Below are 139419 nucleotides of genomic sequence, written 5' to 3'. Positions count from 1 at the left end.
GCTAACAAAAAAAAATCCCCAATTTGCAAATTCTATCTTGAGCAAATTACTACTTATTCAGGCAGAAACTTGGAAAATGATTGCATGCTCCTATGATACGGATATGTGCAGATTTACTTTTATGACCATTTATCACCTCAAGTAGCCACACAATCAGAAGAGATGTCTGGAATGCTGCAGTGTAATAATTTGAATTGTCTTTTATAGTCTGTCTTTTATAGTCTTCCAACAGTTCTTCTACCTGCTCACCCTGCTGCCCTTTCTTTTTTTCATTAAGAACCAGTAATAAGAAAAACCAGAGTCACTAGTTTAGTGGCAGAAGGCTCCCAAAGCCAAACTTCTTGTCATAATGAGTAGTAAGTCATAGCTGTGCCAGTTTCTTCTATAAAACAGAGATGATAGCATTTTCTTGTTTAATAAGGCAGCTAAAATGAAAACAGGAAGAGGTAGATGTTGTAGTGAGACTGCACTAGACAAACCTATTTTCTCACTACTGTACTACAGACAGCGTCTGTGTTTCAGAAGACTGAAAACCACCGAAAATCCCCCACTTCCATGTATAGCTTCCACTTTGAAAGTCTTCGTGGTTACCCACATCCGCTCTAGATGAGATAAAAACTCATAAACTCATAAAGATATGATATCGACTAACATTGAGAGGTACTGTTAGTGCCCTAGAGGAATGAGATCTAGATAAGGCTTTGATCTACCTAACTTTCAACATGTATTGCAAGATGTGGTTATTCAAAAGTCTTGCAGTAATCTTGTTCTGGGTATGACTAAGCCAAGCCATGCTCTGAAGAAGTGCAGGAGCGGTATGGCCAGCCTGCTATGCTGCACTCACACCTCTTCTGACCACTGCTCAGCATCATTGCTCACAGCTCCACATTTACCTTGAGCGCTGCCTTCTGGAGAAAGCTAGACAGGGTCATCTAGATTGGAAATGCTGGTACAAAACTGATTATGAAAGAAGCGTAGGGAAAGCAAGAGTGGAGTCCCTTATCTCTCATGTACCTTCATAACATCCCTTTCTGTCCTGCAGGCTGTGTCCCACGTCAGGTCAGTGGCCTGGGCAACTGCGCATGACAAGAGCATCAAAGCACTGCAACAGTGACACTGCTCGGGGGTGTAATGAGGTGTAATGCTCCCCAGAACTTCCCCTGGATTTGCAGACCTCTGCTGCCTGGCACAAGCTCTGGGCACCTCAAGCCAAGCAGCAGCTGCAGGGTCTGACTTGAGTAGACATCTCCAAAGATCTCAGCGTTCCTGAAATAAATACTTGAGCTGAATACAAAGCAGATCTTTGTCAGTCTGGATTGCCTTTTGCAGTGAGAAACAAAGTCCTCCTAAGATGTCAGCTTTGACCTTTCTTTGCAGTCTTTAAAGACTTCCTTGCTTTAAGCAATTAAACACCAGAGCTTCCATAATGTTCTTACTATGTTTCCTTATGAGTAGCCTCAGTCCTCCTACATGTGAGGTACTGAGATAACACATTCACAGTTATTTCAGCACTCACATGATCCTTCTGCCATCTCCTTGATTACTCTTCAATTCCCTCTCACTTTGCATACCAGTGTACAGTCTGTTCCTAACTGATACTGCTTTTCTTCTTCAAGACCTGCAAATATCTACGACCTCACGCAGAGAGTTTAAATAATCTCCAAATAACCAGATTCAAGACTCATACTAAAATGGTATCATTTGTCCCACTTTGAAAGAAAAGCAAGCAAACCAAATAGGTCAAGAGGCAAACAGCACGCTGTCAGTGCTAAAGGGTGGTGATTTATCTGAAACATCATTTTGAAAGAGCTAGAGATAACTCAAAATACTACAGTATCTGATGCTTCAATAGACAAGCGAGCGGGATTCCATCTGCTTGCTTTGGTGAGCAATATCTATTCTTAAAAGTCTTTTGTACAGACCACAATAAAACAGCAGATCCATTAATGAGAAGGTTCCTAGTACCCTTTCCATTGGGAGCATCTGATTATTTGTACAGCTAGCAATGCTTCATTGAGCACCAGAAAATACATTCTTGAAGGCAGCAGGGAGGGCAGCTCCTACCCTCAAAGATGTAATTCCAACTACCACTTATTCCAATTACACACACTGGAAATACCTCCTCATGGTGCCACAGAGGTCTTTTATCTTTTTTATCCTTAACTGGTCATTCTAGTGTGATTTCTAGAAGTATTTTTTAATTGTTATTATATTTTATTTATTTTGAATAATGTGTTTGCCATGCAATAGCATACTTTCCTTGTTTGTTTATTGGCAAAATTTGAAATACATACCTTTTATTGGAGGTTTACTCTAAATCAAGAGCCTCTGAGAAGCAACATGAACTATAACTGCTCTTACACAACCAGCAACAAAGCAACCAGCAAAAAAGCTGCATGCTCTATCAGTGAATCTCCCTCTGCTGGGATGTAAGTAGGTTGGATACAGATTGCACTGGAGCTACCAAGTCCCCTGTCATCCTGCACATGTGTGGGTTGAGGCCAAGCCCATGCTATTGCAGTTATCTTTAATCACGTATGCCATGCATTTCACAACTCACATCTCTATCACACAAAAGACTGTCTAAGATAGGAAGTAACTGTTGTGACCTTGTCCTAGATAACCGGACACGAGATGATCAACTGTAGTGTGCTTTAATACAATCATTTTGGTGTGACATCATCCTGTAGGCCTCCAGCTCTAAACATACTTTTCATGGGATGACTTTAAGGATGTTCTGCATATTCCAGAGGTATAGCTAATGGGTTTAGTAAGAGTAGTTCTGCATACACCAGGCTGAGATCTCATTTCTAATCCACATACATACAGAGAAAAAAAAATCCTTCTCTAAATCCCTTGCAGTCTTACAGTACCCAGACTGCAACTGCTAAATGCATTAAGAAGCAAATCATGGAGCTCTTCATTAACTGTTAACAAGAAGTGGATGACCTGTCAGTGAACAGTTGTTATCACTGAGCAGAACTTGATGATACACACCTCAACCACCTAATTACATCCACTCATAAGTTTTGCATAAAAGCTGAAGTACTATCATCAAAGTAGCTCACATTCTAGGAATGGTTAATGAAGGGAAAAATCAGCAAGATCAGGAGGCTTGTATTCTCAGTAAGCCTGTAGAACAGTTTTGTTCTCTTCCATCTTCTCAAGATGATTATCAAGTAGCAGCACATGGTTAAAAGGCCATGTTCAGCATCTAACAATAAAACATAAGCTCTTTGATGATGGTGCACCGATTTCGGAGCAAGCTAATGAAGCTATACGGATACCAGTACTCATTAACTGCTGAATTACTCTCCTAGAGCTCCAACCAATTAAAAAGCCTCAACACTCCCCCTTGTGGGCAAAATACGAAATATCACGAAAATACCTGAGAGGAATTCTGGCCCATTGAGATAAGCAGCTATTTATGCTTTGAGCAATTCTGATATACGGTGGAGTGCTTCCATACCAGCAGATACAAAGGTATGTATGCAGATGCTGAATGCTTCCTTAACATGTGTTCCTACAACCACCCTGACCTACTTCTCAAGAAAAACCCTTCATTTATTTCCTAATGCATCATGTAGTTTTGGGTCTGTTTCACTGAAAGTGAACAGTCATATTTCTGTTATTAAGTAACTGCAAGTTGAGACACCCCTAAGAATAACAGGCAAAGTGGTCAGGATTAATTTTAAATACATACTTTTATATCAAGGCATAAGATTTATGACAACAACAAATCATCACAAGTTCTTTAGCATGCAGAAGATTCACTAAATCTACCAAGAGACTGAGAAAATATTTCAGATAATACAAGTCTTTGGATGCTGGCATGTGTTCTCTTCTCCCACTGACTTCTATTTTTATTTGTTTTAGCTAAAAGCCTTCTAGGGTTCCTTAGGGTTTGGCTACGTGACAAAAGGAGCATTTGATAAATTGAAATGCTCATTGCCCTGAAATAACATTTTTTTTTTCTTTTTTTTCTTTTTTTTGTGAAAAAGTTCATTATGCATATGCCTTCAGTGAGGGGAGTACCTGGCACCTTCGGCAGAAATCTCTGCCCCAGTTTGCTCCAAGGGCTTAGCTTGACAGCTGGTTGCTACAGTGTGATTTAGTCAATGCAAAACAGTTCTAGAGGGAAATGTAGAAAAGTGTTTTTTTTTGTTTTGTTTTGTTTTTTTTTTTTGTTTTGTTTTGTTTTGTTTTAATAACACTACTTTAACCTTCAAAAAGCCACATTCCTGAAATTCCTTTCTTAGGATGCAGGGTCGATTTTGTCTGCTAGATACTTGCAGTGTTCTGCAGGGCAGGGGGATTTTGCTTCTCAAGAGGTTCTGGCTCTTAGGGCCTTTTCACCAAGTCCAGCATGTAACACCTACATTGCTAATGTGAGAAATTACACAGAACTGAGTTGACGGCAGTGCTTAGACATACAAAGCAAATGGGACACTTGCCAAGACATTAAGAGGGCACAGACTGGCAGCTGAGAGAACAGAGTGTGTATCAGCTCATACTTCCCAGATGCAGAAATATGGCTCGTAAAGATTTTATCACTGCATTAAATCCTATGTGGCTTAGAGAAAAATAGGTAATAAAATCTCTCATCTAGTGAAGGAGAAATTGCTTTATTGTAGTTCAATTAAAAAAAAAAAACTGTCATTTGAAAATGCCTCCTATTTACTAAGTTGCTTTCAATATTTCTAAAACTCTGCTTTTGTCTTGTTTTGTCTCTTATTTATTTCACTAAAAATGATAAAATGGAGACACTATTGGAAGTCTCTCAGCTGTTGCTTTTAGATACTCTGACAATATAATTAAACATGATTTTGTAGAAGGTAACAATGCTTTTCATTACAGTGGCCTCACTGTGGAACAACTCCAGCTTCCTACCAGTGCAGAAACCTGGGCCATGCAATCCACATCTCACCTGTACTCAGTGGAGACTCCAGCCCACTCCTACAGTCCTTCTCTTGCAGCTCCTTGGAAATTCCTGCTTCACAGCAGGCTCCAGGACACCTCCCAGGGCCCTTCTCCAACACGCTTGTTGGGTGCCAAAAGCTGACACTGCTGTAGACCACCTCTCCAAGCCCATTGCTAAAGACCAGGTTTATGTGTATACTTCCACTCCTACCCCAGCAGTTGCAGCTTCCCTGACTTCTCTAAATTGCTGGGAAATTGCTAATGGGTCCCTTTGAAGGGAAAGCTCCTGGACTAGAGGGCATTAGAGCCAGGGATCCCCAAAGAGCAGCAGCAGTACCCGCAGGAAACCTTGTACATCACAGAATCACAGGGTATCACAACCTTAGCCTCCTAACATTTTGCATTAAAATACTTTAATGGTCATCCTGCAGTGTCATTGCAAAAAAATAGCTAAGGTTATTTGTTGGTGTCTTTGCTCTTTTCTTTTACAAAAGGACAGTTCCCTAAACGAACACTTTCACAAGTACTCCATCTTGCTAAGAGCTACACACATACCAGAAGGCAATCTTTGCCCTGATTTGTTTGCATGTAGAAATTTCTCTCCCTACTTGAAGTGCAAGCTATTATGGAAAACATGTCTTGAAAACACGGAATGTGCAGACTTAGTTCTGAGACTTATGTGGCCTTTATTATGTATGCAGTGTGGAAGGTTATCTCAGAGCACTTGTATAGACACTTTAGAAAAATATGATCTTTGTGTACAGTACTGCTAACCTGTGGGAGAGGAGGGATTGTTCTCCCCCTTCTACCACTTTGGTTTAGTTTTATCCAGCTAAAAGTAGAGGAAGACAGTTTAGGTGATTTTCAAGGTGCAGGACAGCACCAGTGCCACAACCGATGTGACGTAGAGACTGAAAGATCCCCCGAAGAATCGGACTTCTGTGAGTGGTCCAGGGGCGCTCAGGGCCCAGTCCCAAATGATGCTTGCTCCCAGAGCTCACGAATACAGACAGCAAGCTCCATTCCTGAATACAAGCCAAGAGTGCCTCCCCTCCTCAAGTTACCACGTCTTTCTAGCTTTCAAAATGAAGCAAAGCCATTCCTCCATCTCCATCACTCAGAAATGCCTTTCCGAAGCTCTTCCTCTTGCCATAAACCCCAGAGGAGAAGGGCTCGGGAGGAGAAGACCGCCAGCACAGAGGCTGGGGCACGGTGCCCGGCGGCGCTGCACAAAAACCTCCCGGGACCGAGCGGGGATGCCCCGAGGCTGACTGCAGGGGGGTCGGAGCGGGCAGAGCGCCAGGGCAGGGCCGGGAGCAGCGGCCGGGCCGGGAGAGAGGGCGGCTGGCGGAGGGCCGAGGCGACCCGGGCAGGGTGCCGGGGCCACCGCAGGGTGCCGCCGGCGGGTGCCGGCACATTCCGGGCAGGCGCACTGCGAGAGGAGCGGGGAGGCGGCGGCACACAGCGCCCTGCGAGCCCATGGAGGCGGCGGGGCCGCAGCCGGGCCCCAGCCCCAGCCCCGCGGCGGGGCCGCAGCCGGGAGCCGAGGAGATTGACATGTCCCTGGGTAGGTCCGGAGCAGGGCTGGGGGTGCTGCTTGGAGCTGGGTTGCTGGGGGGGGGGGAGCCAGGGACGGGCGCGGGGCGCTGCCAGCCCCGGCTGCGCTGGGGGGAAGCCGGCTGGGGAGGCGCAGCCGAGGGTGGAATCGGGGGCTCGAAGCCGTCGCGGTGCTTTCCGGGCAGCGCCCCGAAACTTTAGGGGGGGGAGTCAAACGGCACGGGCCGGGAGAGGCTCACGACTGAAAGACGGAGATGAGACATTGAGACATAGCCCGGGGTGTGCGGGTTATTTATAGCTGCTTGCTCGTGATGCTCGTCATTCCTCTGGCAGCGGATATGGGAGCTGTGCATAAACAACTGCCCTTGTATTAACTCCGAAGACTGGGACGGCGGGGTTTGGGCTATCGATCTTGGTGGATTATCCCGGTGACATCGCTGCTGTGGAAGGAAAGTCCACCAGCACCTTTTAAGACTGGGTTAGCTTCCTGACAGAAGCCCTGTGTCATTTCCCAGCAGTGAGCCACTTGTCAGGAATAGCAGAACATTTTCCACAGCCAGCTCAAGCTGGTACTTGATACTGATGCACATGCCTTTTAATGGTGGTATGAGGATTTAGAGCAATAATTGGTTTGGTCCCTAACTTCATTTGTTTGTTTGTTTGTTTGTTTTTCCCCATGGTGTTGCTTGTGCACCTGTCTTCTGTTTGTTCGTACGTGATACTCCCCTTTCTTCTGTTCTCCCTTAACACTTCCCTCAGTCAGACCTTCTGCTTCCACCTCCACATTCAGTACCTTAAATGACCCCTCACTTTAGTATTCCATTACGTTGCCCTGTTAACCCCATCGTATTTATGGGAAAAGAAGAAAAGGTAAGAACTGATACCCAAAACACTGATAGACCAGGCAGCCGAGCATTCATCTCCTCTCTGCTCCTAGTGAGCTTTTCCTCGCAGTGTGGAGAACCCACCCTGGGACGCCTGTGATGACCTCCCTGCCGAGCAGGCAGGGCTGCTGTCGATATGCTTCAAAGCAGTCTGTGCCCCAAATAGCACATATCCCAAAGGCACACTTAGCTGACAACATTAGCGCATTCATACCAAGAGCATTGCACAGCCTCTCCCAATGTGCTCTCTTCCTAGCAAACTTGATAGAGAAATCACAAAAGCAGTCACGCAGACTATTCTTACATCTGCTCTTGTTCACTTTCTCTGGGCCTTGTATTAATTTGGACACAGGATTTTCTTGATAGAAAATGACAGGTGACAAGTGCTGGAGGTATGATTTGCTGTTTGTGATAATCACCCTTTGAAAGCTAATGGCACTTTGTGCTTCCACTCCAGTGATTCATTAAGGAGCTAGAGTAGTCTCTGCCTGGGAAAAGGCCTGATTTGAACACTTCTTGCCTCACTAATTTGGCAAAAGTTAAAGCATTCTGCTTGGAGCATACTAGATGCTGTGTTATTAGTTGATAAATGTTTTCTGGAAGGTTTGAGGTTAAAAGAGGAAATCGTTGGAAAATATGAATTAATGAGGAAGACGTCCCTTTGCCATTCCTCTTCATTGGAACAGCTTGAATTAAAAAGACCCCCTTGATTTCAAACCAGCTCAGTGAGAAATGGGCTGCTTTGAGCTGTTTTGGGATGATTTCATGATAGAGCTTTGTGTCTGAAAGTAAACTTGCCTTGTTTTTTTAAGGCAGTGAGGGAAGTCATGCACAGAGCTGTGTTGACTTCAGAAGATGGAAAAGGAAAGGAAAACATCATACAGCTGTCTGGTGTCCCCTACACGGTGCAGTTTCTGTGTCCCATGGGTGGCAGGGAGAGCATTGGAGTGGCCCTCACAGCATGGATGCTTCTACCAGTTCTCCTCACTTTGACCACCTCAACCACAGCCTCCCAAGTCAGACCTCCTCCGTAAATGTTCTCTGCCCAGCACTGAGCTCTCAGTCAGTGCCCCTGCAAAAATCTCTTCCCTGATGTTTGTGCAAAGTCTCTGGGAGTGGATCCCTCAGTGGGACATGAGTCTGAAATCTCTGTCCTGCACATGGTAGATATGTGCCGGATGGTAACACATTTTTACATAATTCACTGCGCCTTAATCTCTAGCCTGCAGGAGCTGAGTAAATTGATCCTATGCTTCCTAGCTAAGCTTAATCTTTCATTGTCTGCCACCACAGCTCACAGAACCGCAGGCCCCGTTTTTACTGTGGACAATCTCAAGTACCAAAAGTGGAAATTGATGTTGGTAGAAATTGTAGCTTTTATGGGTTTCCCCTTTGCCATTTTGATCTAGATGACATCATAAAACGCCACAGGAAAGAACAAACAGATGCCAAAGCTGCAGGGGACAGGCGAAGGCAGCAGATCAAGAACAGGAACTCGGCATACGGGTTCGGGCGGCCCCGTTTCCGTGCCTGGATGCAGAGAAACTTGCAAGGTACGTGAGTGCCCTGGGCCAGCAAAGCTGCGTTGCCTCCCTGGAAAACACGTTTCTGTGACAAAATACAGCTCCTAAATCTGTCTCCTATCGAATTCCTGTATGCATATAATATGTACTTGGGCACTGAACAGCTTTTCTCTCAGCAACAATGGAATATCAGGGCCCTTTTAGAGGATAAATTCATCCATTTCTATCCCACCCTCTCATGAATTACTAATTCAAAGTGACTTAATATCTATTCTCTATTCCCTTTTGGCTTTGCATATTTTAATTATGCCTCTTCCTAATCCTCTTTTTCCCAGAACACACTTAAATTACCCCTTCAGTAATGGTCTTTGATAGCTCAGTTATTGGAGCTAATTTGTCACTTTTGCCAATCGTGCTATTTTTATGATGAGTTTTTTTATAATACCATGTGATCACTGTAATCTCTGTTTGGTTCCACTCGCTTTTATCTTCAAAACTAAAGCAACGCTAAATACTGCAATGCTGCATGAAATGCCATTTGATAAATAAATTTATCAAAGATTTGCTTTTTTTTTTTAATTACTGCTAAATCATTTAACTGAAGATTGTAGTGACATTTTGCAGCAATGTCTTTGCATTCATCCCCTTGAGTGCAAGTGACACATTAGGATGGTGGCATCACTGGGAGCAGTCCTGGTCGTCTCAGATTTGCCTCCCACTCTTTCATTCTCACTCTCCGCTACATATTGCCTTACTGAGAATCGTTCTGGTTCAAAATAGTGCTGATAATTTTCCTTGATTTTTCTGTCAAAAAAAGAAACACAGTATTTGATATTCTTCCACGCTTCCACATAGAGACTACTGCAAGCAGATCAAATGAATCAAACAATTACATTTTTTTTTTTTTGTAGCTAAGCTTGGAAAAGAGAACTTTTTCTGTTCATTTGTAGAATGACTTTTTGCTAGTCTTAGTATCTTACAGGTTTTACTGAGTCTGAATTCAGACCTGCCAAGGGCAGAGATCCACCATGCTGTGTGGAGCTGATGTCAGTAGCAATTTTAGGAAGCTCAGCAGGGCCAGGAATTAAGCCCATAATTCTTCAGGGGCTCATTCCACTTTAGTCCCTGCTGAAATGCAGCCCCTTGTGGGCTGAGATGTGATAACCATTATCAAAATGATAATCAGTACAGCGCAGTACTGTAATGACTGAGCATGGAGAAGGGTATTATGCTGATTGAAACAGCAAGAGAATTCACGCAAGCGAAGTGCTGTTATCTCTCCTGGAATTTGGCTTGAACCATCTCCTCAGTGGTGGGGGAATGATGATTTTTAGTGACAAGAAATTTGAATTTCAAATCTCCTCCAAAAAGAGTGTTTCGGACATTAGGGCCTTTCCCCAGACTGGGCTTGCTGGGCAGAGGCAGCTCTTGGCCAGTATGGGTGCACTTAATGCCAGGCTCAGGGCGGGCACCCAGACAAAGGTGGGGTTCCTCCCCAGCTGCTGAAGCTGTGAGCTTTTATTCAAACTTTATTTTATCAACAAGCATCTTCCAGACTTTTTGGAGAGATGAAGCCTCCCGTGTGTCACATTTCAGCTTACACGTGACAGACGGAGGCCCTGGTCCCCAGCTGGCATACACGGGGTGCCCCTCAGAGCTGATGGCTCCGCAGTTAGTTATTTACATTGGCTGCGATGCGCCTGAGTGCACTGCTGAGCAGAGGCTCTCTAATAGGAACCGACTGACAGGAGCGTGACTTTCTAGTCGGGGTTGCCTTTTGCATCTGTCCCTCCCTTTGCACTGGTGAAATACCCTGGAAAAGCAGCTGAGCTCAGTCTCCCTTGCTGGAAAGAAGTTGCCCTGTCCAGTGTACAGGCGAGCTGCAATGCAAGGCTTGGGGGCCTATGGGAGAGGGGTCTGGTTAACAAGCGAGAGAGAAGGGAAAGCACACAGTAGCTGTCGAAGGGAACAAGAAAGGGAAAAAAACAACTGTGGAGAAAGATGTGAGAGGGAACAACAAAATGCTGGTAAATACAGCAAGACCGCATCTGGTCAAAGAAGACACCGAGTACTAAAATCTGGGTGTTTGTCAGACAGAGTTTTGCACACCTGCATGTCTTCTGCAGCAAGGGCATCTTTTCCAAGACATAACTAGTGGTCCCACAAAACTTGTGAACAGCACTGCATTTTGTGCATGTCACCAACCAATATTTTCTGCCCTTGGGAGCCAAGCACCATGACTGCTGGCTGTGAGGTACCTGCCACAGGCATGCCTTGGTGCTTCTCATTGTTCAGAGCCAGAGCAGCTCAAATGATCGTCAGTTTCTTGCCTTGTAACCAGTGCCACCAGCCTGTGGATGAGCCCCTTGTTATGCCCTGGGGCTGGAGCCTTCATTAATCACCGCGGTGCTGTTCCCTTGACAGCAATGTCACCACTTCCTCAGAGCGCTTCATTTCTAATTGCTCTAAGTCATTATAAATTGCTGTGATGTAGGAATCGATGGTATGGAATCAATACACATGCCTAACCTCTCCCTGGTTTGTGTCACTGAGGTTCTCTTCTCTGGTGTGGGGTTTTAACCACGTGGTTAACTGCCCGCTGCAATTCACTGCTTTATGTCTGATTTATACACCCTGGTGAGGATGTACGCACATTTCACTGATAATAGCAGCTTGGAAAATGCCTATTTAATTATGACTACAGAAGTTTGTCGTATGGAGTAATTAAGCTTTAATGCATTGTGCTGCTGTCTGACAGATTGAGTGCTTTCCTCTCACCCAACACTTCAGCACACTCAAAAATTATAAACAGGCTTAGGGGAAAAAGTTAAATGCAAGGTGTGTGGTTTCAGTGTATGTATTGTACAGTAACATAAAACAGCAGTAGAAGGTGCCCCCTTCAATATATGCAGTAAGTAAGGATATGTCAAGCTAAAATAAAATAAATAATTGTAGGCCAGTCGTCACTTACCAAGTGAGATAGCGTGGGCACTCAGATCTATTCCAGACTGCTGCAAGTTTGGCTTCCAGATGCCTGGGTCACTTGCGTATCTGTATCAAAAGGCTTTTCCATTTCACAGTTAATTCATAGTAGTGTGAGCTCTGACAACAGATTGACAGGTTTCCTGATGTGAGTGTTCCTGCCTTTATTAGGAAGCAGAACTGTGGAAGGCTTTTCTCTTCTGTATTCTTTCAAATCAAAGGATATGTTTGTCACTCATATATATCATGAAAATGTCGGAGTGAGACATCGGTATGATAAATTATTTTATATTCTGCAAAATTAATTTACTTTTCTGGAATACAGTTATGAATTTCTTGTCTCACTACTTATATAGCTACTCCTATATCATATTAAGTTAACCTTGTAATACATTTGAAAAACTGTAATCCTAAATTGAGTTTTGAAGGTTGCTAAAATAACTGTTGATTTTCTTAGGACCTAACCGTTTTAGAAGGGGGTTTGGACAACAACAATACAATCGAAGACAATTCAGGAATACTGGGCCAGGTCCTCGGAGAAGAGCAGCTGCTGCATTAAATGGAGTGAGCCCTTTAAATCGCCAGGCATCAGCTCAAGAGGTAGGGGAGTACAGAACGTACAGCTATTCCCAAATGTCATGTAGTAATCAGCTAGATTTTCTGATTATGGATCACCCAAGAACAATCTACATAAAAAATGCACAGGCACAGTCTTTTGTATGCCTATGCACAGCATTTGTATGCAGAGGTGTGTACAGACATACGCATATAAAACAGCAATTTTCCTGTTGGCTTTATAAGCTTAAGACTTGACTTTTTTTTTTTTTTACTGAATATGATTCCATGTTTGAGTTTTTTTTTTTTTTTTTTTTTTTTTTTTTTTTAAAAAAACTGTTTTTAAAATATTTTAAAATATTTCTAAATATTTCCATAAAAACAAATTTTATGTCTTCTCGTCTTCCTGTCATTACTTAGAGATGACATGGAATTATCATTTAGATAATAGGAAGATGAGAAGACATTGAATTTGTTCTTGTGGAAATACTTTAAAATCTTTCTCAATGAGTTCTTGCCACCCAGAGCATTTTCCAAGGCCCAGTGAAGTCAAAGGACAGAATGTTTGTGACTTTAGGTGCCTTTGCTTCTGGGATGTACTTTGTACTAGCAAGTGTGCAGCCTTCCCCAGGGACACTGATTACCAGTGCTATGACAACCACAGGTCAGATTGCCCAAGTGCTTCAATGTAAAATGCATTTTTTGTCGTTCATAGCTTTCCTTCTCTCAAGTTTAAATATTTAAATTTTGTCTCAGTTCAAAAACTTTTAAAAAGAGTGAAATATTTTCATTCAATTTTTCAGTTATTTTTAAGACTCGAGAAGGAAAAACTATGCATTCACCATTAACTTAATTCTAAGAGCTTTCTTCTGAGTATCACTAAAATTAAACTGTCTTGGTGTAGAAGGTGGGAATTGAACAAGTAGACAGTCCTTTGTCATAAGAAGCCATTTTTTCCTTCATTGGTAGAAATTCACTCAATTAGGAGGTCACATATGCTCAGTAAGCTTTTAAAAACAGCAAATTGGTGAACATGATGGCACCTTTAATGGCTTTGTCCTGGAAATGTAAGTTAGGGAAACCTAAACTAAGCATGCATGTGCATAAAGTGTGGTTATTCTTGAAAATAACAACTGCAGTGACTCAGGTATATATTAAGTAGGGCTGGATATTAACAAAGCAATAAGCAGTTGCTGGGAGGCATAATTCTACGGCAGCTTTTGTGTGTGTGTGTGTAAATAAACCTAGTGAGGAGAATGTGGAAACATTTCAGTTATTGGGTAGTAACAGTAATGGTAGTTGTCCCACAGAAATTAACTGAAAGGAGTACGTGGCTGTATGTATGAGTAATTGCGGGAGGACCTGTGCTAATGTCTTCTGATGTGCTTCATGCTTTGGGGTTCAACTGGGCTATTTATGTGTCTGAACAAGAAAGAGTCAGTGACTGAAAAGAAACCGGAGCAAGACTATAATGCTTGACTTATGTAAGATTTGCACTCTACAGACTATTATTTTTTTTTGTATTTCTGTACAATTAGGATGAGGCATTCTCCCTAGTACTTGTAATTTCATGCCCAGAAATTGCAGCATGCATACCGATTGTTGACAATGGTGTGCAATAAATCCAAACACTAAGAGTACAGCAATGTGCTTGGTAGAAATATTCCTGCTATACAAGCCAAATGGAAGAGACCAGGTTTCAATAGGTTTGGTGAGGAAACAGTTTCCCATTAAGAAAACAACAAAGGCTCTGCTGCAAGACTGCAGAAGTTGCAAAGAAAAAGCTGTTGTGAATGGAAATATGTGAATGCAGAACACACAGGACAGGGCTGAAACCCCCTCGATACAACCACCAGTGACACCAAATGTGTCGGTGAGTGGTGCAGGCACCTCAGTATAGTCAGTTCTCAAACCTGCACTCACTAGACAGAGCTGAAGAAAATGCCAAATGAAGGTGCTCAGGTTTTCAGGCAGTGGCAGTCAGCAGGGGAGGATGATCGCATGCTGTCGCTCCTGGTCGCTCCCTCTTTGCCTGGCATGGGAGCAGTGCAGGTGCCAACCACTGAGCTCTTACTGCTCTTTCAGGGCAACAAGACCGAAGATGCTTTCGCCAAAAGCAGCAGCAGTGGGCAGCTGGAGGCACAGCGACGGCCACCCCTGGGTCCCAAGCGATTCAGAGCAGCTGCTGCCAGCACCCATGCCCCAGGGAGAAGGTAAAAGCTTTGGTAATTTCTGGTTTTCAGCAATTCTCTGTGGCTCCACTCTTGGTCTGCTGCAGCATGCGTGTTCATGTGACGTGAGAGAAGGACCTTGGGTGTGTTACGAATGCACCTGGATATGAAACAACCTTTTGTTAATAAGTCAGGTATGAGGTCTGTTGCATTATTCTAGCAAGCACAATGTGACCTTTATATTTTTATTAAACTTCTAATATGTCACTCTGGGGAAAGTTTTCAAAGGGTGAAATATCCTTTATTTTCACAAAAGCAGGAAACACAGACTCCATTCTGAAGGGAGAGGCAGAGAGTGAAGCTGTGGGAACAGATGCTGCACCCTGGGATCCATGATGGGTCCAGGCTGCGGGGATCTGGGCCCAGCTCCAGTGTCTATCTCATCGTGGTCCTTACGTTCTCCCTGCTCAAATGGAAGCTGGGTTTCAGTCCTGTCTTTCTTTGCCCTGAGTAGAACATGGACTGAATGGCCTCCAGGGGTCCCTTCTGACCACATTTCTTTCTATGATTTTATTCTATCATTTTTCTTTTAATGAGAAGAGTTCAGAACAAACACAAGCTGCTGTTTCATTTGAGCAGAAAAACTTGTTTCACTGGAATTCTTTGCTGAAAAACCTTTGGGGCTGAACTTGGTAAAATATTCCTCAAGTGCTTCTCATATTGCTTTTTAATACCAAACTCAGTTGAGTACTTCATCATTAAACTTTAGGAGAGACCTGCTATCATATTCACTTCTGCCCTTTTCTCTCCTTTCTTACCAGCAGGCCTTTCCTTCTGAACAGGGGTCCAGGCTTCCAGCAGAAGCGGATGATGCAGCGGTTCTCCAAAGCCAACTTTCAGAGAGGGGTCAGTACAGATGCATTTTTTTACAACCTGCAGATGGTGACCTTTCAGTTTTACCAGCCCTTCCTTAGTTGTATCTTTCCTTCCAAAAGTAACTGGGAGAGATGGATGACTTTACAGAGAATATATGAGAATATATTCCTAGGACAGGGCTTTTTAATACAGCTTAATATTCTGGTATCTGGAAAGTAAAACATGGGCAGGTGATAGAAGTCTGCAGCTTGTACAGCAGCACAAGGAGAGGAAACTTCAATGCTGGTTGCCTTGCCTGTGCTGTGAGGAAACCCAAGATGAGCAACTTTCTTGATGACACACAAAGAAAGAACTATTCAAATATACCAAATGAATTACCAGAAAAGGAATAATTGTTTTTGAGATACAATTAAGTGATTTTTTAAATTTATTTCATTGCAGATAGATGCTAATGCAGAAGGGAAACTACCAAGGATGCGAAGGTAATTGGTGAAAAAGGCACACTGCTAATGTGATGTGCTCTTTCAGGCTTGAATCAGAGCTAGAGCTGTCTTACTGTCTTGGCAGGTGGCAAGTGAAACCCAGCCCTGGAGCAGTTCTGACGGTTTCTGTGGCTAATCCCCAGGCAGGACAGGCCAATGTGTAAGTAAATGAGGAGATTTGTTAGGATGGAAGCCCTACAAAAGCCACTGCAAATCCCTTTAGCATTACTGCAGCTTCATTTCTTGAAGGCTGAGTGAATGGTTCAGCCCCCAAATGGATTGCAAATGCTGCCTCATTCTGTTTCTGGCATATCCGAAAGGAGATGGTAATTACACATGGTTGGGTTGTTATCTGGAGTAAGGTGGAGTGAGGGGGGGGGCAGTACAGAGGCGCTCCCAGCCAGGTTCTGCTGCCATGGCTGGTGGCAGTGCGTACCCTGAAGGGACAGCTTGTAGTGGCTCTACAGGAGGAGCAGCACTGGCCTGCTCGCGGGCAGCGTGGCTGGAGGAGCTCAGCATCAGCTCCACGCTGGGTCAGGGCACGTGCAGGATCTGGCACCCAAGCAGGGGCAGAAAGAAAGGTGGGTGAGGGCACTCAGCCCAGAGAGCAGCCCCTGATAGCTGTGATATGACAAAGCCACAGTGCTGGAGCACAGCCTGCAGAGCAGCTGATCACCCCTTAAACTCACCCAGACCGCAGTGATTAATGCTGTGGGAAGCACGGGGCGCACAGGGGGTTCCCTTATTCCTTGCCAGTTTGCAGATGATAGGAAGTGAGCTGCCTTAGCTGTCTGGCTGACTGCAGATCTGTGCTTTCCCCAGGCCTGGATCCAAGCGCCCGTTCCTGCGAAGCCAGAGGCCCCCGCCACGGGCAGCCAAGCCCCAGCCCAAGGGGGTGACGCTGAGGTTCAACTTTCGTGCAATGGCAAACCAGGTAGAGGAGCGCCGAAGGGACAGGCGGCACCTTGCACCCTGCTGCAGCCCTGCTGCTAAGCTGTTAATGTCACGCTCAGGTTTTCAGGGCCGCCAGCTGCATTTATCTAGCACAACCTGGGATGAAAGTCCTGCAGCCATATTGGCTAGGTTGCTTGCCAAAATTATGGCATCAGAGAAGACTGTTGACCAGCTACAGACTCAGCCCAATTTTTCCCGCTGTGTTGGTCCCTCTTGCCCTGTCCTTGTGCTTGCTCAGAGCGGAGAGATGCTCCCCGTGAGTGGGCCTGGCCGGGGGCAGCCATTTCACTGTCAGTGCTCCCCCCTCCTTGGAGACATGCAGCACCTCCTTTGGGCTTTGCTCTCTTTTTGCTTTGGAGACCACCTTGGTGCCACGTTTTACACTGACATATGCTCCAAAAGCCCTGGGGTGGGTCAGAAATCCTGCTCCACCATCCTGCGTTGCCAGCACTTCTTGTCTGGATGGTTTGTTGTTTTTTTTTTCTTATGCCTTGTGTTCAAATGCCATCTGCTTGCTCCTGTTCTTGCCGAGGATGCCCGGTGTCCTGGGGCTGGGCACTGCTTGGAGGATTTCCAGCTGCACACAGTCTGTCGAGCTCCTTGTCTTCGTGTGATGAGTGGTTTAATTGACTAACTGGCTGTGAAGCACCGTCCTGACTGATGGGCTCTAATCAATACCCTGCTACAGGTCCGGCTGTGCTTTGCAATGAGACGCAGGACTGACTCGCTCTCCCTTTCCCCTGCAGACCAGCCTGACGCTGGATGAGAGGTTCTCTGGTCTGAGGAATAAGAGGCGCTTTACAGCAGCCCGGAGCGCCGGCCGGACGGTCACCATGCCCTAGCACTACATGCTCGTCACAGGGACTGCAGACAGCAGTCCAGGCCCTGTAATGGGCAGCTCAATAAAACTCGATAGATTTCCTCTGAGATAGCTAATTTGGCAACCTGCCGTTTCCTTCCTTACACACAGAATGAGCAAGTGATTGAGGGCAGGGACGTGGCAGCACAAGAGTCAGGGCCACAGCGCAGGGCAGGTGGGAGAGGAGCAGGGGAGGTGGAAGGGGATGAGTGGAGATGGATTTGCTGTGCCAGGGAGAGCCACGGTGCTGGGGCCACCCCCTGCTGCCTGGGGGTGACCACTGTGAATGGGAAGGGGACTAACTCCAGGCTGTGCCTGTGGAGCCTCCGCTGCCTTGTCCCAGAGTTGGGACAGCATTGAGGCCCCTGCACCACCCACCTGGGAGGCAGAGCATGTGTAGGGGCTGAGCAAGGAACATGCCCCAGCAGCAGCACCACCAGGGATGCTCCAGCGTTCCCCAGCATCCACCTAAGTGCCTGATTTGCAGCATGCACCCAGGACCCCTACCCAAATGTTTGCAGTGTAAGACCCCCACATCCTCTAAGCGTCTCACCCTGCCCTGTTAGACAGCCCTGGGACCTTGTGTTTTGTTTGGTTTGCCATGCTGTTCTGACTGCTGCTGCCAGCTGTGCTGCCGGAGCAGCTTTCCTCAGCACAGAGCACGGATGGGCTGCCCCAGCCCAAATCTGTTCTTCAGTGCTGTGTAGTTCTGCATTAGGGATTTCATAGGTACAGCTCCACTCGTGCTCAAAGTATCAGCAGAATCAAACTTGCAGTTGCAGGAAGAAGGCCAGGCTATACAGCAGTTCGATAAATGTTGGGTGAGAAGTTAACAAGCTGGATCTAGATATTTGTTATTGAAGCTCTGCACCAACTGTGAGTCACTGATCCATTCTCCACCCACTGCTGCAAGCCAGCACTGAGCACACTGGACACAGCCTGTTACTGGGCCCTAAGCTATACTTGTTGAAATAAATATTTGATAGACTGCTTTACATTTTACACCAAGTGTCTTTAACAAGAGACTGGACTTGAAGTTGGTTTTATAGGACTGTGTGAAATGTTACTAGCTGACTAAGCAGTGATGTATGAGTCCAGTACACCAAATAAAAAACTAACTTGTCAAATGTCACCTCCAGTTATTTACCGTCTTTCAGCAGGCTTTCGGCACAAGCTCAGCCTCTCAGCATGGTGCTGAGTGCCCCGGGGGCTTCTCCCCTTTGCCCCCCATTGCATCACTCCCTGCTCCTCACATGGAAATGAGCACTCGGCCAACCCAGTGGCAGCATCACTGCTGCAATCAAGCTCCTGCAGCCATTTCCATGGGTCAGCTGGCTCCAAAGCGCAGCTGAAGCAGTGGGAGGTTTTAAATAGGTTCCTTGTAAAATCTTGGTTGTTATCACTTCCACTTTTAATGTTATCAGCAAAACTGTCGGAGCAGACCTGGCTTTGAGTATGTCCAAAGTGAAATGCAACCTGATTTCCAGTCTAATGAACTGAGGAGAAGACCTCGTCTCTTCATGCAAATAATGTGGAAGTCACTGAAGATGAACAGGAAATACTGTCACAAATGGCAATAGCCCTGATTGCAGTTGCACATTCACAAAAACTACTGGCAAAAGATGGTAAACTGGCTAAGAAAAAAAAAACAATACCTTCTTACACCAGGTTGCAAAGGGATAGAGCTGTTCAGGAGAGGAGCCATGAGTGCAGCATCCCTTTGGTGTTCAGAGCACACTCTGATACTATTCTCTTAGAAAATGTTTTTCAGCAATCTATTCCTTGTTTTTTTTTTTTTTTTTTTTTTTTTATGAACTGCTTAAATTAAATGGAGGACTTAATGATAAAATCTACAATTTTTTTCTAGCTTGATTCCCTCACAGAGCTGAGTGAATTTGCATGCAGCAAGAAACAAAACTAGCTGTGTGCTAAACTCATCCATAGCAAAAAAAATCACAACTGTCATTCTAAACACACACTGGGAAGGGCCACAGTCAGTTCACTGAGGCATAAGTACCCCCTTTCTGCCACACTACTAAAAATTTTCTTTCTAAAGTTATCCCGGTAGTGCATAGGGTGAGCCACTGCACAGAATCTGGCTGCCCTTTGAAAAGGGTGTGTGACACAGTTTAACCATCGCCTAGCAGAGCTGTTTGTCCAGCTGGGCAGTTTCTGGTGGTCTCAGTGGTGGTGCCAGTGCCACACAGGCAGCCCACTGGCCCCCTGAGCAGAAGGTGGCAGCAACTGGCCAAGCCACCCTGCACTCAGCCTGTGGCCACCGAGACAGGGCAGCTCTGCAACCTGGGAAACACTTCTACTGCATTTCAGGCTAGCCAAAGCCATCTTCGGCTCTCCAGATTAACACCTCTGGTGGTGCCTGGGAGGTTTAGAAGTGCAGGAACAACTGTAGAGGGTGAGAAGAGAATCCCCGCAGTGCATCCCAGGGAGCACATCCCTGCTCAGTTACTGCACTGAACCCCCTGTTCTGGTGATTTCTTTCTTTAGACACTTGTGTCTTTGTGTTTAGCAACTTTTGGTGGTGTTTTCTTCCATAATTTATTTTTGCAGTTTGCTTTCTCTTTGTCTATATTCATTATATTAATTCCTTAGCTTCTTTGTGCCCTTTGTGATTTTTTAGACTAGTGCTGTATTTGCTAACCTCATTTCTAGGAGAAGAGCCTTGGCATATCTTGATGTTGACTGTCTGGAAGGTGAGCAATACCTGTGATTGCCTTCATACCTTTTCAAGCTCTGCTACATCTGCCTGAGATGGCAGGGCTGAAGCAGACATGATATTTGAGATGGATTTGTGCAAGGACTCTGCTTTGTTTTCTGTTCCTCTCCTAATAATTCCTAACATTCCGCTTGCTTTTTGACCCAGAATAGCAATTTGGAGTATGAAATAGTACAACACATTAATACGGGTTTAATGAAACAAATTTCCAGTCACAGACCTCAGCGTCCCAGTGAACATTTTCTTCAGAAACTGTTCTCACAGCCCCTGTTTCAGTGGTAGATAGCACACCTGAAACAACTGCCTAAAAGAGGTGTGCCCAAGGGATCCGATCCAACTTTCCCATCTAATCCCTTGTGCTGACGTTCAGTATTTTCTTAGCTGTTCATGGGGTGTTTGGTTTGATGCTAAAAGCTGCCTTTAATGACACTAACAGGCAGTGGGGAGAAGGCCAGCTTTCCCTGCAGTTTTCCCCACTTGCCAGTTCTTGACGATTTTAGTGCCGGGAGATGTGCTTCAAGCGACTCCCCAGTATTTTGGGGTATTATTGCCAAAGCAATGCAGAGTCCCAAAGCTCCCCAGGAGCAGTGTGGCTGTAAGGTCCTCAAGAATAAAAATGCATACTTTTAGGCAGACACAATCATCAAATCCATCCTGGCAACAAAGCAGCAGCCAAGGCATCGAGCAGAGGGGCTGGAGTGTGCTCCAACAGAGGAAAGAGGAGCTGCTCTGCTGAAATGCCAAATCCTCTCCAGTAAAAACGAGCTGCAACTGTCCCCCCAGCACAGAGCAATGGCTCACAGCAGTCTCCCCTGTGTTGCACCAGGGTCCTTGTCCCACTGTTTGTCAGACTGGCTGCAGAATGGAGTCAGGCAGTGCATAAACTTGCTGCCCTGCCCAAAGGTGCCAGGGAAAGCGTCGGCAGAGGTGGAGCCTGCTGTCAGCAGTAGCAGTTGTTGGTTTTCAGGGGTCCTTGGAGGCATTCAGACAGCCAGAAACCACAGGCAAAATATTTAAACAGAAACCCGAGATCCAAAGAGCATCTCAGGCACTACAGTTCCCGCAGGGGCAGGAATAAACTGAGCTACAAGCTGAGTACCAGCACCCGCCAGGCAGCAACCCATCAGAGAAAAATCATAGCAAGCTGAGAAAAGATGCTCAACCCCCCAGGCTGAAATGAGAGGTGTACCTAGGGGCAGAAAAAAAGCTTTGGCAGGGTGACAGTGTGTCTGCAGTGTGTAGGTTAAACACTGCCTTGCCAAGTGCCCCTGGGGCAGCAGAGCAATAGCTCATTCCCAATGTCTTCACACCTGGGGTGACACAGGCTGCAGAGGGGTGTCCCCCCACACTACCACATGTCACAGACGCACAGAGCCTTCTCCTGTAGGATGGTGTCCTTCTCCCATGACTGCCCAGCCCCAGCAGCCCCTATGCAGCTTCCCACCCTATGCCCCAGGAGGGCTTACCAAACTGGACCCAACACTGAAACAAATTGGAAGGGGGAAAGAAACAGTCTGTGGAAAGTCAAACAGTACTGTCAACTAGCAGAAAAATGAACAGCATTCCCCCAGGCAGGACTGGGCAATCCCAGTGCTTTGGTTAAGGCATTGCAATGGGCAGGATGCCTTGCTTGCACAGCTAGCCAGTGCCTGCTTAGTCAGGACCCTGTGTCCTGCAGTAGGTGCAGGTGAAGCTTGGCTCTGCTTTGTACTCTGGAATGGGACAATCCCTTCCAGAGTTTTACTAACGGACCTTTAACTTCCATGTGCAAGAGAGAGTTATTTTTCCCCAGTGTAGATTTCATTCACTGAAGTCCTATTCTCTCTGTTCATTTGGATCAACTCTGACTGCTTTTATAAGGAACATAATTTAAAGTGTTAAAACGTGTAGGAAAGACGAACAGAAAATTAGATTTGGGCTTTAGCCACTCAAGATCAGGGGTTTAGGATTTAGTATTAAGCCATGTTCTAAATCAGATCTTTCCTAACTACATCAGGAGTGCTGCCAGCTTTCATGATTTTACCAAAAGTCCTGTGATGTTTAATGCTGCAGTTAAAACCCCAGTTCCTGGAGGCAGGTCAGGAGGTGAAAATCTCAGCTTGCCTGTATTAAAAAGTCAGTTTGCAATGCTGTGGTTGTGTGGGGAAGACCATGCAGGAATCTGATTCCAAAGAAAAAGAAAAGCTGGGGGGTAATGTCAATTATTTTTTTGAATGTCAGATTTCTAAGTCAACCTCATGATGAGCTTGACTCATGACAGTAAAATGCTGAGAGCACACTGCTGGGCCAGAATCAATCTACAGTCACTTCTCATTGTGGATGGGAATCTCTGCAGTGCTGACAGCACTCAGAGACCTTTGTCCACATGTCACAGTGCCGCTGCACTTTCGTGTACCACAATACCAGCCCTAGCTTGTTGCAGAAGCTCACACACCTGAAACAACAGATTTGCTCTTTCCACAGGTCAGGACTGAAGGAGAGCATCAAGAGGATGCTCTGCTCTAAATTACACCAGGCTGTAACTATTAATCCTCCTCTTACTGAGCTCCAGGAAGAGGATGACAAGGCACAGCCTCACCCTGTGAGCAATGACACTGTCACTCTCCAGCCACTGCCCCTGGAGGCCGAGGATGTCCCCGATCCTGGCTGTGGATCATGGCAGTGTAACGCAGGGTGGACAAAGTGAACCCAGACTGGGGTGGGGCTGGAGCCAAGCGCCGGGTAGGGAAGGGGGTTGCTGTGTGTTGTCCACAAGGCTGGTCACAGCTGGCCACCAGCCAGCTGGGTGAGGCCTCCCCCAGCTGCTCCAGGAGAAGAGAAATTTCCATTCTTGCTGTGGGCATTCAGAAGCCTGCAGGAGCCTGCTGGGAGCCTGTGGTTACCAGCAGCAGCGCCTGAAGCAGGCAAAGTTCTGCATGTATTTTGCCCTCCCCCAGTGACTGCCTTTAGAGAAACAAGGGGCTGCCAGAGGCAAGGGTTTTGGCACTCCACAAGCACGCACAGGTCCTGGAGCAGGCAGTTTTGAATTTGTCATATTTATCATAGGTTCATGCACAATCTTACTCCACAGATGCTCTGACAAAGCACTGAGAGCTCCACTCCCCGAATGGCACTGCCACACAAGGACCTCAGACATCTTTTATATCACACCTGGAGCACAGCTTTACTAGGGAGCACCACCACATAATACCACGAGGCGAGACTGCAATATTTAACACCACGCTAAGTAGGCCTTGCCAAGGAGGTGTCTGCAGCAGCTCCTCTGGGCTGTGGAGCACACGCACCCTAAATTTAGAATTTCCCCCTGCCCCAGAGCCAGCACAGCACAATGACTCATCTGTGCATTTGCTTAAAGGATTTCAGTGTCGACCAATCAAGGTTTCTTTGTTGACCACAGTTAATTTTGGTATGCACAAAATTCCTGGGTAAAGACAGGAATTTAGCTGCAGTATCAGTGTCTCCAAGATGCCTGCTATGTATTAACAACTGACTGAACAGCTCTCTGCGGTCAAGTCACCATTTCCATTGCAACAGTTTTGTAGTTATAATACTTTCACAAGATAGAAAATAACTTGCAAAAAACCTCACCTAAGGAGAGACTGAGAGGTTTGTATCTTCGCTAATAACTACAGGTACACAGGAGCCTGTGGGTTTCTCAGCCAGCATGAACTCAGGATGAAGAAGAATAAATGGTCTGACATGCAGCAAGGCCTGGCTGCAGGACACGTGGCATGTCTGAGGGTTTTCTCACTGTAGGAAAGACTGAGATCAAATATCTGCATTTGTATGCTAGTGGTAATGGAGTTGCTCATGTGCAATGAAAAGAGAACACAGCCCAAGCAGCTAGAGACTAGAACAAGACTGATTTACTTCTTTTGCATAAGCCTATAAATTGTTTAGAACTGGCTCTGTTTTCTGAGAAACCACTATCATCTGAAAAAAAAAAAAAAAAAAAAAAATAGTAGGAAAAAAAAAAAAAGAAGTTGATTAATCCCACTACATCCCACCAGGTCTCAGGTTCAGGAGAAATAAAAGCCTTTTAAGAGAATTTAAGAGTTCCCCAACTCTGCTCAAGAGGAAAATGGGTGTTTATTCCCATTTTATTCCCTATCCAAGTTAAGGTAGGGCTGTGGGAGGGGGTACTGCCTCCCAGACCTATACCACTTGATAATTTGTGATAAACTGCCTATAAAAGTATTTTTCATGGAATGCCTTCATGGCTCTCTAGGAGCAGCTTGAAAGCACCACTGCCAGACGTCCCCCCTACATGAAATCCTTAACGGTGACAGAACTGGGAAAAGAAGTTCTGGATTATGTTAAAATGTCAGAACTGATCATTTTGGTGGCAAATACGAACAAATCACATTTTCAGCTATTCAGTGAACCTCCCTTAGCTTTTGAAGAGAACCAGAAATGTTCTCATGAAAGTACTGTATTTCATCAGAAGCTTTCACTACTGGGAATAAAGGAGGTAAACATTTTTATAGAGGTTATTTATTATATACCAGTGTCCTGACAAGATAGGGAATATTCAGTTGTGGTTTTTTTTCAGGTTCTTTTGTATACATTGAATCAAGTTCCAGACCCATTCAATAATTTACAGGCTCCATTCCACACCATATCAGCATCTGCAGCTGCCACTATAGCAGGTTTCCTTTCCAACAGCCATACTGCCATTGTCTGCACCCATCTTTCCAGTCCCTCCCGATAGCCAGTGGGAAATGTAAGCTGCAACTCTCGACACAGTGAAGGAAAATCTTTAATAGCTTTTTAAGGAGTGATCAGCAAATTGTTGGAGATGTGATCTTTGTGTCAGGGTCAGACAGGCTGAGAGAGGTCTTAGTCAATGAATTTCCTCCTGCCTGAACTTAGTTGAACATCTTAGTGAAAAAAAAATGAACAATAACCCTGTCTGCAGCTGCATGAGCCTTTCATTTTCTGCAATTCAGACCCCACCATTGCTGAGAGTAGATGGTCTTGTGGCCAAGTTGCTGCTTTGCCCTGTAGCAAAGGGCTTCTCTGGAGCAGGGCAATGATGGGGAGCAGCAACTATGAGAGGAACATGTCATAGGAGATGAGAAGAGCATATTTTGTGCCAGGCACTTTCTTAAAGGAATGCAGAGCATAAACCAATTTGTCATGCAAAAGCCCCAGTGACCATCTGCTTTACTACTAGCACTTGTATTTTTTTGAGGACATTAAAAAAAGATCTGACCATAAGCCCAGATGTAAGACCTTTACATGTGTCGTGGTTTGAAGACTAGATCCCATTTGAGTCTTGTTAAGTAATATTTAAAACAAAACTTTTCTGAGTATCTACTGGTCACTGAATTTTCTTTTGTTCAGTGTTGTTGACTTGGATTAATCGTGTTTACTAACCTATAGAAATGCTTGATTTCTCTCCCCTCCTCCCCACTTTTTTTTTTTTTTTAAACTCAGCATTCTCAGAAATTGCTGGTTGCTTTTTAAAACAACTGACAAAGTAAAACCCACACAATGAACAAGAATGAACAGATAACCCCACGTTATTTTGCTCAGTTTGCTAAATCACATTAGCAGTGTCAATAAATTTCTACTCCCTTCCCTGAAAAGTTACATCATCTCAGCTCATTGTGTTATTTGCTTGCATTTTTGTAAGACGGAGACAGTACAGAAACAGACTATGCTCAATGCTATCCTTCACTGAACTTTATGCCACCTTAGCACTGCATGGCTTAGCAAGTGTGTGTTAAATGTTATCATAAGAGCTGGATTGTGAAGTGGTGAAATCATCTGAGAGTGCAACAAGCCTAAGAGGCACAGCAGAATTCACATCCATGAGAGCAAGCTTGGTCACAAATATTCTCTTGACAGTATTTGCCAAGAAAATCAGATATTCTCCAGCAAACAGAGAGGTGAAAAGGCAGAGGGTAATTTTTCATCTTCAGCTCCTGCCCCTTTCATTGCAAGTTCTCTGTTCACACTGATAATACAGAGCCCAGATGCTATGGAAGAACTAAAAATGGGAAGCAAGAATTTCTCAGGCTTAAAAAATAATACTTGTTCAAGCCAAAGACCCTCTCTGCTTCTGCAGAGTTCCAGGACTATGGGAATAATGGCATGGCCATGCAAGGTGCTGCAGGTCTCAAGTGACCAGTCTCTGTTCCAAAACTTCCCCTACTGCTCTTTTCCCAGAGGGACAGCCAGCAGCCAGGCTTTCTGATGGGGTGCATCTTCCTCAAAAGCGCAATACACAGTGAAGGAAGGGCAAATAGCAGCCCAGTACACACTGTCAAGAAGTTTGTCATCTCTTTTCAGATAATTATTTTATCTTCTGCTGCCAATCTGCGCTGTATTGGCAAGTGTGGTGCATTCATTCATATCATCCTGATAAAACATGTCAGCAGATTTGAGAAGGCAAATTTGTTTCTGCTCTACCAAAGCCAACCAATGCATGTCTTTGTTTTCCTTTCAGCACAGACGTATGGCTTGCTGGGATTTACCAACAGTTACTATACAGGATTTCGGTCCCCATTCAGATTCTGTCTAGTTTTGGATCTAGAATGTAACAGCAATGTTTGATCAGCTTTGAATGTCTGGCTGCATCTGGCTAAGAAAGCTCTATGTTATTTACTAGAAGCCCTTGAAGAAGAATACCACATTTTTTTGTAGGAAGTCACCTCAGACATTATCAGAAATTGGGATTTGCAGAACTGGAAGTTTCCAGTTCTGTGGGTGAACCTTGTGCAACAGGACTGGGTTTTTGGGGGGTGCGTGAGGGGGTGATTTCTCCATTAATAGCTCCCATTCAAGAGCTGGGGCCTCATGTCGTGCAGACTGAGCTGTGCTTGGACAGGAAGGCAAGTGCTACACAGCAGCAACATTGCCCCACCACTCCAGTCAGACAAGGCAGAGCCAGAGTCAGCAAAGTCAGAGTCAGCAAGTCAGAGCCAGCAAACACTGCCTTCTTATGGAGTTTGAGAATTGGCTTTGGAGTCCAGTTGATGTGGCTTTGCTGTCTCCTGCACATGAACTAGGCTGTGCATAGCTTACAGAGAGCCCTTCCCCTGCCAACACAAACCACGTGCAGCACCTCAGTGAGAACAAGAGACGGTCTCTCCCCAGGCATGTCCTGGGAATTATCAGTGTCACACTTACACTCCTGTCTTGCACCAGTCCAAACCAGATCGGAATCACATACTCCCAGCGTAATACCCAGACTGACATCCTCTGCTTTGCCCTGTAATAAGATGTACCCAAGAGACTAATTAGATGTGGTTTGGACACTAATTGCTTAGCAACCCTGTTTGTCTTCAGATACCTTGTTACAGCAGCTGCATGAGTTCATTTGTTTCATCTAATCAATGGAAGGAAGCTGGGTAGCAGCCAGGTCTGCCAAGAGTGGTTTCAGCCCTTGCAGTGCTCAGGGCAGAAAATAATGCATGAGCTGACCCCCCCCCACAAACACACACACTCACCCTGTCCTGCCCACACCAGGCTGCTGGAATCTTGGACAAAGGGCAGAGCCATCACTTCAGGTCAGTAACTAGGGGCATCTCATCACCCTGAACACTCCTGGAAATGTTTGGGAGCATTTGGGCATGGGGCAATCAGTCTGATACACACAAGGCACAACTGAGGAGCTGTGCCCAAGGGACACCGAGGCTGGAAGACAGAATGCTACTGCACTGAACAGGAAACTGAGCAACTGTTGTATCAGTGAGTCCTGTGCAGAGCTCATCTGGAAGATGACTTGAACTCTTGGGATTATCAGTGCAAACCACAGCTGGTATCAGTCTCTGTATGTTTTTCTTCTGTCAGTACAACGTACCCTTAGTCTGTGATCTGAAGCAGATATGTCAGTTTCCCACCCGTCTCCTCCTCAATGTAGAGGAATGTATTTTCCAAGAAAGAATGATAAGCCCTATTGTAATTCAAAAATGTTGCTCTCAGAACATCACCACCTGCACTTGATTATGAAGGAAAATCCCCATAATGCCAAGATCATTAAGCAAGGTCTGAAGACGCTCACCCTTAATAGCTTTCAGTATGAGCATGTTGGCTTTTCTATCATTCTTGGCATCTTTGTCATTCTTACCAAAAAGACGTTTTAGGTCTTCTCTCTAAGAGATCCACAGAGTTTATAGCATGGGAACCACTACACAGATTTGGGTCCTTTTCCACAAGGATGGTGGCATCTAATCACCCAAGTGGTGCTCACAGTGGCCCTTGGAGTCCCACAGCCTGCAGATAGGCTTGAAAGAAGGTAACATGGCAGGAATAAGTACATTTTGCACGAACAGAGAAACACAGCATTAAATGCATCATTACTGGGGAAACTTTGTTTAAAGCCAGTGAGTCTTCTCCTAAACAGAAAGGCTGGTAAGGTTTAAATGTCAAATTCCTGTGGGAGAGAAGCTAAATTTCCTTACTGCCTGTTATCACTGGGGCTGCAAAGCACACCAATGTGCTGTTTCTCACCAAGATGTAAGCTTTTATTTCTCAACATATGTGAATTGTTTTGATTGAGGTTCACAAGGCAGAGCTACCTGGACTTGCTGCTTTGCATCATGACAAATGCAGAACAAAACAGGCCAAACATAGATCTCCAGACAGCATGTTCTTTCTGAAGTCCCCCATCCTGAACAAGCTCACTAAGGAGAACCCCACATCAAGCCCAGGCAAATCTAAAAATCACTTGGTATTAGGCAGTGCACTCTTTTTCCCATGTCACTTGCTTTTGGGCAAAGAAATAATTGCAGTTGCTTTACTTCTAGATCAACAGCTCCTCTGGGGAAGCAGCTCAATCGATGTATAGACCCCTGAAGCTTTTGGCCATGCCACATGCATCTATTAAATGTGTGGGGTTAGATGTATTAAATATGCTCATCATTTTTCTGACATAGCAAACTACAAGATAACTTTTAGCTGATGTTCTACAGAGGCTGAATGGGAAAGTTCTTCTCCTGTGGCAAGTAGTCCAAAAGAAACCTTCCAGCATCCTTTTGAATTCTCTAATTTACTAGTCTGAGGGACTTCAAGGACCGCAACAAAATTCTCAGAATATTTTACTTAGGAATCATGTGTCACAAACCACCGCTACTACAACTGAAATGTCCTGAGTATACTGATCTGTTCCTCCCACATCTGCAGCTGCCATCCATCAATGCTAACAGTTACCTGGTGCAGAAAGGCATCCTAGTTCTGACCTCAAAAGGAGAGAGCTGGAACTCAGTGGTTTTAGCTAATTCAGGAGAATAAATAAAAGAAAGCTTAGAGACTAAACAGTAGGTTAAATGTTAAACTGAATCAGGGTCAGCTGAAGCTGCTTTATAACAACTACTAACAATTTCTAAGTAGATAACAATTCCTACTGCGTTTGTCCCATTTCTTTTCTGAACAGTGAATAATTGAATCAGTGCAAATAACTAGATGTGATCATTTTCTGGATAATATGTAAACACAAATACATGTATCTGGGGGACCATGACTGAGTTGTCCTGTCACTTTTCTTCCAAAACCGTTTTCTCCAGTCTTGCTCCCAGAAAGCAAGCTGAAGTCATTTTCCTAAACAATAGACTTGCTAAGCATCTTAGCATAGAAGTGTGATTCAACTTTTGTTGCTCAGTCATTTTCTCAAGCCAAGTTTATGGTTCTTTGACAAAGTGTCACTTCCAGGTTGGCTGGTTGGTTTCCCTACCCCACCTTACGTATACCAAATGCTTCTATTTATCCACACAGGAAAATACAAGCTTCTCCTTAGTTAGTAAAAATCTATTTTCAGTGTGTAATGGTCATATTTATTTCTACAAGGCCACTGAGATCACCATCAGCTGTAAAGCACTGCTCAATCCAAGCCTCTACTGAAGGTAAGAGCTCTGAGCTGGGATCCCTGCATAACACTATCTTCCCCGTCACACAGTGCCTTGGAAGCAACACCGATAGAGCAGCAGGATCCATAACGTCTGAATTGCCTTTTGTAGCAATTTCCACTCCTCTGGCTGCAGCTAAAAAGGAGTCATCAACTTAGTGCTGGCATTTATCTTGCTTAGTGGCTGAGAAGCCTGACCCCGTTGTCCTGGATAACACCCCTACACCTCACCTTGCTGTAACCTTGTGCCACCCCACCAAGTGGGTATTTTCATACCTGAAAATAGCTGTGCTGGGGATTAAAGCAAACAAACAAAAAAGCCATGAGTTGTCACGGGAGAAGCCAGAAGCCTTGCTCAGGACACATAAGGTCAGGCTTCCTCCCAGGGCAGGAGGTGGTGGCAGAGGGACCATGTTACTTAGGCAGTTGTGGACTAAGAGCAGAACTGCAAGGGCAGAGTCAGCACAGCTGGTGCCTGGGCTCTCAGAGCACCACAGGTAGGTAGGGTTGAACAAACACAGCTTTGCTCTGCAATTAGTTTTAGCTGTTGCAAAGTCCAAGCCAGGTCTCACAGAGAAATTAATCTTTTTTTTTTTTTTTTTTTCTTTTTTTGTACATGCGATTTCTGAAAGAACAGCGCAGTCTCATGGAAGAGGTGTTAATGGAAGCTTAGTCACAACATTCCCCCAAATTGCAGAAAATACTGGAACAGTAAATAATAAATATTTTATTAAAAGCAGTTACATCTTGTGCTTCCTCTCTACTATTGTCTGCAACCGGCAGACCTCATCTACAAGGTCTCTTAAATATTACACTTCAGCTATACTTTGCTGTTTAACAAATACAGCCGAAGATCTGTAAACAGAGACAAAAGCTTATTAGTGTGCTTCTAGGCTATCACAGCCCTAGCAGCACGTACTCACAGGGGCTGGGCACCTGCGATTGCTAGAATGACACCCATTTCTACAGGAATATAGCAAGTAACAGCAAACAAAGCAACAAGATAACAAAGCTATCCACAGAAATTGGGAACACCCATGTCTTTTTCCTGGGATGACTAGTCACAAAGAGCTGTGCTAGAATACTTCTCTGGAGGTTTTTCAATAACTTAAGACTTTTTAAAAATCCAGATTGCAAACAACCTTCACATACATACCTCTTCCCTGCTGCATGTAGATAGAAAATGGCAGTTCTGCTTCACAGCATGTGGCTGCTCTGCTCTAAGAGAAACAGGTGAACATGCCTGCAGTCACACCAACCTCAGAAAGAAGCAACGAAGGAGGAGAGCTGTATTTAAAAAAAAAAAAAAAAAAAAAAAAAAAATTAAAGTGTTTTGTGGCATGTTCTATTTTATAACAAGGTGTTGGGGATGCAAACAAGGTGCAGGTTTTATAAACTGAGAGCCACAGGTGCAGATTTAGTAACAGCCAGCTCTTTACAGTTATGCATAGTTTGTGTTGTTTACAGCAAGCAACTGAGTGGGATTTAAGATAAAGATTGCTATTAAGTTTTAGAGTGTTTCTCCTGGAAAGCTAGGGCTAACTAAAATGCTGGAAGATGCTGAGAAACGTCTGCCAACTAAAGCTGCTGGAAGGGCTCTGCCCTGCAGCTCACATGGAGGGCACCGTGGGTAGGTCAGACATGGTCCTTCAGGGCTGCACTGGTTTTGAGGCAAAGCACCTCTGTGACTTTGCAAAGGGTATGTGGAAGCTCTGTATAGAAGATAAAACAGCTGCTTTCAAAGAGAAAATGTGCAAATTAAGGTTGTAACTGGATTTAGCTGTAAGTGTAACCTGCTTTTTGTTTATTTATGTCCCACTTTCTTAGACTTGATCATACTCATTACTGCAGGTGCAGCCCAGAGCTGTTTAAAGTCACAGCTAGGCCAGCTGAACAAAGGCCTTTAAGCAGTGGGGTCTTGTGGCTGCTGTGAGTGGTTTTAGAGGGAGCTGCCAGGAGGGTGGCTGTGCCTTGGGCTTGCTTCTGAATCACACATGCTATTTCAGGATGTTTGCAGGATGACAAATGTGCACAACCCGTACTTCTGCTTTTTTATTTTTTCTTGTTTTTAATGCATCCTTGCCTGATCCGTTGTCCTGTCTCTTAATGTCTCTCCCTTGTTAGAAGTGAATGAAACACAAAATCCATCAGGGCACTATTGATTCTGCCCAACATTTTTGCCCTGCAATTGTGGGATAATGCTCTGACTTGTAGGTGTACAAAATGACAGGGGCAGTCACAGAGCAGCTACACCCTTCAGAGCAGCAGGTGGGTGCTCTGATGAGCATCTCTGCAGACAAGGATTATGGAGAGGCAGCTGAGCTGATTTGCAGCTGCTCCTTAGGGCTGCTCTAAGCAATAACATGAAAGCAACTGGTGAGTTTGAACTATCTGGGGTAGGGTGGACTCCTGTTTAGGGTGTTGCAAATGTTGATGGGCACTTACACTGCTTTTTCATCTTTTGCAAATGCAAAAACTTGAAAAAAATTTTTTGAAACTTTTTGATTTACAGCAGGTCTGCTGAGTTATGACAAGTGACTGCGTGCTCTTAGCTTTCAGCAAATACAAGTTAAAACTCATTGCAATGCTTTGGCTGGCTGCTTATCCTTGAACATACATAACTTGCTACTGAATCATTTCATTTCGTGGTTGCACTGCCATGATCAGCACTTTGGTTTCTGTTTGCTTAGGAGCCCTTTAGGAGGCCAGCAAGCGCTGTAGCAAGCTTACTGCCTCCTGCTTTAAATAAAGTGACATTTGGATTGAGAAGCTCATTTCCTTTTGTGTGGAAGGAGTTTGCACAGTAAACAAAGAGCGGAGAGAATAGATTCAGACTTCATTTATGTGGAGGTATTGAGAAACTATAGGTTACTGTTCTGCAGTTTCGTTACTTGAAAGGACAGACTTTGAGGTTTTTCTTATAAAAGAATCAAACGTCAGGTCCTGAGTTTATGTTTAGATATTTGTTAACTTTAGAAGTACCAAATACCCAGAATCTCCCACTGAGGTCAGACAGGATGTTTCTGAGGTGAAGAGATGATCAAGATGCTCAGTCTTTTTTTATAAACAGACTGTATCTATAGATGAGGTTTCTAACTTTTGGTATGTTAATTTTGTAGCTATAGTCTGGAAGCAGCTTCATTTTCTGAGCTGACCTTGGAAAATGTGCTAGGAGTTTTCTCTGCTCTCCGTCTCAGGAAATGTTATTTGCCTCTTAGACTCTTTTTTTCCCCTTTAAAGGGGGGAAAAAATGGAACTAAGTCTGTTAGCAACATATTTTGAGCTGAGAATTTTATTTCATATTTTAAAGCCAAAATACAAACATTTTTTATTTGAATCTTTTTCTTTCAGTGGAGACACTTTAGTACAGTGGCCAGGTAGTTCCGTGTTTAACACTTAATTTGGTTAGTATAAGTCTGTATAATACATAAGAGTAATACTGTCTTTGTGCCTTTGCCATTGCACGTACCTGGCCCATAAGTGCTAAAACACTTTGCATTTTCACAGGAATAGCCTGTCAGTGCTTTGGGGAGGTACCTCAGGGGTAAATCAGAGCAGTGGAAAGAAGTTGGTTTGCAGAGATTCCAGCGCCATGCCTGTTGCTTGGAGCCTGAACTGCCACATCAGCACCACTTGCAATGGCAAATCCTGGAGGAAAAGCTGATGCTATGAAGGAAAAGCGATGGCAGCAGGGCCTTGTTAATCTAAGGCTCTGGGCAGCAGGTCTCAGAAATGCCCATGGGCATGACTTGCAGCTGAATATATCCTCAAAACCAAAGCCACATCCAGGCTGGTGTGATGAGCCATGTTCAGTCGCGGGGGGCGGGGGGCACATGGGAAAGTGGCCAACATTGTCTGAAACTGTCCAGACAGCTCTGCTCGTGGTCCTCCCATGTGGGGAGGAGGATAAGCCCCAGGGCCCCCTGTGCCTCATCCCAGTATGCATCCTCCATGGGCTCCTGGGCCATTCTGTGGGTGCTGGGGAAGAGAGGAAGTATACCCTGGCCAACCCCTCTTGTTCTGTGAGTGGCTCTAAGACCAGCCAGATGGCAGATTGCTGTCTTATCTGTAAAATCATCATTCCACATGCTTCTTCAGTAAGTCTCATAGTTATTGCATGAAGTCAATATAAAACTCAGTTTTGAAGAACAAGGAAGGATCACATTACCAAGATCTCAGATAGCTACCAAGTGTTCATCCAAGCCAATTAATTCCTGGCCTGTGCTGTGTCTTTGACAAGATCTAGCAGAGAATGTCACCACAAACTAGTATGTTTTAGCAAAGGTTTTCCAGAGAATGTGGGTTGGAAAAAGTTCAGAGCTGTACAGCAAAAGCACAGCTTAACACTACTAAGGATGCTACCTCATTTTGCAGTAGGATGGGAGTGTTTTTGGTTTTGTTTTGTTTTGTTTTTGTTTTTTTTTTGCTTGCTTGTATCATTTCTTCCCAGAATTGCACTGTCACTATTTCACACTTTTTGGGCTCCAGGCCTTAGGAACTCTGAACATGAAGAAAAAAAAAAATCAGCTGATACAACCACCTTGGAAAAGTTTCTGGTATAAACACTCTGCAGTTTTGTATGACTTGCTCCAATCCTAGATGGGGTCTAGAGTTGCTCTAAAAATTCTGGGACATTCTGATGAACTGAATGAGTTGCTCCCACTTTGAGACTTGGCACATTTTACCTAGATGTAGTTACTCCTGCTCAGGCTTATACCATAAACCTCTCTGTGAAGGCCTGGCTCCTGGGAAGTCCTTGCTCACAGTATTCAGAGAAAATCTGTCATTGTTGCTGCAGAATTCTGCCCAGACCAGGAGTTCTGCCTTACTCTTTCAGGCATGTGAGGAAAAGTCCCATTAATATTAATAACAATAAATTATTCAAGTAATTTTACTGTTAAGGGGAGGATGCTGAAAGAATGAGAATTCCCTCTGAGCTAAATAGATGGCATCATTCACACTTGATAACATAACACATGGATATGATCCAAGCAAAATGATGGGATGTGGAATGACACCCCTTGGAAAACTTTACTTTGGACTGTACAGCTGCACTAAGCAGGTCCTGAATCCAGCCTGTCACTGCTGATTGTGCTGCAGAGAATTTTACAAATGGCCAACAGCCACTCTTTCACTTGCTACTTAAAGCGATGGGAAAATTTACCTTCTTTCTGAATTGTCTCTGTGATTAATTAGCTTTGTCACTAGCTATCTGCATCTTAATTTGAATTTGCCCATTTTAGTTTGATTTTAACAGTGTTTGTTCTTAAAAATGCATCCTCATCTAGGCAGGTTGTGATCAAGTCACCCTCTTTCCTCCTCATTGATTAACAGGTTGCTCAGCAGTTATATTAAAAGTATTCTTCTAGTTTGCAAATATTTTTTGTGGCCCTCTTGAACCTCTTTCAAGCATTTAGCAACCTAGGGTTTACATCAAAATGGGAGCTGCTAGATTTTGCCTGATTCTCCCCCTTCCTGTCGTTCAGCTTTTTTGAGCAAAGCTCTGCTTCACATGCACAGGTAACATTCCTGCATGGCTCTCATGTTCAAGTTACCATAAATTAATTTGTGTGAGAAAGGATATCTGAGCATGGGCTAAGTCACTTGTATGTCCAGCGAGAAGCCATCTTTTTTTCTGAGGAATTTTTTGCTGAAAAAACATTTTAAAGCAAAATCTGAGGCCAACAATGAGGTTTCAGACCATACCAACATGAGGTCTGGGTTTGCAGCAGTCTAGACAGCATCTGTCACACTTTTTGAGGGTGGTTGGAAAGCACCATGCCCTCAAACCAGAGCAAGCTGCCAGCAGTCAACAACAACGTGTGACTTTTTTTGTCCTATTAGTCAAGGAAATATTTCAGAACAAAGAAACTTACCCAGGTCTAACAAATCACCTGACTTCAGCACCATTTGTCAGTTCCTCTGTCATTTGCCTGCTTTCCTAATAGCTTGTTCTCAATTATGCATGTGATGGAGCTGGTCAGGCAGCCAGCACTGGCATTGGCTACCTGCACCGGGAAGCACCAGTGAGCTTGGCTGTGCTGGGCTCAGCCCCCTGGGATGTATGGAAATGGGAAGGGAGCGAATGCCCTGATGAACAGCACTGATGCATTGGCCTCTTATTTCATTTTTGGATTAGGGAAATTAGAAAGGTTGTTTCTCAACAGTATAGCACAGTTTGTTCTCAGAACATCAGTCACAGATGGTTCTTGGTTGTTTCTAATCATTTCCAGCAACACAGGTGATCTGGCAGTAATGCAGGATGTATTATCTTTATTTCCTGGAGAGCAACACTCTCCCTGGTGAGAAATGCTCTTCACAGTACACTGTATTCCAGCAACCAAGACTTACAACATCATCACAAAAGAAATAGCTAGATGATGCTGTGGTGTATACTGGAAGTGCTTCCCTGGTGTAAACAATTGTTGCTTCTTTGCCTCAGGCAAAGTTTTTCTCATTTACAGCAGATGAATACTTGGACTTTCTTGTACTTTTATACTACAAAGAGCCTCCTGACCCAGCATCATCTGTTAGATTTTGCACAACCAGCAATGAAGCTCACGTTACAAAAAAAAAAAAAAAAAGTGTGTGTGTGAGCTGCTAGAAAAGCGTGGTGCTTGCAGAAAATCCAGTTGATTCAGTAGCAGTTAGTCTCAAACCTGAGATAGGTCTTAGTTCTGGCTATACAGAGCTTCTGTGAACATTCTTATATGAACAAGGAATCTAGCAAGGTTGGACTTTTATTTGAGTCAGATCTTTCCCTTAGTTTACGGGGATGGTTTATGAGCAATTGGCCTGACCTAATGCTGCAAAATGTTCAGTTGACATGATATGTTCAGCTCAGTAATTCACCTTGTCTTCTTTGATTTGTGCAAACATTCATGCAAGCATTAATGCTTGCAGTGGCTGCTGTTCTGACAAATCAGGGCACTTGTGAGACAGAAGGGATGATGATTATTGGATGTCTTCTGTGTAAATGGGGTCAGACTGCTCCGCATTCACTCCATGCTTGGCTGCTCCCTTCTCTTTGCTCCCAGAAACTTCCCACCCAGGGACAGGCCAGTCCAAGCAAACAGCTCTCAAACAACTCGCTGTCTGAAATGCACATGGGCTTTTTACTGAACAGTTACCGACAACAATATACATCAGTAACGAAATACATGTTCATTTGTGGATAACTCACAGGCAGAGAAAAGTTGGCCTTATGTGGCCTGGTAAATTGTTTGCAATGAATAATTCAACCAGTCAAAGTGCATTTGCTAATAAAAGAGAATGGGAAGAGAGATGTGCTAGCGGCAACAATGTGTTGTCAAGCCAAGTTGAAAATGAAAGCAAGAAGTAGGGCACTTTGCTGCTTTCCCTCTCTCCTCTGCATTAGTGCCCAAGAAAGTTTAGGCCCTTTGAAAGCATGAGAGCTTTGCACTCTGGCAGGGATCTCCAGAAACAAAAGGGGGCAAGATGTCATCCTGTTCATTCCTTGGCATTCTGGAGTGTGCACAAGCACATCATTCTTGATATCACATGTTTCTGTTGAGATGGTGTCCAAGGGGTGCATTCAGGCTGAGCAATGGGAAGAGGCACAGTTCCCATTGAAGCCACGGATGCTGGTGGTGACCTGTGAGCATCATGGCTGTGCACGCTGTCAGCTGGTGAGTTGTGCTCTCTCTGCAGCTGTCAAACTTCAGACCAGCAGCAGGATTATGCAAAGGTTAACTGATTTCAAACATGCTCAGAAGGAATTTAGGAGCAGCTGGTGATTAAGAGGATGGGATTATCACAACAGGTTCCTTATTTCCTTGTGTGACATCATTGGCAAGGTGCAGCATGCTGCCCACCAGCTAAATTGGCCAAGGCCATCATTAGTATCTGGGCTGCTGCATGTTTCTGGGGCAGTGCTGATCAAGGTGCAGCACTGCCTTTGCTTGGAAATTAATGTGAGCAAAACTGGCCAGGGATCCACACATTCACAGTCATTTTTGCTCTTCATACTGACAGTGATTTGTGAGTTTAACCCCTTTATGTGCCATAGTGAGCAAGGCAGACATGCTATGGTGAATATCAGGATGCTGTAACAGAGGAATGCTGCTAACTTCATCACATGTTGGACTGTATGCATTAAGAGGAGGATTTTGGTACTCACAAAGAGGTGTGATTTGGTCAGAGAGCTCTCTCTGTAGTTGATTGCATTTTTCCCTAGCTGAGCCTCAGTTTTCTTATCTATTCTAGAGGCACAAGGGGTATTAACTTCATTGGTAGTGTTTTGAGATCTACCAGGGAAATCCCCTCAATAAGAGGAGAGGTTGTTACTAAAACACTTTAAATTCTTCTGTTTTCAAGCCCTGTTTTGCAACAGAGTGGAAAAAAAGCTTTTTAATGCTTCTTCTATTGGCTGCTCTGTTGCAGCCCTGTGTGCTTGCTTTAATACTCTCCCCCTTTGTGCTTCAGTGTCCTTCTGTAACCCACCACCACAGCTCACTGTTACCTACATACTTCCATGGGCCACCTAACCAGGCACATGGATGGCTTAATTTTTCTTGGCATAAGAAAATAATAAAATGTCCCTTGGAAAAAGGCCTCTTCTCCTCCACTTCTCATCCTGATACCTGGTAATGGCCAGAGGAATTCTGTTTGCCTTCTCCAGGGCAGAAACCCTTTCATTGTGTTCCTGAGTGCCTCAGCCTTCTTAGAGCTGGTTTGGCACATGAGATCTCAGCTGGGTAATGTGGAGGGTAATGCTGCTGGCTGTCCTGGGCAGAGGATGCATATATGTCTGTCCAATGAGTAATGCACTCTGTGCATGACAGGGTGTGTTAATCCTGTATTTTATGAGCATTGGCAGTGTTTGCTGACTTCCCCTCCTGCAGAGATGAGAGTAGAAGCACCGTGCCTCCTCACCAGAGCTGGCTTCTGAGCACTGCTGCAGTTTGTTATCCACACACCAGAGACCAAGACTAACAGTGGTTATTATGTAAGTTATTCAAGGGTAGTAAACAGAAATTTCATTAAACAGTGTGCTGAATCAGTTCATTAAAGTGCAGCTTTTCTCAAACACATCTGAAATATCTTAGTGTGCTGAAGGGATGTCTAAAATGCTTCTGAAATTACCATATGTATTTCTTTTCTAACAGGAGTCAGTCCTTTTTCTTGCAGGGCACAGACACTGAAAGCATTTAAGAGCAACAAAAGAAGGCCAGGTCATGTGGTGACCGAATGCAGGTTGCTGTTGCAAGAGCCAGGAGTAACAAACCACATATGAAACAGAATCACAGTTGGAGGTGAGCAAAGGGACACCAGCCTTGCACGCTAACACTAGGATGGCAATTTCACTGCCTCTGGGAGCTGGGCAGCAGATCCCAATTTATGTCTTGCAAGGGTCTCTGTCTCACCAGACCCATTTGGGGCCATCCCTGACTGTGCTGCATAGGGCACAGTACCAGCCTGGAGCACTGGACTGCTCAGCTCCCTTTCCCTGCAGCATCCCATTTCCCCTGGCTGCCTTTCCGCACTGCTGGTACTCCTTGCAGACAGATGGGGGTCAAGGTGATCTGCCAGAGCAAAATTACAAGCCTTGCTATGGTGCACTTGTTCTCAGTCAGGATTTACGTAGCCAGCATGCTCATTGCTTGGCCTCTGCTTCCTCTATTGCCATTAAAATTAAGGGACCTCTAAGGGCGGCGGCAAAGAAAAGAGCACTCAGCAGTTACTGCACCAGCTAAGGAAAAAATCTATGGCAGGACAGCACATTCCCTCCAGGCTTGCAAAATATCCTGTTCCTATCTTGCTGTGATGGTGGTGGCTGCAGGGCTGATGCCCAGCGGGTAAGCCTGCCACAGCCATGTGCCAGGGCTGTCTGCAGGATAAGTACACAGTGTTCCCCAGCGCTGTGCTCTGACACCACCTCTGGTCTGCTATTTCCTTCCATTAACCCTGCAGCAATTCCCCAGCTGGAAGCAGCTCCGTCACACCCAGCCTGGCCAATGTGTTCAGGACTGCTAGCACCTAATGCTTTTCCTGATTTTTTCCTCTGAACACTCCCAGCATTGTGTCTGATTGTGTCTGAAGAGGACTCTGATGCTTTTTGCAGAGATGCCCTCCTCCTTGGTGGACCCTGGGACAGAGGGCAGAGCAAGATTTGTCTGAACGCACAGCACTTGAATGCTTACGAGCTCAGTGGAAAAAATGTGAAAGTGTGGGAAGCAATGATCTCTCAATAACCAACCAAAAGTGTGGAGTCAGACATTTAAAAGCAGACTTGGCAGAAAAACAAAGAGAAACACTGCATGAACAAATCCAAAAACAACAACAGAAGTTCTCCTTTGCCCCTCTTGGGTTAGAGCACAGCCTTTGTGTAACATCAGCCTGCCACTCTGTCTCTTTCTCACATGCACCCCATCTACTCCTGTCCAAAATGTGTTCAGAAAGCAAAACAACTCTGCAGGGACGACATTAACTGATTTGCATATTTTCTGTACCACAATTCAAGAGGAGAAATAAGAAAGATCCAGCCATGAGACAGCATAGAGTACAGGGCTGTCATGCACAAAGCAGCCAAGGAGCAGCACTGTGCTGCAGGCACACCCTTGGCAGCTCTAATTGCAAGAGATCTGCTCCAAACTGGGGAAACTGGGAAGCAGCAGTGCCTGTGTGCACAGAGATACACAGGACTGGGACAGGGATGATTGCTTTTTCCTAACTTGAAACATCTCTGGGAGGTCAAGAGTAAATCTAGAGTGTGAAGGGGAGATGGCTGCTCAGGGAACAAGGAAAGAAAGGCATTTGGGAAACTGTTAGTCAGTTGAGCTTAGTTTGGTAAGTTGTAATCATAGCACATCACAGATGATACAGGGCATCACTTCATGAATAGCTTGTCTTGCACTCCCAGCCCAGACTGGATGGGGTTTGGTCTCCTAAGTATACATATTTGGCAAGGAGGGAAAGCTTGCCTCCTGCTATGCTTTCTTAGAACCACGAAAATGAGGATCCGGTTTGCTTCTATAGTTTGAAAAGTTTCATCATACATTTCTACCTCTTCTATCCAAAAGGTGTATGTATAATTTTATACAGAATTATAATTCAGTGTAAGGCACTCTCTATATTCCCTCTCATGTACTTTTTTATAGCATTGCAGTGAGGTGGCTTGACTGTATGTTTTTGCCTATAAGAGGCCCAAAGCTGCTCCTGGGGCCAAAACCTCTGATGTGCAGAGGAGTGAGGTAGAGCTGTGCTGCCAGCAGCAACGTTACAGCAGTATGAATTAGAGGGAGGAGAACACCAGGGAATAGTGCATTTCAGTGCGTTCTCTTCTGTCAGAGCAAATGTGGTGTCCAGTGAGTCTGTGTGTTTATCTGGCCCTTCCCCTGTGTCTCTCCCAGTCGTTATTTCTGTGCGTTATCTCCTTGTGCCATGTGTCAGCAGGGAATGACACTTGGTATCCCTGCTTGGTGGGACTGGGCATGCCGCCTGCCAACCCCTTCCCCCAGTGCATCATCTTCTCATACCAGTCAGTAATGGGGCAAATATCTTATGAATAATACAAAACTGATCGTCACATGACCCAAAAACCATATTGCTCTTTCTTTGGAAATACTTTAGACTGGGATTACTTTGGGAGGAGAATATTCTCCTGTGATCCACCTCCTCTCCCAAAAACTGCTCCTCTGAGTGACTTCCCAAAATATCCACACAGCTCCAGGAAAAACTCCAGAAGTTCAAATTAGAGCAGTTTGCTCTGCAGTCAGGACTTCAAACATTGCTGTTCAGCAGCCTTCTGAAATACAGTATTTCAGTGTCTTTTGCTCTTTGCACAATAGCAGTAATATGAAGAACTCTCACAAGCACAGCTGGTCTAAATAACTATGTGTATGAAATATAAACAGACTTCTTGGGCTGGGTACATACATCCTGCTGCTCTGGATGATTTCTAAACACAGAACACAGTGAGCATCAATTGACAACTCATAAACTATTGAAAAGGGATGCTAAGCTATTTCTGTACCCTGAAAGTATGCACTGTCTGGAGAAAATGTGAAAGGATAGTTTTAGTTTGCAGCTTAGATTTAGTGAAAGGATTGAGACAGTTGAGTGCATTTAAAAATACCTTGAGATGTAGATTCTTTTCTTTTTTTTTTTCTAGAATACCTATCAAGAAGCAACTTAACAATGTACTAATGTAAACAGCTCAAGCTCAGAAATGCTTAGTGAATTCTTTCTTAAGAGGAAAAAAAGGAGACTAGCTATAGCTGTAAATATGGGGCAGCTCTATCTCCCTGCTGTCTTTTCAACCCTCCACACTCCCATGCACTGTGCCATGGCTGCAGGCTGCTGGGGTGCAGCAAGCTGTGTGTCTCAGGCTATGCATTTTCCAGGCCTTGGACTTCAGCTTGACCCATATGCGTATCCCAAAAATTAGAGCATTGCACCCAGGAGATCAGCCCTGAGCCATTTCTGACAGGACTTAATATATGGCACAAGATCTGCTGAAGGACAGAGGATAACAGGCTCATTTATCAACCTGTCCAAAGCAGTTGTCTTACGGGTATATTTCAGCATCTCAACTATTTTGCAAGCTGCTGCTTCATGCACCTCTAAATTCCTCTACTAAATTCCTGCAGACACTACCATGATGGCCTCACTTGGGGTAAGGAATCCATGTAATGCTTCATTACTGTCATGCTGTAAACCTGGAGCTGCTTCACACACCAAAACCCTGAGGAGGAGCTCTGTACCTTGTCTTGATGGTGTTGACACCAAAGCCAAAAACTGTATGTGGCCATGAAATGAGCTAAGTGAAGGATTTATGTCATTTCTTTCTGTCTTGGAACAGGGAGGGAAATATATGTATATATTACATTTATAAGTGAACAATTTTTTGTGAATTACTTCCCTTCCCTCTAAAAATGTATGTATTACAGTTCTTTGAAACTTCAGAAAATCATTATTTGATTCTTTAATATGATTATTTTATTCTTAAAAACATGGTGGCAGAAATGTTCAATATGCAGTAAAATGATAAGTTCTTTGAGTTATATAATATGTACAAAAATATAATGATTTGTAATACCACACAAGTAAGAGCATTAGATATACACTCACCTACTAGATAACCCCTGATCTACCGAAATCACTAGAGCTACTGATGTATTGGACTCTAAAGTTGGGGAAATTAGCTTTCTTTTCAGTGATATTGAATCTATCAATATCACTGAATGTGTGGAAATGTGGAAATTTCTGATCATTGTTACAGTGGTGAAGTCCCTGTAAAGAATCACCTGCTTCTGGATACCAGGATCAGCAAAAACAAGCAGAAAACCAGAACAGCATTGATGGCACTTTTCTATGTAGGTTTCACAAAAAGAGCACAGGGGAAAAACATGTATTTCTTGAAGATGTGCCAAATTAGCACTGTGAATATTCATGGTTTGACCATGCACCGTGCCAAGTCCATGGTGTGGCTACCTGCCTGTAGCAAAGAGTGTTGTGGGGCACAAGCCAGGACATCTTCAAGGATCAAACTGTCCAGAGGTGCTTTCTCAGTTCAAAGTGAGAGTTTAGTGACTTCTTGCAACTTTTTGCCTCTCACCAGAATTTTCTTGCCAGCAAACTTGTTTATTTGGATATTTGTGGAAGGTGAATCATAACAAAGGAATCATAGACACAGCTGAAACAGGCTGTGGCCTGGTCTGTCTTTTGGCAGCTCATTTTAAGAAAACACCACTGATTTACTGCCATTGACATATAAAATCCTACAGAGGAATCAGGCCTTCCTTTCTCAGACATAGAAGTTTGATTTTTCTGGCTATGCTGGATAACAGGAGGGTTATTATTTAGAAGGAAACAGTTAAGTACAGTGTAAACAAAGAAAACAAACAAAAAGGAAGAGAGATCATGACTGCTGCAATACCTTCAGCCTCAGCTCCCTGAAAGTCCTGTAACATTTCTGCAGACCACCAGATACTGACACTGCTTTTCTACTGCATCCCAAGCTTTGCTGGGGGTGGATGTTAACTCTGAAAAATGAGCCACCCTCACTGCAACCATCAGGGGGTGCAGGACCTTTTCTCGGTGCTCCTCACCTGGCACCAGGGTCTTTGGGATGCCTCTGGGAAGTAAAAAAGAAAAGGCCTCTGTGCCAGAGGCTGTGGTCCTGGAGCCCAGCAGAGCAGCCCCTTGTTCTTCTCATTTCTATTCCTGGTAATCAAAGCATAAATCAAAAATCTCCCCTCCAAGATTCTTCAAAAACAAAGATCCCCTTTCAATCAGTTGTTTGCTTTGTTCTGTAACAAAGTGCTGAAGTTACACCCTCTTTCAGAACAGGGGGCAAAGTACTGGGCATTGTACACCTGTACAGGGAACCTGCACAACACTGCTTCAAAGTATGCAAGATGGGAGGCAGAAGAAAATGTCCTGCATCACATGCTTCACCCCTCAGTGCAAAGGGTCAGTCTCCATGTCAACAACAGAGGGAGATCTGGCCACCAAGGCATGGAGTAGGCACCAAAAGGTGTGTCTGACACAGTAATGCCCTAAAAACCACAAGAGGCAGAAATCTAAGGCTCCCCTGCTTTTCAGCATCCTCTACTCCCCGTTACTGACAGCCTCTGAGCTGCTGAGCATGTTCTGTGACAGGGAGGCTCCATTTTCTCATCACTGCCTCCAGCATTGGATGCTTCAAAAACAAAGCTGGAAAGGTCTGTCAGGTATGAGACACATGTTGGACTCAAGCTGCTATTTGTGGTTGGATGATTGTATGTTCATAACAAATATATAATCAGTGCAGTGTGGTGAGGAACTTGTTTCACCACATGTGCACCAGGGCAGAGGTACAGGCTCGAGCTGCCTCTTTCTTCTTAAACTCTTTTAAGATTTTCTGTTCTGGTGGGCAGCCCCTGAACTTATACCCATCAGTTGGTCAGATGTCTCCCCTTCCCAAAATAAATGCAAAAAGTCTTCGGGGGAGAACTGAAATTATTCACGATTTCAACAGCAGATACAGCTGAAAAATATGATTGTTTCAGCACCTTCTGTTTTCCCCTTTGTTTCACCTCGGGACCTCTGTAACTATTTGAATTTCCAATGGAACTTTTAAAATGCATTTTTTCCATTGGAAGTGACCTGAAGTGTAAAAGGAGTTAAACATGGGGTTAGGAAACACTGCAATTATTTTTCAGGTTGAGCTAAGTGCTTTCGGTTGCTTAAGATTAAATATTTCTTTCCTTCTCATCTTGCCAACCAAGACCTGTTCTTTTCTTTTGTTTTGACCACTGAGCTGATAAGCACTTCCATTCCTTTGGCTGCTTGTGGGCAGCTGTAACACCAGTGCAATACATGTACTGCATCATATGTTTCATCTTTCTCCTGATGTTCTTGCTTGCCTTGAGCTCTTAGGGATGAGAATTTGAAGCCTTCATCTCTGCTTTCCAGCACATTTTCTCCTTTGCATTTTTTTTTTTTCCCAATCTGACCTCAACAGCTGCTCTGCACATCTTGCTGTGGACAGAGCAGATAGCATGTGCAAATCACACCCTCGCTTTGCAAGGCAAGAAGTTTCAGAGGATGTTAAGCTTGGCAAACCATTACAGAGATGTATCATGGCACAACAAGGTGCTTTGTCTTCTGTTTCTTTAGCTTTTTGCACTTCCTTTCACTCTGACTGCCAATGTTTTTTGCTTTGGGATAGGTATTTATCAAACACTTAAAGCCTGTCTCCCACTTGTCAGGGATAGCCAACAATTCAGATGTGTGGAAGTTTCAGCATCCGCACTGGTGGCTTGTCCAGTTTTCCTCCTGATCACCCAGTGTGGAATATTTCTATTCCTGATTCTCCTGCCAGTGTAGCTTAGGATACAGAAAGGTCACAGGAGAGAGTCCTCATTGACAAAATCCTAAACATAGGCAGCTTTACTGGAAAGATGGCATATTATATGTGCTGCCGTTACCCATGCTGCTAGAAGAGAGATAGCACAGACAATAAAATTCAAACAATGTGTGTTTGGCCAGCAGCATGTGAGCTCACAGGCGGCTGCTGGAGGAAGCAGGGAGCAGTTTGTTCATGGTCAAGGCCAGAGAAGCAGTAAAGGAAAACTCAGGAACGACAGGAATGACATACTAGCAGCTGGAGACCCTGTTAGATAGATCTGAGTTTGTGGTCTCACTTCTCCCCGGTGGCATTGGACAGAGAAAGCGGTGCTGGAGTTGTCCCTTAGAGACCCTGCAGCCTTCTGGTCCCAGCTGTCCTGCTCTGACCAGCCACGTGCTGGCCATGTGAGAAATACCTCTCCCTGCTGCCTTCCACTCAGAGCATTTTGCAAGTAAAAGGAAAGAGAAAGCAGATAGAGGTACAAGGGGCAGTGTGGACTGTCCCCAGCTGGATCATGCCATGTGTACAACAAGGGAGAAAATGCTATGGTTTGGCAAGTGTACAACTGAGTATATGCTTTTAATACTAGCAGTGGGGCTGCAAATCAGTTTGGCACACACATGGGTCTGCAGGGCTGCTGATGGGAGCTGCTCCAGAGGCAGCAGGTGAGCCCATGTGTTGCCCTGGCTGTCGGTACCACAGGCAGCTGCCTGCACCCGTGCTCTGCCTGCACAGGCTGTTGTTTTAGCAGCTGTGTCTTCCTAATCCCCCCAGCATGTGTTTGCCCTCCCTTGGCATGGCAGTGCCAGTGGTAAGGGCTGCAGCTATGCTTGGCTGGAGCAGCTGGAAGTGCAGGGAAGGGTGGCCTCCAAGAAGACTTTATTTTCATGCTGATAAAGATCAACATTTTTCTCTCCGTGGCTCCGCAGCAGTTCCTGGCAGGGAACTGAGTCACCCATCCCAGGGTGGAGGCAGCTGCCACACAGATAAGGCTGGGCTGCACGTGATGTCCAAGGCAAGTCACAAAGGGAAGCTTGGGACAGAGGGACAGATTCGTGTTCAGACCAGAAGATAAGTTGTTGTTAGGGGTCATTTGGATCACAGCATTTGTCACCCATGGGCTGGCCTGTAGGAAATGTTCATTTGCATTGCCATCATTTTTCCCAGCCTGTCACCCTCCTGTGCCCCAGGATGCTATCACTACTGTCTCCATAATCACAGCTCTGAGAAATTCCATGTAGGCACAAGGACTCCACCGTGCTAGGTAGCACATGGGCACCGGACACAATCATCTTTACCCCGAAGCATTTAAACACTCTGAAAATAGAGTGAGAGGCAGCAGACAGGCACGCAGAGAGGTGTGATCAAGGAGGTGGCACTGTGGAGGAGGGCTGAAAGTTTTAAGAATTGTGCGAAAACCCTGCATGCCTCAGTAAGAAATGGTGGGCAGTGAAGATCTAGATAAAAGGCTGTGTGAAGGGGAGTATCCAACTCACAGGACTGGTAGATTCAGCAGCTAGCCAGCATTAGCTAGGGTGGGACTCGGTAGGGGAAGCTTTCAGAATCCTGTCTTGTTCATTTGGAGATTATTATCATGGTGAGAAGATGCCAGGGTCTCAAGCTGAGGCTTAAACCTGCATATGTGCCAGAAAGATAGATGCATGTGGAAAAAATCTTCCTCCCAGCTGGAGATGTAAAACCATTACAGGCTTATTTGCATCACAGCACAAAGGGTTTATTTGGTATGTGTTACACAGAGGGTGTCTTCCATCTCCTAGGTCTGTGGGACTGGTATCCAGTGGGGAAGTAAAAATCTTTTCCCCACTTAGAGAGTGGGAAAATAATGGTTATCCAGTTTGGCTGGGAAAACCAAACACGGAAAAGATCAGTAGAGCTGGAGTCAAAAGTTTTATTATTGGGTTGACTTGATGTGAACACTTGCAACACTTTCAACCTCCTTTTAATGTTTTACTTCATATTTGAAATGAAGTATCAAGTGATGTTGCTTAAAAAATGTTAGGCCTGAATGTGCTGTTAGAACCTGTGTCCCCAGCATTTGAGGGTGATTTGCTGAGTTTGACCTGACTCCACACACATTCTGTCACTCACCGATGCTGATATTTTAGGAGAATTTGACTATGTTCTGTACAGATTACGCCCAGATTTTATGAGGAGGGCTGGTCTGGCATTGCTTGTGGTTGAGTGCAATAACAGGGCAGAGCAGCAGGAGGGTGAACCAGGACTCACTGCGGTGTAAAACAGCTCTATTCCTCAGCTCAGAGGAGTCAGAATCCTTTTTTTTTTTTTTTTTTTTTTTTTTTCAAAAATGAGTGTGAGCGAGATCTCTGGGTCTATCTGCCAGCAGCCACCCTCAAAGTAGGGCCTCAGTGGTGAAAAAATAAAACATCTGTGTGATTTCCAACTCTTTGTAAAAGAGGTCTTTCAGTATAGTGTTTAAATAATTGCATTAATAAATCAATGATACCCACAGTGAACACAAGTCTTTAAAATCATCTGTAAATAAGGCCAGATTTCCCTAACTCACCTTGTGGCTAACTGGCCTGATAAATCCATCAGATAATATTATAGTCACTACCACTGCAAAAAGTGTGTTTCAAAAAATAAAGCTTGTATTAGCTGCTTAGCAGCTTCATGAGAAAGAAAGCTTCCTCAGATTTTCTCCCAGTACCAGTTTGATGGATCATGGGCATAAAAAGATTGGGGAAAAAAAAAATCTCTTTCTTTGCAGATCAAGAGGGGATAATTAGTGGATGAAAAATATTTTTATGTATTAATGCCTTTGGCAGTGTTTTATTCTCAAATTTCTTGTGAGATACATGTGTGAACACAAAACTAAATCAATCATAAAAATATTTAGGGCAAAATCAAACCTAAGGCCAAAAGTCGCTTGCCCTCCTTCTAGAAGAAGCACTTTTTTTCATGGCTTTCACACTAGTTGAAGTGGGCTTGGATACAAATGGCAAAAAAAAAAAAAAAAAAAAAAAACCTCCCACACTGCCATGTTTAAATATGAGATGAGATCTCAGTGGGGCAGATATGTGTTACTCTGTATGAGCTTCTTCCTCCATCTGGGGCATTGGATGCTGGGAGCTCTTAACACTGTGTTTTGTCTCCATCTGGAGCGCAGGAGATGCTAGAGTCAGGAGGGATGCCCCCACCAGCACTGCCCACCTGAACCAGCTGCAGTGCATGGACGCAGATGGTGAGCATACGGCCACCTCTCCTGCAAGTGTGGCCCTCAGAAATTCCTGGGACCAGCTGCCCCTTGTCAAAAAAAAAAGATGGATCTCTGGAGAATTTCAGCTTTGGGCTCTTCCACTGGAGTTGCCGCTGGGGCAGGGACACAAAAGAGATGCGGATAGACCTAGCCCTTAAATGCCAGCAATGAAGCTCCTGGGACCAATGCTTTGGGGAATAGCCTTGGCTTGGCAAGACTGGCAGCAGAGGCTCCCAATGTCTTCTGAGGACCAGTTTCTGTACCTTTCTGTATGGGACAGTGCAGCCAGAGTCTGGTTATCTCAGGTCTACTGCACATGCAGAAGCTGAGGACCTCTAACTGATTTGATCTCCCATGCTTAAAAATCTTTAAAGCCTGCTTGCAGAAGCAAGAGGACGAGGAGTGCCTTTCCTTGAGGACAACACAGCCTGTTTTCTAATTATGCCTGTAACTAGTCCACTAGAGTGCTTTTTTTTTGCTTTTTTTTTTTTTTTTTTTTTTTTTTTTTTTCCACAGAGTATTATTGCTTTTCTTTTTTTAAAGCCACGTTGCAGCTATGAATCCCCCTCCATCCCTATCAGCTCTAACGAAGAGAGAGAGATGGGCTTCTGGGAGAAATTCCTTTCTGGAACTGCTGCTGAGAAACACTTTTTATGAGCTGTTTACTGTCCTTTTCCAGTAAATGACTCTTTTTTATAGAGCATGTTGGTCAAAACCTGCAGACTATTGTCAGGCTGGAATGTGAAATAGCAGGACAGCGTCCAGTTAAAAGCTACTGTGATGGAAGTTACAGGAGTGCAGAAGATGAGGTTTCTGCTCACCCATCTTAATTGGCAGAAATGTTCTTCAGCACCAGTGGGATCAAATGCCCATGCAAAACACATTTGGTATGAATTCATAAAGATTTGTCTGTCCATAGGAATTTTTAGCCTTAAGCAGCTTCTTCATTGTTGAGTACTCTCCCCTCACGTAGGACAAGGCACAGTCTTGTTCTTTCATGAACTCCTTGCACAGACTGTCCCAAGGCTGCACGCTCCTTAGAGGATGCGTTGAAATACTGTCTGAAGGACTGGGCTTGCTCTCAGACCTGGCGACTGCTTTTATAGAAAGGTTTTATGTTTCCTAAGGTGGTTGTCATCACAGTAGAGCTGTTGGTTTGTCCTCATCTCCTCCTGCCCAGGAAACATTAAACATTAGCTACAGACTACTGGCTGAGGAGGAGGCATATGGAAAAGACTTTCTGCACTATTGGAAATAAGTGTGGTAATGACTGCAGAATGCAGACCAGAGGGAAAATGAGCTGGGTTCTTGCCATGTGAAAGCCAATCATTTTACAACACGGAAATGCAGTTTTCTTGTTCTCTTTTGAAGAAAATATGTCTTGTTTTTAAAATGAAGCTTGCAGGAGTTTTGGTGCTGATTAGTCACCATTCCAAACTAGGTTTTTAGAGTGTTACCAACCTGCAGCACAATGCAAATGATTTCAGCAAGTGAGAGCCACATGCTGCAATGACCCAGCTACCTAATAACCTCGCCTAGAGTCAGGCACCAAGAGAAATTTCTTTTTAACACGTCTAAATCAGCAAAAAATAGAACAGCAAGGGCTAAGCACAGGGAGTAGTACTGTGCTGGGGTCAGAAAGGAGAAAGCTTTGCTGCCAGCTGGATCCAGCACTCTGCATGCTGCTGCTCTGAGGACAGATCCACGCTGCTGTGCAGTGAGGGCAGAGCTGAGCACCACTTGTGGGGCCAGGGTGGAGGCTAAACCCATGGCACCCACATCCTGCAGCTTCTCCGTGCACTGCTGCTACACACTGTGTGCTGCTTGGGGTCCTGTGCAGGAGAGAAAGGGGAGGAATCCCAGCCCGAGTAGTATTAAGAGGTACTTTCCTGCCACAAACAGGAACTGCAGTCCTAGGAAATAGGTCTGGAAGGGTCTTGGAGAAGACAGCTACTCTGTCCCATGGCTCGCAGCAAAACCACCTCAACCTCAACCACCCCAGACTGGTTTTTGTTTGCCCTGTCCCTGCAGTTCCACTCCCGATCCATCCCAGGCAGTTCCTCCTGCACATCAATTATGACAAAATTCACATTATTCTTAGCCATCTCTCTCTTTACCTACTGTGACCATAGCAATAGAGCTTAGAGAATGCAAAGCACTGATATGTAAATGTTGGCCAGTGCTGTAGCACAAACCCCACCTGTATGCCCATGACAGCATCCCTGCTTTCCTGCCGTGCCAGGATGCAGCAGGCTCAGCTCTGCAGACCCACCTGTGCAGTGCAGTTCATTGGAGTATTTAGCACTGTTTTGCAGCAATGCAAGCCTGCAACATCAGGGTGCTTGGCCCAGTCACTACTCTGTGGGACACAGGAAGAGGCAACAAAGCCTTGCAATTGCTAGATCTGCAAGGTAATCTGCTCCACTCAATCAGTCCTGGTCACTGCCTTGGGTTTCCTGCATGCTGAACCCAGCTGGAGCAACACAGGTGTTTGGTTTGGCAGGTGTGGTGCAGCCTGGCCTTTGGGCTGGGGACAGCCACCTCCAGCCAAAGCATGGCACGTGGTAGGGGTCCACGGCAGAGCCACAGCCCCCTACTAGTTTTAGGGCACAGATGCATGGCCCAGGCAGAACATGCCCTGAACCCCCGGCTTCTCTGGTGCACCTGAGGCAGCTCCTGCAGCCCAGCTGGAGGGCTGCAAAACTGCAAAGCACTTCTGCACCAGGCAGTGAAAAGGAGCAGAGTGTGTGTCACAGATAGACTTCAGCAGTCACACTGCTGTGTTTTATATGCTGCGCCTGCGCAAACACACGTATGGCTGGATAGAGAGGTATACATAGAAGGATAAGGGTTTTTTTTTTCTCCCCTTAGGTAAATAGCCTTATCCAAAATCAGCTAGTGGGAATTCTGTGAGTCTTATCTTGTTCTGCAATTTTTCTGCTTTACACAGTCACTAATAATTCCCTATTTATTAGCACTGGCACATATCCACACTGTCTCCCAAGCCTGGGCTTGCAGGAATGTAGACAGCCCTGCTCTGCTTCCGCTCCCCCTGGATTTCAGAGGCTGTGGGATTGTTGAGTTTTACAGAGTACAGGGGAACTTTGTGTCAGCATAAGTAACGTGGAGGAGGAAGCAAGATGTAGAGGGGCAAATAAAATCAACAAAGTGAGAAGAAAGTTCAAAGAAAAGGAGAATACAATATTCACAAATATGTTGTGGACTAGAAAGGAAAAGAAATCCAATTGGCTTCTAGCAAATGGGGAAATATTAGGAACACCAGAAATGGTCAGAGTCCTTGAGAGGCAAGAACACTTCCTTGGTTGTTGAGCACAGCCTCCTTTTCTTATCCACAATAGATTAATAGTATTCATCAGCTGCCACACAGTTCTTTTGTGCCTCATTTTAACTTCAGCCAAAGGAAGACAGAGTGGTGAGAGAGAAGAAAGCAAGGACATTGCTGGCAGGCCTTGCTGGCACAGAGGCCAGTCCTGTGCACACGGGAGTTCTCCTTGGAGGCCCTGTCCACCTTCCAGCTCATCCCATCTCAAGCCTCATTACACTGTGCAGAATTGTCTGCATCAACAAGTTTTTACTTCCCGTCTCCAGCCTTGTTGCAGTGTAGAAACAATGTCCTGAAATACTGATGTGGTATTGGTCCCAGCATGCCAAACTACCAGGCTTCTCCCTGATCAACCCCTTCCTAAAAATTCATTCCAGGGTGATGTTGTCCAGCTCCAAGCCTGTTGCCAGGATTTAATAAGAAGCTGCACATGGAATATCAAGCTACAGTAATAACCAGATTAGTGCCTGCAAAATCGTCAACCTAGATAAACAACCAAAATGACTGAACGTCGGCTGCATGGACAGTGACTGTGACTGTGTTTTCCACAGTTTGCAGCTAACTCTGCTTGGTTCTTCTGCACAAAATTACATATATCTGACCTTCTGTGGCTGGTGCTGTCCAGAAGTGTGATTAGCTTTGGAGTTACTTGTACCTTACCTCGGAGAAGGGAAGTGTGGATTCAGTATCTTCTCAAAGTCTGGTCTTGTTGGGTTGATAAATTAAGTGAAAAGAAGAGACAAAAACTACTTATCATTGCCATGCTTCATATTGTATTTTGTTTTATTTTATTTTATTTTATTTTATTTTATTTTATTTATTATTTTTTGGTACATAACAATGAAGGAGGAAAGTTCACCCTGTTGTTAGGAATGGCAAATAAATCAATGAATCCCCTGGAAGCTCAGTCCATGATAAAACAGTAGTTAGGGGTTGTACAAAGATTTAACATGAATAAATCTGGCTTGCCACTGCTATGCTGCAGCTGCAGAGCTCTCCTCATGCTGGATAGGTAATTATTAGATACTCTCCTTGACAGGAAAAGCACAAATTCAAACAAACAAAACCTACGTTTCAGAATAGAGAGAGTATGAAACCCCTGGGCAACCCCTTTTCCAAAGCACGAGCTTGCCTCACAACAAAATAAACAGGAGGCACTGTTAGTTTCACAACATGGTTCAGAGTCCCAAGATGTGATCAGTTACCTGGCAGCTGGGATGGTGAGAGGGAAGGCAGCTGGCAGCAGCATGCCTGCAGCCTGGCACTGATAATTTCAGTGGCTGATCTGCCTTCTTGTGAGAGTCTCATAAACTTTGTTAGACTTTGAATACAGATTCTTTGCACAGGCCAGGCTTGCTGGATAGACTTAGTGATATTTATTTCCCCAAAGTTGTTCTTAAGTAACGAAAACCTAGAATTATTTGAGTAAATGTTTCTAGCAGGGGGCAAATTCAGTTTGCTGTAGCTCCAAAATATTACACAGAATTCAATCTGTTTTGCTGCAATAGACAAAAAAATAGTTCTAGCTAATTAATCTATTCATAGTGCCACTCAGTTGTTCTCCAGGATTGATGACAAGTGTTTTTGACATTAATATCCTGGTTCTTAGATTATGTTAATGTTTTGGATAAGCATTTGCAGAAAACAAAACAAAGATCTAGTTGAGAACAGATGCCCTAATTCTAATGGAAGAACTTAACACCAGCTCCTTTAAAGCCTGTCTCTTTAAAGCCCACTTCTGATGTGGGCTCGCCTCTCCCCCCGTATGTTTTGCAGTTTTTCTGTTTCTTCGGCATACCCTGCAACAGAGACACAAGTTTTTAATTACCCCGTCAGGCTTTCTTCCCTTCTTCCTGACTGTTGCCACCCCCCCAGTTATGGTCTATGATGATTTTCATCTTAAAGGAGCTAGGTTATGCATGGGATATCAGGAATAACTTGCAAAGATGCACACCATTCTATGTTTGACACCACCTCTTAGGACTGTATTGTTTCTTCCATAGCATTTCCAAAAAGCACCATCTCCTGTATAACAAACCGAATATGTTTTTTTGATGGTGGTGGTGGTGTTAGTGACATTGGTAGGAGCTGTCAGTCTGAAAGGAATTAGATGTGCCACTGAAAAGACAAGCATTGTTTATCCTCAAAGTCCCTCTCTAACTTTATTTGAGTGTTGCCTCACTAAGAGAGTCACATGTAAGTGAACATAATTATATGCTAAGGGTACATATTATTCAATAACTCAGCCAAGAACAAGGATGTAACTTTTATACATCAGAAAAGCAGTACAGGAGATTTAGTACTAAGCTGCCAGATAAGAAGCTTACATTTAAACAGACATAATTAAAATTCATTTAACTTACTTCTGTGGGCACAGTTACACTGATCTCAGTCTGACAGTGGCAAAGATTGTTAAGGACTGGTACAGCTTCCTCAGGAGTCAGTGACAAAGGAGTACTGGAGGCAGGGTCAGCTCTTCACTTGTCTGGGGATGATTATTAAAATAAATAGTATTTATGAAAAATCATGTCCCTACAGTTAAAAATATTCAATACAAAAATGCAGTAGGCAATCCTTCTACTGTGGCATTATAGCCAGGGCATTTTCTGATACCTGTTAAATTCACAATAATTTACTGAAGTACTGCATTTTCAAAAAAAAAAAAAACAAGGCCTATTGCCTTCCTTTTAAGTTCCTGTACTCTATTAGTTTGAAAAGTCAGTATTCTGAAAGCACATATTTTCTTCAAAATTTTTTCACTGAAACTTTATTTATGAGTCATATCAAATAAAACCACCCTGTGGTGTAGATCAGGTTTGAAATACCTGTTTTCTGTTTGGGTCTAACCTCTCTATTAATGCATGCCATTGTGCAGAAAGTCCCACTGGGTCAAGAGTGTTCCCTGTCGTTGTCTAAATAGCAACCTTTTTGAAAGGGCCTTTCAAAATGTCCCAAGCATTATTTCAGACAGTAGCCAACACTGATATTTCAGATCCAGCCCATGCTTCAGTCTCCACTTAAAACCTCCATGGGACTTTTCATAAGGGCACTGGTTTTCCCCTGTGACCTTTGCCAAAATTTCACCTTTCCTCACCCAGCTACTTCACCTCTGGACGTAATGAAATAAGAATTCAAACGCATGTTCTCAGGTGTTTTGAGAAAGTTTGTTCATAGTTCCACAAAGCAGTAATTGCTGAGCCTTGTGTTTATTTTTTGCAAGAAAGGGAAGCTAGTATCTGTGTTAATGAGTGCTTTTAACCATAAATAATCACCTAAGATTGTGCATTTTTTGTTTGTTTTTGGAAAGAAGGTATTCACTAGTTATGTATAAATGAATCTTCACTGGACACATTTTGGCATCTCAGAATATAGTAAGTACATTGAGTATGCAATAAAAATCATAAATTGACCATGATGACTGTATCAGGATACAAAGCAGAGTTGTAGGTGAATTAATAGATTCGTCTGCTATAGCTAAACTTTAATAGTTTAATGAAGCCATGAGAAAATCCTGAAAAAGAGGCAACTGGTAAATGTTCAATATATTTAATACTTTACTGCCTCATTTGGAGAACAAAGAGTTGCCTGTTTCATACTACTGGTTTGGACAAAAGCAGGGCACAGAAACGTGTAATCTGCATTTTCTGAATAGTCAAGATGTACAAAGATGATTTAATGTCTCTAGCTCTTTTATGCTGGCATGCTAGCAAAATCTGACCAAAAATTTTTTGCCAAAATTCATAACCAGAATCAAAAACATACACAGTTCTGTCATGTTGGTAGTGCAATGTGAATCATTTGCCTAATATGAACACAGGACTCCCACCACAGAGCATAAAATAGAACTAATCCTTTAAACCAGTATAAAATTACTACTCATCTCCTGAGAGCTAGTCTAATAAACTGATGAATATGTACAAGCTTCTGACATCCAATGAGAAATTCAGATGTACAAGGAAAATAAAAGGACAAGGGGAAGAGGGTCTGATTCTTCTCAGGAAGCTGTTCCTGCTAATGTGGAGTGGAAACTCCCACTGTGAACCATGTCGCTTCCATCATGTGGAACCACTCTGTGAGGTCTTTACATTTTGTAGCTTTGGAAAATTAACTAGAAAACAGCTTTTTCTGATGGTTTTGACAATGAAATGTGTTTTTCTTTATTCTGTAATGATTAGACTGACAGTCTTTCTGTAAATAATTCATAATGTGTGACTATGCATTTCAGATATGGAAATGTGCACCTGTAACATTGGTAACATACATAAATATTCATTACTATGGTTTTTATTGGACAGTTCTAGCTAAGTATGTCCTACATATATTTAATTTTTGAATAGAAGAGAGAGACTGATCTTGTTTTGGTATGCAACATACCTAATTATAGTTTGTTAGGTAGCTGTCACCTTTCGGCAAGTTTAATTTTCTCACAGTGGTGGAAAATAGTTAAACACACACAAAAAATTAGATGTGCTATTGCTTTATAAAAGACTTAACACCTTTGCATTAATGTTCCTGTTTTATGTCTGGTTTTTTTACTTTCTCACCTCTGGGCACAGACATGATTTGCCTTTCTGAACTGAAAAGGGTCTTGTGTGCCTGAAAGCATATCTGCTTTTCTCCTAAAACCAGAAGAAGCATTCAAACCTCAACCCACATTTTCTGCTGAGCCCAGTGGAGGTGGCAGTGTTGGGCTGGTGGCACACCATGCTGGGAAGCATGAGGTCCTTCATCTGAGATGCAGCTTTCTGGCCCAGCTCTGTGATAAACCTCTGGACCCCTGGTTCATTCTCTCTGTTCACTCCTTTCCTCACAGAGATGGTATTTGTTTTTCCTTTCTTAGTTCAAGGCTTCTCTTCTCGGGGAAAGGCTGCGGCAATGCCCCGTGCCCCACAGCACAGAGTGCAGGGTGAAAGGATTGAGGCACCCCTGCACCCTCACACTTTTTGCGGGAGACTTTTTGTCTGGGTTGGCCCCCGGTGTGCCCACCTGCATCCTTAGCACCAGCATCCTCAGCACCAGCCGGGTGCTCGCTCTGGACAGAGAAAATGAGATTGCATGGGAGGAGGGGTGCATGCCCTGGAAGAGGCAGGGATGCTTGTAGGCAGAAGGGAAGCAAGCTTGCAGAGATGCACACAGGGGAAGAACGAGGAAAGCTTCCAGGAGCGGGGCAACGCGTGCGTGGGTGCGGGACGCGTGGCTGCACGGAGGGGGGAGGCTTACAGGGCAGGAGCAGGCAGGCACGCAGGACACGAGGGATGCATGCAGTGCGGGTTAGGGCAGGGCAGGGCAGGGCAGGGCAAGGCAAGGCAACTCCTCCCCGCCCTGAGTGACTCTCCCGACGCCTAATCGCCGCGCTGGGCCAACGTGATGTGCAGCAGCACGGCCCAATCCGGCCGGGGCGGCGGGGCTGGGGCGCGTCGAGCGCGGGCAGCGGGGTTGAGGCTCGGCACAGCACAGCACGGCTCGGCTTGGCTCGGCACGGGGCAGCACGGCGCGGAGCAGCACGGCTCGGCACGGCACGGCACGGCGGCGGTGAGTGCTCTCGGCAGCTCTCCCAGCGCGGCTCCAACTTGCGGAAAGTTGCTGGCGCTCGCCCCCCCCCCCCCGGAGGAGTGCCAGCCCGGGCGGAGCATCCTGCCAGCAGCGGCGGGGCGGGAGGCTCCCCCCGGCCCTTCTCGTCCCTTCTTTTCCCTTTCCTTCCCTTCCATTCCCTTCCCCTCCTGCTGCGCTCCCGGGACAATGGGGCCGGCCCTTGCCGGAGCCCCGAGCGCGGTGCGTGTCCGCCGCCCCTTCCAGCCCCGAGGCGGCGGTGGCGAGGGGCAGCTCGTCCCGTTTGGCCCCACAGCAAACTTCGCCCCCGGGGCCGAGCCGGGATGCGCTGCCCCCAGCCTCCCGTAGCGGTTTCCCGGCCGCGGCGTGGCCGGGCCCGGGCCGTGCAGAGGCTCCGGGCTGGAGCGGGGGGAGCCGCTGGGGCCCGGCCCCTGCGAAACTTGAGGTTTTGGGGTGAGCCGCTGCGGGTTCCCGCAGAGCAGGACGCAAAAAGGGGGGATTCAGCTGGCGTTTAACTCTGATCTCTTGCGCAGGATAGCGCGGCCGGCGGCAGAAATGGCGAGGAAACTGGAGCCGGCTTCCCGTCTGAGCGAAGGGGGGGGTGAAATAAAGTGAAGCAGTGGGGCAAGCGTGTGGGTTTATTTTTATACATCTCTAATTGGGACTGGGAGAGGAAGCGTCCCCGTGCTCCCCCGGACAATGGCTTCTTGTTGGGAGGCTGGGAAGGGAAGGGGAGCAGTGGGGAAATCCTCAGGAGGCGAAGCTGGAGGCTCTCCTCTGCATAGGGGAGGCTGGAGCAGCCTGGCACCGGCTGTAATAGCATCAAATTCTGATGCTAGCAGAGGTAACAGGCTCCACAGGCATGACTGTGCCCCAGAGCAAGTTTTAAATGTTTATCTAAGTGAAAATAGTGTTGAGACACGTGGAAGGGAATCCAACCTCCAGTTAATAGTAATGCTTCCCTGGGAGAGGCTGCATGTGTGTTTGCACTCTGTAGTAACATCCATACCTTCAAGCAGGGCATCACTTGGACTCCGTTTTTCTTCTTTCTTTTTTTTTTTTTTTTTTTTTTTGCCTTTTCAGGAGAGCTGTTAGTATAGCTTTGAGCAAATGCCATTGAATTAGCCTGGAGGTTGTTATTGCTGTTACACAATCCCAGTGGAATGCCTGTGTGCAAGCTAGAGCTGGGCTTCCTGTTTTTGGTCAGTCTGTAGAAGAGACTATAAAAGATAATAGATATCTCAGATAAATTGCTTTTGCATGAGAACTTGGAGCCATTGTTCAACTAGTAACACTTGTGACGCCTCAAGTAAGCCTGGTAACCTGAGAAGAAAACCTCCTTAATGCTGGGAGACTTACTCAGAGTAACTTTAAAGACAACAGATGGAACCTGGATATAAAGAGGGAATAGTTACACAGATCAACATATGTTAGTGCTGTTCATAATAATGTATAGAAATTCAATCTGTTTTGAAAAGAAACCTTGTTCAAAGAGGAGCTGCTGGTAGTTTGTCAGTGGTGAGCAGTGTTTCTGGGGGATTAGCTGACACAAGGCGAATCCCCTGGGTGCAGTCTTCTGTAGCTGATTTCAGCCCCAGGGGAGTTTGATGGATTTCAGTGTGGGGTGTGCCCACAGAGAACTTAAATTTCAGATCTGCTGGTTTGCATTTGAATACTTTTCAGAAAAATATACTTGAAAATAACTTGCTAAGAGAGATCTTTTTGGAACTGCGCTTATCGCTGCCCATTAATCTTGCCAAAAGTTTAACAATTTGAGGATGTTGCTTAGTTGTAACTGAGGTCCTTTGAAAGAATTCTCTGTGAAAGATGAATTACTCATTCTTTGTCTGTGTTAGAGATCATAATGTGATTATTAAATTGAGTTATTCAGTGCTAGATATAAAGAACTGTGCTTAACCAGTGTCTTTGTTCTCTTATCAAAGCTCATCTGACAAAAGTTTTCCCTCCTATAAAGAATGCAAATACCTCCCCAGATTAAAGAATGCCCAGAACTCTAGAAACCTATTTACTAGTTTTGTCTAGATTAGCTTCACAGTGGGGAGGGCTCTGGGGACTGAAGACTTCATTAGGTATTTGTCTGATAGATGCTTGGATTTGGGATAAATGCAGAGAAACTCCTTCCCCTGGGGCTCCTTTACTGAATTCTCTGCTCTGGGTTTCAATTGTTGTGAGATTAAGATGGTGAGTGAAGGAATTGCAGCCTTGTTAAATGGGTTTGATGCCACATCCACTCATGTGAGATCTAGTAGCTCTTTCCTGTGTTTACTTGGCTCCTGTGCAGCAACTTAACTTGCTTCAGAGAAATGGAAATACAACTGTTATGACTTCAAGACATTCAAGAAGTGAATAAGAATTGCATCTTTTAATCATTGGTCAAAAAAGGATGTTAAGGACGGTAATGTGCTTAGCTGCAAGTGATCTAAGTATACGCTTCTATAGTTAAACTTGTTTAGTAAAACTGCAAGTTCTCCATGTGGAGCATCAGTGCATTTGGGTGCATTTTTTGCTAATGTGGATAGCTTACTACATTGAGAGAAGAGAAATGCTTTCTTTTTTACATGGTTGATGGTGATATTGGGGAGGGAGTGCCTGTGATATTTCTATATCTATATAGTCTCTTAATCCAATTCCTTATTAAATTGATGCTAGTGATAAGCAGTAAGTAACCTTGATCACCAAAGACAGCCTTGTTTAGCCTCTGAGTTGGTGGTTGGATGGTAGTAGTTCACTTGGCACAGTTGCCCAAGTACACCCTATCTGTGTTCTTGGTAACCTGTTTTGTATGACATTGAATGATAGATGGAGAAACATGAAGAGTTTTTTTTTTGTTTGTTTGTTTGTTTTTTTTTTTTGGGGGGGAGGGGAATGGGGAACACCATCCTAGGTATTTCTGTTTCACAGCAATCTTTTCAGTTTTTTTTTTTTTTTATTTATAGTGTCTTGCATCTCTCCTTTCCTTTTTGAAATGCTGAGTACTGTAAACCAGAATCCTGTAGGGAGGTTTGTCCCTCTTCGGATACAGGCCTGTTGGCTTTGCCTGTGGCAAAGAAAGTGACAGGCAGCATTTCACCTATTTGTGTTATTCCATCACAGGCTGGGTTTCATGTAGCTCTAGTAGTGCCCCATAAAGCACAGTCCCAGCTCAGGCAGTACCTCAGAGCAGAGGCAATTTATGGTGCTGTGTTTAATGACTTGCAGTGCAGCAAGGCAGGTTGGTTGACCTGATGCATGGGCATGGGAGTGGTTTGGATTGAGAAAAGAGTTAGAAAGCTCATATGGAAAATGAAAAACAGTATGGTTTCACATGCTACGTTGTTGCTTTATAGGGTGGACTGGTGAAATTTATTTTATTTGGCTGCAACTTGGTTTAACTGTGTGCCACATAATAGCAATAAACAGCAGAAGAAACTTATGTTTGGGCTTTGTGTGTTACCTTTACCTCTGTGTATTAGAGCAGTAATTCAGCATGGGAAGGCAGATTCTCATCTTTCTGCTCAGTGCCAGCTGTTTAAACATGTGACTGACAATCTATCAGCCTGCAATAACAGTTTAATTTTTAACTTACTGGTTACAACTGAGAACTGGGAACAGCTGCAATATGATAGGTTAATGTTTATGAACCAATTACTAAACTTTGTGTACTAGATACAATTGAATATGGACATTGAGCTCATCAAGCAGTTAAAGAAAGTTGCTAATTACGTCAAAAAGCCAAACATGAAGACAGAAATGTCTACCACTAGGTCTGCGTGAATGATAAATGCGGAATTTGAAAGAAGTTCATCAAATAACCTTAACGTGTATGCAGAGCAAAACATTCTCTTCATTTCAAGTAGATTAAAAAGAGTTGGTCTTAGTTTTGCAATGAGGGTGATGCAAGGATGTATTAATTTTTTTTTGTTGTTGGGTTGCTCTAATGAATGACACAATATCACCTTGTTTTCTCTCCGATCTATGGCTCCTCAAACCCTTAGATAGGCATCTGTTGCTGACATCTTTTCACATATGTTCCTGTTGACACTTCGGGAATTGGAGCACTGCGTAAGCAGCCGTGGCTGTGTTTGCTGTGACCAGCTCACGGCTGAGTCTAGCGTGCAGCACTGCTGGCTGGGGGGTATGTATGTGGACAGACTGTTCCCCATGTCCCTCCCCTCTGCCCAATCTCTGCCAGTCCCAGAGATTGCTCAGCCTCTAACATACCATCAGCTCTCCCTGTCTGCACCATTAAAGCCTTTTCCAGCTCCATGCTTTTCAGCCCAGAGGTGCCTCTGTCCTTGTTGCTGATATCTGAGTAGGTGGGGAGGGTGAGAGTTGTGATCTCAGGACTGAAGGCAGCTGCGTGATGTTGTAACAGACACCTGGGCTCTGGGTGGTGTGGCTGGGAGAAGCAATGCTCACCGACCATCCTGGAGGAGCTCTGAGCAGAGGCGGCTCAGCTGACAGTGAGTGGCTGTAATCACTGTTAGCCGTGTGACTGCTGCCCATGAATGTGCTACTGTTGTGTCTTCTGCTCCACACATTTGGGTTTGTGTTCATCTGGATGTGCTGTTTCTTTTGAGCTTACTGGATGGCAAGGAGTTTAATGAAGGTATCCCTATTGTGGTCTGCTCTTGGGGTGCTGGTATGTGTGGGATGCTTTGGGAGTGGGTTGTGCTTATGCATGCCAGCATTTAGTATAGTTTCCAGCTGAAGTAATGGAGCAGGAAAACAGAAGTCCCCTCTTCAAAGGCAGGGGATGTGGGGCTGGCAGAGAGGATGTGGTGATCTGTGCATTGCCGATACCATGGACTTTGGTCCCAAAGAATTACTGCTGGTGGAGGTATTTAAGATTTTCACATGGAGGACACAATTGACAGCAGTGCTTCCAACAGGAGAGGTGTGCACCACCGGGCACATGGTGCTGGGGCATCCACTGGTCTCCTGGGAGCCTGTAATCTGTTGGCTTTTTTAGCAATAGATTAAAAATGCTAAGAATGACAAGCAAGTCCTGTCTGGCCCGCTTGCAAGAATTATATCATGTGTGTTCCTCTAACAGCTAGTGGTTCAGGTCTGTATTCTGTGGGTTAACGCTTGGCCTGCTCAGAGCTGGTTTTGTCACTGGGTTTGCAAGTGGTGTAAAGATGGAGAGGTGGCCCTTGTCCTAAGAGGAGTTGCTATTGGCAGAGATGGAGCTATGTAAAGCCTTTCTTTCCCTTTTGCTTGTTGCCTCCTGTTAGTTTATCTCTAAATTTCAGCAGCCCTGCCCTCTGGTTTGTCGTGTCCAGGTGGAATGTGCTCCTGCATCACCATGACTGTCGCCACAGGGCACGTGCATTACTAATATTGGGGAAATGGTATGGAAGAAATAAAATAATTATTGGTTTGACATACAGCTGAGGATGTGGGAAGCAGGATGACTCTCTGAGATGTGAAGCTCTGGTTAGGACTGTGGCCGGTTGCTTGTGTCAATCCATATGGGCCATATGCCTCTAACCAATCTCCTTGTCTCATTTCCTCCTTTGAAATGCTTACAGCTGTTTTTCCTGCCTCTTCAGTAGGTTTTTGTTCCTGTAAAAAGACTGACAGCTCACAGATGCTCCTGGGAGTCCCTGCATAGCTGTGAAGAGAGGATATTACAGTGATCTTCAGGAGAAGATAAGTTGTAGTCTCTCTGCAGGAGGCCTAATTTCTGATGTTTTGAAGTAAGCTTTATTTTATTTGTTTCTTTTAAAGCTGAAAACAGTTTGTGTCATTCACTGTTTCCCTGATCGCATAGGACACTTTGTGATGGGAAGTGAGAGACCAGGCAGTAGGTGCTGTCATTTGTCGTACTGCAAGGAAGGTGGGAATGACGTGGTAAAATACTTGTCTGTGTCAAACTGGGTTGAATTTACCTAAAGGAGTTGTTGGGATGGTGCCTGTAACAGGTAAAACCTAGTGGTCTGTTTATGTGATCTCACTCTCATTTAGGTACAGAGAGCATATGAAACATCTTTGCTTTTGATGGGTTGGTTGCCTGTTGGCCATAAACTCTAAGTAAGCAAAACTTCTATCATTTTTCAAACCTTTGACTTTGCTTTGTTTTGTTGTTTTTGCAATCCTAATGTCAGAAAAAATGTTGGTGTCCAAGCAGCTGTTGCACTGTTGTCAGAAATAGAAAGCCTTGTGTGAGATCCTGGTTGTATGTAGGTGGCTGGTGACCACTTCCCTGTCTTATTCTCCTAAGAATTGCACTGCTGTGCAAGGAGCCACAGGCTGACTCTTCCTCCTGTAGAAAATAATGTGGGGCTGCACTCTTCTGTTCCCTGCCCATGTTTTAAATGGGAATTTGTAAACTGCTCTCAGAAGTAGAAAATAAAGTAATTCTGATTTATGTTCTTTTACAGCCTTGTTCTTTGGACTTAAAATACACAGGATAAGTCTGGCCCTTCCCTCTATTCACTTTTCATAGCCACCTTTGTTTTTTAATTTATATATCTTTTTATTCTAAATTCCTCCCATCCCCAAAATAGAACAGGCATCAGCCTGCAACCAAAGGCTGCCAGAGGTTGGTCTTGTGGGTTATAGTGGCTTTTTGGCCTGGTTGGAGACTGAGCCCCACCCGACATGAGCTTGGATTAAAAATAGCCTTTCTTTTCAGCAGGCTGAAAGCTGTGTACAACACGTTCATGTCTTGGCTTCTGGGGCACTGACATGGTGAGCCCTTCAGCTGCAAAATGGCTCAAAATCTGCTGCTAGCACACCAGAAAGTGTTATGGTGACCTGTGTCAGGAAGGTGCACAGCCAGGTGTCTTCTGCTCATGTGGTTATTGCAGAAAAGTTCTAGCCACGCTTCTTGCAAAAACTGATAGAGTTGAAAACTGTAGGCTGGTGACCACGGACTCGGCAGTCCAGTGGCCTGGAAAGAGCTCCTGGTCTGCTCTTGTTAGTGAAGATGGTTGGTTGCTGGGTGGAATAGATGCTGCGCTGCTGAGCCACGGATGCAGGAAGAAGTCAAAGGCTCTTTTTCTTCCTTAAATGCCTACCTCAGCTTAGTTGTGAGAAAAAACTCTGGCAGAAGTTATGGTGCTTCATTACCTGAGATGGAAACATCTTAGTGTGGTAGCAAGGTGTTTCATGGGTGGCAGGAGGACCCTGAGGCTCTCCTCTCTGGAAGGAGAGGGGAGCTGGAAGAGCCTCCTGGATGGGGAGGTGCTTTCACAGAGCAAAGTGCAGTGCTACCAGGTCGCATGAACTTGGCAGGGAGTTAGGTGAGAAAGGGCATTTATGCTGCTTACTAGGCTGGGGGCTGTGCATTCAGTGGGAGATAGCAATCCTGGTCCCAAAGCACAGTCTCTTACCTTCCCCTGTTCATGTTGACCAGCATTTTGATGCCCAGCAAGAACAGCAGCAGTGTTTTGGGGCTTCTCTGGCGTTAGGCTGCCAGTTTAGGTGTGCCCCAGCTCAAGAGAATTACAAGGGCTTGCAGACTGCTTCTGCCCTGTAGCCTCTCATGCTGTCCTGACTGTCCACTCCCTCTTCCCTCCTCTTAGAAAAGGAGGAAAAAAAAAAGGGGGAAGCAACCTTTAAGAGCAGGAGGTTGACTAGTGCCTGATGTGGTGCCCATCTCATGCCCTCTGCCACCTATTAAAAAAGCCAAGCCCCAAAAGCCGAGGCTTCTTGGGCAAGTGGGAATGGTTGGCCTTAGGACAGTAGAGGGAAGGGCTGAGTGTCTCCTTGTTTTGGGCATCAGTTCTCTGCCTAGTAAATCTCAACCATTGACTTCTTACCTTGTTTCGTGTTGTTGTCCAGGCTTAGGAGGCAGCAAGTTGTTTCACAGAGTGGTAATAGTGCCAGCCACTCACTGTCCCCTGCTGGAGACAGTGGCATGCAGTCCCTGTGGAATGTGGGGCTGGAAGCCCCTGTCCACGAAATCTTCCAGCTCAGTCCTGAGCCCTGACAGGTGCTTTGGATAAATACATGAGCAGGGAGCATGAGAGAATAACAGAGATGCAAGGAGCCCGTGTGGTGCCTGTTTCATGGCTATTTCTGACTAGCATGCTTCATGGGCCTGGAATGGTTTACATGACCTTGATGATCGAACGTCTCTCTGAAACGCCTTTTTCTCTTCAGTTTGCTGTGGACTCCGCCTTGGCCTGTTCTGTTTCTGGTTCTTCTAATCTAGGCTAGACTGTAGTTTAAAAAAAAAACAACAACCTTCAAGATGGGAAATATTGTCTCTTTTATAAAAACCTTTGTAAGCAGTCATGAAACTGACTGAAGAAGGGTGGTAGGAGGACTTTTTTTTCCTCCCAGAGTCTAGGGACAGAGCCTTCATCCTTTGTCTAACTTAGTTGCATGTTTTTACTTTAGCTGAGAGTCAAGGGGCTATTAGTTCACATCTCAAATACTTAAAGTGGAAAAACTGACTCCTGCAGTTATTTCTTTACTAGACATTTTTGTGCTGAAGGGAACTGAGATTTTTTTTTTTTCCTTGAAAAGAATGTTAGCTAAGCTGCTTTTAAAATTATATAAGTACAGGAACTTAAATGAGGCAACATGAACTGCTGCCCACTGCAGAGGCAGGTCAAGACAAGGAAAACCTGCAAAATACCAGGAGAAAAAGCATAAAGAAGGAAGTCTGATCTGTGATGTCTCCGAGACAGGCAGAGTGACGCCAGATGTGCTGCTGCTCTGTACCAGTTTTTCCAACACCAGGTGCTGGATGAGGCTGCAGTTTGGGGAGATGCTGTACTTTTGCAGGAGACGTCAGCGGACACCAGTGCAGCAGCTGGGGTATGCTTGGCTCTGGCATGCAGTAGGTAATCCTCTGCTTGCCCTGGGGCCTGTCTGTGGGGCTCCTGCCCGTTTTATTTGACAGAACTGCTTCTGTTGCCTTGGCTCCAGATGATGGGGAGGCTGTCCTGCTAGAAGAAGGTAATTAATTGCAGAGCTCTAGCTAGGGAAGTCCTCTGGATTCCTACTGGAATTACAGCATCTTATTGAAGCAGCAGGAAACAAAGCTTAAGGAAAATCTCCTTTGTTCTCCCTTTTTTAAGATCAACATATGAAAAGTATTTTGATGGTAGAAGGAGAATAGGAAGACACGTGATTCTGCCCTCAAATTAATATATGTGGGACAGATTTTTGCCAGTATGTTAGGGATTAATATAGGGCTCTCCAGTGTTGAATGCCCAAGATGCTTAAACTTGCACCCCGTCTGGATTAGATGAAAGGTGATGTGTAGTGTTTGTGGAACAAGGTTGCACTGTCACCTGTGTGTCAGTTGCATGTTCTTCTGTATCTGTTGTGATTGAATCTGAAAATTGCAGCTACAATCCTGCTTTTCTGTATGCTTTTAAAGCACCTTTGTAGCTTGTTGTTGCAGGAGTTGATAAGATGAGGTGTGATCCTGCTTCTGCATGCTGGAAGTCCCATGTAACACTGGTACGTTAGTGGCAGGAATATGGGCTATAAGTGTTGATAGAGTGGTGAAATGAGTCCTGGTTGCTGCCCTGCTTTTGCTGGGAGAGCTCAGGGCAGCCCCTCCCAGCAGGCGAAACTGCTGGCTGAGCACCGAGGCTTTCAGCATTTCCGAAACAGCACTAACCAAGTGGAAACTCGAATTCCAGCTACCCATCCCTGAAATTGGCATTCATACTTCATGAAGCAGTGTTTCAGCTGGGTCATTGGCTAAACAACATTTGAAAGATCATAAATCCTGGGTCCTTGTTTATGCTGCCATTGCAATCTTATTTTCCTTCCTGATAATCAGCCGGGAAGGGTCTGTGGAGCGTTGTTTGGGTTTGGAGCAGGGCTGTGGTTTTGAGATTCCAGGATGCTGAGTCTCATCCCAGGGACAGGCTTGGATGCTGTCCTGCCTCAGAGCTTCTGTAGTAGGACCCTAATGAGCAGGCTGATACTCAAGTCTGTTGCTGTTTTCGTTGAGCTAAAACAGTGTTTGCTTTTTGCTGTAACTGCTGGATGTCTGCGGTGGAATATACATAACATATATTCCACTATAAATCCTGTAGTCAAACATTTCCTTGACCCAACATAGAACAAGGTGCTTGTCTCCAGCTGGTCACAGGAATGAGGGAAGTGAGTTCAAAAGCCATATTGCAATTAAGCTCTTTCTTCTTGAATTCTGCATAAAACGTTGTGCCTCCAAAAACAGATTGAGGACTTTACACACACATTACCCGTTTCCTAAAGTAAAGTTATGCAGTTACAATTGGTATTGTGCAGACAGGCAAGGGGAGGAGGTTTGCCCTGCCTTTAAGATTTTTTTTTCTGTGATAGCAATGCTTTGAAGGAGGTCAACAGAGAACAAATGAAAATACAGCTAGAAATGTATTCCAGTCTTTGTGTGCTCCTACAAGTAATGACCAATCTTGAGTCTTTGTTTAGGTAAAACTCACCTTTCCACAGAGGAGAAAGGGGAAACTGGGCCTTCTAAAAACTGCAAGTATTTTGTGTAAGTGTCCCAAATGTCTGTCTGACCTAAACTTTAGCCTGTTCCTTTCTGCTCTGTTTGGCCAAGACTGGGACTAAGCTTTCTTTGGGGACATGGATGGGAGGTTCCAGTGCAATCCTGCCTCTGCCCTGCTGCTGCCTACCCCTTTGTAACATTCTCGTTGATCTAATTTCCAGCTGGTCTCTTGCCACTGTTTAATATAAACCAAATGCTTTAGCAAAGGCAGCGTAGTCAGACTACTTGTTGAAAAACTGAAAAACTTACATTGCCTGTGCCCAGCTAAGAACTCTTGGGAGTTATGCAGCTTTTTGGGGCGGGTGGTTACAGCAGCACCCATCCTACTTTGCCCCTATTTAGAGCCATCGCTAATGGCACAGCCTTTTTTGCCTGCCTCCCCCCAAGGGATATATAACCTTATGGGTTATATAGGATAGTTTTAGTCTCTTTGCTCTCTGCCTTCTGAAGGTCTATGGAAAAAAAAAAAAAAAAAAAAAAAAAAACACCATGAAATGGAGTGAGATTCAACCCTGTACTAATGGCCTTGAAACCCCCTGTTATGCAAGAGTCTTTATGACTGGCACTGGTCAATAATTCATGTTAGCGATTAAGGCTTTGTGCGTTGGGTTGAAAACAACTTGGCACTGAGCTGTGCATTGCTGTTTCACGTGCTGGTTGCATTCACAGATAACATTCTGGATTAGCATTTGGATCTCTTTGGTCTAATGTGTGCTGTACCTGTGGTATTACTGCTCACACGTCCTGCCTGAGCTGCACAGTTACTTCGTGCCTTCTGTCAAATAGCATGCCTTGCTTAGACTTGGCTTTGTGGAGAATCTGTAGATTTTTTTTTTTTAACTTGGGAAGATGAGGGTTTTTTCCACTGTAATTCATAAAATATTAAACTCAGCAGCAGCAGTAGTAGTAGACTTCAGAGTATAAGAAACCTGCAGTCAAGGCAAAGAATGGCTTCACAGGACAGAGGTCAGTCTGCTACCAGGAGCTTTTTTTTTTTTTTTTTTTTTGTGGGCTGGAAAACACAAGGCAGCTTGCTAATTAACAGCATAATGAGCTGTACGGTGAAGATAGCAGTCTAGGGACCTGAAGGCTATGAGTGACAACTTGCACTGTATGTGTGAGTGGCAATCTAGTACACTCATTTTTCTACACATCTGAATAGAGTACAAAGGCTGTAGGAACTGCTGGAGTTGGCATCTCCAGCAAATCCATCCTACAGAAAATTTCCTGCGGTGTCTCAGGTAAAAGAAACAGTTCTAGGGGAAGCCAACAAATCTAGCCTCAAGCTAAATACCAGGAAAAGCTTCGAGGTCCCTTGAGATGAGATTCTGGACTTGTCCAATGCAGCTGAATTTATAGGCCCACTTGCACAACTGAATGAGCCATGTGCCAAAATCTTCAAGTCTCATGGCTCTTAGCTACCTCCAGCATCTGACAGGATGCCTGGGTGAGATACCAGTGTCTCCCTAAAGGTCCTGGTGGGCTGGGCTGAGTGTGTGACTGCTTCCCAGATTGGTCTGTGATTGCACCACCATTGCCCTGACTCCTCAGTGGTGAAACCTTTTTAATGGTGGTAGGTGACCCACAGATGAGTTGTGTGGGACTGAAGAGCCACCCAGTGGCTGTATCCCAGAGCCCCACTGCTAGCCAGGATCATTCTGCAGCAGACTGGTCTGGACAGTGGTCAACAGCTGACCAAAATTCTGCTTACTGGTCTGAGCAGGCTGTGACCAAAGTGGTGTAACCTCATCTCACGTATAGGTGGAAGATGTTACGCAGTTCCTGACCTCTGGTTCTGCATAATTGCCAGGCTTGCTACAGTCCACAGATTTATTTTGAGAGCCACATCCTTTTTGCTGTTGTAATCTTATTTTGAAGATTATACCAATTTGCCTTCTGCTTAGTAGCCTAATGAGCTGCTTCTGTAGACAAGTCACTGGTTCTACTTGGTATTAGAGATGGCTCATTTGCTGTAGGCTTCTCAAATCAAAATGAGGCAGAGTGCTTGGCTTTGTAATAGTGCCTATGTTTTAGTGTTAGATAAGTGGGTCCTTTCCTTGGAAAAGCCTGGTCTGAGTAGCTGGAAAGTTTACAGAGACACTGCCGCCACTCAGACTGTGCAATGTTCATTACTGATGGGAGGTAACAAGGCTTATGTCAGACTTGAATTAACTTCTTGTGAACAAATCTGCAGTTTGTATTGTGGTTCCATCTGCAGAAAAAAACTTTTCCTTTGTATTTTTTAAAAGTTCCTTTTTTTTTTTTTTTTCCCTGCATGTCAAGACCCCACTATAAAGAGCTACACTTCTATTACACTGCAGGTTTTGCGACGTGACTTGGACTGTATCCTCATGGAATAAACTTCACGTGGACACTTGATATGTGTCAATTGTAAATGTGACTAAATTGGGCATTGCCAGAAAAGGGATCAGAACAGCTCTTCTGTCTAGAAACCTTCTGTTTGGGCAGTTTTGTGTTCTGTAACAGTGTGATTCCAGTGTAAAACATCGTCTTCTTGAATGGTGACTTAATGTGGGTATTCTTCTGGACACTCCTTAGGTGAGCAGAGGAATGCCTGAGCCACACAAAGGATGGGCAGCCCTGGCATTTCAACTGAGAGATGTTTGTGCCTTCAAGACCCTCCTGGCAGACCGCTCGCCTCCCTGTCCTTTTCCTTTCTGCAGTGGCTTGGTCCATGGTGTGGCTAAGCTGGTGCAGCTGGGGCGCAGTACAGGGCTGGTCTCTCTCTGCTCTGCCCATCCCTCAATGTGCTGACCCCACAGCGAGCTGGGACTGAGGAGGGGGTGAACGTGGTGGCCTGTGGATGGCAGCACGCACTGATGCCTGCCCTGCCTGGCTGTAGTTCTGCTGTGCCAAGGTCTCCTCTCTACATGCTTCAGTCCTTATCAGCCTTCGTCTCATGCCATTGTAATCACCCAAAGAAAAAGCTTTTCATTGGAGCCAATTTATTACAACCCATGACAGGTGCAAGGTGCACTTTGTGGTGGGTCAGGTGGAGGTGCAAAACTGGCTTAAAAAGATTCTCTGGTCCAGGTTCCTTTCTCTTGCCTCTGCTCTGGCTCAAAGATGTTGCAGAAAGGATGGGAAGGTGCCCCTGCTCAGGCCTGTGGGACCCATGGTACCACCCACCCCTGAAACTTCGTGGGTGTTGGCTGCTGCCTGTGAAACACAGCAGATACGAGAAGCTTTTTGCAGTGACAGTGCAGAAAGTGTTCACAGCTCATCTGTAGTCTCGTTTCACAAACAAAACAAAACCCTGTAGTCCCTGTTGCCCATGATCTCAAGGGAATAACTCGTGGGTTTTTTTTGTTTTTTTTTTTTTTCCTCCTCCCTCCATGTATCCCCTCTCCACACCCACCTCTGTCTTTAGAATTTAATAAAGTGGGTGAGTCAGTACTAAATAAAGCCTTCTTCCGGCATCATCTGCTTGTGGCTCATTTCCTGAAGCTGACATCAGTGGAGCCTCTGATTTCCTTATGAAATAGTAAGACATGAGATATCCTTTCCACAGTGGTCTGGGCATACTTGCTGACTTCTCTGGTGATTGCATGACCCCCTGCTCTAAGCTGTGAAGAGCTAGTTAGTTAATTAGTGTGCTGAGCTCTGCTGGAGCACAGGGTAGATTGGGCAAGTCCTCAGATGGATTTTACACTGCAAAATCACACTCTAGTTTGCAAGCATTTTAAAAATAAAGACAAACTTTCAGACCCTACTGCATATGCAGGTTTTTATTAAATAAGCATGAGCCTGACTAATGTCTTGCTTTCTTCCTGGTGACAGACTTGTTGAAAGAGTAGCTCAAAAAGCTTTTAAGGGGGAAATCTCTCAAAGACAGATTTTTTTTTCTTCTTTAAAGAGACTAATAAATCGAAGAGATAAGGTCAAATACTTGCTCCTTGGTTGTCAAGTCCTTCTACAGATGTTTACTTGGTGAAATGTACTTCGCAGTTGGTCAGCATCTGAAGGTGAATGCAAGAAGCGCATAAAACCTGTTTGTGTTTGAAAAGCACAAGAGAGAGTGCTTCTGTCCATCTCTGCATAACTTCATTAAAATCTTTGTCTTTGAAAGAGAATGGACAGAACTGGGGAAGGGGAGAATATGGTGCTTAGTAAATGGTCGCTGATCCCAGTCCAAATGAGAAGGTGGTTGACCATCAACTTTGCTCTCCAGAGCCCCCTGACTTGCAAAGTGTAGTGTTTTCTGCTTGGTAGAATAAACTATATAGGTTACGTGGCTACTCTTCCAACTGGATACTCTTTTTGCCCTTTCTCCTCCCTCTCTTTTGAAGGAAGGGGATGCTCTTGAAAATGCTTGGTTCGCTGAGCAGTTGTTCAGTGGTAACAAGACAAAGAATGCAAGATGTGTGAGTGTACTGCTGCAGGGCAGGTAACCGAGGCTGAAAAGTTTCTCTTGAATAATCCTGGCCTTTCCTGTCACTTGTTACTTGTCCTCCTGTTTCCCCAGCTCGCACCACACCCCTACAGCACCAGAGCAGGCGAGGGCCAGGCTGGGGCAGGAGGCTGAGCTGCGTTTGCTGCCCCTGGCAGCCTGCAGGGTGGCAAGAGCAGGGGCAGCAGGTGCAACATCACTGGGTGGGTGCGTGTGAGGATCATGGCAGTGCAGAAGGGGCCATTAGTGGGTGTCAATGCTCTGCTGGACTGGTGTAACATAGAGGTGCTGGGAAGGAGGGTGCACCATGTCCTACATCACCTGGATGGCAGAGTGGAGCCCAGCAAACTGCTTTTTGAAGCAGGAGGTGGAGGTGCCCTCATTCAAAATACTTCCCCAGAAGTGGTTGGTGGTTCTTGTATAGCTACCTGTATTACCATAGCATCTCTTGACATTGCTAGCTAGGGCTAGAAAAGGGTTCTTCTGGAGGGGGCTGGAGAGCCTGGTGTCCAGGAGCAGGTGGTGGTGCTTGCTGGGGAGAGCTGTGGGGTCACCCAGTCTGCTGTAGCTGAAGGTTGCCACGTGGTACCATTCCTTGCTTCCCCAGAGCATTACCAGGGCAGGGGGTGAGGGAAGAGAAGAAGAGAGGGGAGAGGTGACTCTGGGGCTACTCCCTCTGTTGCCTCATCACCTGGCAGGCAGTGGCTGCTCCTGCAACTCTCTCTGAGTAACTTCTGGAGGGCAAATACGTGTTAGTGGCCTCCCAGTGAAACTTGGCAGCGGGAGCCGGGGAGGAGACGCGTCCTTGCGCAACGATGCGCTGGAGGGATCCTGTCCCCGGTGTGTCAGCACCTCCCTGCAATTCAAGGGCGTTTTTGCTGCTGGTGACGTCTTTTGCTGTTGACCCTGACAGCACCACTGTCCTCCTTCCTGTGTGTGGGTTTCGGTCTGTGGTCCTGGTACAATTCGTGCCTCTCTGCATCCCTTCTGGACACAAGTACTGTCGGCAAACCAACCGGGGGAGGAGGGGAGGAAGGTCTTCAACTTAATGAATCCTCTTGCTCCAGCCACATATTTTAATGAGAGGATGGTTGATTTTTCTTTTGGTGTGTTGTGGTCAGGTTCCTCTGCAATGAGATGTGTGCTCCTGGGTTGCTGACAGTGATGAAGGAAGGGCTCCTCATCCCGTGTGCACCCCTTGCTGCACGGGTGCTTTCCACTTTGCGCAGGAGAGCGGATGCTTTGTCACCTGATCAGAGCACCTCAGGCATATCCTGTGCTTCCCTAAAAGGCTTTCTTAGGGAGGAAGAGGAAAATACGCTGGTGCAGTGGGCTGATTGTAAAACTCCTATTTTGGAAGCACATGGGGAGCTGTGTTTGCCCAGCCACACTGGAGGAAGCGGGCTGGGAGTGGCGGGGAGCTGTGCTGGGGCGTGCCACGGTGAGGAGTGGTGCTGGCGCTGCCGAGGCACTATTTTGGGTTTGTGTGTAATTGCAGGTTGCACCAACAAGGCTGGGTTTGGAGATATTTAGAGAGCTGAGTGCTTTTAAAGCTGCAGAACAACTGGCTGCTGCCGATCCTCTACAAATGTGGAGGATGGGTGTGTTTCACGCACACCCTGTGAGCGCAACTTCGACTTCTCACCATGGAGCCACTGAGCATCTGTGTTGGCTGAGGACAGTGGGTGGCGGTGCCCTTTCCCTCCTCGGCAAAGGGAACAGTGGCAGCTAGCAGCCCCATAGGGTGCATTACTCCTACCTGGAAAAGAAAAGTGAATAAGTAGAGGTTTAAAGCTCCATTGGCTGCTGGTGGCTTTTAGTTATCTGCCTCTGTAGCGTGTGGGTCTGACACCTACAAACCTGCAGGTGCTGCTTTTCTCTCCCAGCAATGCTCTTGCCAGAGGCAAGGGGAGGAGATTTTTCTTTCCCCTCCCCAGATCAGGCATTGCTCCTATCAAGCCATGAAGGAGCAAGGACAGAGCTGTCACGGAAGAAATCACAGTCTAGTTTGGGAACTGAGTTTTTGCATGTTGTCTCTAAGACCAGTAAAGCCCCAAAGCCTAAAACTTCCTAAAACTCAGTGTGAGTTTTTATTCTGTGGTATGTTTGCACATAAAACAAGAACGGAGAAGGACTAAACTTCCTGAAATTAATATATTCACTTTATGTTGCGTGGTTGCCCCAGGACTTCAGGTTTTTTTTTTTGCTGTTGTGGGTCAGACAAACTCCCTACACCCAGGGACCAACTCGAAGCTGAGCCCAGCTGCTGATGCAAGTCAGAGCAGCGTTGAAGCTGCTCTTCCCAAATCCCATCTGATGTACAGGCAACCTGATCCCAGTGGAGTGCAAAAGTGCTTTTCAAGCCAACTTCTTTCTTTCTAAGTTGCAGCTGCAGTTCTCGGCTTAAAAAACTCTATTTTGGTTTTCATTATATTTACCATCCTGAGGAAGCTGGCAGGTTGTGGGTTTGGGGTTGGGTTTTTGTTTTGTTTTTTTTTTTTTTTTTTAAAAAACCTCTTTTGAAACTTTACAGCTGGAAGCTAAATTTTAAGGTGATGCCCAAGAAATGGGACCAGGCAGTGACTCACTTCCCTGGCTGATGTAATTTTTAAAAAAAAAAAAAGGAAAGAAAAACAATGAGCCTATTGGTCAAGTATTTTTAATTTTTCTAATGGTCACGAGTTCTTCAAATTCTTTACTAATTCAAGTATTCTGCTTATTGGTAAGTGATGTTCTCTCCTTTTCACTATAGGAGGGCTCAGGCATTGTGGATTTATCAGGGAAGGAAAATCCTGAAATACGTAGTTGGAAAATCTCACTTAACCTTTTTTGGTGATTTATTCTGTTCCTGTATGTTGGATCAGCTAAAAAAAAAAAGTGTGCATTTCTGTTGCTTGTCTTTTTGGTTGGTAGCAGATGTCTGTATTTTCCTCTGGAGCAGACTGGGATTTATTGTTGAGGTAATGCAATATATTGCTATGTGTACCAGCTCTCAACTTGGTATTTACCACCCATTTAGACCACATCTGTTTGTTTTGTTGTTTGTTTTGGTTTTGTCTTTATTGTTGGGTATTTTATTTGGTTGTGGGTTTTTTGTTGTTTTGGTTTTGTTTGGAGAAACAGTGGGGTGAAATAGGCACCATCCTACTGAATATGGGCTGAGACCAAACAGATCTGGCTTCTCATCGCTCTGTAAACTTCTGGTGGTCTTAAAGCTTTCCACAAAATAAGTGCTTCGAGCAAAATACAAGCTCTGTGTTGCTATTTGACTGGACAAGCTGAGACTAATCTGTAAAAATAACGATAAATTTTTTAGTGATGAGTATATATTAATATATGTATGTGTGTATTTGTGCATATATATGTAATGCATGTATATAATTTATACTAAGCTATAAAGATTTTTATATAAAATATAAGAATAAGAACATACACATAAATGCACACAATTTTATATTTTCTTCATATACAAATATATAAGAAAAATATATAAAGAAAATTATTTGCTTACCTAAAAGCTTTATAAAAAGCTTTATACCTTTGTATAAATTATATGCATACATTTAATATGTACACATATGTATATAAGAGGTACGTATATGTATGTATGTATATACATACGTATATGCATATGTACATACGTATATGTATGTATAAAATACGATATTTTGCTTACCTAAAAGCTTCATGTCTTAGTGCCTTCTGCTCCCAGGTGCCGGGCACTAAAGGAACAAAAGCCAGTTAGGGGCAGGGGGTGCCCCCTTCCTCCTTGTCTGTTTATGGGATGCTCTGTGCCACTCTGTGGATCTCGGGCAGCGCCTGCCCACAGCGCAGGGCAAGCGCCCATTGGGCGGTGGGTGGGCGGGCGGCAGCAGTGCTGGGCTTCCAGCTCCGTGCTGTGGGCGTGGGAGACGCTGCCGCGCTCGCATGAGTTGCTGCTGCCGGGAGAGGAGGCGAGGTAAGGGAGGCTCTCTGCGGGCTGGCGCCAGAGCTGCACTGCTGCTTGGGCACCTGGCTGCCGAGCCGCCAGCACACGCCGGGAGCTTGCTGTCCTGCGACTGCTTGTGTTGCTTTTCTTTAGTGGTTTATCCTCTGCCAAATGTATAGCGACTGCTAGCGCTGTAGCGGATAAAATAGTTCTAGTCGGAATCAAGAAGATGAATTGTGAGTTTTAATCTGATCTAAAATCGTTGTTTATCTGTGTACCTGGCTGAACTGCACGTGCGAACAGAGCAGAGGTGCTGTGACAGACTTTGCATCGAGGAGTATTTTGTTTCTGAGCGAGTGCTGAGGGTGTGTCTTCCCAGAAATCTCTGTCTGGGGCACGTCTTTCCCAGCCGTAGTCTGCACCAGACTTTGAAACAACAGAACTGCTTAAACTTGCATGTTAGCCTTAAATATTTAAACGTTTGTCTTGCAGAAAGTGAGGAGCTTTGAATACTTTGGGGAAATTGCTGTTGGCTGCTGGCTTTGGTGGCTACTTAACTTCCAGGAGAGGCTGGGCTCTGGGCTGCTGAGCTCAGACGGGAAGTGGCATGTGGCATTGCAGGTTGGCAGCAGTTTGTTTCCAAACTGACGAGTTTATCTCGCCTGCTATGTTTTCTGGCAGACGGTCTGTGCTTGATGCTGGGACTGACCGTCTCCAAATGCTGACTAAAATACTTCTGTACCCCAAGCACACGAGCATACTAAGTACCTTTTGGAAAGCTGAATTCTTTGTGATGGGAAAATGTGGACTTAACATATTGGAAAATCTTTACCTGTAAAACATATCTAGAGTTGCTTCTTCATTACCTGGTTTTGTTTATAATGAATGTGTTGCTCTGAGGTATCATTAAGCTTGATTTTACTCTTACCTGGCATTTCTTTTATAAAACATTTGGCTTTGAGGAGTGACTTTGTCTGCTGGAGGACTGTCCCATCCTCCTGAAGGTGGGGTAAGGCCAGGTGCTGCGTAGAGCACAGAGCTGATTCCCTTCCACCTCTGTCCTGCATGTGCTGGGTGCTGCCAGGGCTGCTGGACCCAGGGAGGAGGCGGCAGAGCCACGCATGGGGACCGAGAGATAAATCAGTGCTAGGTACATCTTGGAGAGCCTGCCTGGCTGTGAGATCTGCTAATCTGGGTGCGTTTTACAGAGATGAGTGCTTGTCCAAAATCCAAGAGCAGAGCTAGCCTGATCTGAGTGAGTACAGGTGTGTGACTGGTGAGTTCGGTACCTTTGCTCCCTCTCTCTCCTCCCGGTAGTAATTTACATTTTAGAGGAGAAGTGTAGGGAACACCCTGCTGTCAGAGTAAACTGAATTTCACTATCATGGCAACCTCCTGGGAGGCAAAGAGAACAGTTCTCTTCTGCTCTTCCAGGCTTTTCACATTAATCTTTGAGATTAATGTTTCTGCTTTTGTTAAGGGTAGATAGGATCTTCAGCATCTACTCTAGAGAAAATAAGCATTGAATTTACATTTTTTTCTACTTCCAAAAGCCACTAGAACAGCTATACAGCAAAGCTGATTTATTACAGTCTAGCATTGTTTCTTGCTATGAATCAAATTACTTTGACTTGTTTCCCTTTCTCCCAAGTACTTTTAAAACAAGATTATGAGTAGCAGGGGAAGGATGGAAGAAGATTTTTCTCATTTTATCAGCAGCTCTTTCTAGTAAGAGATCACTTAGGCGAAATTCCTGGTGTGTTTTTTTGTTTTGATTTTTTTTAAGACTTTTGAAACAAACATAGCCCCATGTTCAAGCTATGGTTTGTAGTTTCAGCATTCGCTGTCATGTTTCTCTGAATGTTCATTATCTGCCCAATGGGCAGCAGTCTCTGGGCTGCTGGGATTTCAGTCCTGGCTGTGCAGTCTCAGGACAGCTGTTTACTTCAAAGCTGATAAAACAGTCTGCAAAATCGCTTGACCATGGCTGTACCTTTTGAAAGACTGCACAAAACCCACCCTCTCAAAATTAATTGCTGAAACTCCCTATTGTCCAGTTCACTGGGGATCAGCAACGTCACACTGGGTGTTTGGCTTGCGGAAGCTTGTTTGCTGGCATGGAATAAGCAGTGACTGTGCTGTGATTTAATTTAGGGATTGGGTTGATTTCTTTGCCTGGACAGGCAGCAAGCCTAACAGGCAGACTGAGTAACACTTCTTTTAATCATGGAATATTTTTTTATCAGCAACTTCACCTGCCAAGCAAAGGTGCTGCCTGGGAATGGAAGCTGTAGTGGCTGTTACCTACCAAACGTGGGAGAAGCTCCTGTGTCATTTAGCTTTTGGGGGCTGAGGACCCCAGTTTGGGTGTCTGTGATGCTGCAATGGCCCTTGGTAAAAGCAGGGACCTGGTACAGAAGTCATATGATGGCTCAAGCATCTGCCGTGACTTTTCTAGAGGAGGAAAGTCTTTGGACCAGGGAGCAATGTCCAGCACGGTGCTCAGTGGGCACATCCCTCATGCACAGTGGGGCTGGAGGTGCTGGGGGAATGGAGGAAGGTCTGGGCTGTGTGGCTATGACTCCCTTGTATTTGTGAAGAGCATTATACAGCTGCTGTGGGCCAGGGCACAGCCTGAGGTCTGAGGCCACCTTTGTAAGGAACTGGGCTGTGTTAGGGCTGAATATTGGGAAATGGAAGGATACATGCCTAAAGCATGTCAGGGGTAAACTGCAGGTCTCAGCAAGCAGATCCCATTCTTTTCTGAAAGGAAGTTTGCACTGATTCATCTTTGTGATTCTTATACCTCCTTGCTCATACAGGTGGGGAATCTGCTAGCTTTTCCACTGTTGCTCCGGGGGTCCCATCATAAAATGAGGGCTGCCTTTTTTTTTAGTTGTGCATGGGTGCTCAGAGGTGGGTCCTCAAAGTCTTTTATGGCTAAGAAACAGAATAGGCAGAAGGAAGTGTTTAATGCTCTGCTTTATTTGGTGAACTGCACAAGAATAAGGATTACTATGAGCATAAGAATTTCCTGAGAGGCTAGCATGACTATTCTGTGCCAGAGCCAGGAATTTAAAATAAAGCCTTCTGAGTCTCAGTCCATTAGCAGACATATGACCCCTGCCATCCCCTTTGCATTTAGGTTTGAATTCACTCTGATGAATTGTTCTTGCTTTTGCAGGTTCCAGGCAGAATGAGTTTTCTTTACCTTTCCTGAGAGGCCTTGAAAGGATTACCTGTTTTGTGCTGTAATAGCTAGTTATTGGGGAACATCATTCCACTTCCTCTGATGCAAACATATCACTGAAATTCAAAAGCAAGTTAAACTGATCTAGTGGGCTACAGTCTTGAAAGTACACTAATTCTGGAGCAGCTGCCCTACTAAAAACAGAGGTGTACATAAGTGCAACGTTTTGGGGGAGCATTTGGCAAACAGGCTTTGAAGGACTGATTCACTGGTGCCTCAGGCAGTTCTTTATCTGGTTTCTACTGTGCCCTGCAGATTCCAAATGCTCTGTAGATAACTGTAATGGACTTGAGGCAGCGAGGCAGCTGGCGTGCTGTAGCTGGGAGCCTGTGGTGTGGTGGGGGTGAGCAAAGGCAAGTTGGTGAGGTCTGGGAGGCAGCTGCTGTCCTCCTTGAAAATGAGCATGACCCCTGCATTGACCATCCTTCTGACCCACTTGGTCTTTCATGTCAGGAGCCTATAGGGAGGAGTGTAGGTCTGGGTGCCGTGTGGTTGAGCATCACCAGGTTCTTGCTGTCTTTCTGCTGGTCTGTGTCTGATACACAGAAATTTGTGTACTCAAATCCATGCAAATTTCTGTGTTGTTTCCCCAGCTTTCAGTATTTCAGATGCTGTCCTGAAAGATGTGGCTTTCCTGCTCCCTGGGCTTTTAGCGAGGGGCTAATTCCTATTTTGATGCTGTAAGTAGAAATTTATCATGCTGAATCTGGGTTACCTGTGGGTACCAGCTGCAGCTTGTTCTGGATCAGGGTGCAAATGGTGCTGACCCTGTCTGGGCTTGGCTGCACTCTAGAAAGTCTGCTTTGCAGTGCTGGAGAGTCTGAGGCATGTGAATTGGCTGGTGGGCTCAGCAGTCATTTTTAAAAGGATTTAAGGGGATTGAAACTAGTGAATCTTGTTCTATCCTGCAGGGAGAGAAAAGACTTGGACCAGTTTGCAAAAACTGAAGGATCAGGCTGTCCAGGTTCAGGAAAACCAGCTTGCTCCAGTTGTTCACTTACAGCTGGAGTGACCTGGCTTCTGTGCAACATGGGTCCGCGCTGGGCATCTGCCCAGGCGCTGTGCAGAAAATTCTCTGGCATTATTCTTGCCAGATCTAGCTTGGAGAAGTTTGTTTTTTAACCTGGACCTGTTGGAGGAAAGTGTGTATCTGGAGGTGGGTGCCCCATAAACATGTCTCCAAATCCAGAGAGAGCTGCTGTTAAGCCAAGGGTGGTGCTGAACTCCAGAGTGCATCTCTGCTCCTGATGGATTTGACAGATTTTTCCCTACAGTGGCAGGGAGTTGTGTAACAATGGGAGCAAAGTCTCTTCATCCGCTCCCAGATGAAAATAAACTTAGTGGGAAGCATGTCTCTCCCAGCATGCCTGTTAGGGGAATTTGAAAGAATAAAAGCAGACCTGCTAAAGGGACACTTGCTGCTGTTGAGATGTACTAAACAGCACCCGGAGGTAAGCTTTGTGCAGAGGAGGGAAGAAGAGAGCCTTAGGGTGTCCCATGCAGTGGCAATTGCTGCCTGTGGTCTCTTGTACTTCTGCAATGCAGGGAGTGTCTGCACGACAGCTGGTGGGGCACAGACAGACAAATCGAAAGGACTTGGTGTGCTGCATGTGAAGGCAGTGTCCTGAGCAAGGTGCAGAACTGAGGGGTGGGAGGTAATCAATTAGAACAACTGGATGAGCTTAGATAAATTCAGTTATAAAATTGAATCTCCATGGGGTTGCTTCTTGGTCTGTTAAGGTAAGTTGCTTGGTGCTATGCATGAATGAAGAGAGCTGTGTTCACAGTAAAATAAAGCTGAGGATGGGTATTTTGGCTGAAACTTCTTGCAAAATGAGCCGGGGGAACTGGGAAGCATAGGAATATGGATGGCCACACCATCCTCTGCTGCTGCAGCCGTGCCTGCAGAGCAGGGAGGAAGACGATGGTGAGCAACAGGAAGCCTGGGGGCCAGATCCTATATCAGCTGAATCACCAGGATTCCTTCCAAACTAGTGAGGCTGCTGCATGTGCTGCAAGCCCAGAGGGTCTGGCACTTGCAGAGGGCTGCAGGGTGTACCCAGTGCCTGCCTGGCTGTCTGGTACGTTATTCCTAAAGCAATCCTCATATTTGTTGGATTAGTGGTCAAAGGCATGCAAGTTTTGAAGTATTTTTAATTTGCTAATGCTGACTGACTTGCCTTCTCATGTCTGGAGCCTTTGTCACGAAGTGACAGCAAAACCACAGGTTCCTCTGAAAAGAGGAATATACATTGGATGAGTCACTGTTCCAAGACAAGTCCTATCTCCTTTCTTCCTTTTTTTCCTGAAATTGGATGGAAAAAGGACATATTAATATCTTTTTGTTGACACTTTAATGTGTCTCTGCGTTTGCCTGTTTGAGTAAATAAACTGATAATCAGTCAGTTGTAAAGATATTAGAATGGGGTGGGGCAGGGAAAGACAGAGTGGCTCAGTTTTCAAACTAGTGCAGAGCTGCTAAAAAAGCAAATTCTTTCATTTGGATCAGAAGCAAATTCCAGCTCTGTTTCTGTTGGAAGTGTTTGACTTGCTGTCGGGAAATATTTGGTTGCTGTCTCTTTTTAAAATTGAATTAATCCTTCACATTTTAGGATGTGCAAACTACTGTTTTGTGTTGTGTTTTTTGTTTTTTTTTTTATAATTATTTTCCTTCCCACCAATCCTCTGCACAGGCTGCAGTTTCCAGTGCTTCCCTCCTGGGACTGTCTGGGGACCTTTTGCGTGGACAGGGTGTCTTAAGTTGCTGTCTGAGCTGTTAATCCACCCAGAAGTACTGGTGAGCTCCTGGAACTTGTGTCTGATGTCTGCACTGCAAGTGTGGAGTGCCAGAGTAGAGGCATGCCTCTGATGGAGCATCCTCACAGCTCATCTCCAGGTGGCTTACAGCTGTGAAAACACAGGGGCTGGGGCAACTTTATTTGACCTGCCAGTATTGCAGTTCTGTCTGGAGAGCAAATAAACTGACCCTGATGCACTGACTGTGGTGTGTTTAGAAGCTACAAAGCTTGTTTACACAGAAACTTGATACGGCTCCTATCTGGGAAGGGAGTTGATATTAGAAAACCTGAGATGTACTTAAAGCAGCTCTCATCTCCAGCAAAAAGTGAGGTCTTCAAAGCGCATAAATGGGCTGCACGCCTGCTGGCTGTGTGCTTCTGTGAAGCTGCTTTAATGCATCCCAGCAGCAGGGAGCCCCCCTTGCTCTTCTTTCCTGATGGAGGGATGCAGGCAGGAGTGAAGGGATGTTGAACAGGAATTACTTCCTTATACGCTCTGTTTCCATGCACATTGACCTGAATGGGTCAATTGCACATTGAATGGGCCTTCTGTCACCAGGGTGTGTAATGAGCGTGGGATCACTAGCTTCTGTCATCTCTTGTTGCTCTTTCTCTCTTCCTTCCTCTAAAATGGGTCTTTAAGCAGAGTTTGTCTCTGGCCATCATTGCGTGCCCTACAGAGGCTCTTCTCCCAGCAGAAGTCGATGGGACGTGGTGAGGCATGAGGGACACGGTACTGGGTCTCCACCAGGACTTTGAGAGAGACAGCTGATGTGTGATCACTAGTGTAGTGTTATAAAAGGGCTTTTATGTCCGTGAAGACAAAGCCAATTGTTTAAAAATGTGTCTGAATGAAAAACACAATTCTGAATGCCCTTGACTCAGCTACTAAAAAAAAAAAAAAATCAAACAAAAAACCAACTAAGCAACACACACAAAAAATAAAATAAAATAAATCTGAAGAGCTCTCCAACCCAGTGTGCCAAATGTAGGTGTAATCCTCTTCACTGGGAGAAAGCAGGGGGGGACCAACCAAAATGGAAAACCCACAAACCTCCATAAAATCCTTCTAGGAGCTTAACTGTCCCTGTCTACTTATAACTGTCTCCATCTCACTAACCTTTTCAAATACTGTTTTGTTGTATCATAACACTTTCCCCTTCTCAGACAGCTATAATGAGGTCAGGTGTCTGCTTTTTTTCTCTCTTGGTTCAAGTTCTCTCTTTCTCCTCTCAACTTGAGAAATAGAAAGAAGAAAGTGATATAAAAACAGAGGTAAATCTTTCATAGACTTGCTAAGATGAAAAACATAGAGACTGGATTTTTTTTTTCCAGTGAAAACCCACACAAACAACAGTAGGGCGTATCCTGAGTGTGATAATTCTCTGATAGTCAGACAATGCAGCTTTAATAAAAAACTCTCAGCTTACAGTGGTTTTGGTTGTTAAGGATGGTAGAGATAGACAGCAGCAAGTTAAATTCCAATGAAATGGATAGGTAGTGATGTTTTTGGAAATTCATTTTTCAAACCCTAATGGTTTGAAAATGAATTGGAGCAAACGAGGATTAGGAAAAAAGAATGAGTGAGGGTGGCTTGGCTGAATCTTTAGTATTATAGTTCAGCCTCTCCTGCCTGTCAGGTGATGCCATGTGTAGCCGAAACTGCTTTCAATCTCGATACCAGAGTGTTTCTGCCAGTTGTGAAATCCACCTTTGGTACCGTGCACTGAACTTGCTCAGAGCTGACTTTGTTGCCAAGCAACTGCTTTATTCCCTGGAAAAAAAAAAAACAAACACTCAGGTTTTGGTTTTGGAGGCCCCAAGGACCAGGCTGGTTGGGTGCTACAGAGGAGCTGGCTCGGTAACAGAGAAGGTCCCGATCGGGTGGATTGGGCACGCAGTGAGAGGAGCAACTGTAAAAATTTACCATGGTGTTGTTTTACTCTGTGAACCTGAACAAGCTTTGCAGCAATTCCTCCTTCTGTCCTGTTCTTGTAGTATGAACCCAAGGCTGAAGTCAGTTGTCTGGCTGTCAGTGGCTCTTGCTGACTGTTAAATATCTTGTCCTACCTGCTGGCAACTCTGCAGATGCTCGGAGCTGGGGTCTGATGTGCTCTCCTACATGGCTCTGCAGTGATGCAACTTCTTGTTGCCTTTCTCTGCTGCCACCTGTCAGTGCTGTTTTCCCAGGGTGCCACACCTGCCCATCGCTCTCATCTCTAATGACTTCCCTCCTTCCAGACTGAATGAAGTATTACAGAAAATGAATATTTACAGCTATAGGCAAACTTGTGTTCTTAACCCAGCAAGTGCTGTAGAGCAGCTGTGAGCTTCAGACAAGAGGTTTGCTAGTCAGAGCAGAGGTATTCATGAATCCAAGCCTGGGTTGTCGCGTAAGCAGTGAGCCAGCCCGTTCAGGATCCTGTCTTCTGAAGGTCTGTAAACCTGAAATCAGCCTTCATCCTTTGCTCACAGAGGTGTAGGCTGCTTCTGTTCCCATAGGCAGAGGAGGAAGCCTTTTATTTTCCCACTTTGTAGCTAACAAAAAGTTGAAAAATCTTGGGTTGCAAATCTCACTGGAGGTTGCATTGAGCCTGCCCAGATCCTCATTTTTAAAGACCCTTAGCTAGTGTGTAGCTAATGGGTGTACTGGAATGTGGTCACTGTTAGCAATGCCTATAGTTTTGTAGGAGACCACTGCACAGGGTTTGTCCTGTTTGCATGTCCAATGAATCACTGCTCTCTCCTGTTTGTATCAGTCAAAGTGCCAACATCATCTGACACTGCTGTCACAAAAGTCATAGGAAGGGGGCATGGGCAGGTCCCTGGTCTTTCGCTATCTTTCTGGTGATGCGTCTTCTCTAGGCTAGCAGGCTGCCACCTAATCAGAGCTTGGAAAGTAAGATTAGGATATACGGGGGCAGGAAATACATGCCTCATCCTTTGCTTCTTTAAACACCCTTGAAGCTGTGCTGGTCTGATCAACGCAGCGTTTCGGCATGCTCATGGCTGGTGTGGGGCTGTTGTTGGCTGTAGGGCACTTGCTCGCAGTGTTCCTGGCATGCCTGGCTGAGGAGTGTGCATGGGGTCAGTGGCTGTGCAAACAGCCCCCATTCCTTGCATACCATTGGGAGACTGACTCTGGGAAATCGGTGTTTATTCAAAGAGTTTTGTTGTAGAAAAGCAGATTTCCTCTTGGCAAACAATATCAGGTATACTATTTTGTGGAAAAAGACCTTTTTCAGCTACGGTTCAGAATCTTTATTTGGTTTAGGTAGTTGCACGCTGTCAGTGGGCAGATGGGCAGGCAGAGCATTCAGTATCTATTGTATTAATATTTTAATTGTAGATACCTGTTCTGTCAAAGCTGTGGAAAATCCCTGGAGATACGAACTTTTTCCAAACTACAGCATGTACCTGTAGTGGGTACCTTAATGTGTGCAGAATAACACAGCCTGTAAAATAAATATAGAGAGCTAAATATTAACAAAGCTAATGGGATTTCTGACTTGGTAAGGAGCACATTTCCGATCTTCCAAGTTTCACATCTGTTTTTCTCGGTGGAAAGATAAATGTGACTTTGAGAGGTACGGTGACCTTGTTACCGATTGTTACTGTACTGCTGTTCAAAACTGTGCGTGTTTGAATGCAGCTTGGTTTCACATAGCGTCCTTTTTCTCTCTTCAGGTGCTCACTAAATTCATGAGATGGCCATCACCACGCAAATCTCCAAAGATGAGCTGGAAGAACTCAAGGAGGCCTTTGCCAAAGTTGGTAAGTCGCAGTGAGAAGGTCACTTTTGTCCCTGTCTGCTGTATGTTTGAAGAGGACTTATCCCAGCCCCATGAAAAATGGTGCCAGCAGGACACAGGCAGTCGCCTTATCTCATGGTTGTCTTCATGCCCAGGAGTCCCTTAGCAGTCTTGTTACTTCTGGTATGTCACTTCTAGCCAAGGAGCACATAGGAAAGGATGTGGGCAGTGTGGCTGCCAGTGAGCACTGGTGGATAGCATTGCCTTGGTGCTCCAGGTGGGCTTCTCTGGCTGCTGATGGTGGAAGAAATATCTCAAGAGACATTGTGTTCCTTTGGCCCAGGCAGCACTTCAGGGCTTGCACAATGCTTGGTCCTGAGGGTGTTGGCTTTGGCAGTTGGGGCTTAGCTGTGCAGAGGGCAAATGTAGGCTCAACATTTCTGGTTTGTGCAGGTGCATTTGAGGCACCACGGTTGGCAACCTTATAGGTGAAGCCTAATTAGTGGCCGCATACCTGGGCATTACGGAGCAACTTGCGGTGATAATAAAATGCTTTGTGGCCACTGTGCATGTGCAGTGCCCTCTGGTGGCTCTGTTTCTCCCTGGGTCTTCCATCCCTCGCAGCTGGTGATGCTCGGTTGCCCAAGCTGCAACCTGCTGCCTCCGCCTGCCTCCCTGCTCCCCTATATTGGCATTGCACAAGCCCCTGGCAGGCTGCTTCAGGAAGCTTAAATGGGCAGAGAGGTGACATCATGGAGAAAACTTTTCTGCTGGTTTAGTTTCCTGATAGGGCTTATAGGAGGATCAGAAAAAGGCCAGGGAGGGGTGGGAGGCAGCAGGATGGTGACAGTGGGCTGAGGTCAGTGCCTGCAGCTGGGGAACCATGCCTGGGGCTGGCACTGGATGAGAACACATTGCACAAGTGGTCAGATCCGCCCCTGCTCATCTCCCTGGCTGCACATCCATGATGCTTGAGCACTGGTTATTGCTCTGAATCAGTAGCTGCCTCGCATCTGAACAGAAGTTTCGCTTGCTCTAAATTAACAACGTGTAGGGGAAAAAGTAGCTTTCAAAGGTAACCAATTCTCACAGAATAGTATTTGCTGTCAGGATATGAAGCAAGTTGCGTTTTAGGCAGTTCCCTCTCCTATCTTGCTCTTGTCCCAGACTTTTCCAGCAGGTGGAAGTCAGCTGGCACAGAGGCAGGTGAGTAACCATCCTGCTTCTAGCTGTGTAATGAACCTCTAATTGCAGACTTTGAGACATGGGTGTGGGCAGCCTGCTCTGTCCTTGGATAAATTTTAAATGATTCATTTGGCTGGATGGAGTGGCTTTTTGTCACTAGTGTGTAGGGAAATTATTGAGGTTAGGTTGGCTGTCTGCCGTTGCACTGAAAACAGTGGGAAACTCAAGTCAGATAGTAATTTGTTTCAAGAAACCAGCTTGTTCTGCTGTCCCTGTTCAGTTTACCAATATAAAAGAAATGTCAAAACTTACGTATTAAAAAATGTGATAATTAGCCATTAGTATGTACCCACAAGTGTGATGAGATCTACTAGTTTTTTTATCTGCCTTCTGTTTTGTGTGCTTTAGGCATGGCACAGTTCACAGACACTGCTGTGGGAGGGCCTGTGCCTGTCAAGAGCATTTTTAATGCTCTTGGTCCTTTAATTCTTGCCTAAAGGAGCCATCTTTGCCCTGGGCTATATAATTGCCTGCTAATGATATGACTGGCTTCCTCTGGGAACTTCTAATGGTGTCTCCAGTGAATGTGAAAAAACAGTGGACTGAGGCTGCCGTTTAAAGTGAGATTTTTCTTCCACTTCAGAATCCAGCTACCTGGAAAACTTTGAATGCAATGAGGCATGGTTATAGTAAAACTCAGCTAGCTGGTTTCTTTGATATCTTAAGAGAGATGTGGGGAGGGAGGAAGAAACACTTAATGGAGTGATTTCTGCTCACCAGGTGATGTGCAAGCTCCAGTACATGGCTGCGCTGGCTTCCTGGAGACCTGCTTTAATTCTCATATGGGGCAAGTTGCGGCTCTGGCCAGGAACGCTCCTACCACAACAGCTGTTGCTAGTGTAGATTCACAGGGCTTTGAGGATGTGCGTCTGATCAGTTGCTCTGTGTGCAGCTCGACTGGGTAGATAGTCAGCTTTCTAGTGTCAGAGGGTGTCCCTAAGGTCTGCTAATGTGTACTCTGTCACCTCTTGCTCTCTGTGCCTCTTGCAGGTATCCCCTCTCTCTCATGCATCTGGTATGCTGTTCTGGCAGCAAAAGGCAAGTCCGTAGGCTACCTGCTGCTTGCTAGAAGCAGTCCAGTCCACAGATGAGAAACTGCGGTTTAAGGCTAGCAGTAAAGTCAGCTGCAGCTTGTGCAAGCAACACCCAGCATCCAATAACCAGGTATTGCTGCTGAAAGTGAGCCAAGTGATAAACAGCAGGGGTGGAAGAAACATTTTAACATCTGACAAAAGTAATTATTAGAGGGGACATAATAACTATCTGTGCTTTAAACAACCTGTGTTAGTGGGGTTAGCTGTTTGCTCCCAATCTCAGCTAACCTCTGAATTCATTCCACAGAACTGGTCGCTGCACTTGGCCAAACAGTGGCACTTCACAGAAGAGGTGTGGCAGAAAAAAATCTGAAAACTTGCTCTGTTTATTTGTCTTCCTCCTCCTTGATCCTAATAGCAGTGATAAGCATCTTTTTCTGGAAACACTAAGTACTTAAAAACACAGCCCAGTTGAACACTTTGTTCGATGCTGCAAGGTAGTAAAACAATGCTCTGAAATGGTAGCTTAAGGCAAATAGGGATCTGTGGTCCTGCTGAGAGCATATGTCCTTAAAAGGAAATGTGTGGGTTACTTTCCCCTCTTGCATCCTGTTATTTAAGCTATTTTAAGGACTTGTCTGGAGGAAGCTGAGCCAGAGCTTGGAGCAGCTTTGGGGTTTTGTTTATTGCGGCTTTGCTGCGCCACCTGCATATGGGCAGAAGGTGGTGCCATATATCACGGCAGTGACCTTTTGCAGGTTTAGTATGCTGGCATGCATGCATCTTTCAGTGGAAATAGGAAACTTCAGATGTGCTGTAGTTTCCTTTCCATCAGGCAGATTATAATGAATCCAGGCTGTAGCTTGTCTGGTAAAACAATTTTACTTTCTTCCATTAGTAATTCTGGGTCATATGCTAAGGGATTTTGTTTGGGATAGCTTCTATTTTGACAGCCTCTTCAGCTGTTGAATACCATTTTAGATTTTGTTAGAGAAGGATTTTAGACCACCTCCTGTCTGAAATCTGGCCCTGTTGCAGGACATCCAGCAAGGCACCATATGGTGGACCTGTAGCAATGCTGGAAACAATTACAGATCTTGCTGGTGTTGCAAAGAGGACATTGTTTTTTTTTAATGGTGTTACTTTGTATATTTGACTGCTGTGTCAGATGTTCCACCACGCAGTGAATAACTAGTTACTAGGCTTTGCTGCCAAGCCAAAACCATGGGCTAGCATATCCACCAGGCTTCAATGCTTAAATCTGCATTTCTGTGGCCAAAGAGCTAAAACTTGAAATGAGAGCATCTTTACTGAAAAAACCTCTAACTCAGTGTGGGGTCTTGCGATTGAGCCAACAGACCTGTTTTACCGTTAATTCCCACTTCCAAAACGTCTGGGGCATAGATGCCCTTTCAATCTATGAAATAAATCAGTGACTTCTTTTTTTTTTTCAGGTTACTGTAGAAGAGTAGCTATTCTAGGTGGGTGTTTGGGATGTCGTTAAGAGTTGGAAGGATGTAGATCCTGAGATCCTGAGGGTTTTGAGTGAGTTCAGGTGTGTTTCTCACCAGGAGTCCTTCAAACTTGTGTCATGTGCTGACTGTCTGAGCCTGAAGCAAGTGCTGGGAGCAGCCAGTGCACAGTCCCTCATAATGGGCAGCATCTTTCCTGGTGCTGCACTCCTGTGTTGTATGCGCTTGCATGCAAACATGCATTTTGAATGGTGCTTTGTGCTGCAGAGCTTCTAATGTTTTTCCCCAGTGAGCAGAGGGAAAACTCTGAGCCTGGCAAACCCTGAAGAATGGGAAGGTGCTGCTTTGTGGGGGTGAGCTGATGTACCTCAACAGCATCTTGGGCAAATACTGACCAAACTGCAGGAAAATTCTGATATCTGACCTGCAGCCAGAGGTGATGCTTTCAGGCAGAGGCTGAGCTCAGCAAAGCAAGTTGTGTGGATGGGCCAGACAAGGGGCTGGGCTAATTCCTCAGTTGCATTCCAGAGTGTTTTTATGTTACAGTTCCTGTTTTGCAAGAAAACCAATATAAATGCAAGGTTAGGAATTAATTTGTTGAACTGGATTGTACCCTTAAAAGACTTGCAGGGCTTCATACACAAAACTGTGCTCTAAACAGATTTAGGTATTCTTTTACAAGGCACATCTCTACACAGTGTGTTAGAGATGAGGACTGGAGCTCAGTTCCTTGCTGTCACCCAAGTGGCTTTTTGCCTTGTGAAATCCCGTATGTTTTTTCTTTCACTTCTCAATAGCCTCAGACAAGGCATAGGCAAGCCTAGTTCGGAAACTCTTCTGAATGCTTAAGGTAGTCACTTCAAGACAAAAACTGTTAACAAATCCAATCAAGATTACTTTAATGATTCCATCAAGGATGCAATATGTATTTTGAAATCTTACCTTATTTTTCTCTGTGGTTTGCTTCTTTAACACTTGGATAGATGTAAAACTTCATTTTTAGGAGGTGGACTGATCAGAAGAAGTGATGGAGGGGTATTTCTGGATTTACCTGCTTTATTTGGCAGCATGGTAAAGGACTGTGGATAGTTCAGCCAAGCACAGGCTGAAGCAATAGGTGTTGGCTTCAGGCATGCTGAAGGTGAAATGAAAGACCTGTTTCAGGTTCATAGGCCCTGGAGATTAGCAAGTCCCTTCTTTTCCTTGTCTGATTATTATTTTTTTCCCTGGATGTGAGATGGAAAAAAGACACATATTGTGTAGTTAAATTTAGTAGTAAGAAAACTGTAACAGAAGAAGCTGTGATTTACCTACAGGGAAATAGTTTGCTGATGACATCTCAGCCTGGACTGAGATAAAGCTTGCCTTTGCAAGCTTATATTTTTTTTTAATAAAAATCTAAAAATCGAAAGCCAGACAGCAGGCTGTTGCTATCATTAATTGTTGGACCCAAGCACTTTATTTCATCAGAATTATTGTAAACACTGGCACTTCATAAAGTAGTTAAATCCATTTATTAATTGTCTGGACTCAATGTTCTTCTTTAGTTTGAGATCCAGGGACTGTTACTTTGTATGTTTGTCAGTAAGTGTTTGAATTTCACTTTCTGGCTAACTTATGAAAACAATCTTAAAATCCCATATTGACCTGGAAAATGAGGGGAGTTGGAGCAATGGTGAGGACATGCTGCTTGTTGGTTTTTAGTGCTTAAAAACCACTACTGCCACTTATTAAAAGTAAATTGACTTTCAAAATATGCTAACTGGACTTCTGAGCTATCCTAATTGCTTTCTCTTATTTTAGAAAGTATCTCCCTTTAAGCATAGGTACTGACCCAAGTGGCTGTAGTGTGAGATTCCCATGTGAACAAAACCAAAGCTTGCTGGGGCAGGTGCAGCTCTTCGATCATGCAGGCTGTGGTCTGCAAGGGTGTTTGGGGAGCAGAATCTTCTGCTTGAATGCAGTTTAATTCTGTGGCCTTAAGGAGAGACTGCTTCCTTATAAATATTAGAAATGGAGGTTTGGGCACTGAATCAAGTTCCCTGGGCTGTCTGTGCCACTTGCCTACAGCAAACAGATTTTAACGTCGCTTCTGAGCTTGTGGTAAGAGCACTACATATTTGCAGTCCCTGTCTCTGGCCATGCTGGAGGGTCACACTTATGTGTTGGGACATAAATCTGGGTGCACAGGCTGCTTCAAATGCTCTGGCCTCGTGTGGACATGCCTTTTCTAAAACTTGGATACCAGCTGTGCTGGGAACCATGTTTGCTCACCTTAGTCCTCTTGCAGAAGGCAGCACCTAGACTGTGCCTTTCCATGGTGGCATTAAAACCATTCTTGCCTGAAGAAAGACTGGGGCTGCTGGATTTGTACTGCATGATCTGCAAATGTGATAACATCTGCAAAGGGGATGGGATCTGTTGATGTGTAAAGCTCCAGGCTTGCACTTATTTTTTCTTTCTCTCCAGATCTAGTAGGTGATCACATCTCAATGAGTGTGAAGTGCTGCTGTATCTTGGCAGTGACTGTCAAAGTGAATGTCATTGCAGAGCTTTCTTGGGCTGTATTAAAATGTCTGGCCTCAATTTTCTGTCAGCAATAAATGAATAACATTATCAACATGATTAAAAAAAGGAAATGCAGAGCTGACTTAGTGTTTTCAGTTCAGAATGTTAAAAAGTGCTGTGTTTCATTAACTTCTATTTTTAATGCACAAACCCAGCTGCAGTGCAGTTCAGATGTAAAAAGTAACTCTGGAGATGATTTATGAAAACACAGATGTTCTCTTGCGAAACTTTTTACAACAGCCTTGGTCCTGTGTGAAGAGCTGTCCTGCTCAGCTCTGCTTTGAAGCTGCCATTGCACAAAGACAGAGGGATCTCATAGCTTGCAGTCTGTTTCAAGGATGAGCTATATGTATTTAACTTGCACCTTTGATTCCTGAGTGGTGTCCATTGAATGGTGTACTTCTTGGACTTGGTATTTTTGGTGTGGGTGTCCCGCTGTGTGTCTGCATCCTGCGCGGTTCTTGCTTTCAGCAAAGATGAATGGTCTGTGCAATGTAGCCCTAAAACACGTGGATTGTGATGATCATACTAGGAAATCCTGCTTAAACTTTCTGTCTTACAGATGTCCTCAGAACATAGGTTGCTTTCTCTAAAGCATGTTTGAGGGTGGGGGCTTCTTTTCTTTCCCGGTGTCTGGAGTTCATCCTGTTGGATGACTGACATATTTCTAAATTGCCTTCTCCCACCCCTTTTTCTCCTGCCCCTTTTAATCCTTAGACCTCAACAGCAATGGGTTCATCTGCGACTACGAGCTGCACGAGCTCTTCAAGGAAGCCAACCTGCCTCTCCCTGGGTACAAAGTGAGAGAGATCATCCAGAAGCTCATGATCGACGGCGACAAGAATAAAGATGGGAAGATTAGTTTTGAAGAATTTGTCTATGTAAGTGATATTTCTGAATTTTCAGCAATTTCTGTTAGATGGCCGGGGCTCCTTTTAGACAAAGCTGAAAAAAGGGGGCTAAAAGGGGCTGACTTCAACACAGTTCTAGTTTTCTAATGATGACTTTTGAGGACTTACCATGTAAAAAGTAGCTCTTTGGTCATATACTGAGATTTCTATGATTTGTTTTGCTGTTGCTGCCAGCCTTTCGATTTGGACAGAGAAGGAACATGTTGGTTTTCAAACAAAACAAACAAAAAAACCAATATTCTCCCACATGCTTTTGCTTTATGAAAAGTCTATTGGAGGCTAAAAGCCTGTTTCCATGTGGCATGACAACTGGAAAAGAGACTTCCAGTTCTCCAAACTTAGAGTATTGAGTGGAATCTGCTCACTTTTTCCAGGCATACAGATGAATGGTTGTTTTCCCTGTGAAGCAGTATAATTTCCTTTCTCAATTTAATGGGACTTACAAGTATTTGCTAAAGATTTGTGAGGGCATTTCAAGGCACACTTGGAGATTAATTTAGTTGCTGAAGTAGGAAAATTTAGATCCATTTGTTGCCTTAAAAGGGAAGAACCAGGAGTAGGGAAGTGGGAAAAGTTGGAGGATGGGTCTCAGCATTTTTCCTTCAGCCTTTTTCCTTAGAAATAGGTCAGATTTTTTTATTAATTTGTCCTTTTTTATTATTTTCAAAAGCACAACACTTTCTCTCCTTATCCTTTTGATATTCTGAGTGAATATTAGAAGAATAGTATAAAACATGAGCAGTGCATTTAGGGAGCTGTTTTCATGTCAGCTACTTTTCTCGATATTGCTTAATTTAGCTTTACCTTTTTCTGTTCCTTAATTGTTTTCAGACCCTCTGAACTTTTGAGTTCGGAGTCAACTAGTAAGTTGGAGTTTGTTTGCAGTTTGTGAACACTTGCATGCTGGGTGCATGTTTCAGCTGTTGGTTTGAACTTGTCCATAACTCTAACTTTGCACTAGGAAGGAAGAAATCAATGTCTCCTGTCAGACGTCAATGGTACCAATGGTCAAGTAAACATCATTAGTTGTCTTAGAGGCAACCAATCCATACAGTAGATGCAATGGTTAATTATAGAATTTTTACCATTGATCTTTTCTAACTATGAGCACTTCTGCTGTGGTTTCTGGGACACAAAGTAAGACATGAACTACCTTGAGGTTAGAGTCAAGGTACCTCAGTGTTAAAACATGTTTTCCAGAGAGGGTGTGCAATACCAGTAATGAATCTGGCAAAACTAAAAATACATAACTGTTTTTAAATAGATTTAAGATAAACCAACCAAACAGAAAATCCCAAACCTCTGTGCTGTTTTCACTCAGCTCTGCCTGATCACTGGGGTGAGCAAAACCTCTGCCTGCCATCAGGAGATGGTTTAACTCTGTGCTGCACCATCATCCTGACTTGCTACGTTACCTGTGTTTAAGGGTTGGGAAGGATAAAGTATGGCAATCAGGCATGCTGACCCTGCCAGGTGACACCTCTGCAGCCAGGCAGGCAAGTCCCCTTGTCTTGTTTTAACAGAAGCACCTTGTTCTATTTGCAGTGCTATTCCATTGCCGTTTCCAGGGCAGTGTTTGGAGAACCTTCCTATGTTTTTCTGCAAGATTTGTGTGCAATCAAAAAAAAAAAAGATAGCAGAATGTTGGGTTGGGATGGATGAGACTTGAGGAATCAAACAGAGGAACCCAGCACTGCAGAAACCTGGCAGGAGCAAGGAAGGCATGAACAAAACAAAGGGGTTTTATTTTTTCTTACATTTGTATTTTCAGTGTGGTTGAAACTAGTTTACTTAAGTAGGCTTTCAAACCACTGAATATATTTTTCCTAATAGTTGGAATAGTCCTAAACTCAAGGCCACTAATAGTAACACTCAACCTGCACAAACTCCACAGCGTAGTCCTGTGCTAAAGCATCTCTTCTGCTCTCACACATAACAGCATTTTGTCCATTAGTCCACACCTGTTAGAAAAAGACTTAGCTGAAATATCTGTTATGGATTATTGCAGATTAGATTGTTATGCTCTTACTAGAGAACTGCTTTTTTGTCTCCTGTGGGCTGTGGACAAACTCTTGTGTGTGAACTAAAGTCACAGTCACATGAGCATCTGGCTTACACAGAGAGGTTAAAATTACACAACAGCTTTCTCAACTTCGGTCCTATGGAAACTGCTGCATGCGTACCTGCCTTCATATTGCAAAGGATTCACTTTTTTCTTGTGGTCCCTTGAAATCTACTTGAAAAGGTAAATGTGTGAGAGTTACTTCAAGCCTAATGCTTCTGTTTCAATTGCCACTTGCAATATGTGTTAAAAGGGAGTGGGACTAGTCTCTGCCTCCTACCCGTGTTAAACTTAATACCACTACAATTTTGCTAGGCTGTTCACATTTGCTGTTGTACTGTGAAGTTTGCTTTAAAGCTGACAAAGAGAAGATAACTTCTTCTGTAGCCCTCTCAGTATATGAAGGCAATCTTTTTTTGTCTAACAGCGCACTTTAAATTGTAGATTTTCCAAGAGGTGAAAAGCAGCGATATTGCTAAAACTTTCAGAAAAGCAATTAACAGAAAGGAGGGAATCTGTGCGATTGGGGGCACCTCGGAGCTCTCCAGTGAGGGGACGCAGCACTCTTACTCAGGTACTCCTCTGACTTTCACCTCTTTTTTCTCTGGTAAGTGGAGGCAAAACTAGTAGACTTCGACTACCTGCTCCACACTCTGCTTTTGTTCTCCAGTAGCTGAATGATCACAGATCAAGGTGAGAGCAGGACGGAATATAGTGTAATGCAAGATTAGCAGTGTGTAAACTGTGTGTAAAATGTGTGCTTATTTGTTTTGTTAGCTGTGCTTGCTGATGAAGCCCTTGTGTCACATTTGAACATAGTAAAGATGCAAAGTAATGAGTAAATGACAGGAATATTCTGATAATTTGAAGTCAAACTCAGGTTTCTTTAAACTGTGTCTAATAAAATAGTGTGGTAATGATAGTGTGGTGTTTGTTTTTTTTTTGTTTTTTTTTTTTCCCCTGGGCTATTGTAAAATGCTTTGGGTAAATCTTTGCTATGTTGTGAAGAACCCTGCATTAAATTTATAATTGGTTATCTTAGAGGAAGAAAAATATGCCTTTGTAAACTGGATAAACAAAGCCCTGGAAAATGATCCTGACTGTAGGCACGTTATTCCAATGAACCCAAACACAGATGACCTGTTCAAAGCTGTGGGAGATGGGATTGTGCTATGGTAAGTCATGATTGCTCCTGAATTTAAAAAAGAAAAACAAATAAAATACTCCCCAAAAACTCCATAGTTATGGGGAATTTTCATCCTGTTCTAGTCTGTTTTTTTTTGTATGCCAGCATGTGTGCACAATATTTTGCATGTATAAAGAGGGGCTCTATCCACCCAGGCTTTTGGTGTCAATGCATGATGCTTCTGCTTTGTTACAAGCTAGTGGTTTTGTCTAGTACTTTTGTTTTGGGCTTGAAACTAAGTTTGCTGAAGGGGATAAGTACCTTGCGAGTACTTATCTGTTGCCTTACTAGTCTTTGCAGCAGATGACAAAGTAGCAATGAGTCTTTGCTAGTTCAGTGACTGCATTGTGAATAATTCACGTGCTCTTTTTGCTCCAGCATCTGAGATCAATGGTGGCCAGTAACATGTGTAAGGTTTCAGGTTTAGCTATTAGTTTCAAATACATTCCAAATACATTCTGGATAACATAAATATTAACGTCTGATTTACAAAATATTGATTTTTAAACAAAAGCAATGCAGGAGTAAACAAGTAAAAGGAAATGTACTGTGCTAAGTATTGTAACAGTGAAACAACTTGTTGAGATGGTATACAAAATGTCATTCAAATATTATTTTTTCCTCCTACCAGCAAAATGATCAATCTTTCTGTTCCGGACACAATTGATGAAAGAGCGATTAACAAGAAGAAACTCACACCATTCATAATTCAGGTACAGTACCGTTCTATATGTTTGCAGAAATTCACATTCAAATAGAGTAAAGGAAAACTTAGCATGGTGGCTCAATTAGCTGCTATGGAACACTGGAAAGGGAAGATTTTTATAAGTTGCATTGAATTATTAAAGGCAGTTTTTACCGTGCATAATTGGCAATTTTAGTGGTATGGGTACAGTTCAAGAGGCTAGGATGCCTAGTCTTAAGATAAGATAACTTAATGACAAAATAGGTAAAATGGCTGAAATGCAGTTCACATCTGTTATTGGTGCACTGATTATGTGTATTGGTATCTTCTCAAGCAATCTGATTATTGGTGTTGACCAGCTGTGAGTAAAACAGGTTTTGCACAGGTGCTTGCATGTATTTGAGTACCTTACTGCTTCTCTAAGTCATGTTCTTGTTGATGCCACTAGATGTGACTGACTTGAAGGCTGAAACTAAATAGCAGAGGCTGAAATTAAACCCCAGTGCCTAGTTCAGTTCTTATTGATGCACTCTGCTACTGTGACAGCTCCATTAAAGCTTCTACTACTGTAGGTAGCTGGGAGAGTTTCCTCCAAGCTGCTGATGTTGGAGCAAGGACGAGGGGGAAATCCCTACTCTGCTGGCACTGGATGAAAGACATCTCTCTGGGCTGTGTCTCACTTGACTGTGCTGTCCACAGGAGAACCTGAACCTGGCGCTGAATTCTGCATCTGCCATCGGTTGCCATGTTGTCAATATTGGTGCAGAGGACTTGAGGGAAGGGAAACCCCACCTGGTTCTTGGGCTTCTCTGGCAGATCATTAAGATTGGCTTGTTTGCGGACATTGAGCTCAGCAGAAATGAAGGTAAATGATGCTGTAAGTGATAACTTGGACAGCATGAATGTCGTCTTGCTCCTGAGCTGCCGAGGGGCTGCATGTGATGCTGCGTCTGAGCCTGCCAGTGTTGCTTGCGCTGTTGCCTCCAGCCCCGTTGCCACATCTTCCCTCCCCTCTGCCGAAAGGGGAGAGCTGGCCATCAGCTTCATCGAGGGCGTGCGCCAGGCTGAGTGCCCGACAGCTGGTTTGTAGTTGCGAAGTTGGCTTGGGTTGGGGGGGTTGTGCACACTTTCTAGATGTGGTCAAAGTCAATGTTACAGCTCTTTCACTTTGCTTTCCATAGGATTGCCTTTCCTGGTTTAACATCTTACTAGACAGGGCTTGATTTCATCAGCCCTTTTCTCCTCCTGCTCCCTGATAATGCACAGGCTGTGCTTTGCCTTGTCCCTGCACAGGGATCTCTTAGGTGTCACAGACCACTCAGTATGAAGCTGTTTTGTGTCCCGTCCCTGTGCTGTTGCCTTGAGGCTTAGGCACGTTTTACCTGGCAATGTCAAGCTAGGGGTGAGGTTGCAAAAGCTGCTTACATTGTTTTAGGGTGATAGATCATCCTCCAAAAAGGAGGAGGCTTTCTGTTCTTCAGGAGCATGTTTGCAGTGACATGATTCTCCTCAAATCCTCTTTGCCCACCACTGTCCATGCCACAGCTGAGCTCTCACATCCTTCTCAGCCATGGGAGCATCATGCTGCAGTAACCCCACTGTGCTTGCTTGGTCCTTTGAACAGCCTCCAAAACTGAAATTTCTCAAATAGTTCAGAGCACATGGATGGGAGGGGCTTCAGTGTCTTTTATCTAAGCTTCCTAATCCTGTCCTAGTGGTAAAGCTATTTACCTTAGACTTAAAAAATCCTGGTTGAGTGAAGAAACCTCTAGCTGAAAAGGTGCTTATCATGGTTTCAAGCTGACATTGTTTTTATGAATGAAACAGTGAATATGAAATCATTTGGAAACATTTTTATCATTGAGATAGATGTATACTTGTATTTAGCTTACTGTCATCAACTTAAAAGGACTGTACATAAAAATCCAGAGAATTTTGTTGCACAAGAAAATGGGAAATACTTTTTCTCATTTTTACAATGTTTTCTATATTGTTCATATTCTCTGTGGAACAACCCATTCAGGAAACTCCACTAACACCCAAATTGTATTGACTTAACTGGTAGCTGGTTGTGTCCCCTCTCCCACTCTGAAATGTTCCTGAAGTTCTGACTCTGGGAGGGAGGTTTGTCTCTTTTGAAACTTGTTTCTTCATTCTTCATCTTACGAGCATTTTTCTTCCAGCACTGGCTGCCTTACTTCGTGATGGTGAAAATCTGGAGGACCTTATGAAACTCTCCCCGGAAGAGCTGCTCCTAAGATGGGCCAACTTCCACTTGGAAAATGCAGGCTGGCACAAAATCAATAACTTCAGCTCAGATATCAAGGTATTGAGAACTCTCCTGGCTGCGCATGCCTGGGAAAAAACTGGGAGCAGGCCAGGGCTGTGTTTGCATGTGTATATGAGACCTTTAATCCATAAACAGGACCTTTCTTAACCTTAATACTCCGAATAGGTATAATAGGGGTTTCCAAAGGGTAGATTTAGGGTACCACATTGCAATTGTCTGTGGCCATTAGAATGAGCCCAGCATTGAATTGTCCAAGTGTTTACTCCAGTGTGAGCACAATCCTGCAGCAAAACTGTTGTATGTTTTAATCAAGTAGCAAACTGGTATTTGTCATATGTTTTTGAATGTTCTTAGTCAGTCTTTTTTTGATGGAGCTAATCTGTACTGCAGCTCACACGGACAGGGTGAAATAATTAGCCGCATCCTTGTGGAGTGTGATTTCTACATGCTCCTTGCAGGTGGTGGCATTTCATCCAAACTGTCATGGGTTTAAGAGAAGAAGGGAAATAACAGCTGTTTTTTCAAGTGTGAGATGTGGCTCTTTTCTCACTCTTTGCCGTAGTGAAAACCAGAGGGTGATGACTCCTGGTCGGTGTGGAGCTTTTTCACACTAACCCCCAGCAGGTTTCTGGAGCATATTTGCATAGCCAGTAATTGGGAAGAAGAGAAAGAAGATTGAAGAGAATTCTGGGGGAGAGGACTGTCAGGGTGGAAGGGGGCGGGGGGAAGATACTTGAGGTGTGTGTGTGTATGCATGTGTGTGTGCATATGCTTTTATTTCCAACTTCAAAACTACACAGAGTACTGCTGACAGCTGTGGCTTATCTGATGCAGCCCATAGGCTGGCAGGATATTGCAGGCTCCTTTGCAGTGCTGGGGAGTGAAAGGACTTGTAAATGATGAATAATTACAGCAGCTTTTGCTCTTCTTAGTTTGTGACCATCCCTGGTATCTCTCCTTCCTACCATTCTAGCTAATGAGTAGGCACAGGAGAAAACATTGAGGTTCCATGTAATCAGCTTTTTGCCAGAACTATGTCTTTTCTGACCCACCTTCATCATCACTGTAAAAGTAGGAGTGGCTGCTTTGTTCAGGAGTTAGGGTTGTGTTGGGGTGTCCACATGGTCTGGCAGCTGGGGGCTGTTCAAGCAAGCAGTGCTGGCATTTCTGCCTCCTCCGACCCCTGAAAAGTGGCCGACACCAGTGTGCAACAAAGTCAGTATGCAGAGAGTTAAAACCCATAATTATTTGCCTTAAATACTTCTAACATTTTCCCTTTGTTTTCTTTTTTCTTGCTGCCTGGATTTCTGCCATCGTGCTCTTATTATTGTCTGTCAAGCTTACAGATTTTGGTAATTCAGTAAAGGTACATACGCCAATTAGGCACAGCATTTTGGTAAAGATGAGCTTGAAATGAATTGTTATGATGTATTCAGTGCTGTACAGGAGACCTGAGTTCTATTTCTCATCCATTTCAGGATTCTAGAGCTTATTTCCACCTTCTCAATCAAATTGCACCTAAAGGGCAGAAAGAAGGAGAGCCTCAGATCGATATTAACATGTCAGGTTTCAATGTAAGTATTCAGGCTGTTGTGTCTTCATGCTGTATAGTTGCAAGCTACTTGTGACCCCGTAATTGCTCCATGACATCTAGGTAACCTGGTATCTTAATTTCAAGACCGTGTAAAGTGTCAGTGTATGTGTACGTACCTTGGGTATGTTGTGATTTGTTGTTTCTAAGTGAGGCCTGGTCACTACATCCCAATTAACATGTATGATTGAGAAATATTTTGGATTTTTGCTGCATTTGGGAGCATGCTGTATTCTAATTTTGAACCATCAAGTTCAAAAAGCATAAAACTTGCAAAGCATAAAAAATTTGAAGGGATCGAAGGGATCATGCTAGGAAAAGTAGAGACAAGCCTGGACAAGTGGACTAGTGTGGATGCTTTGTCCCTTCATTTGATTAGCAGACAATGCCCAGTGAAGGCAGGTGGAGTTGTGACATTGCTCCAGGTAGCAGTCAGGAGCTTCCCATCTGCTTTGTAGCTTGATCTTTTCCCTGACAGATCTTCTCCACTGTGTCTCCGGCAGGAGAAGGACGACTTGCGAAGAGCAGAGTACATGCTTCAGCAGGCAGACCGGCTCGGGTGCCGGCAGTTTGTCACGCCGGCTGATGTGGTCAGTGGCAATCCCAAACTCAATCTGGCCTTTGTTGCAAACCTGTTCAACAAGTACCCAGCACTTACCAAGCCTGAAAACCAGGACATTGACTGGACTCTACTAGAAGGTAATGGCCTTATCAGTCACGAAAGTAGTAGGAGAGAAATATCTCAAGTAAACACTTAGATCACAAGAGACTATGCCCAGTGGAGGCATTTCTGTTGAACACCTATGATTTGAGGTTTAAGCGCTGCAATGGTGGTTTACTCATTTGGGGCAGATGAAGAGGGTACCTGAGGGCCTGTTCAGCTGTTCTGAGCTTTGCAATTTCCTGACACAGGCAAGAGCACCTTGGTAAAGCACAACTGGGATTAGAGAGTGAGTTAGCTTACTCCCATATGAAAGACATTCTTGCTGCACTTTCTGCAAGAAAGTGCAAAAATCATAGAATCATTCAGGTTGGAAAAGGCCTCCAAAAACCATGTTCTTCTGAGGTCTGGTGAAATCAATCTGACATCCAAAACATGAGGTCAGGGCAATCTTCTTTGTTTGAAAAAGTTCTGGCAGAAACAATCTCTTTCCACTGAAAAACTTTGAGCTGTGCTGTTCAGAACTTACTGTCTTGCAAGGTGGGAAACCATACAGCTCTGAGCTTGCCAAAAGTCTTATTGAACTCTTTCTTTCGTTTAGGAGAGACCCGTGAGGAACGGACTTTCCGTAACTGGATGAACTCCCTTGGTGTGAACCCCCATGTAAATCACCTCTATGGGTAAGCATTAGATTCTTGGGAGGGACCCAACCAACATAGATCAACGTGGAGATGTGCCCACACCAGTGTCCTGTTGCCCACAGTCATGAGGAAAGAGTATAAGAAAAGGTGTTGGGGAATGGACGATGCTCACTGTATCCTCCCTGCAGCCCTTAGCTTAGGGTTTCTGGGCCAGCTCTGGTTTTAAGGTGATTTGTTTATTTTTCCTCCCCCTTGCAAATTGGTACACTCAGATCCCAGTTAGAGCTTGAGCAAACTGCATTACAGCAACTGGACATAGATTCCATGTCACCTAATTTTAGGGCTTGACTAAGGCATCCTAGTTAAGGAGGCAAGATATTCTGGACCCCTGTAGTCAATGGAGAAAGGTGGCTACTTCTGGTTTTTATGTAGCAAAATTCTTTTCAGGATCTGTTGCTAATTACCATGCTAAAACCTGTGTTAGCTTAGCAACTAGCTGGTGATAAACATGGAGCATTTCTTCTGCACTGAAAATTACAAAATGTTTTGAAATTTTTTTCTTTTTAGGGTTGTTGAAATTACAACAACCTGTAAAGAGTAGTAATTATTCGTGATGTTACAAAATCACTTAAACTGGGAAATGTCAGGCTTGATCAATGTTTTCTGTTTTAGTGATCTCCAAGATGCACTGGTAATACTACAATTATATGAAAAGATCAAAGTTCCTGTTGACTGGAATAAGGTTAACAAGCCTCCATACCCTAAGCTGGGAGCGAATATGAAAAAGGTGAGCATTTCAAAATACTTCGAAAGAAGCCATGGACACTAGGATCAGAAGTAAACGTGCACTATCTAGAAATTCCTATTTGAGGCTTTCAGTCAAGAGTGTATTTGTGAATGATTTTTCTTTGAACTCTTTTCCGGTGTAGCTAGAAAACTGTAACTATGCTGTAGATCTGGGAAAGCATCCAGCCAAATTCTCCCTGGTTGGCATTGGAGGACAGGATCTGAATGACGGAAACCCAACGTTGACACTAGCCTTAGTCTGGCAGTTGATGAGAAGGTAGGTTTGATCTGATCAAACACATCAGCCTTGTGACTTCAGTACAGTTTGTGAAGGTTTTTGCTGGGTGTGAGAGATTTGTGCCTGCAGCAGTGGAACAGTTTACCCACAGAGGCTGTAAAACCTCTGTCCTTGGTGACATTTCAAGACTCAGCTGGACAAAACTGTGGCAGAGCTGGTCCCGCTGCTGCATGTGGGAGGCTGGAGCAGAGACGAGACCTCCAGTGAGTCTGTTGTCAGAGATGACCTCTCTCGCCTGCTCGAGGCTGACCCATGTGTAGCAACCATAGGAAGTAAAGCTTAGCTGGCATGACTGTTCTAATGTTTAGCTGGAAACTGTGAAAGAGATATTCTGGGGCTGCTTCATAATCCCAATCAGAACCTGAAGGGGGGGTGCGGGGGGCGCTTAACAGAATTCTTCAGAACTAGACAAAATGATAAAGTTAATACCTCATTTTAAGATGATGCAAATACCTAAGATATATCTGCAGATTAGTTGCATGTCAGCTCTGTATTTGGCAGTAGAGGCAAGAATGCTCAAGCAGATTAAACAGTACCTTCAGCCCATGCAATTTTGTGAGCTGCTATTACAAACTCAGGCGCTTCCCCTTATTAGACTTTTTAACAGCAATCACACTTTAGATAGATGACTCCTTTTTTTTTGCTAAAGGGATAAAAAAAATAATAATAATAAAAATTAAAAAACTATACAAAAGCAGAGCTGATACTATGTGAATGCTTGCCATGCTGCCATGGGCTTGCATCGCATCCGGGCAGTGTCCTTGCTGGGTCTTAGCCCAGGCTCTGAGCCTCATCTTGTTCTTTCTGTCTGTGCTCAGGTACACGCTGAACGTCCTCGAGGACCTGGGTGATGGTCAGAAAGCCAACGATGACATTATAGTCAGCTGGGTAAACCAGACCCTGAAAGAAGCTGGCAAGTCCACCTCCATCCAGAACTTCAAGGTGCAGGTTCCCCTCTTGCATCCAAAAGGAGAAGGGTGCCCCAAAAGGGTTTCTTTGGCTGCAGCAGGACATGTTCAAGATGGGGTTTTACACAAGACAGGTTGCAGCCTGTGCTGGGAACAAAGTGGCTTCAAGCTACCAGAGAGGAGACTTTCAGAACCCCCTAGTGGAGAACAGTGGTGTGGAGCAAGAGAGTTGATGGGGTGTCAGAAGAGGGGAGGAGTGTGGTTGGCCTCTGGGGCAGTGGTGGGGTCCAAGATACCAGCAAGCATTGAGGCTGGAGCTGCTGTTGTAGGTTGGCATTGTCCCCTGGGGTCAAATCAGTGGGGGTGGCTGTAAACACTTTGCGTTTTCACACCACTTAGTACAAGATTAGGACTCCAATTTACTCTGTTACCAAAGGAGAAGCAGCACTTTTGTTTGTGCTGCAGCTGGAATAATCACTCAGTCCTGCCTGGAAATAGCTTGTTTAAAGTTTGTTTTGTTGCACATTGCAGAGCAGCTGGATTGAGGTGAGAAGTAATCTTAAGGATGAGACATTTGTGTTTACTTTTCTCTGCTTGTATTCTCTAGGACAAGACTATCAGTACAAGCTTGGCAGTGGTGGATTTAATTGATGCTATACAGCCTGGTTGCATCAACTATGACCTTGTAAAGACTGGTCATCTGTCAGAAGATGACAAACAGAATAATGCTAAGTAAGTTAACTATCTGAAAAGCTGCATTGCATTGGGAGAGTACACCTACTATGCTGTGACTTAAAGTTGCAAGAGTTTTTACTGCTTTACTGTAGTTTTCAAACACTGAACCTTTTAGACTGGCATTACTGACAAATACAGCAATTTGATTTCAAGAAGCACTGCCTGAGTACTAGTTGGTTGGACCCTTGCCTGTTGAGAGGAACACAGAACAGCCCAAGCACTGATCTAGCAGCAATCTCTGTTTCTCACCTGTTTGTTCAGGCTTATGAATGCACAGCCAGTGGCTCAGGGGTTTGAGACTGAACCCTAGTCTGTCTCTCATCTTGTTGAATCATCATAGGTTATCAAATTTGAAGTATGCCTGTGAAATCATGGCTTTGAACTGTGTGTTCTGCGACTATTCTGCAGTGGCAGAATGACAGGAAGTTTTCTTGCACATAATACTTGCTTGATTATTCCTAAAAAGCAAGCAGAAGAGGTAATGTAAATGTTAGCTGATGAGTCCTTGATAATGAATTCTGGCTATTAGCCCTATCAAATACTAATTATACCTTTTAATAACACGCTTCTCTTTCCATGCCAAATAGGTATGCTGTGTCCATGGCAAGGAGAATTGGTGCCCGAGTCTATGCTCTTCCAGAAGATCTTGTGGAGGTGAAACCGAAGATGGTCATGACCGTGTTTGCCTGCTTGATGGGCAGAGGAATGAAGCGAGTATAAAAGGGTTGATCCATGTAAAAATTAAACAACAAAACACAACAAAAACCCAACCTGCCACCCTGGGTGCATGAGTAGCAGACCAGCTGTGTCCACGCTGAAATGCTGTTGGCCTAGGAACTGTTGAAGTTCAAAGGACGTTGTTTTGCTTTGCGAGACAAACTCGTACCAAAATTCTCAGGGAGAGGAGTTTTAACCAACAGATGTGCTCTTTTCCCAAATGAAAGTTTGATTTATCAAGAGCTCACAGAAATGCATTCATAACAGACCAGCACCTTGAACGCTGCTCTGGAGCTGTTTTCACCACGTTATTTCTCTGATGCTTGGTGTTGTCCCCACCCCACCTCACCCCCGAGGGCTCTTGAGGTGGTCAGTATGAGTTGTAATGGGAATGGATCTTATTTCTTTCTGCAATCCAGCTTAATTGCTGTCATTTGGTCCAAGTGCATTCTGGGTTTGACCACTTCCTTAACTTTGCAAACAAAGCTACCATACAAGTTGGGACCTACAGACCAGCTCGCAATGCTAAATGAGAAATGTGTTTTGGAAGATGGATCTTCTGGTATTCTCTGTACATGGTGCTTCTTTTTATACATCTAACTATTTTGATTACTTTACAAATAAAGCATAGCAGTTTTTTCTCTTGCTGCTTATAAAAAAAGAAAGGGGGGTTGTTTGTATTTTTAAGTTAGACTATATATGAGAATACCACCATCCTTGGACTGCACACAGTAACGTGATACCATGTTGCTGATGGCACAGTTGCACCTGAGAACGGAAGTGAATGCATTTTTGTATGCATCTTGGTTCAGTTGTGTGTACTTAGAACATAATTTTTACAGAAATCTGCATGAAAAATATAACTTTTTTTTATTTAAAATGTTGTTGGATATAAAACTATACTACATTGTGGGGAGGTTTTGTGCAGGGAAGAGGCAAATGTCACGAACAGCAGGGTTCAATAAACTGAACAGCAAATGTGCTGGACTATAAAATTATTTTTACAGAAAAAATGAAGTGTTGTCGCCAAAGAAGGAAGATTCTGTATCCATAGGAGTTAATATTATCTTGCTTTGGCAAGCTGTTTGCTAGATTTTGAGATCATATTGCTATTCTGAGCTATTCAAAATGATGTAATATGGTGGCAAAGCATTAGTTGAAATAAAAAAAGACATTTAAATCCAGGGTTCTCTCCTTATTTACACTGTCCCAGCATCGAAGCCTGTTGTCAGATACTTTTAGCAGTGCTTTGGTTGCTTTCTGTATTTTGTAGCAGGTCCCACTGATCTGTAAGATCCCTAGAATTAGGGTGTACTTGAGGGGGTGAGGAGGAGGGTGGTTTTGTGTTTTTTTCCTTTTTCAGTTGTGAGTGATTTTTAATTGGCAGTGTTTTTGTGAGGCGTTACCTTTATGATAGCTTCTCTAAAACATTACTCTTGAACTTGTGACTTACTGCGTGGCTGAAGATAATGGCCGAAGGTGTAGGGGAAAAGCCCCATTACAGCAAACCCTAGGAAAAGTAGGAGAAAAGGTTGTACCCATTCAGGCTCATGACCAGAGAGCCCAGGTCAGTGGAGGGGGGAGGGTGCGACAGTGGCAGCTGACACAAAGCAGAACAGCAGAGAGATTGAAGAGAAGAATGCGACAGCAAGAAGCAAAGGGGAGGTTTTCCTGCAACTTCCCAAAGTGCTTGAAGCTGAGGAAAAGTGAGGATTGTACTGAAACCCCTGAACTGAAGCAGAAACATTGCAAACAAAAGGCAAATCAAAAATGTATTGACCGTTTAATACTTGGCATGAATCTAATCACAAATCTGATAAGCAGGAAGATGCAGCATGTGTTGCTTTGTGTTGCTTTGTTGTGCAGCCCTGGTTTGTCCATTCACTGGTACCGCAGTAATAGCAAAATTTGGACTTACCATGCTCGTGTGAGGTTGCTGTTGTCAAAATGTCCTCTTTTACCAAGCTAATGAGAGGTAAGAGAAAAAGTAAACCTTTTATTGTTGAAAACATATAAAATTCCTCTAAAGTCAGGGACAGATGCGGTATGTCTGTCACACCTCCTATTACCTCCTCTTATGAGCAGTTAGTAAACATGTTTTTGTGTTTGTTTTTTTGTTTTTTGTTTTTTTTTTTTTGTTTTTTTTTTTTTAAGAAAAAATTAATTTGGTAGGGACAGTGACCATTTAATGCTTGGCACAAATTGATCAAGAATCTGATGCAGAAGCAGATAAAAGATATTGTTTCATTGTGCAGCCCCAGTGTGTCCATTGGCTGTTGCTGATGTAACAGCAAAGGCTGGACTTCCTCTGCACTCTACAAGAGCTTTCTCTTGACAAAAAGTGCATTTTTGTGCATTTTCAGCAAGATGCCAGTGTTTTGCACCACCACCACCACTTCCCTGTGGGGCTTTAGCCCACCTTCACCAACCTAAGCTCACTATGTCCACTTAACGCTTGTGTGGAGTTGCCTGCAGTTCCAACTGAAGATAAAATACATCACTGCTACGCTTCTGTGCTGTCAGCCGACAACTTCCATCAAACCACAATGATAACAGTGCAGCAAAATTAGAAAGGAACTCTGGAGAACACCAACATTCATACCATGTGATAGCCACACTAGTATTACCTTCCCCTACTACCCAATGGGAAACACCACACTGAAATGCCATTGCCTCTGAGCATCACATCTTCACGCCAACGGAACAATACCCCCTAACTGCAGCTGTAAAGCCTTCACTTACACAGCATGACAACCACACTACTGAAGCAAAGTGGACAAAGACATGACAGCGATGTCACAAACTATCTTCTAATCATATTTTTGTTATTAAGTAATACAGCTGTGGGTGAAAGAAACACTGAAAAAAATAGGACAGTAGTGTTGTTTCACGATGCAGATTTTACAGTAGAAGATGGTTATGAGTCTATATAATGTGATGTTACAGCTGCAAAGTTGGTAATTACTATCTAAAATGTTCTGAGTGCTTTTTTTTTTTTTTTTTGCGGAGGGAAAGAGGGATGTTTGCATGGATGCGAGATGATCATTAAGTGTCAAAGATTCCCAATCAAAAACTTAAAACTGTTTTGACAGTACTTCAAATTTTACAAAGATTTAAACAACAAAATTCCAATATTGGCTTTATTCAGTCTGCTTTATTTTTCCATATTGCATTAATTACAAATGACTGACAAATGATTTCCATTTCAGACAAACACTTCTTCATCACCTCTTCCTTATAGTTCCACATCATGCCTCTCCCTCTTCTCCTCTTCTTCGTCAGTCTTGCCTCGCAGTGCAGGTCCACACGACGCCTCCCTCTTCTTTCTTCCCCACCGGCTGCTGCTGCAAAGGAAGGACGAGACGCTTAGACCAACTCCTAAGCACCAACTCCTCTGCCTGGCGGATATGGGGAGCCCCGTCCCCGGAGAGAGCTCCCCACAGCACTGCCTGGCCCCTGGCTCAGCCCTGCCACCCTCCACACCAGACACCCAGACAGCCCCTGACAAAAACAGCGGAAATGAGCTTTTCTCACCTGAGGGACGCACAGCAGAGCTCCAGCCGGTGCTGGAGCTGGGCTCGGAGGCGGGCACCCTGGGCAAACGGTGCTGGGCAGGCAAAGCAGCGGCCAGGCAGGCTGCACCCCTGCTTACAGGGGGCTCGAGCCGCTGCCTGGACCGCAAAGTGCCCGGGACGCCAGGGCACTGGCTGGGCCCCAAGTTACGGGGCAGCCCTGGTCCCAAAGGCAAATGGAGGCTCCTTCTCTCCGATTCTGGGGCACCCTGATTACAGCGGGGGCCCTACAGGCACCTCCTGTCCAGGGCAGGGGACACGCACAGCCCTGCCTACAGGGCTGCCCCCCACGCCTCACCGCCTTCCAAGAAAGCCCCATGGAGCACGAGGCTCCGGCCTAGGCCCGACAGACGGGCTGGCCCTCCTGGCTACAGCACAACACCACGTCTTCAGGAGCCCAGGGAGACAACTCCGCGCCAACTGCGTGCACGTCACCCCAACCAAAAGCAACGCCAAAGGCGATGGGACTATGCCCGCCTTCCGGCCCCCTCCGATGGGGCAACACTGGGGTTGTTCCTGCTGGCTGGCTAAAGCAGCCGGCTGTGGGGGGGCGGGGGGGAGGGAAAAACTGATTTTTGCCCACAAATTACCTCAACATTTTCTTCAAAAAATTTCACCTTTGCCACTTCTAATTTACCTCGGGTTTTCCCTCAAAAAAATGCTCATTTTTGCCCACTAAGTTACCTCACTTTTTTCCTAAAAAAAATGCCAGATTTGACTCTCTAATTTGCTTCAGCTTTTTCTTACAAAAAAGTCAATTTTTGTCCACAAATTACCTCAGCATTTCCCTTCAGAAGAATTCCACCTCTGACAATTTTAATTTACCTCAGCTTTTCCCTACAAATATGCTCATTTTTGCCCACAAATTACCTCAAAAATTTCCTCAAAAAAAAAAATCCAGCTTTCTCCCTTCTAACTTACTATCTGAGATTTCCGAGGAAAAAAGGAAAAGGAAGAAGAGGAAAAAAGAGAAAAAGCCACCTTTGACCCCTGTCACTTACTTACTTCAGCTTTTCAGTGAAAAAAAAATGCTCATTTTTGCCCAAAAATTACCTCAACATTTTCCTCAAAACATTCCTCCTTTGACCCTTTTAACTTGCTTCAGCTTTTTCCTGAGAAAAAAAAGAAAATAGAAAAGGTGATATTTGCTCACAAATTACCTCAACGTTTTCCTCAGAAAAATCCACCTTTGACCCTTCTAACTTACTTCAGCTTTTCCCAGGAAATTAAAAAAAAAAAAAAGAGGATTTTTGTTTCAATTTTTCAGGTTTTCACTGATAAAAATGCTCATTTTTGCATACAACATTTTCCTCAAAACATCCTACCTGTGACCCTTCAATTTACTTCATCTTTTCCCTGGGGAAAAAAAAAAAAAAAACTGATTCTTGCCCACAAATTACCTCAACATTTTACTCAGAAAAAAAAAAAAAGTAAATAATAATGCTAATTTTTGCCCAAGTTTCTTCAGATTTCCCTTAAAAAAGAAAAATAAAAAATAAAGCCACTTTTTATCCTTCTAACTTACTTCAGCTTTTCCCTGAAAAAAAAAATTTTTTTTGGTTTTTGTTTTCGTTTTTTTTGTGGTTTTTTTTTTTTTCTCCCCCACAAATTACCTCAGTTTTTCCTCAAAAGTGCCATCTTTGACCCTTTAATTTACTTCAGCTTTTTCCTTGGAAGCAACGCCCATTTTTGCCCACTAAATTACTCAAACTGCTTATTCTGTACCCTCTAAATCACCCCAGCTTTTCCCTCCTAAAACGCCACCTATGCTCACTTTAATTTTTCTTAGGCTTTCCCTCTAAAATGTTCACGCTGCCCATATTACCTCTGATCTACCCTGAAAAATGTTCATTTTGTCCCAAGCCACCTCGGTCCCGATCCTTCTCCCTCCCGCCCCCGCCTCAATTATCCCCACTTTTCTCTTAAAAAATTACCCCGAAACGCTACGCGGCTCTCTAAGATAACCGCCCAATGTCCCTAATTAACTTGTGCCTTCTGTAACAGCCCCCAGCTCCTCACACGGAACGACTTTTTAAGGTTTATTACTACACCCCACGAAGCACACCCTGTCGACGGCCGCTCTCCTCAGCCTCCGCGACTGACAGGCGCGTGGGCGGGGCTTTCAGTCAGCGGCCCGCCAACGGGCTCGCGCGCGGCGCGAGCACCGCCCCCTGGCCGGCTCTGAGGGGAGCGGCGCGCTCCGTTCCCGCGCTCCGCGGCTCGGCGCAGCGCCGCCGTCCTGCGCGGGAAGAGCCCTGCAGCGCCCTGCAGCGAGCCGCGGGAAGCCGCGGGAAGCCGCGTCCCCGGGCGGTGCACGGGGTGTGCGCAGCCCCCCTACACCCCTGTATCCCCCAGCGGTGACGGGCCGTGCAGCAGCAGCCCCCCGCCCCCTCAGAGGGGCACACGAGGCATGCACAGGTGGCTGCTTGTTGTTACCTTGGTCTGCAGAATTGCAGGGCAAAGCATGTTAGTACCCGCAGGTCGGCTGCGTGTCAGCTCTGTGGGGGCGGTAGAGGCAAGGATGCTAAGCTGGGAGGTGATCTGCGCCTCCTAGCTAAAGCAGTGCCCCTCTGAAGCAAATTGCCAGTGCTCAAAGAGTTTAACAGTGTCCTGAGCCCAGGCAATTTTGTAAGCTGCTATTAAAGCACTGGGAAGGCTAGAAAGGCTAAATGCTTTAGGAGAAAGCAGGTAAGAGGTGGTTCTTCCTTCTCGCTAAAGGGGTTTCAACCAAAGCAGAGCTGATACTGTGTGAATGCTTGCCATGCTGCCATGGGCTTGCATTGCATCGGGGCAGTGTGCTTGCTGGGTCTTAGCCCAGGCTCTGAGCCTCGTCTTGTTCTTTCTGCCTGTGCTCAGGTACACACTGAACGTCCTTGAGGACCTGGGTGACGGTCAGAAAGCCAACGATGACATTATAATCATCCGGGTAAACACCTTGCAACAATGTTCTCTTCATCTGGTTCTCTCTTATGCACATATTTGTTTCTTTTCACATGAGGGCTCTGAGGTGGTCAGTATGAATTGTAGTGGGAATGGATCTTGGTCTGCAATCCAATTTAATTGCAATCATTTTGTCCAAGCACATTCTATGTTTGACTGTTTCCTTAGCTTTGCAAACAAAGCTACCATACAAGTTGGGGCCTGCAAGGCCACAATGCTAAGTGAGGAACATGTGCTTTGGAGACAGGTCTTCCTCTGACACAAACCTGCCCTTGTACAGGTTGCATGGTAGAAGCTGTCACCACATCGGAGCGTTTTTTGGCCATCGGGTGGCAGTCAGCCCCAGTGCAGGAGGGGACCGGCGAGGAGAGGTGGAGTGCCCTTCGGTCAGCTTCAGCTGCGTGCTGCTCTAGGGCTCAGTGCTTGGTGCTGCTCTGTGCTAGCAGCCCTGAGAGCAGGGGGCTGTGGCATGGAGGAACACCGAATGCCAGGGGTCTGGGGGCTGTGGGAACAATGCACTTGGATGGGAGAGCAGGGAGTGAAGTTTGTTTCTGAAATATTAGGGAAGTGAGGGTCAAATACTGATTCTCCCCCTCTTCCATGAAATTTCTCAGTCCTGAGAAAACTGAGGAACTGAGGCCCCTGCTTCTGCAGATTTTCTTGGAAAATCCTGGCACCCTCAGCTTTTCGTGCAATGAATCGATGCTTAGGGTGCTTCATGTAACAGAAACTTGGCATTGGTACTGACCATGTTAATTCTGCAGGAAAGGTCTCTGTGAGCAGACTTAACTCAGTGTACTCTTGGTGAGATTTCATCTCTGCAGGAAATCCAGATTTGCCAAGTGCAAACAGAGAATGTTGATTGTCCTTTGAGCCAGTCTGACAAAGGATGGGATTTGCCTTCGCTGCTGTTGTGAGCATGGGACGCATCCATTAAGCGCTGGCACACTGACATTGAAACCGGAGGTTGCTGGGCTGCTCCTAGGAGCCAGCATGGGGATGTGCTTACTGTAGAGTGGCCAGATTCTTCCTGCAAGGGGTCTGCACCTGGCAGGGGCAGAGGCAAAGGTTTAACCCATCAAGGTGTTTTATCTGGCCAGGAATATGTTGCAAGTCAATAATCTTGCAAAAGAAAAAGCATCCATAAATATTTAACGTTTTTGTACCAGCTTGGGGAGGAATGTGCCTTTGAACCTGTGCTGCTGTAGCTTGTAAAAAAACCTCCTCTGTACTGATGTGCCACTACAGGACATTTATTTGCCAGTTTAACAAAACTGAGTAACATTTTGGAGCAACTGTGCAGAGGATGGTAATTGAAGAGCTTGGGGGAAGGTCTGGACAGGGATGAGACTCTGATCAGACCATACTTAATCACTGGAGTGGAGGACATGTTGTTCAACCTTGACCCTACACCTTAAATGAAGTTCATCCCTGGCCATGTGAAGCAGCATTTGGATGTCATTGGGACATTCTAGCAGAGCATCACATAGTCCACATAAGGTTTTTTATAATATACCTACTGCAGAAATGGAAAATTGCCTTTGGGAGGATGGAGAAGGCTACTCTGTGCGAGAGAGGAAAGACAAGCAAATGACTGTGGCGGAGGCATCACAGGGTCTTGGCAGCATATCCTGGCAGCTGGAGGTAGGTGGCTTGAGGATACAGCAGTGGTGTGATGATACCATGTTAGAGATCATTAACAAAAGCAGGAGACAATTGATACAGACCATCCATGAGACACCCACGTTCTTTGCAGGGGCTAATGCATAATTCTGTTAGCTGAGGCTTGATACTCTGAGGAGCAGCTGAGAGATAAAAAGTTTTATTTTGTGACATTTGTTCCCACTACCCCAACACTGTTTCATTGTGTATAGTATATTAAAGACTGTCTTTGTCTCTTAACAGCAAGCATCCATATTCCATCTGTGGGAAGCTACCACATGTTCACAGAGACACCAATAGACTGAGTCTCTTACAGGGATTCCAGATGTGCTGAAAAACTTGCAATTTATTTGTATTTCAGCAGTACTCACAATCTCCTGTGCATGAACTGGACACGGGAAGACAGAAGAGCATGTGTGGTTGTGTTCAATCAGCAAGGGAGCAGAGGCTGCCCCAGGGCTGCGCTCACCAGCCCCACATCTCCAGCACAAGTCCCAGCCCTGTGCTTGCTAACATGAACTCTTTCCAAGCACATCAGTGGTGCCACTGAATCTTGACATTAGCATTTCAGAATTAATTCCTTTATGTTAAGAAAAAAGCCTATTTATATATGTGTGTATATATATATATATATATATATATATATATATATATATATATATATATAAACCTCCTGTAATGAAACCCACTGTGCATAAGCAGGTTGTGAGAAAATATGCCTCCACTTTATAATTTAAACACTGACAAAGCGTGGCCGACAGGGTGTCCTATCTCCTTGCAAAATACCACATGTGGCAGATGACTACCAGCAGGAAGACCTCGTTAGGGGGAGCAGGAGGCCCAGCAGCCATGCTGGTACCAGCTGCCCCACACTTGTCCTCGCTCACCAGCTCGGGTGGTGCCATGCAGTCCGTCTGGTCCCCTGGATGAGGGACACTGAGCACCGTCATGTTGTGGTGGCCCGGGAAGGCACAGTGCAGCCCTTCGAGTGCTCCCCTGTACGTTGCTGTCCACTGCAAAAACCAAAACATCTTGCAGTCGCACTTCCAGGGGTTGTGAGATAAAAACACATACTTCAGTTTTGGCAGTTCTGTGAACAAGTGGATCGGAAGGGAGCTGAGGTTGTTCTTACTCAGGTGGAGGAAATGCAGTTTGTTTAAGTAGGAGAAAGCAGAGTCTGAAATAGAGGATATTTGGTTGTTGTTCAGGTACAAGTTTCTCAAGTTAAGCAGATGTCTGAAGGTGCAGTCAATAGCAGTGATTCTGTTGGCTTCAAGGTGCATAGTCTTGAGCTGGATCAACCCGTTGAAAAGCTGATTAGGCAAATCACCAATGAAATTGTGTCCTAAATTTAACACTCCCAATCTGGGAAGCTTTGTAAAAGCACCATTCTGAATAATCCATATCCGATTCTTCCTGAGATTCAGATCATACAGGGCTTCCAGGTCCTTCAGGGAATCTCTGCCAATGGCTTCTATGTGATTGCCCTCCAGGGACAGCCTCATAAGGCTGGAGAGATTCCTAAAGGCTTGTGGGACATAGCGCATGTTGTTGGAGGCTAAGTCAAGTCTTTCTAAAGAGGGCAGGTGTGAAAATAGAAGTGGATGGATTTCAAAGATATTGCAATGAGACAAGTCCAGGCTGATGAGGTTTAATAGTCCTCTGAAGGTGTTTGCATGCAGGTAAGTGAGGCGCGAGTTCCTGCTGAGGTGCAGCTCTCGCAGCTTGCTGAGAGCATGGAAGGTTCCCGGGGACAGGAAAGTCAGATTGTTTCCATCCAGCCAGAGGCTGTGGAGGAAAGTCAGGTTCCTGAATGTGTTGGTGGTAAGAATCCGCAAATAATTATTGGAAAGGTTTAGAGAGACTGTGGATGGTGCTATTTCTCCAGGGAGGGATCTCAGTCCAGCTCTGTTACAGTGGATGATCTCTTCAGGTGCACATTTGCACATGCTTGGGCATGAATCAGAGAGATTCAGACTCAGTCCAGTCTTTGCTGCACAAGTAAATATAAATATAACGAGAAAGAACATGACTGGCCACAAGTCAGACACCACATCTAATACTTGACAGATAGCGGAGAAGAAGACAAGAAAAAGAGCATGTACCTTTTGGATAGGTGAACCACAAGCATTGCAGGAACAGTGGGGCTGTGCTTTTAGCTCACAGTGAAATTAAATTAGCTAGTTCTGGCTGCTGCAGACCGATGGGGATCAAGTCTTAGGCAGATAAAAGCTGATTAAGTGCTGTTGCATTGCAAAGAGCATTACTGAGAGGCAGGAAGATTTCTCTGGCAGGGTTTTTCCCTACCTTCTGCTCTCTGCAAACAGCAGCAGGTAATAGACTTCACTTGGGATCTGCCCGGGAGACCCTCCTGCTCCTGGATTGATCATGGTTCTTAGGACTGGCGTGGCAGTTTGCTAAAAAAACAACCAACCAACCAACCAACCAAGAAAAAAAACAAAAACAAACAAACGAAAAAAACTGTTGGGAGTAGGGGAGGGATTTGGGGGATTTTCCTCTGGTTTGGACTTCAACACAGGCAGTTTAGAGTGGCTCTCCCATCTGGCATGGGATGTGGGAGACTGTCACGAGCTGAGCAAACCTCACGCTCACTGCCAAACGGGAATATGCAGGGCAGTGCCGTTTCCTGATCGAGCAGCATCTCAGGATAAGCCCTGAGTCATCTCTGGGTGGCAAGAGATTAACCCCATGGGTGAAGCACAGAGCAACCCAGGGGCATGCTGCCCTTCTTAGGGTGCTGCCTGTCTCCAGTGGGTCTGAAAATGCCACTGAGCAGGAAGAGGTGGACTTGGGTCTATAAAACTTACGTCCTTTGACTTCTCCCTGGTTTTCATCCTATATCCAGAGTGCAGAAGAAAAGATTTTGTTTTAATTTACAAGATTAAATATTTTCATTCTCCCCATGTAGAAAATTGTATCTTCCCATTGTAGATAATTTGGAAAAGGAGCAAGCGACTGGACACACATGAGGATATATCTGAGCTCTCCTCAGGTTCCCATGCTCACATCAATCTTTTGCTGCTTCTGCTCTGGAGGAAGTATGAGGAACCTCAGGGGGCTGATCACTGTTGCACCTGACAGCCAGGGACTGGCAATCTCCTGTCTCATTATTTTACTTACAATGCCAACATGACTAGGCCTGGATGATGTGTCAGCAAGGTAAACAGTGACACAATTACTGCTTTTTTTTTTTTTTTTTTTTTTTTCCTCACTATTTTAATTTTTGTTTCCCCCCTCACTTCTCTATATTGGAGTTCTCAAGTTTTTGATGTGCTTGAAGCACCTTCTCTCAGCGCCTTCCGTTCAGATGCATTTTCTTGCTCATCATTTCTTGGTCTGCCTTAGTTTTTTCTTTCATGGTTTTGGATTTCTTTTCTCTCACCAGTTCCTCTTATGGTAATCAGAATCTGCTCTGACAACTCTGTCCAAACAGTGGCTAAAAAAACCACAAACGTATGATATGCCCAATGGTAAATGTTAAATGTACAAATTTGCAAACCCATTGCTTTCTATGCAGAAGCAGGTTAGGTTTGCCATATTGTTAGATCGCTGTGTTGGCTTCAGTTAGTTCTGTTTTCCTCTGCATTTTTTAAGCAACAACCCCCCAAAGAACAGTTTCCTCCTGGAAGCTTGGCTGGGACTGCTGCATTGTGTAATGGAGACCATCTTCCAGCTATAAACAACAACATTTACTTAGTTAAACATCTTTGTCTTGGTGTTACTGGGGTCCAAATGCTTGTTTTCACCCTGAGAGCAGAAGTGTCATGGCCTTGGCAAGTGGCTTGTCCTGGGAGTCCTGGAGGAAGATGCAAACATGTGCTGCTCACACTATCCGGATACTCACAACTGGGGCCATGCCAAAGGCTTTAGTGGATGAAATCTTCATGTTCTCTGCATTCCTGGCTCAGCTGGGACTGCAAAGGAGCCAGATTTCTGCTGGTCTCTGTACAGGATGAGTGAGCTGCTCCATGTCCCCAGCCAGGAATGGTCTGTCTCACTTCTAGCTGAAGCTTTGTAACTCAGTCTGAAGAAGATAGATCACTTCCTCTGGTGTCCTTTTTGTTCTACACAGGCTTTATTTCTGGTTTTAATCCCATTCGTGTAGCCCTTGTTTAAGCCCAGCTCTCTGTTTAAATCTGCTTGTTTTGCGATTGATTTCATATTTGAAATTTTCAGAGACCAAAAGTATGCAGTTCAATGGGTGCAACACATTTCCAAAATCACTTATGCGCTTGTTTTCCTTACTACTTTTAGTAACTTGTAAATCGCTTAAGGCCAATTATTTGAACAAACAATGTCATAGTGGATAATCTCAGTGTTGGCAGTACTATTGGCTGGACACAAACAGCTCATAAAAGAAATGCCTTGGAAACTTTCTGAATGCTAAATGTGGAAAGAGCTTCCCTCTTCCCTCTGAACTGCCTCTGCCACACTGCACTATAAGGTGCAACCAGACACTGAACTGCTTCAAAAATTGTTTTCCAGCAGATGAATGGGAGCAAGGCTCTTTGATAACATATTCTGATGAGTCCCAGCAATCTCGTCCCTGTGCTCACTGCTGTGCTGCTGCAAAGTGGAAAACTAGGGATTTCCTCAGGCCTGCTCAGTGCTTCCATGTAAAATCTTGGCTCCAGGAAATAAAGTGAAACACTGACTAACATCTTCCCTTTAAAAATGTTAGTAGTTCTCCATCCTGGCCAAAATACTGGGTTGTCAGAAAAAGAACCCCTGCCAGAACTGATTATGCTTCAGAAGTACCCGAGGCAGTGTTAAGACCCAGCACACCAAGACAAGGACCATGGATGCTGGGTGTGAGCAGGACTCAATGCCTCAAACATCAATTTTCAACTGGGGGCTGGTCACAGCTGCTGTCCTCCCTAAAGCCCCGAAAAAGATGTGACAGCAGCATTCTCCACAAGAGTGTTCAGAGGCTGGTGAGGAATGAAGTAGATTCTCTAATCTTACTCACAACATTGAACAATTAATCCCTAAAGAAACCCTTAAACAAACAAAAGTGGGAAGGAGGAATGCATTTAAAAGTTTATAGAGTGCTGGGGGAGCCCAGCTGCAGGCAGGATGGTTTCGGTGCGTGCGTGCAAAAGGCTTGTTGTCCATCATGATGCAAATGCACTGTCCAGCACGATGCAAACTTGTTGCTCCCAGGCTGTGTGCGTGCAAGGAGTCCCCTTCTCCTGCTGCTGCCCTGGGACTGTTTGTTGTTGTTGTTGTTGTTTTTCAGAGTTAGGGAATCCTGTTGTAAATCAGTACTGAAGGGGTTAGAGCCTTGCTGACCTACACTGGGAGATGTGTTCTGGGGAGCACATTTATGAGAGATTTTTCTGTCTCACTTTCTCCAAAAGAAACAAAGCCCATGAATATGGTCTGTATTTAGGTCCCATGTTGCTTTGAGAATTTGGCAGGCCGGCAAGGTTTAACCTCAGGAGCTGGCTCTGGTGGTCTGCTGGAGCAGTCTGATACGCTGCCTTTTTGGAATATTCCATCCCTGACAGAAATGCTTCCCTATGAAAACTAAGACCTGAGAATTGGAGTGCATTAATCCATGTTGTAAAAATGTGCACAGCTGATCAGAAGTTGCTCTTTGAACACCGTGTATATTTTTGTTTTGTTTTGTTTTTCTTTAAACACTTCTAATGAGCACTTCAGGTGTATGGGCTTGAGGGCAGAAAGGAAAACCTGAGTTTGCTGTAAGCATGAAGCAAAAATTCTGTATTCTCTTGACCTGTGCTCTTTTTCAGCTCCTTGATATAAAAGGCATGCACAGAATTGTTCCTCAAATATGTGCCCCAGGAAGTACTAGCTCCTTACCATTTAAAACCAAATAGGTGTTCTTGTGGTGAAAACTCCCACCTCTTGAAACTTTCCAATCAGATGAACAGTAAAAAGCTCAAAGACTCTGCCCTTGTTCTGAGCTCTGTGCTGGGTTCTGATGCTGCAGGTCCATGTGCTGGGCCAGAATGTGCATTTAGGAGCCTGGCTGCGGAAGCTGAACAAACATGACCTGCAAGCTCAGGAGGCATTAGCTCAGCTGCAGTGTTGCATGGCACAAGGCTGATTTATGCACAGACAGTTTGGGCATCCATATTGGGCATGCCTTATATCTTGCTGCTGCTCCTGTACTGGCAATGCTCAGAAATAGAGCCATAGAACCGTAGAGCCAGAAAGAGAGAAAGAGAGAGAGAGGGAGAGAGAGGGAGAGAAAGAAAAGGAAGGAAGGAAGGAAGGAAGGAAGGAAGGAAGGAAGGAAGGAAGGAGGAAGGAAAAAGGAAAGGAAAAGAAAGGAAAAGAAAGGAAAAGAAAGGAAAAGAAAGGAAAAGAAAGGAAAAGAAAAGAAAAGAAAAGAAAAGAAAAGAAAAGAAAAGAAAAGAAAAGAAAAGAAAAGAAAAGAAAAGAAAAGAAAAGAAAAGAAAAGAAAAGAAAAGAAAAGAAAAAAGAAAAGAAAAGAAGAAAAAGAAAAGGGGAAATAGATTTGGAAATGGAGTTTTTGCACATCACTAAATGGAGCTTTGGAGCAAGAACTTGGGGTCAGATAAGGAATCAGATACATTGGGCAATGCTGGGGGGGAGAAGCAGGGTAGGTTTTGGCAAAGGACAGCATGAGGTATGACCTACTAAGAGATATGGAGCCAGAACAAAGGTCTGAACCATTTTTGAGGTACCAGTAGAACAGAATAGACACAGCCAGTGTCTGTGAGGATCATAACTGCATCTGTAAGGGAAAACATTATATTTAAATCTAAACAGTCTGAGTTTGTTATCTTTGCAAAATAAACATTCTCATGCATTTGACTTTTTTCCATGCTTACAAAGTGCACTGGATGTTGGACGAAAAACAGAGTGAGATCTTCTAGAGGCCATTTGCATGCAAAACAGTTAGTAGCAAGAATTCCTAGCTGAGGGTGTCCTGTCACATACAGTTAGTAAAATATTGAATGAATTTGGATCAGAGTGAGTGCTGACCTTTCATGTAATTCCTTTGAGCGCCAGCAGTCCTCCAGATCTGAGGCGGGGTCTGTAGATGGACGATTGGCTGGCAAAAGGCGCATTTTTTTTGCTTTGCAGTAAGACAAGTAACTTTTGCACTTGTACATCCTGTATGCTCCTACTGACCTGTTTTGTGGATGTTTAGTTTGTAAAAAGGACAGAGTTCTTGCAGCGTGTCTGTAGAAGATGCATCATCTGTTTAAAACCTCTTGAGCAAAACAACTATGTCTCCTGGTACTGGTTGTGGTATGTATGAACTGAGCACAAATCTTTGTCATAAAGCTTTTTGGTTATGTCTTGACTTTTTCAACCCCCAAGCCCTTATGGGTATTACTGTTTCTTTTACATTTTTCTCTCTTTTTTCTCTCTCTCTTTTTTTTTTTTTTTCCTGAGTAATGCAAACTTCAGCATTTCAGGGTGTCTCCCCTTCTCATCTGCCCTTTCCATGACAACCTCACATGCAGGGATGGAGAAAATGAGTGAGAAAAGGAAGAGAAAGAGATGACACAAATCCAAACTAAAAATCTATGAAATTGGTGAGTGTGTGCATTGGGGAGATTCTTATGTATGCTGAGATGCCAGGGATGTTCTGACTTGTAAGTTGGTTAAACTTGGCTGTAAAACACAGTGCTCGAGCCTTTGGGACAGATGAGGGAATCTCCCATCCCATGCAGTGATTTGGTATTGTCCTCCCTCAAGATACCTGTGATGCTTAGGTCTGCTTCTGTGTTAAACCATTTCATTCTCAGTGTGCCATTTCCTTGAGATTCTTGAACTTTATTTCCCTTCCAGATTTTGCCCCAAGTACCGGCACCATGTCTTCCTACAGCCTGACAGTCCTGACTGCTGTCTGCTTTGTTGTTGTGTCCATGAAGCTGTAGATCAGCTGCACTGTGATAAATAAAATGCTGCATGGGATTCCCCTTTAAATAACCGTCTCTTTTTGCATAGACAATACCAAGAGCTGGACTGTAATATGAGGCAGACAAAAACAAAAGCTGCCAATTTGGGTGCTTTAACTCTTTTTCCTGCCTTAGCAAGTATCTCTCTCTTCCAAGAGAGTTTGCTGATGAGCATTTCCAGCATTCTTTGCAGTTCCTGCTGTGTGAAAGACACAGATGGATAGAAAGATGAGTTTGTTCTCCACAGCTTGCTCAGACCATGTTTGTTTTTGTTTTTGTTTTTGTTTTCTTGTTTGTTTGGGGGGGAGTGTTTTGGTTTTTTTTGTCTGTTTCATCTCTCTCCTAGGTCACACTGGTGTAAGCAGAGCCTGCTGGTTATGGAGCCGGTGATGCCCATTGCCTCTGGCGTGCTGCACAGTCCCAAAGCAAGGGCAGGCACTGGGGTTTCCCCCCAGCCACTGGGGTCAGACATCCTCCGCTTTGAATTAGCATTCAAAAAAGTGGATGAGTGGGGGTCCATCCTGGTGAGGGACCGCGACTGGCAGCAGCTGACACTGCTGACAGGGACTTCTGTGGCTGCCTTCCATCTGACAAGTGAAGCCTTGCCTGCAGAGCACAGCCCACATCTCCCCAGTAGATGGGCTGTTGCTGCAGAGGAGATCACAGTTGGGGTACTGAGGCTTCTGGATGTTTACTTTGCCCCAGTTTTCATTTTCCAGAAGCCCTCTTGGATGATGCAGGAGCTTCTTCTAGAAAGAGGCTGGGGCCAGGTGGAACATGAGAGGCGAGGGAGGAGGAAGCAGATGGAAAAACTTAGTTTTGTGTGGATGGGAAGTTAGTGTGATTTCACAGCCTTGCTGATCTGCTAACTTTGATTGTGTGCTACTCCAGTGCAGCCTCAGAGCCAAGTCTTCTCTCTGCCACGTGGATTTTTCCTGCTGTTCTCCTTGGTTTGAGCAGTGTGCGTGTCTTTTCATGGACTTGGGCAGTGCTTTTCCATGCTACTAATTGGGATACAGGATCATCCTCCTTACACAAGCAATGCTGTGATGTTCCCCTGCTTTCTGTTTCTTTATGTTCACATTATGGTCAGTTTTGCCAGTACTAACAACCTATTCCTCTCTCAAGTTTATTAGCAAGCACTGGGACTCTGTAAAGTGAGTGGGAATCCCCCTGCCTATAGAGGTACACAGATCCTAATCTTGGGGCTCTCACATCTTGCATGTACATGGAGGGGGGCGCAGAAGGGGACCGTGTGTGGGTGTATCCTCCTGGCCCAAGAACTGCTGGAGAAACCAGCTTTTGATATTTGTGTGAATTATTTTTTTTCTTGCTTGCTCTTTTTTTTTTTTTTTTTTGGTTGTCTTGTTCCTCTCTCCTGATTTACTGCATATGCTCACGTGGCCTTGGAAAGGGGGGTTCTCAAACCGTTTCACTTCCAAAAGGAAAAGAAGCTGGCAGGCATTCATATTTCAGTCCTCAAGTTATGTATGTTAAAGTCTCCCGGTGGGAAAATGGAAGATATAAGAGAGCAGAGAGCTGGTGGAGATACTTGTTAAGTGAAAACAGAAGAAAGAAGCATGTAACCCTAGAGCTACATCCAGACAAATTAGAGGTTTCACAGGTATGTTTTCTGTCTGTTGTTAGAACATTTCCATTGATTTTATACATTTTGTGGTAAGATGCCTCATTTTATCTTATGTAATTGTAGGAATGACTGTATTTTAGGAGTAGATTATAAGATATAAGTTGTTCACATGCAGAGGGGATAACGTTTTTATCAATGAAACCTTTTGTTATCAATAATGTAGCTAAATCAAGTATTAAATCAGATATAGAAGGCTTTGTGACTAGTTCTGAGATTTAAGCTTCCATAGGTTGAACAGAGGGGTTCAGAATAGAGTTAAGGGGGAAAGGAGACTTTATTTTTCCTTCTCCGCAAACAAACCCTTACTCTGTTTTAAGACTTGTTTGATTAAAAAATGTGGGCTTGTGATTCAGTACCTTAAATACCAGCTCACTGCAGAAAGCAGTATTAATATTTTCCTATTGAATTTTCATTATGCTGAGAAAATAAAATTAAAATTCAATTTTGTCAGTGTGTTCAGAGGAACATATTGCATATTTTGCATTACGGAAACAATAAGCGATTGTATACTAAATGGTTAATATAGAAAATATTTTTGAAATGATCAGTTACCCTCTTTTAAATGAGAGATCATTATTCAACTCTGTTGTCTTTACTTGGTCAAAATTTCTGTTGTTTTAAGGGCCCCATGAGAATTCTTAAATGCCTAAGTGATTCCATAAGGACTTAATTAAAAGGAATGGTCTTTTTATTATATACAGTAAAATACTTTGTCTGATTTCTTTATTGACTATAAAATCTTGAAGCTTGAAAAATGTTCTGCTTAGAGTACAGACTTGAGAGCCGTTGAACTGGAACAAAGAGATCTGTCAAAGGACTCTCCTATTTTAGCTGCTTTGTAGCCACATTTTTCCACACTGAAAACCAGTCTTAATCTTTCTAAATGAACGGTAAATACTGCTGTTAACTCTAGTGCTTGTAAGAACTGTGTATGTAAGTGTCTGTTGCTTATATCTACATGGAAAATATTTCTTTTCTGACTAAAAGCCATCACGGGGGCAAGAGATGCAGATTTGAATTGAGAAAGACTCTGATTGTAGGTGATATTTTGTAAAGACCATTCAGTGTCTTTGTATCTAGCCCCGTGATTTAAAAAAAAAAAAAAAATCAAAGCCTGCTTTCCTAATAGCTTTACTAAAAGGCTGCTTTCATGCCTGTGAAGTCCCAGGAGATCCTCAGGTGTGAACTACCTAATCCCCAGTGGCAAGTACTGCCTTTTACATTATTTTAACTGTACAGAGTGCTGGAAATAGAATGAGAAAGCAAAGAAAAGGATTACAAGGAGCTTTAGTGCTGCCTTTGGTCTCAGAAGGTCTTGAAGTATCTGCAGCTCTTGAGTCAATGATCTTTCTGCTCAGCTGGCCACAAAAAGCACCATCTGTAATAGCAGATGAAACCCAGCTGCTCGCTTTTCTGCCAGGCTAATTAAAAAGTGTCATGACCTCTCTAGTGCTAATTGTGTCCTGTTAGTGGGACAGAGGAAAGGAGTCCAACAGGGTTGCCTGGTATAACAGCTCTCAGATTCCTGACATCATTTTAAATTATTTTATTTTATTGCAATTCTGTGATTCCAGAACTAAGATGGCCGCAGAGTGTATGTCTAACACACGGTTTCTGATCTGCAGGTGAGCAATGTGATAGAAAAGTGCCACTAGCACATGAATTTCCTGCAGAAGCTCCCTTTCTGCCAGCACCAACATGCAGAGCAACTACTCTGTGATCATCACCACCAGAGAAACTCTCCAAGTCCTCTATACAATGCTGGCAAACTCATCGGCTGCATTGCGCTCTCTGCCTCCCTGCCCACTTGCCTCTTCAGATTACCAGTTTTCATTAATTCCAGCATTTTTCTCCGTGGTTTTTGTTCTCGGTTTGGTTGGAAACAGCATGGTAGTTGTGGTGCTCTGTCGTCACAGTAGCCCCAAAACAGTTGCTAATATCTACATTTTCAACTTGGCCTTGGCAGATTTGCTGTGCCTTGCCACGCTTCCCTTCTGGGCTACCTATTACTCACAGAAGTACAACTGGCTCTTTGGATCTCTCATGTGCAAAATCTCCAGTTCTGTCCTGTGCCTGAACATGTTTGCAAGCACATTTTTCGTTACATGCATGAGTGTGGACCGGTACCATGCTATTGTCCATCCTATTCGCTCTCAAAGAAGAACTCCACAACAGGCGTATTTTATAGCAACGGTTGTGTGGGGCCTTGCCGGTTTGTCCTCCCTTCCAACTTTTTATTTCCGTGACACACATTACATTAAGAGCCTGGGGGTGAAAGCTTGCATTATGGCATTTCCTCATGAGAATTATGCGAAATGGTCTGTGGGAACAGCCTTCCTCAAAAATGTACTCGGCTTCTTCATCCCCTTGACAGTGATCACAACATGCTACATCTGGATCAGGAGGCACTTGCTAAAAGCACAGAAGTTTGGGAAAAACAAGCAGAAGATGGACAAAGTCCTGAAGCTGGTGGCTGCTGTTGTTGTGGCCTTCTTAATTTGCTGGCTCCCATTCCACATTTTAACCTTTTTGGATGCCCTAGCTCATATGAACATTATTAACAACTGTGATGTGACAGGGATCATTGACACAGCACTACCATTTGGCATCTGCATGGCGTTTGCCAACAGCTGCATCAACCCTTTGTTGTACTGTTTTATTGGGAATCAGTTTCAGGAGAAGCTCCATCGCTTGTTTAAGCGACGAGTTTATCAGTTCAACAGCCAACAAGAAAGTTCTTCTTTGAGGAAAGGGAGCTGCTTCAGAGACACTGAGACCCCCGTGGGCAGGGAGAGGGGCCCTGAATCCTTTCTTTAGACACTGGGTTGTGACATGGGGCTGTGTCAGTACAGCTGGCTGCCCCTCAAGTGGAGACACGTTTTTCTCCAGTTCCTTTCATTTTTTGTCCTTTCACTCACCAGCTGTTTGAAGGAGAATGTGTTTTTTTTCTCATACATGAGGATTTATTCTTCCTTCCTTTTCATAATGAGCACTAAAGGGAAGATTCTGGCAAATAACTGTATTGATGGCATTTTAAATATCTGCTTATATGTGCCTGAGATCAGGCAAGTGTTTAATACAGAAAGATAAGATACACCAGAGGAACATTTCACCATAGCTACAACTGTGTAGGTGCTGAGTATTACACCCTGACTGCGCTGATTTTCTAAAAGAGATTCTCATTAGGGAATGTGTAAATAAAGCAGTGCAGATACTTCTGTACCTATCTGTAAGAAAATATTTGATCTTTATTATGTACACACACACACACATATATATAGTTTTGAAAATATATTGCTAGAGATAACATATGTTAAATGCATCAGATATACCTCCTGCTTGCTTGGGCCCAGGATCCTGAGAACAGGTGGAGACATGGATTTGCAAATTGCTGAAGGCGAAAGAGAATTAGTGGGGAAAAGTCCTACCACATGAATGTTTTTATACCTTTCTCATAGCATGTAACAGGTTTGCAAGCCGGGTAGTCCTTTCCTTTGGTCCACTGTGGTCACTTTTGACAGTAATGCCCTAGGAACAGTCCTGGTACACCAAGATCTGGTGCTACACGGGTGAGATAAGTTCCACACACTGTCCAGCAGCCTTCAGGGAAGGACTTGCTGATGGTCTGGACTTTTTGCATTTCAAATGTCACTTACTACTGTATTTTTTGGGTACTGTATACAAAAACCCTAAATGACTCTGTCTTGACACCCAGAAGCAAAACCATGGTGTGATTGCTAAGTCTTGCCCACATCTCAATGCATAAGCTTTCTCATTTATAAATAAAAGAAAGGGGAAAAAAGATTGTGGCAAATAATGACTCTATTTTGAGGTTATGTTTGATTATTTGAAATTTGCTTTTGCTAAAGAGATACTGATTCTAACCACCAATGTGGATCCTTCCAAAATGATTGTGTTTACTAGGCTCAGTATAAAAGAGGGATTTTTTAGCACCATGCTCAATTTCCAGCAGGCTGTCCCCATGCTGGAGGACACAAGGACCAAAAGATAATTAGCTTCAGTGAAATGTGTCCAAAAAGTTACCCTTGAAACTTGTCTAAGCACTTCTGAGTCCATAAATAAGAAATTATACATGCTGCCAGGGTAACAAGGAGTCTGGCCTCCCTGAAAATCCCAGTGCTGGCCAGTGCCTGGGAGCCTTGGGAACATGATGCAGGAGCCATGTATCACTCTTAGAGCAGGGGCATGTTGCTTTGCTGGTGCCCTTGAAAATAGGATTTTGCAAGAAATTTGGCAGTTTCAGAGTGATGTGGGAAGAAATTTTGTGCAGAACTGAGCAAAATGGGGCCTTCAGGAATATCCACTTCTCCCTGTCATGGTTTGGTGTTCTGGTAGTAGGGTATGCAGCTGGAGAGATGCTTATCCCAGAAAATGGAAGAGACGCCACTGTGTTTCCCCTGGAATGTTTTTGTTGAAAATGTTCCGACAAGCTAATAGTGTCTGGGGCGTTGGATATTTCTGGAAGGACAAACTGTTAATTGCTTAGCAATGAACACAACAACACAGTCATGCTACTGCAGAACAAATAATTATACTAATAAAATTACCAGGTGTTCAAAGTGGTAGGCTCAGAGGGGTAATAAGAGGTTGTAGAGCCTTTTTACCTTTGCTGCAGTACAGATTGGGTCAGTAATGAGCACAACTGTGCCGCTAATTGGCATCTTGGTAGTCTCAAAACAAAATACAAACTACATGAACTGACCCCACTCCTACCTGTGCTTCAGCTGTATCTGTTCTGGGCATAAGTACAGCTTATATATTTTCAACATGTCAGTTTGGACCTGTTCAAAAAGAACAGTTTTCATCCAGTCCTATGCCTGTGCAAACCTCCACAGGTAGGAAAATAAGACAGAAATCTGAAATCTAGCTACAGTTAGATTTACACCTGTGAGAGGCAAGGAAAATGAAGATAAAGCTTCCCAGAGGATAGAGCAGCAATGCAGGGTCTCCCATGGCTGCAGCTAGAGAGCAGAAATCAATGACTGCTTCTTGGGGCTGAGAGCTGCACTCTTTTCTTCTCAGAAAAAAAAAAAAATAATAATAATAAATGGGAGGCAAGACAGGGAGAGGAGGAAAATCCCTTCTTTCAAAGGTCACATTCTGCAAGGGTGAAAGGGTGATAAACCAAGAGAACTCACTAGCTCAGCAGTGACATTTCTGTTTGCCAAATCTGCTTTGTATTTTATACATAAGTCACAAATTTGAGTAGCTTGGTTAAACAAACACCCAAAAAAGACTGTCTGGAGAGGAACCTCAGATGGAAGTCAGGAAGATCTGTGTTGGTGTTGCTTTATTTTTAGAGCAAATTGAATACTGTTCTGCTCTATGACTTTTTCATGCTAGAGTTTCTCATGGGATTTTTCAGGGATTTTCCATGGAAAATGTGATTTTCCACACTTTCAGAATGTTGTGTTTATTTTTTTCTGGATTTTATGAAAAAGAATGTAGACACAAATGCAAGTGTTTTTTTGTTTGTTTGTTTGTTTGTTTTTCTTGCAAATTTAGAAGCTACTTCTTTCCTTTCAACATAACATTTTGCTGATATTTGCAAACCATTCTAGTAGCGTGATGCATGCAATTTTCTCAGAGAATCTCAAGCACATGCGTGGTTTCTCAGTGTCTTGCTCTCTGTGCAAGTATGGTGAGATGAATTTATGAGCAACAGCTGGGTTTTGGAGAGGTTGTGCCAGTGTCAGTGCCAAGGCAAACCTGCTGCAGAGGGGTGAATGATGCTCTTCCCTATGGAAGTGCTAACGATTTGGAGTTAAAGCTGAGTGGCAGCATGATTTCTTTGGAAAGGGGGATGTTCTGGATGTTCTGGAACATTGCTAGGCCTATCAGTGTGTCTTTCCCGAGAGAGGCATGGAAGGGATGGTTTCCCATTGAGTTCATTTGGTCTCTGTCATATTTGTACACCAAATCCTATTTGCAGCTTCCTTTTCTAGCTGTATTTGATTACTATCAGCTGAAATGAATTGCAGAGAATCTTGATCCAAACTGAGCATCCTGTGTGTGTCCCTGAGCTGACTTTAGTATGCTCCTTCAATATATGAAGCAGAGCAAGTCACTGGCATTTATTAGCATGAACTAGTACTGAGTGCTAAGCTAAATGCCTTGTTTATATAAGATATACAATAAGAAATGTTTGGTACAGCATGTTCTCACTGAGAAGTCAACACAGCCTGAGCCTGCCCTGGCACCTACTCAGCACACTTGTCCAACTCCTTGGGCCAGAGTATGGGCAGGAATATCATCTTGCTACACTGCAGCTGACAGTTGCAGCTTAGCTGCCTTCTGTGGTGAGTCCCCTTGCCCTTCAGCCAAGGGACAAACAAATTGCTTGTGCTTCCCTGTGAAAATGAGGACCATCTGGGAGTTGTCCTGGAGGGAACACAGAAAAGCTGAAATGTGGGGATGCAGAGGTCTGGCAGCCTCTCCTTGAAGCTGGCAGGCTTGCTGCTCTCGTCTCAACTCCCCATCCCTCAGAAGAAAATGACTGCTCTTGTTGGGATGGGCTGCTCCATTCAGCTCCTGTCTGCCTGCTGTGGGGTCTGGCTGAGTGCAGCAGAGAGGGGCTTGTTGTGCTGGCCCATTGGCTCTGCCAGGAAGGGTCTGTGAGTCTCCTGTGGCTTTGTCTTACCAGGTACCTTGCTGTGGAAGGAGCCCAGGGCTGCCATCTTCAGCGTCACATTCCCTCTCTTCCAGGTACAGTGGCTGGCTGATCACCTTGTGGTTTGGTAGAGTATCTACTGAGGTACCTGTCTGAGAACAAGTGCTCCCCCAGTTTGCTAATTTTCACAAGAATCAGGAGGAAAGAAGCAATAAACACAAAATAAAAGGAGTCAAAATAGGGAATTGCTTCTGAAAAAGATCCTGCAGTTTTGTGTTGTGTTGTTTTGTTTTGTTTTGTTTTGTTTGGGGTGGGGTAAAGTGAAGTGATGCCTAACCCTGTGGAATACCCAGCCAGCAGCTGCAAGTCTGCGTGCATTTCCCTCAAGTGATGAGGTACTTCCAGACCTTCTTCCGCACCAACACTTCCACAGCTGTACTCACGCTGTTGCGCTGCCCTCACAGAAAGCAAGGCCAAGGGGTGCTGGGCCCATGTGCAGATGGAGGAACACCAGCGGCTGGGGACAGCAAGGACAGGAGCGGGGCTGTTGTGCCTCTTTTACACTGGAAGTCCAGAACCATCTCCCCACAGCACTCATGTTCTCCATAACCCAGAGGATATCCACCCATCTTTCTTTGTGCCCAAGCTGTAACCTTGCCCGCTTTGAGTGTCAGCCCTTGTGTCTGTGGATGGTGGTATAACTCCCTCAGCTTCCAAAAACAGTTTGTTTTTTTTTTTTGCAGCCTGTCTGCCACTGGGAATTAGCTGGGGTACAAAGCCAGTGGGAGACATGTCTGGACAATCTATCTGCAGGCCTGGCAAAAATGGTCTTAGGCCTTGGTCTGGGAGTGAAGAGCCCTGGGAGAGGAGTGGACCAGCCCCACTTGCTGCCTCTTTCATATGTTTACTTTCCATTTCCTCTGCAGCTGACACAGAATCTGAATTTGACACTATAGACTCCAGACAGAACGCGGTTAATCCCAGAAACATTTCACAGGGACAAAACACAGTAATACAGAAATGAATGTGAGTCATGATATCTATTTCCCTGCTGTGAGGGGATCTGAACTTAAACCCTCACCCACTGGCATCCAGTAGCTCTTCTGTTTGAGCAAATTTAGGTTTGCAAAGCTGCACTCCATGCCTTTAAGACAAGATCCAGTGTAAGTTTTCTTTTAAAAAAAAAATAAGTTTAAATATCTTGTTGTTTGTTTGTTTGTTTGTTTGTTTTACATTAGAAAAAATAAAAATAGATAAGAAAATCAACAATGCCCAATTTAATGCACTGCAGCAAAAACAACATATCCATTGCAGATGCCAGGTCAACATGACATACAGCTAAAATGAAATGTGATGGGTTGCCTCTAGAAATCAGTCTCACTTTGTAATAAATGTAAGAAGCCTTTCTAGCAGGAAGGAGAATGGCATAGTCATTAAATGCATTTAGAAACAGATTTATTAGGGATATAAGATAAATTTACTTGTTGACTAATGTGTGGGAGAGCTTGCAGAGACAATGCAATGAAATTGAAAGATATCATTTATATAATTATATTGTTCATGTCATTCATATAATAAAACCATAGAGAAGCAAAAGCAGCACATTATTAATGCTGTTAAAATTTCAGTTCAACAGTTTCTTCTGCATTCCCCAAGGATTCCTTTAAGTTTTTGTTCTGAAGCTATCTGCCCATGCATAGGGCAGTTTATTCCTCATGTAGGAACTAAATGCATGCAAATAGGTTTGCAGTTTTATCACCAGTGCTGGAGGAATGGGGTTGAACCCTGAAACAACTTGCCAATGCCCTAAACCTGCCCCTGTGTGCTTTGCCAGGAGTTGGCATGCAGGCAGCTGCCATGTGAGCACTGAGGCTGGGAGCCACTGGCCACGACCATCCCAGCCCCAGGGTGCCCCACTAACTGGGATGCAGTGCCATGCACAACACACAGCTTCCTTCAGAAAATGACAGCAAAACATCTGCATTAAGTATTAGGACAGCATCCAAACATGCAGCTATTTCGCAATGATATGAAAGTGAAAATTACAAATACAAAATGTGCAAGGCATGCAGCTGTGTCACAATGGAGTAGAAAAAGTGTATCTGCTACAACTTCATCTTGAGAAAACAAAGCATTTCATCTCTAGTCCAAAACCAGCTTAAAATATATTGCTTCCCAAAATCTTTAATGAGATGAGGATTACATGGCATGCAACTGTTCAGGGCCTTCACTTGCAGGGAAGCTCAATAAGTATTCTTTGCAGATGTTGAAAAGGAAGCATCTGTACTCTGACCTGCTAAGTGATGTAAGAAACTTAATACATCATTAAACAGATTTCATGACCCCTGAGCTGCTAGCATCTTATCCTGCAAACTCCTTCACTGATCGCAGTGAAATTCATTCTGAAGTAAGGTCACTCACTGCAATTTGGTTCTCTATACAAATCTCTACTGTTTTGAATTCAGGGCTGTTAAAATGTCCTGGATCCCTGTTTACCATAAAATGCTAAATGTCCTTGTTTTACTGTATTAATGGTCCCCTTTTAGATAAATATCTTGTACAGGATTTGTTCTTCAAAGTGTTTTTGTTTCTTTGGAAGAGGATTCCTCTATGTGTTATTCAATATGCTATTCAAAGTAAACATGTTTGACAAAAGTCTGATTAAGAATGTATAGAAATCTACGTATGGACTAATAAAAAAATTTGTTTGTCTTTCAAATCTAAGATAATAGACTGCTGTCTAGCAAGGAAATGATACAACATAAGGGAGTTGTTTTCAAGGACATGTCTGGAAAAAAGTTTTTAGAGTATGATACTAAATGTACTATATTAACTGGAGAAAGCCCCATGGACATCACTGGCTGTCCGCCCAGGATTTGGCAGTCTTTCATCTGATTTTATTTTGATCCTTATCCCCTGAAAGACTGCAAAGATATCTTTCTTTTATGCACTGGAACACCCAAAAAAGAAATTCCAGAGAAGTCAGGAATGTTTATTCCTTCAGCTGACAGTCCAACATGGATCCGTACTACAACAAAACTGTCTTCTTATCAGAGGCTCTTCTGCTGAGATTCATTCATGTGGAATGAACAGGATAGATTCAGCATGAGGGCCTGTTAAATGCCTTTGAATGTTCAGAGGCAGTACTAAAGAATGTTCACAGGTTTTCCATGGGTCGCAGAGCAGGTGACAGTACCAAGAACTTGTGCATTGGTAACACGTGGCCTGGTGAACCACACTAGATGCGGTTGGAGACACATGAAGAATGAGGGGTTGTTCCCAGAGCTCCCCCCCTACTGTGGATCCCATCATAAATCTTTGCTGTGTTCAAGTTGCTAGCTGTGTTTGTTCTATAATATTTGCCTTAATATTACTGCAAGTATGCATGTTAGACCAGCTTAAAATATAACAGTAAAGTAAACTCAGTAATATTTAACATCATATCTGAATAGATCATAAAGAAGTAGTGTAAAGCTAGCTGTTAACATCTACAGTTGTCATACAGACCATTTTCTTCGCCCTTGCCCCCTTTGTGTATTCAAGTGGTTTACAGAGAAAATATTTAAAGAAAGCACATAGAAGAAATCTGTTTTCAGTTTCTTTGAGGTCTACAACCCTCCCTGTCACCGGTTCAAGCAGAAAAATACTCAGAAGAAACAGTGGAGCTAAGCCAGAGAAACTGCAACAGGGCAAAGAGAGAGCTGAGTGTTTTCCTTCATGCTGTGACTAAGAGAAGTCACTATCTGCTTTCCTCTTCACAGGGGTGTCTGTCCATGGAGTATTTGTCTCCTCTGTAAAAAAATTCATCTCATTTCTGTGGATAGAGGAATTTGCCACACCATAGCAAAACATGCTTTATTTCCTCATGTAATCTCACATAACAGCACATACTGCTCTAAAGACTAAACGTGCTTGCAAGCATTTGTTTAGCACAAAGTTCATTCTGCAAAAGCACAGTGATTTTGCAAGAAAGTGATTGTGCTTTCTGTGGTTGGGAAATACTGAAAGGCAAATTAAGAACCCCTGTCCTGAAGCCATTTTGCCAGATTGCTCTCTTGCTTTAGGCAATGCCTTAGTTCCTCATTAGTGTCTTCAAGAAAGCTGAACACTCCAATTAAACTATTATGTGCTGGTCTCTATTTTAGAAACCTCAATCGCATTAGAATTTTACCATCCATGAAAGTCTCTTAAATGCTCCATGACTTATCACAATTCTCTGCTTTTGCAATCCACTTGGCAGCAAGAGGACACACCAAGCAGGAGCTTGGTTCAAAGGGAGAGATGAGGCTCTGATTGTGGTTTTGGATATTATCTGGGAAAACCTAAGCAGGGTAGACAAGAGCAACAATTCTATCTTCATAAACTCTTCCTTTCTGTACGCTCTGATATCTGTTAGTTGGATGAAATGGTATTGTTTTTATCTGTTTTTCAGGAATAAGATACTATGTGTATCTTCTTAGAGGTTGCTGTGTGGATGAAACATTGTTCAAGGCTCAGGCTGCTAGCCAAGATATTCAGTTCCTTATTGATTTACAGTGAATACATTCAAGTTAGGAAACAGTGGACTATTTTGCAGCAATTATCTTAAAACCTTACTGAACAAAGTTCTGTAGATTTGCTTTTTTCTTTTTCCTTGTTATGTCCTTAGTTCATATAATGATGTATCAGGGTTCTCCAAAAGAAGAAAGAGGCCACCTAGTGACTAATCACAGCCTGCTGCATTAGAAAACTGGAAGATACGAAAACAATTTCAGTGCACTAATACTGTTATTTATTTTTTAAAAAGAGAAAGACAGATGGACATTGGAAATCAGATTACAACCAGCTGTGCTTTAAAAATTTTAACATGTCTATTTTTGGTGTGGATCTCGTGCTCATCGTAAAAATAGTCAGATTTGTCGGTTTGTAAGTTACTGAAAGTTTACTGTGGCACTCAGAATAAAACCATTTCTACTCTACCTGGTAACTTTACTGATGTATTTGTGAAAACTCCATGAACCCACAGAACAATATCAAAGCTGAGTGAGAGGTGAAATGTGATTGAACAAAAATGTTCATAAAAGGTAATTGCTGGTGCCAGACCACATGCTAGGGTGCTGCAGAAAATCCCTGTGGATTGTTCTCATCTATGTGCAGAGATACCACCAGCACTGCAGAATCTTTGGCTTCCTTTTTTTTTCAGCAGTGAAAAAGGATCCACAGCAGTTTGTCTTAGACAAATTTCCCTCTGTCTATATCAGCTTTTAAGGGAGCCTAAAGCTACTGGTATGGTCTAAGTTTACGTTTTTTGAATTAATATTTCTTTGTTTTCCTCTGGACATACTTAAGCTTTCCTGCATTGTCTGCACAAGGAAATTGGGCTCCTATTTGTCTATGCTTAATGTCACTTGGATGACTAATATAGATAATAGCTCCCTAAGACATGTATCAGATGTCTCTGTTAAATATTGATCTTGCATGCTTTAAGTGTTCAGGCAGGATTCCAGTGACACCCTTACTTTCAAAGAGAATTTACTGTATAGTATGTGTAGTGTAATTTCAATACCTGCAATCGCATTTTATTGTATTCAAGCAGTATCCTGAAAATACCTTCTCCCTACAACTATTCCCTACACACAACAAGGCTTTGTTCTAGCAGTGTCTCCAAGAATAGAGAATGCTAACCTCGGACTACACAAGTCGTCAGATGTTGCCCATATTACAGTTCCAGTGTCATGTAGTGCCAGTATGGTCAGTGTCTTTTGTTATTTTATTTTATTTTATTTTATTTTATTTTATTTTATTTTATTTTATTTTATTTTATTTTATTTTATTTTATTTTTTGCCTACCTATAGCGAGTACAATTCTGGTTTACCTGTCATCTAAAAAAATCTGCATAGAAATAAAGGATAAAACAGAAGACAAGGTAAGATTCCATCTAAGACTATGCATTGATGAAATCAGCTTTGACCTGTGTTTGAGGCATTTTGTTACAGGTATAAATTGTTGTTTTCCAGATCAGATGGGAATATCAAAAATAATAATTTAAACAAACAGAAGTTGCATAACTTTGGAGAAAAACACGTTTAGAAGACTCAGTGTGACTAACTCAACAAATATGAATGTTACTTTATACCTAAATGAAATATTTCAAATGTTTTGAAAATGATTGTGGCAGTTTCCTGTGGCAATTCCAGGCCTCTTACATATTTCATTATAAGCTCTAATTCAGTCTGGCAACCGATGTGAGTACTAAATTAATTTCAGAGCAAAGCCATTTGTTTTCTATTTGCTGGAATATAAGTTTGTCATAATTTAACTTTTTTGCTTGGCTGTTATGCCTCCTAGGTATCCGGTTCATATCAAGTCTATTCCAGGTGTTCTGTTCCATATGTCCTATGTTTAAGAATAGTACAGTTCATGTATGCTAATGTGATGTGAGCTTAGGAGTTTGTTTTGTTTTGTTTTTCTATCCGAAATTCCAAGATCTGAATACAGGAAGGATATTAATATTTGCCTACCCTTGTCTCCTGCAAATGAATCTCATGCAATAATGTTTGCTTCAGCCAGTTCCTGTGGTTGAATTCAATCAGCACTTTTCTACCTCTTTCTTTACATGTATATGAATCCCAAAAAATGTCCTATGAAAGTGCAAGACCAAATAGCAGACTGGTGTTTTGTAATTGTTCTTTGTAGACCCTTATGTACTCTTTCAGGTACCATAATATACCATAATTTCTGTACCATAATGCATTCTTTGCTGGTGATAATATATCTGGTAGGAAGTGTTACTGTTTTTTCATTAACTTTACTTGAAGTCAGCAGCAGACTGTATCTTCATGGCCCCTTCCAGAACACAGTCCAGGAATAGTACACTATAATCAGAGTGTAAAAACAGTGTGTTTGACAGTGTGTTCGTTGCAATGAGCAATACCCACTTTGGGGAATTTCTGGGCTGCAAGGCTGAGTTAAATAGTGAAGTCCTCCTTTCAATATGTACAGTCACAAAAAAACAAATTTGTTATGATTTTATGCTGTACCTTTAACCCTCTTCTATCTAAAGGAAAATGATTCCTTGAGTAAATACATACCACCTGGCAGATTTATCAGCAGCAACCTTTCCTTTCAGAGCACTAGCTTCTGCCTGCAGAGTTCTCTGGTATTTTCTGGCTTGTGCAATTGAGGAAATGTTCTTAAACACAGAAGACAAGAAGTGAAGGAATACTCCAGAGCTTTTCTGGTAAGCTTCAACATTCCAATAGTATTAATATCTTATCTTTCCAAACCTGAAGAAATAATACAAATAAAAATTGCGTGAGGATCAAACACACACACAAATTACACATTTCATAACAGTTGTGGGTTTTTTATCATTTCCAACAAAAAGTTAATATTGAGAAATCTGACGGCACCCATTAGTCTCATTCACTGCAATAACTCCTGATGAAAGACAACAGCACCCAAATCTTTGCTTTGGTTTTCCTTTTTTGCCCTTTGCTTTTCTACAAGCCTATTGAAGCTCAATTTTAAAAGATCTCAAGTCAGCATTTCAGAGATGAACCTGACTGTCTTTGCCCTGAGTAGGGATGGAGTTAGACATCATTGTTAGCAATGATCTCATCAGTTCTTTTTATTTTTTATTTTTTTTAAGTTTACCTTTTCTATTTTGCAAATCTCTGGCCGTCTCTACTCATGCATCTTCCTATCTAGCTCACAGCTTTTACAGAGCTTTAGCACTGCATTCCTCAGAGCGGAGGTTAGATTTTGTGTCTGATCTTGTCATTTGTCTCCTGTGCCATGACCACATTCTTCCTCCTGATACTCCTTGGTGTCAGTAGAACTGGTTAAGTTTTATTTTTATTTTTGTTTTTCTTCTGATAGAATACATGTTTTGCTGGCTGATTTTGATCTAGTAATGCAGCAAGTTACAAATGGCAGGACCCAAGTGTTGGTTGTTTACCTTGTGTTTGTTCCAAATTTGTTAACCTTGTCTTCCTTCCCTCAAATCCCATTATACAAATGACCAGGGTAGTGCTGGGATGCTCCTGGCAATTGTCTTTCTAAGTTATTTTTTATTGTTGCCTAATGTAGGAAAACTAGTGGTGTTCATCCAAGAATTTTGATCTAGTAGCTTTTAATGGGTATGCTCCTTTTTCACAACAGTCTGAACTTCTTGTGTGAGTCATAAAAAGCAATTATTTGTGTAGGTGTAACTCTGTAAATGTTCCCCTAGGTCCCCGTACAGATTGCAGAGAAAAAAATACTCCCAAAACTATGCCATGAAAAATCTATAGTGTACTTCCTGAAGAACTGGTAAAGTATTGCTC

The 139419-nt window shown here is 44.1% G+C and overlaps 4 protein-coding genes and 3 long non-coding RNA genes across 21 annotated transcripts; 3 read left to right on the top strand and 4 right to left on the bottom strand.

Moving 5' to 3' along the window:
* The first annotated feature begins 6338 nt into the window (after positions 1-6338).
* On the top strand, positions 6339-18890 carry LOC311443702 (UAP56-interacting factor-like). 4 transcript variants are annotated; one of them, XM_084534050.1, is made up of 9 exons: positions 6339-6487; positions 8771-8914; positions 12324-12466; positions 14507-14634; positions 15417-15498; positions 15910-15950; positions 16036-16110; positions 16773-16884; positions 17651-18890. In XM_084534050.1, exons 1-9 carry the CDS (start codon positions 6400-6402, stop codon positions 17744-17746), a joined length of 909 nt encoding a protein of 302 aa, XP_084390176.1. In that variant the 5' UTR covers positions 6339-6399; the 3' UTR covers positions 17747-18890. The 4 variants fall into 4 exon arrangements, with proteins under 4 accessions (XP_084390176.1, XP_084390175.1, XP_084390177.1 ...); XM_084534049.1 differs by having other exon boundaries at positions 15414-15498; XM_084534051.1 differs by lacking the exon at positions 6339-6487 and adding an exon at positions 6815-7081.
* A 6998-nt stretch (positions 18891-25888) lies between these two features.
* On the bottom strand, positions 25889-31637 carry LOC311443703. Its single transcript, XR_014697434.1, has 3 exons — positions 31504-31637; positions 28575-28731; positions 25889-27716 (listed from the first exon to the last, which is right to left on the bottom strand). It is a non-coding gene; the product is annotated as an uncharacterized lncRNA (long non-coding RNA).
* A 26542-nt stretch (positions 31638-58179) lies between these two features.
* PLS3 (plastin 3) lies at positions 58180-107914 on the top strand. 5 transcript variants are annotated; one of them, XM_084534400.1, is made up of 18 exons: positions 58180-58316; positions 63890-64036; positions 68724-68790; positions 86880-86966; positions 93981-94144; positions 96681-96810; positions 97279-97411; positions 98054-98135; positions 98807-98972; positions 100291-100433; positions 101876-101971; positions 102492-102687; positions 103251-103329; positions 103963-104077; positions 104220-104353; positions 105193-105316; positions 105890-106014; positions 106605-107914. In XM_084534400.1, the coding sequence occupies exons 4-18, from the start codon at positions 86900-86902 to the stop codon at positions 106735-106737; spliced, it is 1887 nt and encodes a 628-aa protein (XP_084390526.1). In that variant the 5' UTR covers positions 58180-58316; positions 63890-64036; positions 68724-68790; positions 86880-86899; the 3' UTR covers positions 106738-107914. The 5 variants fall into 5 exon arrangements, with proteins under 5 accessions (XP_084390526.1, XP_084390523.1, XP_084390524.1 ...); XM_084534397.1 differs by lacking the exon at positions 68724-68790; XM_084534398.1 differs by lacking the exon at positions 68724-68790 and having other exon boundaries at positions 58219-58316; positions 63893-64036.
* Positions 71765-77028, bottom strand: LOC311443854. The gene is made up of 2 exons (XR_014697546.1): positions 76893-77028; positions 71765-74975 (listed from the first exon to the last, which is right to left on the bottom strand). It is a non-coding gene; the product is annotated as an uncharacterized lncRNA (long non-coding RNA).
* Positions 107915-109860: 1946 nt separating the features above from the next.
* Positions 109861-112432, bottom strand: LOC311443853. The gene is made up of 3 exons (XR_014697545.1): positions 112372-112432; positions 111360-111418; positions 109861-110078 (listed from the first exon to the last, which is right to left on the bottom strand). It is a non-coding gene; the product is annotated as an uncharacterized lncRNA (long non-coding RNA).
* Positions 112433-112765: 333 nt separating this feature from the next.
* On the top strand, positions 112766-128285 carry AGTR2 (angiotensin II receptor type 2). 8 transcript variants are annotated; one of them, XM_084534407.1, is made up of 7 exons: positions 112766-112994; positions 113163-113232; positions 114772-114890; positions 122325-122467; positions 123180-124018; positions 124248-124457; positions 126107-128285. In XM_084534407.1, exon 7 carries the CDS (start codon positions 126180-126182, stop codon positions 127296-127298), a length of 1119 nt encoding a protein of 372 aa, XP_084390533.1. In that variant the 5' UTR covers positions 112766-112994; positions 113163-113232; positions 114772-114890; positions 122325-122467; positions 123180-124018; positions 124248-124457; positions 126107-126179; the 3' UTR covers positions 127299-128285. The 8 variants fall into 8 exon arrangements, with proteins under 8 accessions (XP_084390533.1, XP_084390535.1, XP_084390534.1 ...); XM_084534409.1 differs by lacking the exons at positions 114772-114890; positions 122325-122467; positions 123180-124018 and having other exon boundaries at positions 124279-124457; XM_084534408.1 differs by lacking the exons at positions 114772-114890; positions 122325-122467; positions 123180-124018.
* On the bottom strand, positions 115588-117097 carry LOC311443807 (uncharacterized protein). Its single transcript, XM_084534317.1, has one exon. The coding sequence runs from the start codon at positions 116936-116938 to the stop codon at positions 115676-115678; it is 1263 nt and encodes a 420-aa protein (XP_084390443.1). The 5' UTR covers positions 116939-117097; the 3' UTR covers positions 115588-115675.
* Positions 128286-139419: the final 11134 nt, after the last annotated feature.

Source organism: Aythya ferina, assembly GCF_964211825.1.
Source record: "Aythya ferina genome assembly, chromosome: 13".
In the NCBI taxonomy this organism is placed as follows: Eukaryota; Metazoa; Chordata; class Aves; order Anseriformes; family Anatidae; genus Aythya; species Aythya ferina.
The sequence above is the reverse complement of the archived record's forward strand: the minus strand, read 5'-3'. Positions and strand labels throughout refer to the sequence as shown.

Coding starts and splice junctions, on each gene's coding strand:
- LOC311443702 (XM_084534049.1), top strand. CDS start 6,400: ATGGAGGCGGCGGGGCCGCAGCCGGGCCCCAGCCCCAGCCCCGCGGCG. Junction 12,467..14,506: donor GCCAGGCATCAGCTCAAGAG/GTAGGGGAGTAC, acceptor CTGCTCTTTCAG/GGCAACAAGACCGAAGATGC. Junction 15,951..16,035: donor AAACTACCAAGGATGCGAAG/GTAATTGGTGAA, acceptor CTGTCTTGGCAG/GTGGCAAGTGAAACCCAGCC.
- PLS3 (XM_084534397.1), top strand. CDS start 86,900: ATGGCCATCACCACGCAAATCTCCAAAGATGAGCTGGAAGAACTCAAG. Junction 100,434..101,875: donor ACTTCAGCTCAGATATCAAG/GTATTGAGAACT, acceptor CATCCATTTCAG/GATTCTAGAGCTTATTTCCA. Junction 104,078..104,219: donor TGGGAGCGAATATGAAAAAG/GTGAGCATTTCA, acceptor TTTCCGGTGTAG/CTAGAAAACTGTAACTATGC.
- LOC311443807 (XM_084534317.1), bottom strand. CDS start 116,938: ATGTTCTTTCTCGTTATATTTATATTTACTTGTGCAGCAAAGACTGGA.
- AGTR2 (XM_084534409.1), top strand. CDS start 126,180: ATGCAGAGCAACTACTCTGTGATCATCACCACCAGAGAAACTCTCCAA.